General features: G+C 37.7%; 5 protein-coding genes across 8 annotated transcripts; 1 reads left to right on the top strand and 4 right to left on the bottom strand.

The window, feature by feature from the left end:
• The first annotated feature begins 7,463 nt into the window (after positions 1-7,463).
• LOC137948296 (probable xyloglucan endotransglucosylase/hydrolase protein 30) lies at positions 7,464-9,861 on the top strand. The gene is made up of 4 exons (XM_068794334.1): positions 7,464-7,708; positions 7,782-7,882; positions 8,189-8,397; positions 9,194-9,861. Exons 1-4 carry the CDS (start codon positions 7,519-7,521, stop codon positions 9,714-9,716), a joined length of 1,023 nt encoding a protein of 340 aa, XP_068650435.1. The 5' UTR covers positions 7,464-7,518; the 3' UTR covers positions 9,717-9,861.
• A 16,911-nt stretch (positions 9,862-26,772) lies between these two features.
• On the bottom strand, positions 26,773-29,121 carry LOC137947631 (cytochrome P450 71AU50-like). The gene is made up of 2 exons (XM_068793428.1): positions 28,165-29,121; positions 26,773-27,471 (listed from the first exon to the last, which is right to left on the bottom strand). Exons 1-2 carry the CDS (start codon positions 29,119-29,121, stop codon positions 26,836-26,838), a joined length of 1,593 nt encoding a protein of 530 aa, XP_068649529.1. The 3' UTR covers positions 26,773-26,835.
• Positions 29,122-32,053: 2,932 nt separating this feature from the next.
• On the bottom strand, positions 32,054-38,056 carry LOC137949081 (cellulose synthase-like protein D3). Of its 3 annotated transcripts, none has more exons than XM_068795355.1 (5): positions 37,543-38,056; positions 36,076-36,979; positions 34,413-35,220; positions 32,945-34,288; positions 32,054-32,851 (listed from the first exon to the last, which is right to left on the bottom strand). In XM_068795355.1, exons 2-5 carry the CDS (start codon positions 36,954-36,956, stop codon positions 32,540-32,542), a joined length of 3,345 nt encoding a protein of 1,114 aa, XP_068651456.1. In that variant the 5' UTR covers positions 36,957-36,979; positions 37,543-38,056; the 3' UTR covers positions 32,054-32,539. The 3 variants fall into 3 exon arrangements, with proteins under 3 accessions (XP_068651456.1, XP_068651457.1, XP_068651455.1); XM_068795356.1 differs by having other exon boundaries at positions 32,054-33,046; positions 33,215-34,288; XM_068795354.1 differs by having other exon boundaries at positions 32,054-34,288.
• Positions 38,057-64,819: 26,763 nt separating this feature from the next.
• On the bottom strand, positions 64,820-69,619 carry LOC137948066 (TOM1-like protein 1). Its single transcript, XM_068793992.1, has 4 exons — positions 69,536-69,619; positions 68,445-69,028; positions 68,119-68,364; positions 64,820-65,484 (listed from the first exon to the last, which is right to left on the bottom strand). The coding sequence occupies exons 2-4, from the start codon at positions 68,961-68,963 to the stop codon at positions 65,077-65,079; spliced, it is 1,173 nt and encodes a 390-aa protein (XP_068650093.1). The 5' UTR covers positions 68,964-69,028; positions 69,536-69,619; the 3' UTR covers positions 64,820-65,076.
• A 471-nt stretch (positions 69,620-70,090) lies between these two features.
• LOC137948360 (glycerol-3-phosphate acyltransferase ATS12, chloroplastic-like) lies at positions 70,091-107,732 on the bottom strand. Of its 2 annotated transcripts, none has more exons than XM_068794437.1 (12): positions 107,002-107,732; positions 105,723-105,847; positions 105,420-105,506; positions 105,198-105,295; positions 104,699-104,756; positions 73,790-73,891; positions 73,520-73,581; positions 73,318-73,428; positions 73,081-73,159; positions 71,163-71,282; positions 70,970-71,083; positions 70,091-70,612 (listed from the first exon to the last, which is right to left on the bottom strand). In XM_068794437.1, the coding sequence occupies exons 1-12, from the start codon at positions 107,318-107,320 to the stop codon at positions 70,472-70,474; spliced, it is 1,416 nt and encodes a 471-aa protein (XP_068650538.1). In that variant the 5' UTR covers positions 107,321-107,732; the 3' UTR covers positions 70,091-70,471. The 2 variants fall into 2 exon arrangements, with proteins under 2 accessions (XP_068650538.1, XP_068650539.1); XM_068794438.1 differs by having other exon boundaries at positions 105,723-105,820.
• Between the last annotated feature and the right edge of the window lie 36,447 nt (positions 107,733-144,179).

Raw genomic sequence — 144,179 nt, 5'->3', positions numbered from 1 at the left:
AGCAACGAATTTATAATCTCACTGGAAAAAATGGTATTTTAAAAAAAAATCTAAATTTTCTAGAAAAAGTATCTAGCATTAAATTTGTTTGGAACACTTTTAGCAATGAATTTTACATTGGTTAGGAAAAGTGCCATTTTTTCTAGCGAATTGTTAAATTTCTTGGTACATTCGTTTCCCATGAGTAGAAAATTTCCTGGGAATTCCTTTTACTAACGAATTTATAACTATTTGGTAAATGTATTATTTTTACCAACCAATTTATGAATTCATTGGTATAGTGAATTTTAATTCATAAGAAGATGTATTTGTTCGTAGAAATCAGTTTTCTCTTAGTGAATGACCCTACTATGAATTGGAGGCTAAACTTTTTTTTTTCTTGTGCTCTTGGAGCTATTTATGTACAAGTGATTACGAAATCTTTGAGCTTCGCACTTATAAATCTCATTTGTTTGTTTTTATGGGAAGCTTGGTAGATTGACATTACTTTGAGGTAGACCAAAGAAAAATTCCTTTTGAACTTACTAGTTTTTCGTCTGCATCAGCACTAGAGTTTTCTCTCAAATCTCCACCGCTTGGTTGTCATCTCGTGTTTGAATACAAAGTGGGTATTAATATACATCAAGTGAGAATATTCTTTGTAAAAATATGTCAAAATTATAAGTAATAAAGTGACACGTATACAACCGATTTTATTCTAGAGGATTCAGGCTTGGCACGTCCTTTGTATGTGCAGATGAGGTGCCTTTCTTTGTATTGTTGATACACCTCTACGAGCCAAACATATCTGGAAGAAAAGTGAGGCTCGATCTGAATGTTGAAAATCTGGTAGTGGACAATGGTTTTGTACATATATTAGCAAGTTGATCTTTGCTTGATAGAAATGAAACTTGAAGTGCCTTTGCTTAAATACAATCCCAAACAAAGTGATAGTCAATGTCAACATGTTTGGTATGGGAGTGCATTACTGGATTCATGGAGAGGTAAGTGGCTCCCAAATTGTCACAGTAAAGAGTAGGGGGTTTAGTTAAAAATATTCCTAACTCAAATAGGAGTGATTGCAGCCACAATAATTCACAAGTAGCATGAGCTAGTGCCTTATATTTTGCCTCTGTACTTGATCTAGCTATGGTTGATTGCTTCTTTGAACTCCATGAAACCAAGTTCTTGCCAATAAAAACATAATAGCCACTTGTTGATTTTCTGTCGTCTGGACAACCAGCCCAGTCTGCATTGGTGTAAGCAGCCAGAGAAAGAGAAGAAATGGGAGAAGGAGTAATCCAGAAACCATAGTCCAATGTGTGTTTTAGATACTGTAAAATTCTTTTACCACTTTGCCAATGAGATAAACATGGAGCATACATAAATTGACACACACGATTGACAGAGAATGCAAGATCTGGCCTTGTAAACAATAAGTACTACAAGCTTCCCACAATACTTCCATAAAAAGAGGGGTTTCTACAGAGGTTGAATCAAAGGCAGATAACTTGGTGGAAGGGGACATAGGACTGCGGATAGGCTTGTAATTCAACATGTTTGTCCTTTTGAGTAATTCCAAAATGTATTTTCTTTGAGATAACTTTAGTCCAATGCTGGTACGATTACATTCAATTCCCAAAAACTAATGTAAAGACCCCAGGTCTTTAAGAGGAAAATCAGTACTTAAAACTGAAATGATGTGTTTTAGAACATCCGAATTAGAGCCAGTAAGCACTATATCATCCACATATACTAAAAAATATACAACCACAGAGTTATGTCGATAGATAAACAACGACAAATCGGATTTGGAAACAATAAAGCCCAATTCAAGTAACCGAGAACTCAATCATGTATACCAGGCTCGTGGAACCTGTTTAAGGCAATATAAAGCTTTGTTGAGCTTGCAGACATAATGAGGAAATTGAGGGTGTACAAACCCAAGTGGTTGAGTCATAAAGACTTGTTCATCAAGTGTCCCATGCAAAAATGCATTTTGGACATCTAATTATTGTATCAGCCAGCGAGAAGAAATTGCAATTGATAGAACTAACCTGATTGAAGTGGGTTTCACCGCAGGACTGAAGGTTTCGTTGTAATCCAAGGCCTCAAGTTGACTATAGCCCTTGGCTACCAGTTTGGCTTTTCTCCTTTCAATAGAACCATTTGACAGAAGCTTGGTTTTGAATATCCATCTACAGCCAACAAGATTCTGATTTGAAGCAGGGGAAACAAGGACCATGTGTTGGTGGACATGAGGGCATCGAATTCCAACTGCATCGCGTGTCTCCATTCTGAAAATTTTGAAGCTTCGGTGACAGATTTTGGTTCATCTGGGATGATGGTCACATGAGCTCGAGGTAGAGGCCAATAAATGGTGTCGTCCGTTCGTATTTTGGGACAGGTTGTATTTGATTTGGCTCTGGTTTGCATGGGGGAGTGTTTGGAAATGGTTGCTTGATGGGTAGAGACACGGCTGGAGAAGATGAGTGAGTTTGTGCCCAAGGCGAAGTAGAGGGTTGACTAGATTCGAAGGATAGAGCTTCAGATGATGGGCTTGTTTCGAAGGCAGATGATGGGCTAGTTTGTCGTGCAGATGAGGTGCTTGTTTTTGAAGTGCCGCAAAGATGATTTTTAATGGGTTTTGGATTGTTGCTACAAGTGGGAGTGATATGAGTAGGAGGGGAAGAATTAATTGGGCCAGGGCCGTGAGGTGAAGAATTAATTTTATGTGGACTTTGAGTTGGCAACGGGCAAGGAAATGGAGTTATGTTGTGAGGACCTATGACTAGAAGGCAATGAATTTGGTAAAAATATGTGTAATGGAGTGGACTTATTTTGAGTGGGTGAATTCGTGGAGGACACAGACAAGGGGAATGTTTTTTCATCAAATAATACGTCCCTGGAAACATACATTCTGGATGTGGGAACATGAAAACAAGGATAACCCAACCAAGAAATACACATGGAAGAGATCGGAAATAAATCTTGTGTTTATTATATGGCCAAAGATTAGGCCAACATTGACACCCAAATGTCTTTAGAAACATGTAATCTGGCTTTTGATGAAATAGAACTTCAAAAGGTGACTTATTGCTTAAAACTGGAGTTGGAAGTCTATTAATTAGAAAAACAGTCGTGACAAAGGCATCTGACCAATATGAATGAGGTATTGAGGAATGTGCAAGTCCGATCTCGACAATATGGCGGTGCTTTCTTTCCACCGAACCATTTTGTGAGTGTGCATATGGACAGGAAATTCTATGGGAAATACCAAAGGATTGCAACACATTATTAAGAGCTCTAAATTCTCCACCCCAATCAAATTGTAGTGCTCAATTTTTTGTATTAAAAAGAAGTTCTACATTACATTTAAAGGAAAGAAAGTCTGTGACTACATCGGATTTACACTTTAATGGAAAAATCCAAGTAAATCGACTGTAGTCACCTGCAAAGGAAAGATAAAATCTAAAACCACCACAGGATAACATTGGTGCAAGCCCCCATACGTCTGAATATAGAAGTTGAAGACGAGCTTCTGATCTTGATGAAGACTGACCATAAGGAAGTTGGTGGATTTTGGCTTTGCAACAGGAGGAGCATAGACCAGGTAGAGAAGATGATTTAATAGGAAGACTGACTTGAGAAACTATTTTATGAACGAGTTGCATGGACGGATGACCTAGCCGAATGTGCCATTGGAAAGCAGAAACACGTTCACCAACATGTGCTTGAGGAGATGAAGGACTCGATGGAAAGGCATACATGCCATCTTTAGTATGGCCTTGGAGAAGGACTTTCTTGGTGTGGGAATCTTTTACACAGAAAAAAGAAGAGTGAAATTCAAAAAATGCACAATTATCTTCACAAAACTTTCTAACATAAACAAAATTCTTTAAAATTAAAGGAACATGATAAAGTTCGAAGAGAAGAAAATTGCCATTGGTGGAAGGAAGTGTTGAAGTACCAACATGATGAATTGGAAGGGAAGTACCATCGCCTACACAAACTTGTTCTTCACCTGTGTACTCAGATGGATTAAGTGAAAGGTTAGAAAAATCATGAGTAAAATGATGTGTAGCAGTGGAATCGGGATGCCAAGTGTTATCAATGTGGGCTGATGGTGTTTGAGTGTAATATGGACCAGAGGGGAAGTTAGCCAAGAGAGAGGGTGGTGGAGGTGATTGAAAACTGTAGTTAAAATGATGGTAACAAGTATCGGCTGTGTGTCCTTATTTGTGACAAACATGGCAAGTGGGTTTATGTGGGAAAAAGTTGGGTGGGAAGGGAGAACAATGTCCGCCATGTCTGCCTCGACCTCGTCCTCTGTAACCACCCCTACCACTAGATGGACCTCTGCCTCGGGAAGCAATGTGACCAAATTGCTTTTGAGTATTATTAGCAGAAAACTCAGGTGAAGCTGTAAGAATGGTATGTTGATGGTTTAGCCGAGACTCATGAGTGAGTAAATAACTATAAACTTGTGCAGGATTTAGAGGATCAGCACAGGTAGTAATCGAAGTCACAACTGAATCATAGTCTATCCCCAAGCCAGCCATGAGAAAAGTAATGAAATCAGTGGAGGAGATAGTTTTACCAGCCATGGCAAAGGTATCTTGAAGGAGCTTGGCCCGTTGATAATATTCAGCAATGGAGTCCGAACCCTTTTTGAGGGCAGTAAGCTGCATTTGAACTTGCATCATGCGAGCTTGAGAATTTGTAGCAAACAAATCTACAAGAACATCCCATATTTCTCTAGAAGTGGATGCTTGTAGAACATGTGTTATCAAGGGGTCAAATAAGGAGGAGATAAGGATGCTCATGACAGCTTGGTCCTATCGTTACCAAGCAAGAAACTCAGGGGTAATTTGCTGAGTACTTTTATCAAGCATTTGAGGGGCAAGAATTGTCCCATCAAGATACCTGAATAGATTTTGTCCTTTGAGGTAAGGCATGATTTGTGCCTTCCACAAAAGATAACTACCATGAGTTAATTTCACTGTGATGGAAGAGGGAAGAGTAACGTTTGGAGAGGCATTGTTGTTTTGAGGAATGACAAAACGTTTGAGAGTTTCAGCCATGGAAGAAAGCTTTTGAGCTTGGACTGAAAAACACCAGAAACAATGGGCGTGAGTCCTAGAAGGCTCTGGATACCATAAAAAGAACAAACAAATTGTGTAAAATTGTAAAGAAATGTTTCTTTCTTGTCATTTCGTATTGAATACAGAGTGGGTATTTATATACATCAAGTGAGAATATTCTTTGTAACAATATGTCAGAATTACAAGTAATAAAGTGACACATATACAATAGATTTTATTCTAGAGTATTCAGGCTTGGCACATCCTTTGTATGTGCAGATGAGGTGTCTTTCTTTATATTGTTCATAAGATTGACTATTCTTATGCTCTTAGAAGAAGCATGATGTATAAATCCAATTTTGATCTAAATTTTAGAAATTTTCGTTAGATTTTGTTTTGAAAATTTCAAGCCAAATCCAAAATAGAACCTAGATCTCAAACCTGAAGTTCCACTTGCAACCTAGTGTAAACCACAAAAGAACTTGAATAGGATTAGAAATCCAACCCCATTCCTTCTTGCCCTATTCTTATATCCTTGACCGTCCCCGTGTTAGTCCACGATGTAATTTAATTCATTTAATTTTATTAAAATTCCAAAAAAATCAAAAGAATTAAAAATCGTTATAATGTATAAAATTTATTTAACTAAGTGAAATAAAGAATAATAAAAAAACCCTAATAAGTGAAGGTTCTTAGGGTTCAATTGGTGATTAAACTCAGTTGAATTGGATCCAATCGCCTCATTGAGTCTGTGACAAAATCAGTTTATAACATGTGTAAAGGACTGACTCGTGTCATGTTTGATCGAGGATAGATTCCTAGTGAGCTTATTCTTATTAACTATTAACCGACACATGTTGCTCTTTGACCACGCTGTGCTACAAATTAATGTCCATTTGTTCATCATTCTAACTTTTTGGTTATTATACTGAGATCAGCTAAGCTACAAACAAATAATTATCATCTTTAATATTGTATTAGACTGGTAATACCCATTAATAAATGCTTTCAAAGATTTAATTAAAAAAAATCACAAAAAAAGTTATGCCCGACTCAGTTTTTATTTTAATGCAACTTTTCTATTTTATCTTAATTACGAACTCAAACTTTTAGATATTAATTTAAGTTTAAGCTCGTTTATTATCTAAATAGCTTCAAATTCACACAACATTTGAGACGTGTCCTCTTCATGGGGTGGATGTGGGCAGATTACGTGCATATCCATCCTTTGTCAATTCGGGCCTTCAAGGAAGCAAGATTCATTCTAATCTTTGACTAACATTTTGCAATTATGTCCTACTTCAATATTATTTGACTGATTAGATACGCTAATAATTGCTTTAGTAGGTTCTATTTTGAAGTTATTAATTTGCAAGTAAAATTAATCCCAATTATCCAGATTAATCTAACCTCTTTTTGATCACCCAAAAACCTTCCAATACATGAGACTTGTCCCCTCTCAAGAAATAGTGACGGGCCCACAAGGTTCTGATCCCATCTATTGTCAACCGAACGCAACCACCATGCAGATTCATAAATCTTAACTCGGAATCCGATGGGAGCAGATACTAGCATGCATGCAGAATAACAAACATTTATTTATTTTAATAATTTTTTATATTTCGTTTCGTGTGTGAGATTGTGGTTTCGGTCGTATTTTATTCGCAATGAAAGGGATTGTGACGCTTCTCGCCTGCCTGCTTTTATAAATCGACCTTTAACTAACGCGATGATTAAGACAGAGTGGCAAATTTTAAATTAAAAGCTTCGATTTTTTTTTTCCATCCGAAGATGACGTGTAATAGAAGAAATCTGGTGGAGATATATTTTCAGCTTTGCCGCCTTCTTCATTAACTCTTCCTTCCACCACGCTTAGACGAAGGCTTTGGTAATCCATTTATTATGTGAACAACAAACCGCGTCTGTTTACACTTTAATAAAATGCCTATTTCTAGTTATAATTCGATAAAATTACATTTTTATTTAAAATAAATAAATGGGTGGAAAAGAAGAGAAGCTTTTTTATATCTCTAACAAAAAAAACTTTAAAATAGAAAACAACAAAAAAATGATAAAATGAAAAAAAAATATTCTATTTTTGAAAAAGGAAGAAAACCAGCCGACCGTATTTTCTTCTCGTTTTTTCCTTCATTTAGAAAAACAGAAATAATGATTTTTTTAAATAAGGAAAATGTAAAGACCAAAGAAACCCCCCTGCCCTTTGAAATCCCTAGAAAATCGATTCAAACTGATGGGCAATTCGGTCATATTTCTAGTGTGAGAAACGATGGCCGTTCTCTTTCGCTTGCATAAACAACGGTGGAAGACAGTTCACGCTTTCTCTCTCCTCAGCCTTTTATAATTCCAATCTGTTTTATATTAGGCGGAGAGAAGCGAGGAAGAAAACTGAAAGAAAAAAAGGGTAACAAAGAAAAGATCATTCAAGAGAGGGAAAATGGCTCCTCCTCCTCTTCCTTCTTCCCTCTTGCTTCTGCTCTCTCTCTCCCTCTTCGCGGCCTCCGCTCTCGCTTTCAACGTCTCCACCATTAGTTTCGATGAAGGTTACATACCTCTCTTCGGCGACGGGAACCTCGTCCGGGCGTCCGACGGGAACTCTATCCGTCTTCTCCTCGACCGTTTTACGGGTAGGTAATTAAGTGTGTTCAGAACGCAAAATGAACAATTTTGCTGATTTTTGCTGTTTGGATTGATTTTCAGGGTCTGGGTTTATTTCTTCTGATTATTACAATCATGGGTTCTTCAGCGCTTCCATTAAGCTGCCGTCGGATTACACAGCAGGAATCGTCGTCGCGTTCTATGTGAGTTTGAAGGATTTCGAATTTTCTTATTTAAGTTTTTACGTAGGTTTATCTGGGTTCGTTTTGTCGGACTGATACGTGATTTCTTCTTTCTGGACACATGAGTTTTGTCGAACAGAAATTGGATTGTTTCGTGACGTGGGTTATTTTATGGTGTAAAGCGGAACGCCGTTTTGCTTTATATTTCCGCTGGGAAACTGACTTTTTTCCATTACAATCTTGTTATCACTGCTTTCTGTTTTCCTAATCCAGGGATTCATATTCAAAATGTTTTTCTTACGATGATAGTTTCTTGGATTTGCGCAGACATCAAACGGAGATATGTTTGAGAAGACCCACGATGAATTGGATTTCGAGTTTCTGGGCAACATAAGAGGAAGAAAATGGCGTGTACAGACGAATTTATACGGCAACGGAAGCACAAACAGAGGAAGAGAAGAGAGATACACTCTCTGGTTCGACCCTTCTCAGGAATTTCACCGCTACAGCATTCTCTGGACGGAGACGAACATCATGTAAGCTTCTACCAACTCTCAACCACCTATCTTTCTGACAATCAAACTCTTCCGTTTAATTTCTGCAACTTTTACTGGTAACCCGCGTAACCATTCGATGAAAAACGTGAGCTTCCGTTTCATCAGAGACGACTCTTGTGACATTAAACTGAAATTTCTCAGAAACGGGAGCGTCGAATTTGAACTCTCCCGTGTCTGAATCCTGAATCGTTTCTACGTTTAAATTGAATTTCCGGGTCAGGATTTACTGCTGTCATGGCTTCATGCTGAAGTCTTCTTAGGTGGTCTTGACTGCGAAGGCTCTCCCCCAGTTTTCAATTCTCTACTGTTGATTAAAATTTGTCATTAATGGCGAAGAACAAATCAGAGCCATCGTGAGCGTCCAAAGCGAAAGTATTAATTAAGTTTTCTTTTTTCTGTTTAATCTTAATTAATGTAAACTTAAAACTAATCTTTTCACTTCAGTTTCTTTTCAGCATCGTCTGTAGTGGTGACAGTGCCAGTGTTTATCAACGAATCATATATGCATTGAGACATTAAAATAAAACTAAATAATGTTTATTTATTTTATTGGATAGATAAAATATTGTTTAAAAATATTTTAAGCTATGAATTTTATATATTTAATTAGGATTTTTTTAAAAAAAATCATTATTTTCATGCTTGTGATATTGATCAAGTTAGAATTACTTTTTCTTATTTTAATATCTCTTAAATAATAAAAAAGTTCATTTTGATAAGATCAAGAAAAATTATCTGGAATTTCTAGTGATAAAATTTTTGTTTTCATGATCAGCTTCTACATCGACGAGGTTCCAATCCGTGAGATCGTTCGCAACGAAGCCATGGGAAGCGACTACCCATCGAAGCCCATGTCCCTCTACGCCACCATCTGGGACGGCTCCACTTGGGCCACCAACGGCGGCCGCTACAAGGTTGACTACAAGTACGCCCCCTTCGTCTCCGAGTTCCACGACCTCACCCTCCATGGCTGCCGCGTCAATTCCATCCAGCAGCGCCCCTCCAACGACTGTGACGACGAGACCGCGAAGCTCAACAGCGCGGACTACACCGTGATCACGCCGGAGAGACGGGTGGCCATGCGGAAGTTCCGGCAGAAGTACATGACCTACTCCTACTGCCACGACACATTGAGGTATCCCGTTCCCCCGCCGGAGTGCGTCATCCTCCCGTCAGAGCAGAGGCGGTTCAAGGACACGGGGAGGGTCAAGTTCAGCGGCAGCCACCACCATCATAGACACTCGAAGAGGAGCCATAGTCGGGCGGCTGCCAAGATCGTCGGCGATTCCGCCATGTAAAATTAGACGAAGATATCGTGGTTTGGTTACATGTATGATCAGGGAGTTGATGGGAGGTCGTTTTTTTTTTTTCTTTTCTTGTGTTCATTGTCATGAGAGGGCGTATAAATTAATAATAAATTAAAATTTTATTTTCTGGTTTTAATTCATAATAGAAATGTGGTATTAAAAGTAGTTAATGCAAATTCCTTAAAAAAGAAAGGAATCATGTTTTATTTCATGTTTCAAATGTTTAGGAATCATTTCCAGCTTCAGGAAGCTTGGAGCGGATAGCTCTATCAAGGGTAGCGTTTTTTTGGCAGTGTTTGTGAGCTGTTGACAGCTTTGTGAGCGTTGCAAGATCAAGACAAACAATCTGACTTTGCGTGTTGGACTCTATATTCAATTGGGATGATTAGAATAAGCCACGGGTGGGTGTCTCGTTATCCTGTATCGTATCGGATTCGTAAAATTTAATACGTATTGGCCGATACGCATTTTGGAAGTTTTCTATTGTGAGTAATGAAATTCCAATTGTGATTGTAGAGTAGGGTTTAGGAAATGAGGTCTTCATTTTGGGTATGAAGGAAATGAAGCTTTATTGGATGGGATTTGTAGGTAAGTTTGAAATGGTAGAAGTGGTTTGGGAAATTAGGCCAACTACCCAAAGCTGTGATACCAAAGCTGTGATACCAACTCAACCTTATTAAGTTGACATGAAAATTGGAATTTCTCATTCCAACGAGATTCGAACATGGAATCTCAACAAAAAAAAACCCTCCTACTAGACCATTGAGCTGTTTTCTCTCGAGAGTGCATATTGTGGTTTTCCAAATTGGTGGATGAAGATGGGACTCAGTCGGGTCAACCCGTTGAGTCGACTGGATGTTTATGGTGACGGGTTTGCTTGGAAGGTGAGACTAGCTCCTTCTATTTTGGGCAATTGTGCCTTTTGACTTGCCCTCGGTCCAATTTTAAAATTGAGGTCATCTGGGCCAATTCCGGATTTTAAAGAACTTGGGTTAGATGGCAATTCCACTTGATATTATTTTAGTTGTTAATAGGGAGTGGGTATCTCATCAAATAAATATGTGACACGTAGTTCTTTACTCCCAAGGACCTGACTCTTCTGTTCTAGATAAATCCCTTTCGACTTGCCCCGTGTCCAGTCATTGTAACTGTTGAGTCCCAATAAAATGAGTGGGTCGTTTGAACAAATCAGGGTTTTCTGACTGACCTAACTCGGATACCTAAAAATTCAAATCAAATGAACTGAGTTGAATTGGGACTCACTAGTCATGACTGAACTTCGAGGGAGTTAGAAGGAATTTGGCTGGAATGGAAGAGCTGAGTCCCTCCCTACAACTAAAACTCCACTAGTTCCTACTAGTAGATAGTAAATGGTTGTTTTTTTTTTAAAAAAAATTGAAGTGCAGCTCTCATGAATAATCTGCAATTGCAATGACTCCGAGATTGAAGTTTGACGATCTCTCTCATTAGATAGAAAGAGATTGTTGTAACTTGGAAAATCATCTGCATTGGTTCACTGATTAAGACCTCAACATACTACCTTGAGATAATGAAAAACGGTGTCACAGTTCCAGAAGTCGACGTTTTTCTAGTCTTTTCTTCTACCCATTACATATCTTAATCAATTGTTAATCGTTCTCACCTTCTGGTGATCTTTGATTCCATTCAGGCTTACGTCTGCAAAGTAAAAGATTAACCAACAATTGGGTTTCAAGTTTCAGGTTTCTACTTCCTAGTTTGAAGCCAAGACCAGTTGGAAGTTGAAAAGTGAGAAAGACCAAACAAGATTTCGGTACCCGTGAGCTGCAAAATCCAATAAAAATCCTCCCTTCATGCGCGCCGGATATCCAGTGCCGAGGCCTTCATTGGTTTGGGCATTTGGACGAGCACCAGGTGATCACCATGAGAATGATAGGCTTCACGAGTGTAACTGTCATCTGAAAAGGAAGCACAGAGCAGGTGTTTGTCAAAAAGCCATGAAGCTTTCGGCTCTTCCCATGATGGAATTAGAAGGGAAAACGATGGATAATGGATTCTTTTTTGGTAGTCGTGAGAGAAGACATGAAGAATTCAGAGAGGTGACCGGAAACAGATCTATGGGCCTTGCTAAAACTGATGTGAAATCAGAGATGTGAAACTCGCCCGTTTAACTCAGGTACTCGGCCAAGAGAAGACATGAAGAATTCAGAGACATGAGTTAACTCGCCTGAGTTTGTCCTTTAACTAGGGAAGTAGGCCTTGTTTAATCATGGACGGAAGGGGCAGTTACGCAGTTAGCCCAGACAAGTTTGGCTAGAGAAATACGTTGCAGTAAAAAAAGAGTTTTTGAGGCAAAAAAGTTTGAAAAGCTGTGAGAAAACGATGTTGAAAGTCCTCAAAGAATGTAAAAAAACTCAATCATAATGGTTGGAAATTCGTCGCCCGAGGGAGATGAATTCATCAGTGGCACCTCTCACCGCTAATAACAATGGCTTTCCGGAAACTAGGCTAGGAATTTGTAGTTGGGAAGGATGACAACGACAAGGGTAGGGGTGGCATCAATCTCGTTGACATCGAGCCAAACCAAGCTCGAACCTACATATGTTTGAGCATGACTTGATTTGAATACTTCGAACGTAACCTCAAGCGATTTATATTCTTAGTCCTATATGTAGTCCTATATGTAGATGATATTCTACTTGCTTCAAGTGATTTAGGGTTACCTCATAAGGTCAAACGATTTCTTTCGTTGAAATTTGATATGAAGGATATGGGTGATGCTGCTTATGTCATAGACATAAAGCTTAATAGAGACAGATCCCAAGGGACATTAGGATTGTCTCGCCTTGGGATCTGTCTCGAGAAACCTATATCAACAAAATTCTACAGAAATATCATATGAATAATTGTTCATCTGGTGTTGCACCTATTGTGAAAGGTGACAAATTAAGTTTGGAACAAAGTCCACGAAATAATTTAGAGAGGGAACAAATGAAAAATATTCCATATGCTTTCGCGGTTAGGAGTTTAATGTATGCTCAGGTTTGCACAAGACTTGACATAGCATATGCAGTGGGAATGTTGAGTAAATATCAAAGTAATCCCGGTTTGGACCATTGGAAAGCTGCAAAGAAAGTCATCTGATAACTTTAGGGGACTAAAGACTACAAGCTTACTTACAGATGATTTGATCAACTGGAAGTGATTGGATATTCAGACTCTGATTTTGCTGGCTGCCTTGATTTGAGAAAATCGACATCGGGATACGTCTTCTTATTAGCTGGAGGGACCATTTCTTGGACAAGTGCAAAAAAATATTTGATTGTTATTTCTACCACAGAAGCAGAGTTTGTATCATGTTTTGAAACGTCATCACAGGCTATATGGTTGAGGAGTTTTATTTAAGGGCTTAAAATTGTTGACACCATTTCTAAGCCATTAAGGATTTATTGCGACAATTCCGCAATAGTGTTTTTGGCCAAGAACAATAAGAGCGGAAGTCATAGTAAACATATTGACATAAAGTTTTTATCTATTCGAGAACATGTCAAAGCAAACAAGGTGGTTGTGGAACACATCAGTACCGGATTAATGATCGTTGATCCATGCACAAAAGGTCTACCACCTGTTTTTTTTAAGGGACATGTTGAACATATGGGACTCAGTTCTATTAAGTAATTTCTGTAATTGAGATTCCTTTTATATTTGTATCGCAATTTTGTCAATGAAAAACTCCATTAAGTTCATTTGTATCTTCTCTTATTTGGTTGTATACATAAAGTTTAGAGAATGAAAATATAAGATGATCCCGAATGAGCATTATGAAAGTTCATTCATAAATAAATGTCCCCCATAAGGTTCTCATTCAAAGGAGACAGTTGCATTGTAATACATGGAAGGTAATACTTGATCTAAAGGACTTACCGCCACGATTCATGTAATTTAATCTTCTTTGTTTGAGTATAAGGATATTATATTTATGAAAAACATTCATGAAGATGTATCAATGATACATATTAAGTACGTGTATGGGTCAAGTGGGAGAATGTAAGACGGTTCATGAATCGTCACCTAGACAGTTCACGATCTGTTACTTAGGTGACCCATCCGTCAGACGGTTTCCCATTGGTTTGGTGGTCTCCTTTGATGGAGAGGAGGCTATAAAAGGAGGTCTGGTCTAGCAGAGGTATGCCTAAACGTTGTCATCGACGAACCTCTGTGATAGACGGGACATTCTGTTCACCGGAGACGATAGCCGAGAAGCTCTGTTTGTCGGAAGTTGACGCCATATCAGGAGGTACGATTTTGGTTTATAAATTTCATATATACTTTAGAAATTCATTTAAAGTAATCCTACACCTCAAGCCTTAAATTAGAATAGAGCTCGAGCCAAAAAAAATTATTCGAGTTTGACCTCGAGCTCGAGTAGGGTTCGAACTCCAACCTATATTTAAAACTACAAAAATAAATAAAGAGAATATTGTGATTTACCTAGTACCATCAAACTGCAAGCTATCATAGAGGAGTTCAAGACTTTGCAATGGACTATACTAACTTATAATAATCATCTTAATAGACCTAAAAGAAATAGTAAACACCTCCATCAATAGTATTTATTCTATCAACGAACTAAAGAGGGAATTGATGAGAACAAAAAGAGTAAAGGGTATTTTTATAAAAAATCTATGCTAATAAGTCGGTTTATGAGCTAACAAGTTATACTTCATGAGCTTAGCCTGTTATACATCTCGAGTTTGGTTTGTTATACTTACGAGCTTTATTTCAAGTTTGAGATCGAGTCGAGTTCAAATAAAAACGGAAGCAAGCTGAGCTTTTTTCGATTCGAGCTCGAATGGTTTGCAAGCCAGTTTGGCTTAGTGCCACATATAGACAAGGGTTTGTGGAAGAGAAGCCAATAGTTCAGATTGACTAGAAAATCAAGGCCACTTGTTAGGATATTTAGATTTAATAGCCCAAGTTGTTTATTGTTCTGAATCCATTGGATGGTGCAGATCAATAAGATACATCTTAATTTGATCAGTTCGTGAAAGAGATGGATTGGCGGCTTCTAGGATAGTATTCAAAAAGAAAGCTAGGGGGATCCAAGTCGATTAAAGTGATAGAAATTTTGGATTTGATAGAGAGATTATATATATATATATATATATATATATATATATATATATATATACATGGTACAAATGTTGGCCAAGGTGGCTTCTCACGAAGGTCGGGGGGTTGGGGAGGGGGGGTTAAGAATTTCAAGTTTATAAACTTAATGTGTGCAAAAAAAAAAAAATCAAGTAAATATGTAAATAAAGTTCCCAAAAAATCACACACCACAAGTTCAATACCAAATATTTTGTTATCGATGTTCCCCTATTGGTATTCACCATCCAAGGACTCATGTTTGGAATTACACAAAAGAGATTCCGACTCTCTTTTAAGTCACTTGTATGCTCAAATACATGATTTGTAATATAATCTTCCCAAGAGATTAGCTATATTCTAGCTTTATTAGGCCATTTCTATCAAGATTTATCAAGGTTCTAGATAAACTTATCAAAAAATAAAAATTACAAAGAAAGGTAAAAACTTACATCGTTAATACTTTGGGGAGATACAATTCTTTTCTCAATAAAGTTTTGTTATCATTAAAATCAAGAAAGAAATCAACTTTTGGTCAACAACATATACTTGTACTATATTAGTTATATTATCAAGTCAAAATTTACAGGACTCTCTGAATTACTGATTCGAGTCATCTGAGTTGTACTCTTAGGTTATCCTTTCCAATTCCAACTTTCGTATTTCATAACTATGTTTGTAAAGTTTGATTTGAACTGTCCTCAAAAAACTTTAAAAAAATCTAAAAAAATAAAATCCACTTAAGTAATGCTTGTCTTACTTAAGTTATATATAGTAGTAAAATTTAGAAAGAAATCTTTTCATCTAATTGATTCGTTCTTCAATGCAAATATACTACTATCTAGTTAATTGCTATTAATTGCTATTGTTATGAAGTGATCTACTTGCTCTATTTAATAATTAGCTTTTGATCATAATATTGGACACGTTGTATATATATAAATGTGCTGATGCAATTGTGATTTCACACATAACACCTCTTACTCCCTCTCTTCGTCCTACGCACATGCCCTTCCTCCCCTTCATCGAATCATTCCTCCCCATTCGTTGATCGCTTCCTTTCCTCTCCTTCATCGAGTGCTTCTCTTCCTCTCCTTTGTCAAGGGATTCTCTTCTTCTCCATCACCGAGCACTTTCTTCCTCTCCTTCACTGAGTGCTTCTCTTCCACTCCTTTGCTGAGCGCTTCCTCATCGTTCACCATTGTCCGTCAAGCTCTTCATCGCTATTCTTCGATCCTCTTTCACTGCTCTACTATAAGGTTCCATTTGTATCGCTCTCTAGGTGGTTGTCGATAATGAATCTTAATTAAGCAATACTGCCTCTATTTTATTCTTTAGGTTTAATCTTCCGTTCGTTTAAGATATGCTCTATAATTTATTATCTTGTGGAGAAATTTTGGAGAAAATCATGGGCATATTCTTTTCTGTGGTGGTTCCCTTTCCATTATCGATCAGTTAGATTCAATATTACTGGGCAGATTCTTATTGCAAGTGGCCACAATGTAGTTTCTCTTGTATGTTTTTGGCCAACTACTTCTCTGTAGTTCTTGATTGCTCTCTCATTATTATTATGCTGAGTATATGATTGATTGCATCCAACCTGTCTTGGGAGCTTTAATTTTCTAGTAGCATTGACCACAATTTGCACTAACCATCTATCTCTATTAATACTAGTTGTCTTATATCATACCTTTCCTTTTGTTTCTATTGAGTACACCATTGAAACAAGTTATCTTTGTCCAAATCTCCATGAGATCCAACTCACAATTGAATGGTTGATATGAGGTAGTTGAAATCCACTAGAGATTGTTTTCTCTTTAAAAGGCAATAGTTAGCATGAGGTGCCTGAACTCCATCAATGACTCTTTTATAAAAGACTACTGTGATCATTGTTTTAAAATTTTGAGGCGATTGTGTCCTTTTCCATGTGTGCCTGTATTTACAAGACTACCATTTAGTAGTCCTTTTCTGTTATAGTTCATGAGACCAGGGTCTGGTCTTGTGATCAGACCTATTTTTCTTCAGAGTTTGTTTGTTAAGCATTTATGCTTAGATTTCCCACTTCGTGAAGATTATAGCCACTATGGTTAGGAGTCTTCAAGTTTAACATTTAAAACACATTAATTGTTAGCTTATACCGCATTCTGTAGTAGTCTACATACATTTTTGTAGAATTCTTATAACTTAGAGCTGAACTTTTCATTCAGAAATGGCTTAATAGTTGTGCAATTGAAAACTTTCTTCTTTTTTACATGAATTTTATTGGTACAATTAGACAAGGAAATTCATGCTACATTTTTGTAATAGTTGGTATTTCTGTTAGTTTTACTCCTGGAATAGCTGAATGTACTTATTTTTTTAACATTATATATTGCATTCAGTGTTTTGTGTATGTTAATATTTTATGAATGGTTTAATGTGTTTATGTGCTTTCTTTGTAAAGATGGATTGTGATGAAGAAACAAACATAGGTGAAGAATTATGAGAGGATGGTTGTAACTTGGATGTAGAGAGGGGAATGTATCCAACGGTAAATCAAGATAAAAAGCCTAGACTAGGTAAGCCCTTTGACACAATTGAGAAAAAATATATTTTATTTTAATTATCCTAGGGATGGAGGATTCAACATTATTGACTCATGCCTTGATACTTGCCTAGTGTGTGCGCTTGTTCTTCATCCTCTTCCTTGACCTATAGAGAAGCCAAATCCCTTCTATCGTGCAGAGCTCGTTACTTGGCGCTCCTCCCCTTCCAATGATCTCGAAAGTAAGTTCCCATCCTCTCTTCTTATTTTTTATTTTTGTTATTTTTCATTCACATCTCATTTCGTCGCTCATCACCCATCCTTCATGTCTTTCATGCCTATGTTAAGCCTTTGGTCTAGAGCCCCATCTCTCCATCGGAAACCTTTCTCTTGAGAGCCATATCATCTGCCCATTCTAGTGCTCAAACTTGCATATAAAAAACACAGAAGCACAATTTCCAGTTTCTCACACCACTTGCAATTAACATCTCTTCTGCAGCTAGTATCCATCACTCACTTAGCTTCTCAAGTTTCAAAAAATATGAAATTGTTCGATTTTTATTCAATTTTTGAACAAATATGAGTATTTCATGTTATTCTTTAGTGAAAGAGCTTCATAACTATAAATAGGTGTTTCTTGGTTTATAATTTGTACAATGCGGTAATGACATTAGCAGTCATGAACAAAGTTTAGAAAGAGGAAGGGGTAGAGTTTGAATTTGTTGATTTCTAGGGCCAAGACATAAACACAAAAGATCTCCAGGGAATAAAAGAAGAGAGGAATTCTAACTCTTTGGAGAGACGAGAGAAGAAACCAAGGGAGAGAAGGAAGAGGAAAAGAGAGAGAGGTGTATGGATGGATTTGAGCCAAGAGGAAGAGGCTTGAATGCTCTGCCTCATTCCTTGAGGTTATATGTATAGTTGTGTGAAGGTGTTTACAATGACTACAATCCATTAGAGCAACATGCATCAAAAGGAAAAAGACATAAGATGACATACACCAACTTGCATAATTACAATTTTATGTCATCTCTATGAAAGTTCTCCCTGTTTACTAGCGATGCCACCCCTACACACATGGGTGTTTCTTAACACTCCCCCTCAAGCTAGTGTTAGTTACTTCACTTGCAAATGTTCTTGGTTAAGAAACTTGTGTGCTTGAAAATAAATTCTGACCTTGTGTGACTTAAAAAGAAATTTTGATTCATCTTCTTCTTATTCACATCTTGCTTGTAGTATTCATCTTGTTCTCATCTCGTCTCTCCCTTAATTGGATATTCTAGCCACATAAAACTTGACACAACACGTGAAATTCTTTATTATTGGTTACCTCTTTCTTGTACTTCTTCTAGTTCTCCCCTCAAGCTAAGGATCTCTTTGTTATTTACAAGGGACCCAACTTGCACAACATTATGGTGAGATAAGAAAAATCACTCCTAGCCATACAACAAAGCTCCAAACACCAATTAAAATGGTCATAGTCTGAAACACACTCCACTCAATTTCAATGGCGGAAAAATAACCCAACTTTAGGGCACAACAAAGAGACTACTCACTTTCTAAAAGTAGCTCAAACAAAAAACACCTCTTGGGTAAAGATTAAAAAGACTTGACTAAAGTTGGATGTTGGGCACACTCCTATAATTTTTAGGTAGTAGGTTTATAGGAATTACTCTGAAGTGATTTCAAAAAACACAAATTGAAGAAAGTATTTTGAGGAATTAAGGGTGTGAATAAAAAGATATCAACCTTCATACTTAAAATGGAAGAAGGTGCACAATGTAACTCTTCATACTTCCATGTAAGAAGGAGGCATTTATAGACAACTTGATGGATAAAAAGTGACCAGGTTTTACTCAAGAGGGATGTAAAAAAATAATTCCTCTATGAACATGTCAATTGAGGAAACTAAAAAACATATCTCTAATAATAAAGTGTTGAGATAGAACATCATAATAAAAACTTTCCAAACATAGTCTTCTCATATAACGCAATTAATTTTTAACACATTTGACCAATTTGGAAAAAAATATTCAAGAGATAAATTTTGGAATAAGGGAGATTTAGGACACTAATATTTGAAATCTCGAATTAGGAAACCAAACTTTCTAATTCAAAATTTTTAGATTTGTCAAAAAGAAAACTAAACTCATAATGGGCAAGACTTCTCTTGTGGAAACTAATGTAATATTAAGGAAGAAAAGTTACTCAAGTTGGTAAAGTATTGACTAAATTTAAAAAAAAAAAATAGGAAACTTAACCAACATTAGCAACTCAAAAAGTGATGCAAAAAAAATCATCTTAAATTTGGATCTTCGCATGCAACAAGATACTAGTATGACATTTGATTCTTCCAATTTGGATATCTCTCTCTAGAAATATCAGATTGAAAAACAATTTATTAGCATAGAAAGTAGAATCACATAGATTTATTTTGAAATATATTTCTCAATATAAATCCTCAGTAATGTTGGTACAAATCATTTAGGAAGTTAAGGCTTTCTATTGCTATGCAAAACTGTTCTACTGTTTGACCTTTGCTACTTCAGATGTCAATTTCTCTTTCTACAAAAATCTGATTTCAAAAATTATTTTTGATTTGGAAAATAGACTCAAATATGTTTCCAATGGTATATATTTTTCTATAAGAAACATGCGGTAAGAGAGTAAAAAATCTAATGAAATACGAGAATTGGGAAAGAAGAGTTAAGGAAAAACAAGAAACTCCTTTTTCTTTCGTTTTCTTCTTCTAACTCCCTTTCTTATCCATTATTCTCCTTCTACATCTATGGTCTTTGCCTGCTCTGATACTATGTTAATTTCTAGGACCAAGACATAAACACAAGAGATCTCAAGGGAAGGAGAGAAGAGGACAATTCTAGCTCTTGGGAGAGAGGAGAGAAGAAACCAGGGGAGAGGAGGAAGAAGAAAAGAGAGGTGTATGGACAAATTTGAGCTAAGAGGAAGAGGCATGAATGCTCTACCACATGCCTTGAGGTTATATTTATAGTTGTACGAAGGTGTTTACAATGACTACAATACCCTTAGGGTAACATGCTTCAAAAGGAAAAAAGATATAAGATGACATACACCAACTTGCATAATTACAATTCTATGTCATCTCTATGAAAGTTCTCCTTATTTACTAGCTATGCCACCCCTACATAGTTGGTGGCTATTAATAGAATTCAAGGGTTTTTTAGGACAAATGGTTTTGCATAAATGTAACTTTAGTAGCATAGAACTTAGAACTCCTTCATAATGATCTCAAGCCAAAGAGGGAGAGGAGAAGAAGAAGAGAAAAAGAGAAAAAGGAGAGAGAGTTTAGAGATCAACTTTCAAGAGAAGGAAGAGGAGAGTTTGGACGAATTTGAAAAGAGAGGAGAGAACTTAATGCTCTACCTCTTAGCCAAGGGCTTCTATTTGCAGTTTTTACAATGCCCTTAGGGCTACAACATTACAAGAGAAGAGACATAAATAGACAAGTAATTACATCTTTATGCCATCTTTATCAAAAGTCTTCTTATTTACCAATATGCCATCTCTTGGATGTGTGGGCTTTCTTCCTTGGACGTGTGGGCTTGAGCCCATCTTCTGATACTCCCCCTCAAATTGGAGAAAAAATATCATAAATATCCAACTTGCCACATATAAAAGATAGGATCTTAGACGTAACTGGTTTAGTAAGGATATCCACTACTTGCTCTTGTCATGAAACATGTTTGAGGGAGATTATACTTGCTTCAAATTTTTCCCGTATAAAGTGGCAATCCACCTCCATGTGTTTGGTTCTTGCATGGAAGAGTGGATTCGAAGTGATATGAATAGCTGCTTGGTTATCACAATATAGACCCATAACCTTTATAATATCCTAATTTGGTAAGAAGGGACCTGATCCATAGGAGTTCACTGATTGTGTGAAACATAGCCCTATATTCTGCTTCTGCACTAGATCTCGCGACCAAATTTTGCTTCTTGCTTCTCCATGTAATCAGGTTCCCTCCAACAAGAGTGCAATATCTAGAAGTGGATTTCCTATCATTAGGTGATCTAGCCCAATCTGTTGAAATGGCCATTTTTCTTATAAAACAATCCTCTTCCTGGGGCTCCTTTTAAGTATCGTAGTATCCTTTCCAAGGCTAGCCAATGGGTCAGTTGTCGCTTATGCATGTACTAACTCACCACACTTACAACATATGATATGTTTGGTTTAGTTACCGTAAGGTAGATAAGTTTACCCACAAGTCTTTGATATTTGCCAATATCAATATCTTCTCCAGAACTAGTACATAAATTAATATTCGCATCCGTAGGTGTGTCAGCTGGGCAGCACCCCATCATTCTCATTTCTTCGAGAAGGTCCAACACATACTTCCTCTGAGATAATATTATCTCATACTTGGACTGAAGAATTCCTATGCCCAAAAAATAATTTAGAAGTCCAAGATATTTAGTTTTAAATTTATGTCATATATTGTTTTTACTTCTTGTATGTTATTCGAATCATTTCCGATTAAGACAATATCATCAACATACACAACCAATAATATCTTTCCTTTTGAGCTATCTTTAATAAATACTGAATGATCTACTAAGCACTGACGAAATTCAAACCATAGTAGTGTTTAGCTAAATTTATCAAACCAAGCCCGAGGGGATTGTTTAAGCCCATACAATGACTTCTTTAAGCGGCATACGGACTCCCCCTCAACCACATAACTAGGTGGTTGAATCACATAAATTTCCTCGTGTATATCACCATTTAAGAAAACATTTTTGACATCGAGTTGATAGACGGGCCATAAAGAGTTAGCGGCAAACATTAATAGGATACGTACTGAATTTAGCTTGGTAATAAGAGAGGTCTCCTCATAATCCAGTGTACTCTTTAGCAACAAGGTGGGCCTTAAGGCAAGCATGGACACATCAGGATTATGTTTGACGGTAAAAACCCATTTATAACCCACCAGTTTCTTACCTATCGAAAGCGATGCTAAGTTCCATGTCTGGTTTTCAAATAAGGCTTGTATTTTCTCATCCATAGCTGCCTTCAATTCTAGATGCCAGGGCCTCTTAATAGGACTGTGTAATAGAGATGGAAGAGAAAGATGCAATGAACTGATAACATGCGAAAGACAAGAGATGGTGAGACATAAAGTTGGATATAGGATGAGAAGTAGTGCAAGTACAAGGTTCTTTGGACCAAGTATCAAACTGTGGACCAAATGGAATAGGGGAAGAAGGACTTACCTCGATAGGATTCAAAAATTCCACAGGTGTGGTGTGAGCCAATGCTTCGGGGGGAGAAGTGACATTAGCATTAAATGACACAAATGGACGAGGAGTGGTAGGAGGGAATGACAAACCTAGAGGAGCATCATTCGAGGAATAGAATGAGGTGTCCTAAAAAAAAGTGACATCCCTAGACACAAGAAACCACCAAATAGTAGGATTGTAACAGACATAACCTTTTTGGGTGTGAGAGTAACCCACGAAAATGCACTTTCAGAGAGCGAGGAGCAAATTTAATTTTTTGTGGAGATGTGAGATGGACAAAACAAGCAAACCCAAAGACCTTTTACGGGAAAAGAAAATGGGTCTTCATTAAAAAATAATACAAAATATGAAGTCTTATGACCAAGTACAGATGAAGGTAACATATTGATAAAGAAATAGGTTGTAAGTATGGCATGAGGCTAATAAAAGTAGGGTACCTTCATGGAGTAGTGGAGGCCCCGAGAAACCTCAAAGAGATGATGGTTCTTTCTTTCAGTAACACCATTCTATTGAAACGTGTAGGCACACGATGTTTGATGGATAAGGTCATTACCTTCACAAAAGGACTAAAACTCACTAGACAAAGTAATCTTTAGCATTATCATACCTAAGTACTTGAATTTTCTTGACAAATAAGGTTTATACCATAGCTTGAAAGGCCTTAAAGATATCAAATATGGCAGATATTTCTTTAAATAGATAAAACCAACCCAGGTAAATTCATCAACAAAAGTAACAAAATATTTAACTTAAAAAATATTGGAGACACTCAAGGGTCCCCATTCATCAAAACATACAAGAGAAAGGGAGCAACACATTTATTGGTAGGGCTAGGACAATATGTAGCTTGGTCATCCTTCTATATCTTCTCTTCGGCATTTATTTCCTTCTTTAAAGTGCAGCTAACGGAGGTAGGTCTAAGTAATACAAACCCCCTTTTCATGGCCTCCACAATTCACCTGCTTCATTGTTAGATGTTGAAATACACAATAAGAAAGGTGAAAAGGTGACAAAGAAATTTAGATGTTTTGTCACCTACCGATGGTAAGTTTAAAGGGAATTGAGGAACAAATAGGACATCTCGAAGTGGGATAGATGGTGAAATAGAAGATGATCCCTTGCCAATTACATTGGTTTGGGTACCATTAGCTATAGTAACAAACTTATAAGGATTACATGGAGATAAAAAATTAAGCATATGTTTGTTACCTGAGAGATGTTTGGAGGCCCCAGAGTCTATTATCCAAGATGAAGAGGAGGAAGTGGAAGAAAGCATACTTGAAGCAATACTAGTAGCAACTGTAGGTAAAGATGTAAGGGAAGACCCCATGAATGACTTCATTTTCTGAAATGTTGCATAGTCTTCGTGAGTGAGAGTCATTTTCCAAGTTTGTGATTCGTCATTTTCTTCCTGTTTATCATTGGTAACGGAGGCTGGAGTTGCCGTGGCCTATTCCGGTTTTCCATGAAGCTTCCAACAAGTTTCCACAAGGTGGTTTTGACCTCTAAGTGCATATTCAAGGCTCTGTGCGAGAGTAGCTAGGACCGGTTCTACCACCTCTTGTTAGACTTCCTCTAGAATTTCTATCTTGGCCTCGGTTGGGAGATGATGTGCCTCTATTACCTAAATACATAATAGATGAATCATCATTATTTGAATTAAGAGATGGATCAGGGATTCGCAGCAATATGACACTTATTTCATCTAAGGACGGTAGTGAGGAGGATCTACGAAGTTGAGTCTTAGCAACTTCAAGGTATGACTTGATATTTGTCAAACAAATTGTTGCCGCTAAAGTTTCCCTTTGCCTCTCTTGAACTGAAATATTAGTGGAGCATGGTTGAGTAATCTTCCACTCTTGAAGTAGACCCCAAAATCAAGCTAAAAATTCTTGAATATTATCTCCTTGCTTAGTATTGAACTTGTTTTGCAATACATCAAATAACTTTTGTAAAGAAATCGTATTATAATATAACTTAGTACAAGTGCTCCAAATCTGTTTGGATGATTCTACGTGGACACCATTGTTGGCTATATGCTCTTCCATACTATTAATAAGCCAACTAATTACCAAATTGTCTTCCTTAACCCACTTTAGATAGGATTGACTTTCTTCATCAATAAGTGAAGAAGGCTTGGTTAAGTGACCCAGAAAGTCTCGAGTAATATGAGACTTTCTTACCGATTGAGACCAACTAAGATATTGGATACTTCCCTTGAGGGGATAGTAGTAATTTTGAGTATGTCACTCTTACTACTCTTTCCTTCAACCATCTTAAGTCAACCAATACTTATTAAAGCACAAACAAAAAGAGAATATGAAGAAGATCCAATCGAACTAAAACTCCATTTAAGATGGTGTAATTGCTATAATCCAATATTAAAGAACTGATATGGACTGAAGTAGAACTGATATAATCCAATAATCATGCTTGAGAAGGTATTAAAGCAATAATATGTTGTCCAAAAAGAGAGGTAACCTAAGTGAGGTGGCTGCCTTCCTCCCAATCCGAATTTTAAACTCAAGAAGGACATTAAGAGTCTAAAAAATTTGAAATTGTATTCAAACTAAAACCCCAATCTTGGGAGGCTCATGTTTGCCAAAAATACCCATTGTTAAAATTTGAAAAATAATCCACTTAATCAAATTTGAACCACCTTCTTTCAAATACCAGCCATTTTTAAATAAAGATAAATTATTATCCACAACATTAGCCACTAAATCAGGCTCCACATAAACTAAAAATCGTACCTTAAGTGGAGTAGATCAATGACTCACTCAATATCAATTCAAATCTTCCTTTTGGTCTTCAAAACCTCAAGAATTGGTTGGTTCTTAACCCAAGCATGGCTTAACTTTTTCTTATGATAGGCGTCTTATTTATCAGTTAAAAAGACACATTTCCCTTACTCATTTCCAAAAATTCTTTAGGCAACGAAATTGTTCTTAAGTCTTAAAGGGCTGGAGAAGGAATTAGAAATTTCAAAAAATCACAAATCACCAAAACCAACAACTCTTTGAACTCGACAAAGTCCCTCAAACAATTTCTATAAGTTTGGAGAATCCGAGTACCATAAATCATAAACCAACTTGATTTAATCTAAAAACACTCAAGTAAACTACTAGTCTTGAATAATGAGAGATCAAGTTAAGTCTCATGCAAGCCTCATGCCATTCTTCCATCATATAACCTTCAACTTCATAATCAATAGGTCTTCATAACCTTGTAAGCAACTGATCTTTATCAAACTTGTAATATTTGAGTACAAGAAGATCAAGGTGGTAATATCCTTTAAACATCAACTATTAACTTTCACAACTTCTCATATGAAAGTCATTTGTTTCTTGATGTAATATAGAGATTAAGGGCTTTGTACATAGTATGAATGTAAGAAAAATAAAACCAAAAATCACTTATCTTTCCATGGTTGAAACTCTTCCTTCAAGAGCACATTGCATGAAACCTTCAAAGGTACTTAAGCATCACTTCAACATGGGAGTCCTAAATCCTTAGCTCTGATACCATGTAGAATTTAGGACTCCTTCATAATGATCTCGAGCCAAAGAGGGAGAGAAGAAAAAGAAGAAGGAGAAGAAGAAGAGAAAAAGGAGAGAGAGTTTAGAGATCGACTTCCAAGAGAACGGAGAGGAGGTTTTGGACGAAAGTGAGAAGAAAAGAGATAACTTAATACTCTACTTCTTAGCCAAGGGACTCTATTTATAGTTTTTACAATGCCCTTAGGGCTATAACATTACAAGATAAGAGACATAAATATGCTCTCTATTTTTAATAACCTAGTTTTATGTTGTTGTTGTTGTTAACAACCTTGCGATATGTGCTCTATTTTTTGCTATTTGACTGATATGTTTTATTATTATCATCAGAATTTATATTCTCTATTTTTTATTAATTGCCTTCACATATATGTTCTATTTTAGCCTTGATAGAAGCATATAAATCATAGGAGATTCTTAAATGCTAAGATAACTCTTCAATCCCTTGCAATTCTCATATGTGTGCTATTGAATTCCTTCGTCACACAGGTACATATTAATTAGATGATGAGGCTACAGTCTCTCTCAGAAAACTTGTTAACAAAACTTGCACTTCCAGCCTTATTAAGGACTACATCTGGTTCACTAAAAGTACTTGAAGGAAGAAGAAAAGGAGATGATATTTTCAGGAAAGAAACGATGAAAAGGTCTCCTCAGATAACCTTGGCTTTGGAATGAGGACGAGTGGCTCTGCCTTCTTAAGGACAATCCCAAACCTTTCAGAGAGGTCAAGCTCAGTATCCTCCGGCAGTCGCCAGTCAAATGAGTGAAGAAGAGTTGCCAATCCATACATTATCATCCGATCAGCCATGGAAATCCCTGGGCAGATCCTCCTACCTGATCCGAACGGAAAGAAATCGAAATCGTTGCCACTAAAATCCCATTTGCGATCACTGGTTGTGAACCTCTCTGGGATGAACTCGTTGGGTTTTTCCCAAATATCCGGGTCCCTGACAGTAGCCCACATATTGACCAAAACACGGGTTCCTTTTGGGACGGAATATCCGCCTAGGGTAGTGGTTTGGCTCGGGGTTCTGGGGAGCATGAGAGGCGAAGCAGGGTGAAGTCGCATGGCTTCTTTCACAACGGCACTTAGATAACGCAAACTGGATAGGTGCTTCTCTTCTACGACGTTGTTGGCTCCAACCACTTGGTCTAGTTCTTCTTGGATTTTAACCATCGTCTCCGGATGTTTGATCAATTCAGCCATCACCCATTCCAACGTCACTGCCGTTGTGTCCATTCCAGCCATAACCAAGTCCTGCGTCCACATCAACGTCAGTAAAATAATCACGGAAGAGAGGAAAAAGCCTTTTTTCCTCCTAACTCTGATAAAATGGATATTCTTAAGAATTTCAATAAGACCAACAAAATCCAAGAAACCCTATTTGAGATTTCTCTGTTTTTAGTCATCTTCATTGTTTAAAACAACTTCCTCTCTAGTTAATCATCTTTTAGGGTCTGTTTCGAACCCCTAGAAATGATAACAAATGAAAATAAAATAAGAATTTGACTATTATATTCCCAACAATAATTAGTGAAAATGAGATAATGATCAAATTCTCATTTTCCCCGATTACTTTTAGGAATAATAATGGTAAAATTTTTATTTTCTATTTTTTTTTTCTTTTCTTTTCTATGGGGTTCCAAGTAGAACAGACCATTAGGGTTTGCCTTTGGCTACACTTCTCCTTAGTCTCTTCAAGCCATAAGCAATCATGATTGGTCTTCAGTTGCATGAAGTATCCATTTAGGAGTATTACCAGGCAATCATTATGACACAAAATAAGAAACAAGCAGCAATAATCTTCCCCCTTGTTATTTTCTAACACTAGTTTTGTTTAAGAATTCGTTAAATAACTATTTTAATATCATTAGTAATTTAGCATATTATAAAAATATAAAACTTTTAAAAAAGTTTGATTCATTAGATGGTAGAGCGAAAGATGACTACCATGATCAACCCTTTGATGTGGTTTCTGGTTAATGGCACAGTTGAATCACCCTTTTCTTGCACCCGCAGAAGAACAGACAGAAATTGTTTACTTTCCTGCATCCCCGGTTCGGCCTTTTTCATATCAATGATGGAATCCAAGATCCGATGAAGTCTCGCGGCAATTTTCTTTCTCCTTCGCCTCAGCCCTTGAAGATCAAACGGCGCAAGAAAGGGGAAGAGCTCTGAGATACCTAGCTTGCCGAAAGACCCAAGGATCTGTGGCACCACCTGTCGGAACTCATCGCCCTTCTCTTTCAGTGAAGCATCGTCGAGAGTCTTACCCCACAACATGCCCATGAGCACGTCAAAGAGGGTGGCGAAGAGCATCTCACGGATAGCAAGCGGAGCCTCGCCGTTGTGGTAAACCCGTCTCACCATCTGCCGAACCTCCTCTCTTCGAACGTCACTGAAGACCTCGAGCTTGGTGCTGTTCAGCATCTCGCCGACGGCTAGCTTACGCAGCATACGCCACTGTTGGCCGTGCGGGGACCATGCGATTCCGTGCAGACCATTGGGGAGGACCAATGCCGATGAAGGCACGTCGTGATTGGCGAAAATGGCGTCTTTGTCTCTGAGGAGTTCCTTCGCCAGGGAAGGCGAGTTCACCACGATGCATAATTTCCGACCAAGTCGAAGACTGAAGATGGGGCCAAAAGTCCGAGCCAACTGGGCTAGATGCTTGTGGAGGTTCTGATCAAGAAACGGCAGATTCCCCACGAGGGGAAGCCCCCTTGGTCCCGGCGGCAACCTCAACTTCTCTCCCTTCCATTTCTTGGTGAGGACAACCAGGGAAGCCACCAGCAGCAGCACAGCCACGAGCACCTCATTCCATGGTTTGGCCACTGCCGGCAAACGAGCGAAAGCTTGGGTAATTGATGAAAGTGTGGAAGAAGCCAGAATTGTTTCTGAAACCATCGTTTCAGGCATTCAGCACGAGTGGAAGAACCCTATACGTTACTACACTCTACTCGTCTTATTATATAGAATCAATATTACACGTTGCGACTGAAAGAGAGCACCCAGCATACAAATTGCGTAGAAGGAGAAGCATTTATTGGTCTCCTTCCTCGTAAGTCCGAGAATCCGAATTTGGAAAAGCGAACGGTCGGTATGAGGAGAAGAAGAGTCGGCACTGCGCTGGTGTTTTGCTGGCGAGGTTCATCCTACACATTTAACGTGTCTGTTGACCTTAATTACAGTAACGATCTCAGGAATTTTTGGAGGCTTAAATTTAATTAGAGAGAAATTATTTAATGGGCAAACCATTAAATCCCGCAAGAAAGTGTCTAGTTATTTTTCAAACTCTCGTTGTGTTTTTTCAGACATGACCTGTTCATGGCAGATACAGTCGTGCCGCCCCTAAAGTCTTCACGACCGGTCGCCAATCGCCGAAAATAAAAGAAAAAAATTATTCTTAAAAATAATTAATTAAAAAAAAATTTGATCATTATCTCATTTTTGTTAACTATTTTTTTAGAATAATAATGGTTAAATTCTCCTTTAACCAAGTATCAAAATTCTACTATGTAAACAACTCATTCACACCATATTGGTGTGTGTTCGCACATGTTTCACACCGTGTTTGGTCTGTTGCACATGTTCGCACATGTGTTGGGTAGGCTCGCATGTTATATGTGTGATGTGTGGAAACAAAACAAGCTGAGATTTTTTTATCAGATCAATTTAACTATTGGGATGGAACAAGACATCTAACAGTTAGGCGAAAGCAATTACAAATCTAACGATTAGATCAAATACAATAACAGATCTAAATTGGTATATCAAAGCAGTTATAGATCTAGACGGTCAGATCAAGAGGTGGTTTATTCCAAAATAGTCAGAAAACTTTATAAATAGGGCTTCAGAATGTCAAAGAATGACAAAAGAAGAAATTTGAGCTTTGAAAAAACGTTCTAAAAAGTAGAAATCCTTATTCATGTTCCTGAGAGAAATTCCAGTGTTCTTGAAAGAAAAAAAAGAAATATCTTTTGTTCGATCTAGTTCAAGCAATCAGTTATTTAATTATTTAATTATTTTTGTACCGGATTTTAATTTGGTTTTTATTAAAGTATTTATTAAAGTTATGTTCATTTGCACTAAATTACATCCAACACTTCTCCCTTGGCGAAGAATTTTTGGCGCATTGATAATGATGACTTTTCCGTTCTTTGGTTTCCCACAATAACTTTTCGCTAACATCTTTGCCAGATCCTAAAGCGACTGGGCTGAACTTTTTATGAACAATTAGTGTTTCGGTGGAAATTTTGTTTGTCACCCTCTTCTCTTGTCCGTAGAAACGCGAAAGGAGAAAATTTAAGTCACCCTCTCTTCTTGTCCACAGAAACGCGAAAGGAGAAAATTTCGAGTCACCGGGAAGTAGTTGCGGCCATTGCTTTCCTTTGACTGCTGTTCGTTCGGCCAACACGGCAAGGAAACCGCTGACAAGCCCTTATCCACAAGAAACTCGAACGAAGAAGAGAATTTCATCTTCTATTTTCTTCTTTCTCTATCTCTCTTCTTACTGTAAGAGAGCTTAATAATCATCGGTTCTAACCTTGGGATTGAAGAGAAAGATCTTTAGTTAATGTAGGAAGCATAATAACAGTGATAAAAACATATAATAAGCTATTAAAACATATAAAATATATTATTTGAACTAGTTTAACAAAACCCAAACTGGACTGTCTAATTGGACCTGGCTCCTCATCTAAATTATTTATATGTTTATATTCTTTTTTTGGCCCAAGGGGATTCAAATTTTAATAACGTTCATACAAAGAGATGTTTGATCAATGTTTTATTCAATGTTCTCCTCCCGGTAGTCACCTCCTAATAACCATTGCTTGGAAAAATTCACTAATACACTATATTAGCCGAAAATACAAAGAGATTTCAGGCTCTCTTTAAGTCATTAAAGATTTATTGCGACAATTCTGCAGTAGTGTTTTTGGCCAAGAACAATAAGAGCGGAAATCGTAGTAAGCATATTAACGTAAAATTTTTAGCTATTCGATAATATGTCAAAGCAAACAAGGTGGTTGTAGAACACATTAGCACCGGATTAATGATCTTTGATCTATTAACAAAAGGTCTACCACCCGTTGTTTATAAGGGACATGTTGAATGTATGGGACTTAGTTCTGTTATGTAATTTATGTAATTGAGATTCCTTTTATGTTTGTATCACAATTTGTTAATTAGAACTCCATTAAGTTCATTTGTGTCTTATCTTATTTAATTGTATACATAAAGTTTAGAGAATGACAATATAAGATGATCCAGAATGAGCATTATTAAAATTCATTCACAAAGAAATGTGTCAAATACGTGGAAGGTAATACTTGCTCTAAAGGACTTATCGCTACGATTCATGTAATTTAATATTATTTGTTTGAGTATAAGGATATTATATCTATGGAAAACATTCTTGAAAATGTATTAATAATTAATGATACACATTAAATAGGTGTATGGGTCAAGTGGGAGACGTTCACGAAGCATCACTTAAGTGACCCGTTCGTCCTCGGTTTTCCATTGCATCACTTAAGTGACCCGTTCGTCCTCGGTTTTCCATTGAAGGTGGTCGTCGGTTACAATTTTATAATTTCCCGTTGGTTTGGTGATTTCTTTGGATGAAAAGGAAGCTATAAGAGGGGTCTGGTCTAGCAGAGGCATGCTTGAACATTACCATCAATAAACCTTTGCGATATACGAGACAACGCAGTTCACTTTATTCGTCGAAAACGATAGACGCTGCACACAGAAACTGACACCATATCAGGAGGTATGTTTATGAGTTTCATTTTATATTTTATATTAAGAAATTCATGATATAAAGATCCTACACATAATGCTCCGTTTTTTTCCCTATGGAACAGGTTATCTCTTAATATAATTCCTGCCTCCAAATGGAAGAGAAATGCTTTCAAGACAGACCGATCAATCCATCTCATAGCCTCTTTGATGGGTAGACGGTTTGCATTATTAATTCTCTAAATTACAAACAAATAATCCCTCCAAAGAAAATCTACATTGTAACATACTGTCCATAATCCTGTACATCTGCCACTGTTCTTGACAGAGGAAACTCCACCAAAAAAATTTATTATAGAAGGAGAGAAAGGAGAGCAAGGTAGCTATCCCACTTTCATAACTGACCTGCATGCTATGGATACTTGTAACAAGAGCAGCTCCAACTGATTGTCCAAGGCGTCCAGAAAATTGGCTTTAAGACGGGCAGCAAGACCAGACCACCAGCTAAGCTGGGTAAAAGAATACCTGGCAAAAATAGTCATAACAGTCTTCAGAAAGAACCTGCGGCAGACAAGATTCTTCAAGGGAATGTGAATGATCCACCGATCTGATTAGAACCTGCAGGTGGATTAATTGCCACCCATAGGAGTGAGATCGTAATCGCTATAAGGCCAGACCAAACAAACACGATCGTAGGTGTCCTTCCTCTCCTACCCATCAGCCCCTTTGCAAAAGGGTATAAGTGAGCCAAAACCCAGAAACTGAAAAAGACACCACCCAGAAGTTTACTCCATTGTGGTATCACACTGTATATAGTTCGGCTGACTCCCACTGCAATGGCAATCAGGTTTGTCATCATGATCACGATTGGTGGTAGCATCAGAGACGTCCACTTCACAACATAAAGATCAGCAAAATCATCAACATCATCGTCACCAGCTGATTTCGAAGTTAGAGTAAATGAGATTTCAATCCCTGCAATCACCTTTAAGAGTCCCTGAAGTACTGCTGCAAGATGAGCACTCGTACCCCCAATAAGCCAAAACTGCTCATTACGCCACCACTCCTCTAATTCAATGCCAGACCACTTGATCTCAAGCACAGCAAGCATGCACAGAGTGAGAGTGATGATGAGAAGGTAGCAAAGGAAAGTGACGTTCAGAGTCTGGACAATAAACTGGCCAGAGAAGAGAGAGAGTGCTGGAAGGAAGCAATAGACGATCAGGAAGATGGAAGTGAATGGGTAAATACCAACATTTAAATACGCAACTCTCTGCAGGAGCTTCATTCTTGGGCTTGCTAACAGAGCATTGTTTCGAGAGAAAAAGATCTCCACGGAGCCAGTGGCCCATCTCAGTACTTGGTGGAGCCGGTCAGTAAGGTTGATTGGTGCAGTCCCACGGAATGCATCACGTTTAGTCACACAGTAGACAGATTTCCATCCCCGGTTGTGCATCCGATAACCGGTGACAACATCTTCAGTTACAGATCCATAAATCCAACCTACTCGCTGGCCCCATTCAGTCTTATCTTCGTACCAGCATGAGATCACACTAATTGCCTCTGCCACAGTAGATGCATCAAGAAGATCACGAGGAATAGTTAAGGCCCCTGGTGGTCGGCCATTCTTCACAGCAGGGTGATCAGCCAGAGGACGGCCTTGGAACTCGGCCACTGGAATTGAATCAATGAGGAAGGTTGAGTTTCCAAATCGCTTTGGCAAAATAGAAAGATTTATGTCCTCATCATCAGAATCTCCCATTCTTAGGGCACGGTTTTCTTCATGTACAGCTTTTTGTTTCTTCCTCCGTGCAAAGCAGCAGCTGCAACAACCAGGATGGCTTTCTTTTGCACGAGGTGGGTCAAAACCATATAGGGCAACACGACGAAAGAGGCATCCAGTCCCCACATAGACTGGCCCCTGAAGGCCATCAAGGGCTCGCATGTTGACATCAAAGAAGACAGTGTTGTGGTTTGCGTAACGGTCGGAAGGATCAATACCCTCAAAACGCTGTGGAAACTGAACATAACAGAGTCGATCTCCACCACGGTCCATCATAAAGCACATGCCTTCCCTCATGGCCTGGGAGTTGTAAATATAATGATCACAGTCAAGATTGAGGATGAAAGGTCCATTGGACATGATGGCTGAGGCACGAACTAACGCATTCATGGCTCCAGCCTTCTTGTTGTGATCATACCCAGGCCGTTTCTCACGTGATACATAAACTAGTAGTGGAAGCCGAATGTCCACATCAGCGAGATCAAGCTGGCGGCTGTCATCGGTAGTCCCATGAAGTGGTTCATCACTTGGAGGCTTCAGCATAACCTGTCATAATAAAACGATGAATTTTATTCATAACCTGCCTTTGCAAGATTTGATATGATTAAAGACAACCTCAAGCCACACAACATCATATCCAACACCAAAAATTAATGAGGTGAAATACTACCTGAATGATTCCAGCATGATCACCCTTAGAATGCTCTTGTCCAGGGACCAACCAAGTGCCTGGCCAGTGAGTGCCATCAGCCATCCAAGTTGCTTTCAGGACTTTGACAGGTTCAACTGGTTCATCGCCAGCATTCTGCCTCTGAAGCTTCATGGCTTTTATCTCCTGCCTGGCATGATATGCATCTGACCTGCGCCGGATAGAATCTGGGAGTCCATTTATCCGAACTTTAAACTCATCATACTCGCGCTTTACACGCCTCCTGTCTCTAACAAAATCAGGACGAACTTTGTTCTTGTAAGGATCTCTTTTCAAATTGAAGTAGCTCTCAGGGTTCCTGGGTTCAATATCATGTTTTCTGCAGAATGGAACCCACAGATCAGCAAAACTGGCAGCCTCTGCCATGGCTTCAAATGTAAGAAGAGCACCTCCATCATCAGAGACATAACATGCAAGTTTCTCCACAGGATAATCAGCAGCAAGGATTGAAAGTATTGTGTTTGCAGTGACCAATGGTGGTTCCTTTTCAGGGTCTGCTGTGGACACGAACACATCTATTCCAGGTAAATCAGATTTTCCAGTTTGATTGTTCAGGTTTGGTGTTTCAAATTTCTCTTTAAGAACCGCAAGATCAGTGGAGCGATTAACCGGGTAGAACTTGGGAAGCTGATCAAGCAACCAAGAGAATGCAAACCAAATTTCACATACTACGGACATACCCCACAACCAAATAGCATCCTCATTCTTGTGTGTAATTCTCCATGCCAGAAACAGCCCCAGGGCAATTATTCGGACAAAAATGAGCAATCTGTATAACCGTGATAAAAGAACATTATGTTAATAAGCTTCAGAGGAAAAAGTATTGCAATTTACAAATTTCTTTAAGGGCCTTCCTTGTTAAGGAAAAAAGTGGTTAATAGCACAGAGCTGTCTGGAATTTTCTTCAGGGTGTAGGGATTCATATAAATATATATAGAGAGATATATTGTATATGCACAAGTATATAAACAAATAAAGAATCAGTTTTTTTCTCATTGAGACAGGCATCTTCCCTGCTGGCCCCCATGGATCCACACGTGATTATCTGCGCAAGCCTTCACAAAGCATGTTTTTCTCTTAGCACAAATATTTTCAGAGAGAGGTATTCCAGATTTTCTGTTGCAACAGAAAATTCATATGATATGTTTTTTCCTATATTTGCTGTATAAATTTTAGAGTAATGAAAATTTAATCCTTTATAAATGGTAAAAATAAAGGAAGACAATAATTTTGGTCGAGAAGCCCTAACAAGAGAATGCCAAGATGCTTTGCCAACAGTGTTGTGAATGTCAGATATTCAAAGAATACAAAAACAGACGATAAACCCCAAATAACAACAGACCATGAATCCCAATAACAACAAGGAGAGCACCATTATAATTCTATATCATAAGCTCAAGTGCAGAGCAGAAACACTACCCATTCTGATGCATTATATCCCTTGAAGACATTGTTCTCCTCTTTTTACTTTTTCTAATCATGTGTAGCGCTTCCCCTTTTCAGTTCTCAATTATGCACGCTCAATACAACTAATTTGAAAGTTATGGGAAGACAATCAGAAAAAAACTAGAATTTTTTTTTGTTCTATTAAACAAAGAGCAAATAATTATTCTAAGGATGATACCTATATGGACTGAGAACAGCTGCTGGAATCTTCAACTTTCGAGTTAGTGGCCTCCATGGCTTGCTAACCAGTTCAGTAGGACCCTCAGGAGCCCCCTCATCTCTTCCATTACCTAGATCTCCTTCCCTTGGCCAGATAGCATTTCCATATCCATATGTTCCCTTTGTCTCGAACAACCACCTGTTGTGATCCCAATCACCTGTCTGACTCCTCATCAGTACAGACTTGGTGGACTTCATCATGGACAACCTCCTCTCCATCTTTGACATCCCATTCGAAGGTGGAAGGGAAAGAGGACGGTTGCCATCTACTGCTATCTCATCCAAATCCATGGCCTTGTAAGGTTCCTTACAGCCTGGACAATTGGCTTCACCACCGTTAACTGCATCCAGATAGCAAGCTCTACAGATCTTGAAACCACATTCACAGGGAAGGATGTCAACCCCTCGCTCATCACTCATCACCTTGGAATCACAACCAGGGATAGCACAAAAAGACCCTTTTGCGCCAGCCATCTGAGGATGGTTTGCCTCAGAATCAATTACTTTGTCCATGAGATGTGCCCGGGTTACGCTGTTGAATCCACCGGTGAAGAGAGAATTTGAAACGTATTGTTCTTCTACTTTGGCTGAAACGGAGTCCATTGACACTTCCATTGGCTGATTGTCAGGGGTAGGCGGGATGTGAACGGTGTAGTTTGCGAGTTCACCACTATCGATTTCACTGTCGAGATCATCTCTTGAATAGTTGACGTACCGGCCAGAGGAAGTTCGTCGTGCAAAGGTCACTGTGGGAGGAAGAGGAGGCTTCCCCTGCTGGTAATCAACCTCAGACGCAAGCGATCGAGAGGACCGGCTTCCTTTGAAGGACCTCGATTCCATATCGGACCAGTGACCAGCGGATCCTAGAATTTTGCAGTAGAAAAAAATCAAATTACAAGAAGATTTCTTAAAGCTATACTCAAAAGTAGAGAACAATGGGAACAGAAGTTTTGAGGCAATAGCGTTAAATCATTACTTCAGAAGCTCTTAACTTCCATACCAAAAACTGATTAGTCTACTATCTTCAACAAGCTCAAGTCGGTAAAAGGTAGAAAAAGGAAGGAATGAGCACAACTGTAAAGCTTCAATATAAAAGTTGCGAAGGGTAAGATCAGATGAAAGCAGTTTCTCCAGAAAACTGCTGGAAATCCGATCCGAAGGAAAACCTTTGGTATCTTACCAGAAATAAGAAAAAACAGGCCAGCCTAGAAACCCAACCTTTCCAAAACCCACATTCACAGCCAAGGCTAAAATGAATCGCTAGAACTTCCGAAACGCTTCATAAATCGAGCTAGTTTATATAAAACAACCATAATTACCTCAATGCACAACAAAAAACGAACGATTTTTTTTATAGTAAACAGCCTCATTTTCCCTCCAAAACGATTCTCCGACCTAACTCATCCAAATGAGGATCGTCGCATACCTTATATATCAGATCCCGACCGATTCTCGACGAACTCCGCTAGAAGCAGCTGAAAACGGCGGTCTGAATCCTTCAACTGACACACAAATAAGCAGCACTCCAACTGTGAGAACCTCTCATGGTGACTCAGTCCGATGCACAAGTCCAAGCCCTACAAGCCAGCCTCAAGCTTTTTAAAAACTCGCGGAGGGCGTCCATTACGTGTTTCAGATAAGTGATTTCCTCAACACGAAAACTCGCCGGCGCATCAAAAGTCGGGAAACACCAGAGCTCCTTGCAGTACCTCACAAACAGGATTCCGACGGCAAATGAGAGAAGAAACAGAGAGGAAGAAAGAAAATCGACGACAAGGATCACAGAGAGAACAGCGAGAAAGAAATGATTTATCCTGGAACTGGGGAAAACGTCGGATTCTTTTTTTTTTTTTTTTTTTCTTGCAGCTCAGCGTGATAAAAGGCGCAAGTCGGGGATTTAAGACGAAATTTATATCGGCGCAAGGGAGTGAAACTTGGAGGTGGAGTATTTGATGACGAATGGGAGTGGGAAAAGGTACCGCTGTCATTTGCAGTTTCTCGGAACGTTGGCCTAAGATGTCCGTGTCCGTAAATAGCCATTTCAAGTGGCGAAAATTACGAAATCGAAAGCGCGATTTGTGTTTCGCTCGGATTTACGACTAACCGGAGTGCGGAAACAAAGAAGGCGCGGCCGTTGGCTTTGTGAGCTAGATTGACGGCGATTTGTACGGGTAAAGATCCATGACAGTGACTACCCAAAGGCAATTCCAATTCCTTGTTTTTTTTAAGACTACCTGTCCCTATCCCCCTGTCCACTGGCATTTTCGTTAATTAATGAAGATACGAGGACAATTACGTGGACTGCGATGTTATGGGGACGTAGTGGATCGGAGCTGACGAGAATCAAGATTCGCCGCTGGGGCCGCAAACCGCGTGCGGCGTGCCATGGAGTGGCACCACTTGGGCGTGTATCCACGTCTGTTAAAACAGCTTTAATCGGGGCCCACATCTTCTTCGCAGCTCTTGCCCTAGCACATGCCTCCACCTGAGTCGCAGGCAATCCGTACCAAATGCTGTAGGATTTTAAGAACTTTGATGTGGGGAATGCAGCCGATTAAATGTGTCTCAGGGTGTTTTTTCGTTAACGCAACCGCATAAAATTAAAAATAAAAATAAAAAATGTTACCTTTCGGCTTCTTGGATGAATTTGCAATTTTCTCTGAACGATGCCAGCTGCGATGTTCGTTCAAGGCTTCCCGCGGAGGGATGGCAGTCGACGCTAAAATATTTTAAAATATCTATTTTCTTAAAACATTTTTCAGAGTTAAATAAGATTTTAAAAAAATAAATTATTTTTATAATATTTAGTATAACATGTACGGATAAATTAGATTTTTAAACTCTAAAATATTTTTTTTCAATTAAAAAATATTTTAAATCGTTAATAAAAGGTGTTAAATAGGTAATAATAAATTTTCTTAATTAATTAATATAAGAATTTTTTAATTTTGTCATTATAAAAAAGAAGGAAAAAAATTTGTACCAACAAATAAGAATTTTAAAAACTAAATATTGTATTAAAATAAATAATATCTTAAAATGAAATAATTACCTTGTGTCCATTGATCCCCCGAGTCCTAATTCAATGTGTAACAAATCCAAACGAATCGCTCGACTCAGTCATACAACAATCTTTAAAGTGACTCAAACAAAAAAATATTTCAAAGAAATATAAAAAATAGTATAAAATCCTCAAATTTTAATATATAATATTAAATATAATAATGATTTTTATGATATAAGTTAAGTGTGTGCAATTAACACACATTTTATTATGTTGTATTGAATTGAGACCCAACCAAGTATTGCCCAATTCCTAGTCAAGTGAGTCGACTCACCTCAGCACTTGATCTTTATCATTTTTAAAAACCTTAAAACCTCATATTTAATAATATTATTTTTTCTCATTTTGTCAAATTATTTATCTCCTAATACATAACTACTATATTAATTAAATTAATGACTTATAATAATTAATCACATAATTATAACTTAATACATACTAACTCTATTAATTAAGTTAATGACTTATATAATTGTTATGCAATTTTTTTATTAATCAATCATTGTTTCTAACATCATCGCTAATTAAACTATTTAGCTTATTTGGTTTATATAATTATATCCTTGTTAAACTAAATTTTAATATTATAAAACAATTAGATGAAAATTTTGCTCATTCAAGGTGACTCGACATGAATAAATTTCAAAATATATAAAACTAAAAAATAGAAAAAAATCTTCATTATGATATATAATATGTTACATATAATTAAATAAATTTCATAATTATTTTCAAGGCATAAATTTGTTGTGTTGTTGGTCTTAAATCTAACTGAGTAATTGTATGGCAGGAGAAAAAGAAACACAAATATAAATTCTAATAGTTGAAAGTCACAACTTATCAAATGGATTGGTACCCCATTTGGCATCGAACATCGTGAATCCTGACTCCACATCTTATGATCCCAAGTTCTGGTGTTTAATAATCTCAATTGCTAACTTGACATCCAACAATCCTCGGACATGACTTGCCTTATGAGACTTAGCCAAAATTTATTTCGAAAAATATAAAAAATATTAAAATACTTATTATTTTTTAAATTACTATATTTTACTTATTATTATTAATTATTTTTAAAACTATTAAATACTAAGGTTCTATTTGGAACCCCTAGAAATTAAAAGAAAAGAAAAAAATTAAGAATTTGACCATTATTATTCTCAAAAATAGTTAGTAAAAATGAGATAATAATCAAATTCTCATTTTTACTAACTATTTTTGGGAATAATAATGGTCAAACTCTTATTTTTTTATTTTCTCATTAAGTAATTATTAATTAGTAAATATTTTTTAAAACTATTAATTACTAATTAAATGATGGAAGTAACGACCGTTAATTAACACATTAGAAGTACTATTCAAAGTATTAATTAATTAACTTAATCAAACCTATTTTGAACTTCGGAAACGAAAAAAAAAATCAAACTCTGCATCACACATAAGGAAGGCAGAGGAAAATGAAGGACAGATGGAGGAAGAGGGAGGGATGTCCAACCTCCTCTCTCCTAGATCTAGTTGTCGACGTCCAGGAAATACATAAACATTTGGAAATCCTCCGACAACAACGATAAAATTTTATGGGAGAGAAGAAAAGAGGTTAAAGAGGAGAGGGGCAGAAACCGCCGAGCTCCGGCGTGGAACTTGTCTCAACCCTAAACCTTAAACCCTAAAACCGACCCGCCTGATTCTTACACACAGAACCCTCCCTCATGAAATATGTGAAACACTATCTCAACCATCATGATTAATGACTATCTTAGCGGTCTGATCAATGGTCATCGTAATCATCCGATCAGCGGCTATCTCAAGCGTCCGTGGATTAGGCAATTTAGTTACTGAAATTGGTAATTCAAGGTTATTTTTGATTTTTCATGTATGACACGTAACGTGTATGTTACCATCTTATTTTATATCTAAAGAACAATTTTTTTTTTTTAAAAAAAACTACGCGTTTGGATACCCGAAGACTATGGTTGAAAGCTACATCTAGAAAATGAGGTTTGTGTTGATTTATCGAGCGTTTGATTCGGGACACACGATTGCCACTTAATCTTAAGGATGGCTAGGAAGCACGTTACTTCCTCAAACAGCTTTTAACATATTTACAAGGGACAAACATAGTCAAATGCGAGTTGGCCAACCCACCCACCTGAACGCTACTAGCCAGCATGTTCACACGGTAATCACACCATGTACAAGGACTTCCGAGGGAGAGGAGAGAGAACAAACAGGTGAGACAAGCACGTTTCTGATCAGACAACAAGAACAGTCTTTCTGCTGCTGCTTTCCTGGTTTTGCTTTTGGCGAGATTACTTCTTTAATTTGGAGCAACTAAGCATGACCAACTCCCAACAAGGAGATACCCTAGTGATAAATGCTAGCCCGATGGGATGCACAGGAGAAAGAAAAAATATTCCCTTTGTATATAGGTCATGGATCAAAATCAAGAAAAAATGTTTTTCTCTTATCCCTATAGATGGTTTCTTACAGCCCCTTGCTCACCTATTTTCTTCTCCCTGTTTCAATGATACTTTCCCTGCAAGGGAATGTTAGTAACTCTTTCATGACTACTGTACAACAAACACCACAAATCACCATGAACTCTGGGCACGTTAGACACTTGGGTCCTCTGAATTTTAATCTACAACAACATATGCTTGGCAAAAAAGTCCTCGTTGGTCCCAAAGGTTTCGTCTGATCTTCTTGAGTCGAGCTGCAGTTCCTGGACGAATCTGCTAAGGTGGTGAATGTAGTCAGGGTATAGCTCTAAGTTGCAATGTCCACCTCCCTTGATCCATAAGGGTTCATATGGATCTCTTGCTAATTGCCATAGTCAATTCCCATGAAACCAATTTACTACATCATCTTCTGTGCTCCGTAGATAGCCATGACAAAACAGTGATAAATTGGTTTCAAAAACCTACTGCCAGCATTTGCTGTTTCAGCTAGCTTTTTTTCCCACTCTGATAAAGGAAAAGATAAGGACAAGAACAATAAGCAAAACACCAATTTTTTTTAACTAAAAAGTCAAATTCAACTAAGTTTAGCTGAACTACTGATATATTTATCTCGTGGAAGTCATTATACCAGAAGGCTCTCTCGTAGAGCATCTTTTGTAAAACATTATTTATACGATTGAAATGATATTCTCAAGTGACCTGAACTACTGATATATTTATCTCCAAATACATAATCCAAAGTTTAGACAATAGAAAATCTTGGCAATCCGATTAGTCCAAAGAAATAACATCATCTAATCCAAAATGATGACCAGAAAGTGATCTTCTAAGCATTTAATCCTACTAGGTCAATCATTTTCAGCTTCATTAAATAGTCAATCATTTAACCAAATCTAGGGGTCAAATATATCTTAATTTGTCCAAAATTTGTCGTTTCCTTTTCTTAGAAAATACAAAAATAAGTTGACTACAGCTATCACTGCTAATTTTTTTTACCATATCTTGTAATCTTTAATTTGGTTTCAATGTGTGATCCTCAGTGAAACTATAAAAAAATGAATAACTAAATCCAGGATGACCTCTTATTCACCAATCAAACTTTAGCTCAAAGTTTAAGGTTAGTTGTTATTGACATATCTGAGGAATCAACAATAAACCTACATGGTAAACTTTTGTACATCATTTATTCCATTACACAATATCTCAACCTCAAGAAAGAAAACATGAATTTTTCTTTGATATCCATTTCTTTTAAATATCTTTGATCCATTTTGTTAACTAATAAACAGGGACCACGTTGACCAAAATTGGCCTTGGCAACCACAAAAGAAATTCGCAAAGAAAAAGTTGTGGCAAATTATTACTTCATATATACCATAAAACATGGTTACCAATATAAGAATGACAGAGAAAGGAGTAAAGGTTTTGAATACTCACATGTACAACAAGTACTGGGCACTTGACTTTTTTTATTTTGTTGATGTTCTGCAATTGTGAGACACACCTTAGCCTTCTATAATAGAAAAAATACAAAAACATGAGGAAGAACGATGATTAGAAAGGTTTTTAAAAGAGAACATACTTTGTAAATGTCCAAGTATAGGGTGCACTTGACATGGCAGAGTACATGAAGACCTGAAAGTATTGCGCTGTGGAGAACAACATCTCTCTGCCGAGGCAACTTAGCTACCAAGTGCAATGTTGGTCCACTACCAACAAATTGCCCATACAAAATCAAATCTTCTTGTCTAACTCCATAGTGGGTCTCCAAGCATTGATAGACTGCATCTATGTCTGCATATGTGTTGGACTCACTTGGCTGAGCTCACAAAAGTGAAACTAAAATCAATATAAATTACTATTGTCCAATAGATAGTATAGTGTAAGCTTATCAGGATAAAGACAAATAGAAAAGGAGGTCAATGAAGAAACATAGACAAACCAAATTTCCAACAAGATAAGCACAAAATTTGTGCACAAAGTTTATACACTGGCAGAGGGAAAAAAGTGAAAACAGATCTGAGGTCCACCAAGAGAAAGGAAGAAACACATACTGTTGGAAAATCAACTCAAGGGTATTTTGGTCATTTTACAAGATCAATTATTTTATATTGTTGTGCTATCTTATTCTGCATATTTGGCTAAGTCTATATACCAATTTTTATATTCATAGAAAGTATAGAATGGAATATATAAGGGTATAAACGATTTCATGTAAGTAAGGGTATTTTTGTAATTCATCAAATCCAACTCAATAAATAGAATTGAGGGTCGCACACATCCCCCAATGCAGCTCATTCAGAGGTTCTCTTCAAATATTTTTTCTCCTCTCATTCTCTCTCTTTCGCTCTCTAAATTTTTCATCTTTTTACATGGTATCAAAGCAGTAGATCATCAAAGGGACCATTTCTTTGCTAGTAAACTCATTTTGAATAGTGCAACCTCTTAGAGGAAGGGTTCTCAAATCTCCTCAGTGACTAGTTGGTAAAAATTTGAATTTTCCTCCCTCTTCTTTTGCCATAACACTAGGGTTACTAGTTCTATCACTTATTGAAGGATGATTCGTGTTTTGATTGCCTTAAAGGATCTGTTTGATTGATCTTGGATGTGCATCACCTATACTAGACCTATAGCTTGCATCATCAATCCCTATGCTGATGTCATCCCTAATTGAGGTCTCTCTTGGATTGTTTTCTATATAATTGCAGTTTATATATTGATTTGGAAGGATTAGACCTGCGCACATCCCATCCTTGCCCTAACCCTAATTTTTGAGAAGTGGAGCCCACATCATTATGATACGAGAAATTGTTTAGGTATTGAAATTGCAGTAATTTGTGATTCTATATTTATTCTATGGCTGATTTGGGTTTCCATCTAGAGAGATGGTTGGATTTGATGGTAAGGATGTGTTTTTTTTTTTACTTTTGAAAAGTTGATAAGACCAAACTATCTTAACTGGCACAAGATTTGTTAGGATGTACCTGGAAGGCAAGAAGAAGACAAAGAATATTTGAGATGACCTTCCAATACCTACAATTGATAATTGGTAAACAAAAGACAACCTAGTTATGACTTGGATTTACAATAGTACTGACTCTACTTTAAGAAACTAAGTGATGAATTGTGAAATTGCCAAAGTTATGTGGGTTTCTTTGGAGGCTTTGTATGCTCAGGAGAGCAACCTATCTCGGGTCTATGAGTTGTACACTAATTTCTTCGATCTCAAAAGAGGTAGTAGTTACACAATACTAGTGCCTTTTTGGGAATTTGACAAGATATTAATGTCTATCATCCGTTCACTACGGATGAACAGGAATTGAGAAAACAATAGAATTAATTACTCATGGCGAAGTTTCTTAATGGTTTAGATGCTGAATTTGATGGAATTAAAACACAGATTCTAGCCTAAGAAGAAGAGCCCACTTTACCACTACATTTAATAGAATTGTGAGGGTTGAGACAACTATGGTATCTAAAGGAGAAAAAGGTGTAAAGATGGCTGAAGCAACTGCACTTAATACTTCAGGCCCTAGTTCTAGCACATCATATTCTTCTCAAGGCCGTACAGGCTTTGGGGGAGGTAAAGGTAGAGATGGCTCAGGCTGAGGTAAAGGTCAGGGTGATGGTTGATCTGAGAGGAAGCGTATTCATTATGGACATACCTACCATTACTTAGATAGGTAATGGACTAAATTTGGACAACCAGCATGGACAAACTCTACCACTCATGATAACAATAGGAGTGTATCACATACTACGACTCCTATCATTCCAGGTGGGGCAAACAAAATGCAATAGTTGTTTCAACAACAACAACAAATTATATAGCGTCTAGCTCAGTTTTCAATTGGTTCATCTTTGGCACCTGTGGTTCATGCTTCTACTCCTATGGCTACCCTAGCCACTTCAGGCATGACCGGTCTTCACGTTTATAGTACCCATTGTATTTTTCAAGACCTTGTGATGAAGAAGATGACTGGTTCCGCAAGTGAGAGAGGCAAATTGTATCATTTGGAGAGCCACCTACCAAATAATACACTACATGTGCTACACACAATAGTTACTCATTTACAATGGCATTTGAGATTAGATCATCGTCGCTGGCAAAACTAATTCAAGTATTTTCAAATTTTTCTTACAACCTTTCTTTTTAGTGTGAATCATGTCAACTGGGTAAGCATCATCGTAGCTCCATGCCAACCTCACATTATAAGACAAATCAATTATTCGAGGTTGTTCATTTAGACGTTCCTTGTCTTGTAACTAGTTTGTTTGCATATATATACTTTATTTCTTTCATTGATGATTAGTAGGTGCACATGGGTTTATCTCCTTTGGGAGAAAGCTGAAGTCTTTGATGTATTCAAACTTTTTTATAATAAAATAAAGCATCGATTTTATGCCTCCATTCATATTTTGCATACTAACAATGGTCTTGAATTTATGAATCATAAGTTTGATGTCTTTCAACAAAATGAAAGGATCATTTATCAAACATCGTGTGTATTTACTCCTCAACAAAATGTAAAAATCGTCACTTACTCGAAGTTGTCCATACTATAATGTTGCATATGAATGTTCCTAAACCGTATTGGGGGTGATGTTGTACTTATTGCTCGTTTCTTGACCAATAAAATTCCTTTGTCAGTTCTTGAAGGTAAAATTCATATTTAGGTTCTGTTACCTTTTGTACCATTGTATTCTATTTCTCCTTGTGTCTTTGGATGTGTTTGTTTCACTCATGTTTTGGGACCATCCAAAGATAAGTTGTCTCCTCGAGCGGTCAAGTGTGTTTTCCTAGGGTATTTTCACACACAAAAGGGGTACAAATATTTCTATTCATCCACTAGAAAACATTTGTATGAGTTGATGTCACATTTTTTTAGGATACTCTCTTCTTTTGAGTCGACTACTTCAGTTGATATACCGCCTCCTTCCCCAGTTCTTGGGTTAATTATTCCTCTTCCGATTGATAAGTATATTGGATTTTCACTGAGTGCCACTATTTGGAAACCACTGTGGGTGAATCAACATCGACAGGTGTCTCCCTCTCAGCTTACGAACTCCTCTCTCATGCTAGGCCATGACTCAAATTCGTTTCAAAATCCTGAGATAAGTGATTTACACCTACCTATTTTTTTAAATAAGGGTGGTGTAAGGAAAGGTACTCATCATCCGTTGTCTCATTTTGTTTCATATGACTCTCTGTCTAATTAATATAGAAAGTTTGCATTGTCTATATCTGTTTGCATTATTCCTTCTTTAGAGCAGGATACTATGTCTTCCTCAAAGTGGAAGTGAGCCATGGACACTGAGATGGAAGCATTATTAGACCAAGGGGCTTGGTAGTTATGTGACTTCCCTTCAGGTGTTACAGTTGTAGGCTGTAGATGAGTGTATACATTGAAGTATAAAGTTGATGGATTTGTTGAGAGATATAAGGGTCGTCTAGCTGCAAAATGATACATACAGACTTATGTAGTAGATGTCTTTAAAATTTTTTCTCCAATTGCTTAATTATCACCAGTACGTATTCTAGTCTCTATTGCTGTTAATCAGGGGTCGTCTTTATGGCAGTTAGACTTAAAAATATTTTCTTGTGTGGTGACCTTGAAAAAGAAGTATATATGAAGCAACCTCCAAGGTACGTTCCTCGGGGGGATATCCACAAAGTATGTGACTCAATAAAACAATCTATGGCTTGAAACAAAGCCCTCGTGCTTGGTTTGAAAATTTTAGTCAAGTGGTGATGTCTATGGGTTTCTCTAGAAGCTATTGTGATTATTCTTTGTTTGTAATGTAGAGGACCTCCAGGGTTATAGTCTTACTAGTATATGTAGATGATATTATATTGTCTGGCAGTGATACCTATAGTGTTAAATAAGTTAAAGTTCTACTAGTCACTCACTTCCAAACTAAAGACTTGAGGGCATTGAAATATTTTTTGGGGGTTAAAGTACCAAGAAGTAAGGAAAGACTTGTGTTATCTCACCAAAAATAGATAACAAACATGTTACATAATATGGTTTATGGGGAGCCAAACCAGTAGATACACCAATGGAAGTTGGACATAACCTCCATGATAATCAGAATACGTAATTGAATGATGAAACAATAATACAGGAGGTTAGTTGGCAAACTCATATATGCAACAAACACACAACCTGATATATCATTTGCAGTGAGTGTAGTAAGCCAGTTTATAGAACACCCATGGATGGTCTACCTAGGAGTAGCACAAAGAATTTTGAGATACTTAAGAGGAGCACTAGGGAAAGTTCTCTTCTTTAAAAATAATGGTCATTTAAAAATTGAAGCATTCTCTTATGCGGATTATGATGGCCCAAAGTTAGATAAAGAAATCAACTACAGGCTATTGTGTTTTTCTAGGTGGCAACTTAATTAGTTGGAAAAGCAATAAGCAGAATGCAACAAGTTGAACTCATTTCAATTCACCCTATACGAATAATACATTAATGTAGAGCGAGAATTCACACGATATTAGTATAGTAACATGACAGTGATGATGAAGAAAAGTAAATCTCAATTTGGAAGGAGATCATTCACCTAGAAGAGAAGAAGAAAAAATAGAAAAAGATAATGAGTACTTACGTGCTCAAGTACCTGTAAGGACTATTGACACTACCTATCTCCACATTAGTATGATATTGTCCACTTTGGGTCTAAATCTTCATGGATTTGCTATTGGGTTTTACCCCCAAAATGCCTCTTACCAATAGAGATAGTGTCCACACTTATATATCCATGAACCTCCCCACTTTTAGTCAACATCGAACTTTAGCTGTATACCCAACAATCCTCCCCTCGAACAAATGACCACCGAGCCTCCCCTCAAACAATCATCCATCCATCCAGTCTCTACCAACCCGAATTTTTCACTCCAATGTGTTGGAAGCACACGCCTTACATGGAGTACCACTTGTCTTGAGAGCATGCTCTATCCAGATCAACTCCTCTTCACCGTGTTGGGACCAGGACATGTCCATGAAGAATCCGGAGCACACCACATGTCCAATAGAGCACATCCACGGATCCCTTTGCGATGTAATTTGAGGCCCACCACCTTCATTCGGCATTCTGAAGATTCATCCACCATGGCTAACTCCGGAGCATAGCTCTGATACCATTTGTAAGGACTAAGGACACTACCTATCTCCACATCGGTATGATATTGTCCACTTTGGGCTTAAGCCTTCATGGATTTGCTTTTGGGCTTTACCCCCCAAAAGACCTCTTACCAAGAGAGATAGTGTCCACACTTATATATCCATGATACTTCCCAATTTTAGTCAATGTGGGACTTCAGTTGTATACCCAACAGTACCCACTGTGAGAATGACAGTGAAAAAGCAAAAAAAAAAAAAAAGCACAGATGAATTTCCATTGGAAACAAATAGAAAGTTGTGAACTCATATAACAGGAAGAACCAGATTCACAGTATCATCAACTTAATCAAAATAATACTTCGAAAGGAAAATTTTCCAAAAACCATCTTAAAATAAAACAGGAAAAACCTTTTTCTGTTCAGAATAGCAGAGAAACAATATCATCAAATCGATTCTACGTTAACCCTATTAAACTAAACATGAATTTCTAACCGAAATAATGCACAAGAAATCTTTCTTAGATACAGGAGAAAAAGTCTCCATGTAATCGATTCCTTCTTTCTGAGTGAATCCATTAGCAACGAGTCTTACCTTGAATCGCTCAATGTTACCCAATGAGTCTTTCTTTGTTTTTTAAACCCATTTACATCGATTGGCTTTAAATCCACTAGGCAACTCAACAAGATCCCAGACTTTGTTACTCTTCATAGAATTCATCTCTTCATTCATGGTATTGTACCATAATTTTGATTCTTTGCAACTCATGGCTTGTGAAAAGAACTTGGGATCGTTTTCTGCTCCAATGTTGTAGTCAGATTCTTGTAGATACACAACATAATCACCAGGAATTATTGATTTCTTTAGTCTAGTAGATCTTCTTAATGTTGTACCATCATATTCCTGAGAAGTATGTGGTTCAACTAGTTGCTCAAAAGTGTTTGGCAACTTTTGAACTACCTGATCTACTAGAATGTTGTCAGTAGTTTGTGGAACTTCAATGATTGGTTGTTCAACACCAGTTTATACTTGAGGGGTCCTGTAAACAATAACCAATCTATCACTTGAGGTGGAAGGTTGAGATTTTGAATGATCCTTCTCAGAAACTATGTTCTGAGTTAGATTGCTCCCACTGATCAAGTCATTTTCAAAAAAACTTTGAGTTTCTTGATTCCACAATCTTAGTGTTGTGAAATAGACAATAAAATTTGTAACCTTTGAACCTTTCAGCATATCCAATGAAATACCCACTAATGGTCCTTGGGTCCAGCTTCTTCTCTTGTGGATTATAAATTCTCACTTCAGAGGGGCTTCCCCAAATACACATACGTCGCAAATTAGGTTTCCAACCTTTCCATAATTCAAATGGCGTTTTTGGAACAACCTTGTTTAGAATTAGATTTAATATATACATTGTCGTCTTAAGTGCTTCAGCCCACAAAGATCTAGGAAGATTGGAGCTACTAAGCTTACTCTACACCATGCCTAATAATGTTTGATTTCTTCTTTCTGCTACACTATTTTGGTCTGGTGAACCAAGCATGGTATATTGGGCAACAATCCCATGTTCTTGAAGAAACTTCGAAAATGGCCCAGTTGCTTGTCCATTCTCTGTGTATCTACCATAATATTCTCCACCTCTATCTGATCTCATGATTGTGTCTCTACTTTGGCCTTAAAGATCTTAAAGGCATCTAATGTTTCATTCTTGCTATAAAGTATGTAGAGACACATGTATCGTGAGTAACCATCTATAAAAGAGATGAAGTATTTCTGACCATGTGAGTCCATGTTTGGACTACATATATTAGTATATATGATCTCTAATATATTTGAACTCCTATTGGCACATTTCTTTGACTTGTTATTATGTTTTCCTTTAATGCAGTTTACAAGTCTCAAAATCAGTAAAATCCAGAGTATTAAATACCCCTTCATTTACTAATCTTTTAATTTTATCCATGGAGATATGACCTAATCTCTGGTGCCACAATGTAGAGGAATCCTCATTAATAACACAACTTTTAGTACCACCGTGAACATGCATTGAATCATAAGTGGCATTGTTTTGTAAATTAATGCTATAAAGACTATCAGACAAAGTACCATTCCCAACACAATCAGACTTATAATAGGTCTTATAATATAAACTAAAATATGAGTTTGAAAAATTAAAGGAATATTCATGAAGTACAAGCCTTGAAACTGAAATAAAGTTTTTAGAAAAAAATGGAACATAAAAGGTCTTGTCTAATTTTAAAACAAATCCACTACTTAAATTTAAATAGCAAGTTCCTATAGCTTCCACATGTGAGTTCATCTTGTCTCCTTAGAAGATGTTATGCTCACTTCCCACTGGTTTCCTTGGGTTTTACAAACCCTGCAAGGAATTCAAGATTTGGATTGTTGATCCAGAATCAATCCACCATGCATTAATGTTGACATTAACCATATTACATTCATACAAACAAATGAGGTTGGATTACCTTTGTCTGTAAGCCATTTTTGAAACTTGGCGCATTCCTTCTTCATTTTCCCCTTCTTTTTACAGAAGAAACACTTGGAATCTTACTTAATACCAGCTTGGGCGGGGGGGGGGGGGGGGGGGGGGGGGGGGGGGGGGGGGTGGGGAGAGATGTATTTTAACCTCCCTTTCTGTTTGGCTTGATATTTTCCCTTTCCATGCGTTGCTAGCATGACACTTTCTTCTTGTTCCCTCACCAGTCTCCCTTCCTCTTGAAGACACATGGTCAAAAGTTCATTAATTGACCATTTTACCTTATGTGTGTTGTATAAGATTTTGAAGGGTCCATATTGGTGCAGAAGGGTATTCAGGATGTAGTGCACTAGGAAAGATTCCAACATTTTAACCTTGAGTTTCTTCAATTGAGCCGCAATATCCCTCATTTGCATGATGTGCTCGCACACACCTCTCATACGGGTGATCCTTAGGGATGAGAGCTTCATGATTAGGGTGTTTGCTAATGCCTTGTTTGAAGTGACAAATTATTCATCAATGGCTTTTAGCAAGTCTTTGACATTTTCCCACCAGAGGCGATTATACTGAGGCGATTAGATCTCTCCCATCGTTCATAAAGTGTGATTTCAGCTGCAGTGTTGGTATTAGTAATTGCTGGTGGTCCATTTTTCCTAATAGCATAGTCTATGTCCATCCACCCTAAATGAAGTCTTTCCAGACCTTATAATTATTTCCCTTAAGATCAAGGATATCACAATGAATATTTGAGAAATTTAAAGGTTGTTCAACTGCATACAATTACAAATTACATGTTTATGTTAAAACCGAGGCTTGAATAAAATATTATGTTTTACCAATGTAAATCATGCTTAAAAATTGAATCTTTTGACATAAAAAAAATGTCTGTGGGCTAAAATTTTTAATTCAAGCAGATTCATTATTCTTTATGAGTAAACTTTATGATACAACTATCAAATTATTTATGAATTCATAATTCTTGTGGGTAAATTATAAATAATTTGATATTTTATCCAAATTAATAAACTCAAATATAATAAAAATTCTTGTGGGATAAAATTTATTATATTAAGTATAATTAATTACAATTAATATCTACATTTTCTTTATGATTGAACTTTATGATAAAACTAACAAATTATGTATGAATTCATAATTCCTTTGGGTAAATTATGAATAACTTGATATTTTATCCTAACTAATAAACTTAAATATAATAAAAATTCTTGTGGGATAAGATTTATTATATAAAGTAAATTTTTTTATAATTAATGTCTAATAATCTTTATGTGATCCTAATCATAATATATATTTTTTATTCAATTAAAGATGATGTGGTTACTCTCTAATTAATAAAAATTATATGGATCACATGATATTAAATCGCATAAATGCGAAATTTACACGAGAATAACAAGAATTACATAATCTTAACTAACACTAATAAGTTATCATTATGCACAAAATATTCTCATAATATATACATAATTTAAAACTGTAATATTATGCATAACATGTAATTTCATGCATTTTTGTATATGTCAAAACGCATAAAAATAATTACAAGTAATAAAATGCATCATATTAGACGCATAAAGACTGTTGGGCTTGATGGTCATTGGCTCCGGATTTGTTTCTAGCACGCGGGTTCGAATTCCGTTGGAGCAAAAATTAATTTTGAGAACCAAGTCAGCTCGGTCCTCTCTCGGGCAGCTCGGTTTGGCAAGTTGGAACGGGTGAACCAATTCAACCTGTCCAAATCGATCTGAACCGTCGGTTATTTATTTATTTAATTTTTACACCAAGTCGCCCCAACCTGAGACTCGGTTGCCAAGTTGGAACGGCGAGTCGCAGATGACTCAGCTCAAACCAACGTGCTCGTATTTATCAAAATACATTATGGTTTTAATTAACCATGATTCTGTGCATTGGAGTTTGTCTTCAACCTCCAGCTGCACGTAGAAAATTAGGTTCGCTGGCATTCCGCCGGTGTTCCTTAAAGTCGTCGACGCCGACGAACCTTTCGGAATGGTCACTGGTGCTAGCTCCGATGTATTTCGCCGATGCGATAGCCTCCGATCGTCGGGCGTGAGCGCATAGAGACAGTTGGCAACAACATTTTTTTTTGTTTGTTTACGATGTCAACCACAGCAAACCTTTCGGAATGGTTGCCGGCGTCAGCGTTGCGTCTTCCTCCGACGCTATTCACCAATGAGAACCCCAACTGTTGCACGCAGTGAGCGCACATAATTCTCATATAGAAAGCACACAAAAAATAATCAAATAGAATCGACACGCAAGATCAGAGGTATTGCTTTGATACCAATTGTTAAACTAAACATGAATTTTTAACTTTATGAAATTCACTATATAAAATGTAAACAGAAGCCAGAAATCATACCTCCTTCCATACGATCAGATTCTGTGTAGAAATCACCGGCGTTCTGTTCTCTATTTCTGTTTGGTACTTCCGCTCTTTGATCACTCTCAGTAATGGTGTGAAACTGAAGGGGTGAGTGAGTTTTTGAGATTGGGGGCCAAACCATATATCTTATTAGCCAACCTCCCGTCAAGGTTATTCATGACTTCCTGTTATTGAGGGAGTGGTGGCATCATTCCTTAAAAAATATTATCAAAAGGAAAAAAACAACGATTTCGAGCAAAATTTGATACTAATAAGCAGTATAATCAAACTTCAAAGATACAGTAAAAACTGGATGACCGTGGTAGAAGGGGGCAGCAATCAACAGGAAAAGAAAATTATGAAACAGGTAAGGAAAAGTAGCAAAAACAGCAACTGACCTCATCAAATTAACCCTGAGATTAATCTTAAGCTGCACGAAGAGATCATATAGCTGGCCGAGATCAACCGCGTTGCCGTGCGAGTAGAGCACCGTCAGGCGAGCATACGGATTTCTCAGATAGAAAGCAACGATTTTGTTACCATGCTTGGTGTCAACCAGAAGAACGTCAGTGGCACTGTCGCGAGGAATACCCAAAACCACCACTCTCCCGTCCTTCTCTTTCTTGAGACTGTACGTTGGCGGAACCGGCGGGAAGAACGCAAACTTGGCCGCCAAATGCGAGAAACCGCAATCCATTTCCCCCAGGAACATTAACGGACGGACAACTCATTGATACATGAGAAACCAAAATGCATAAGCATATGCTCCGAGACCACCCAAAAGAAGCTTTTTACAGATGAATTTCCGCCAAAGATCGATAACTCCAATGACAACTTCACCAAAGTCCTCCAGTACCAGCTCCAAAAACACTACCCCGAGTCCAAACCAAATACTGGGATTCCCGAATCATAGACTCTTCCCAACATGAGCTGATAAAAATGACCCCAAGAAAATACAACAAGAGCTAACAAAACAGATGAACGTGGAAATCTGCCCTTCTGGGTCTGTCTGGTTCACTTAAACCAGAGAGATAAAAACGAAAGCAACACGAGAGGGAGCAGAGGAGTGGTTCCGGTGTGGCGTTTTCAGTACTGCATGTGGCATTTCCACCTGTTTTGCACTCACAACTAGGGTAGCATCGAGCGAGCTGATCCCGAACCTGCCTATGTTTGAGCCGAGTTTGATTTAAATATTTCGAACTCGAGCTCGAGTCGAACCTAGGTTCGAGCCTAAAATTGTAATCGAGCTTGAGCCCTATAATTTTAACCAAGTTCGAACCGAGTTCGAGCTTCAACATTCATTTAAAATTTTTCAAAAAATTTAAGTCTCGAGTTCGAGCTTCAACATACATTTAAAACTTTTCAAAAAATACATGTCAAATAAATTGTATATAAAATTATGCATACATTTTACATAAAATTAAGCATGACCTCTACTTAAAATTGGGCATAAGGTGACATCGAATTTAGCTGAGTTTGAACCTTCCTATGTTCGAGCCGAGTTTGATTTAAATATTTCGAACTCGAGCTCGAGCCGACCCTAATAATTTTAACTGAGTTTGAGCTCGAGCTCTAGCCGAGTTCAAGCTTAACCTACATTTAATACTCTAGACAAAATATATGTCCAATAAATTATATATAAAATTATGCATACATTTTAAAAAAAGAATGATAGGGGAGGTTTAGGATTGAATCTCAATAATGGATTAGAACGCATCAATATTAATCTTTTTTACCCCAAATATTGTCTAGCTTATTTATTGTGGCCTCCTTAGTGCCCCTGGTTGAAAAATTATATTCTAGGAAAAACTGTAAATGTTTTCCTATGATACATATTTCCAAAAAGTCTTTTAAATAAAATCTTATTACTATTAATGACTTACAAGAAAATTACAAGAAATATTTTAAAATTTTCTTAGGAAAGTTAAATGGACCTCTTATTGCCTCTTCTAGGAAAATAAATAAAAATTAATAATCAATCTAATATATTACTATACTTATTGATAAATTTTTATTCAAATAAAATGTCAAACACAAAATTGCTATGAAAATTGCCTCATGCTAAAAGTATTACAACATCAATTGTCAAATACTTATTCAAAAAATTTCTATAGGTTTTCTAGCCCATCTTAGCAGGAAAATCTTACTTAGAAAATTATATGATTTTTTAATAAGAATTTTCAATTAGAAAAATATTTCCAAAAAACATGAGGCACTAATAGTCCCTAGAAATGTTTTTCTACTAAAAATGTCTTTTCAATATTTTTTTTAAAAACCCACTAATAGTCCCTAGAAACATATTTCTACTAAAATGTCTTTTCAATTTCTTCAAGAGCCATGAAAAGGGACAACCGGAGTTTAAGAAAGAGTTTTTTTCCACTTGCTTATTATCTCGCATGTGCGAATTTGTCTTCACGCATGGGGGGGGGGGGGGGGGGGGAGGAGGTTTAACTTAGGTCTCTCTATTTTCCCGCCGAGACGATGCCGAGGGAAGGGGTCTAGCGGCGCTGGTGAGGACTTGTCATTGGGGATGACAATAGCGGAGAAAATAGAGGCGAAGGCAAACGAGGGGAGGAAGAATCGAAGGAAGAAAATGGAACCAAGTAGCAGCGAAGGCGTTCGTCGAGCAACTGTGGACGGCGACAATAGTGGACGGAGGGGCACGACGGTGACGAGGGGAGGAAGATCCCCCCCCTCGCTCTCGCTCCCGCTCTGGCTCTCGGTCTCGAGTCCAGAATCTCGAGCCCGTTAACTAGCCAGCTCGCGAGCTTTCGAACCGAACCATGGTTCGGTCGAGTTTGGCTTGTTAACACAAACGAGCTTTACCAGGATCTCAAACTCGGTTTGGGATCCAGATAAATCGAATTAAACCGAGCTGGAACCAAGCCGATCTGGAGCCGCTCGCGAACCGGCTTGGTTCGATGCCACCCCTACTCGCAACACCTAGTCTGTCAAGTCAAGAGTACATCCCATTTCACTAATTTTACCTCTTCATGAGACATGATACATAAATAAGATAATATAATTGCTTGAGATTCTTCGCCTTTCCCTTGGATGAACTCTCCTGTTAGTCCTCTATCCATAATCACAACCTTCCATTCAACATCATATGATTTAAGATATTGAAAACTAGACCATGGGATGTCCGGGTTCTCACTTGATAAAATTATTCACTATTGGTGGGTCATGTCTACCTTATCCATGACAAGTAGGTCCCACCGATTGTGTAAATCCTAACCCTGAAATTGGTAGAACGAAAAATGGAGGGAGAAGATGCTAGAAAGAAATACAAAGGGACCATTCAAAAGACAAAATCATCATGACATCTATATAAGGACAGGGCACGGGGTGAATTGAGTAGGTTGCCTAAGGATTTTTGTTAATGTATCCTTGGGTTTTAAGTTAATTAACTTTATCTCTTTACAATATTAATAAATTCAGTTTCTTGTTAATAAATCTGAGTTTGACTCATAAAAAATATAGAAATTTTGAAGTTAATTTTATTATAATTCTTTGTAAGCATGTACAAAAAATTTATTCAATTGTCCAATATAAAGTTCATACTGTGAATTTGGATCCAAGACCAATTCCAAAATGACTAGCCATCTTTGGAAACCTTTTTCCCAACTAATAAAAGCAACATATTTGTTCTCACTAATCCAGGTGAGATTATTCCTTAACACTCCCTCTCACGTGTAGGCCCTCTGGGCTCTTACATGTCGATAATTTCGGTGGAGGCTCACATACGAGTATCTGCTCTGATACCACGTGAAAGCCTCGACAAGATGGGCATGAGACTCATTGGACTCACTGCGAGCATAACGTTGGTTGCATCAATCAGCATAGTGACCATCAAGACGACATAGCTCATAGCGAGGAAGGTGGCACCCTTGTCCAGAATGAGTTCGGCTCTGGTTGACATAATTATAGTCAAAACCATTGGTTCGACCATGAGCGACCAAAGCCGCGGCAGGTCGATCAGTCCGATCCACGAGGTGCGGCAGTGAAAGTAGCAACTAGAGAGACAGATCTCTCTAGAGATTTCTTAAAGAGCTCAAAGCTCTCAGCTCTAGAGACGAGGTCAGAGAAACAGGGGAAACACATGAGGGCCATTTGTGTGGCGTAGAAGGTGGAAAATTCGGCGCCAAGTCCACAGAGAAACTAGTGAGTTTGTCAGTGTTGTTAGCAGGTCTGTTGATAGTAGAGACCCTTGAAAACGCAGGTATAAGCTACAATAGATTAATTTCCGCGCTTTAGCTGCCGGAGATCGTCATTGAGTTGGATTTCCCAAGTCTTCAAGCGATGACTGAAAGCATTTTCCAAAACGAGCCAGACCTTGCATGTAGTGGAGAGACCAACGGCTTCAGCCATGGCCTCCTCGGTGAGGGAGGAAAGGAGGAGGCTGAGAAGGTATTGATCCATTGCACTCCATTGAAAATATTCAACAATTGGGGTAGTAGAATTTGTGGCAGCAAATTGAGGTGGTGGCGTTAGGGTTCCATCCACATAATTGATGAGATTTTGACTTTCCAAAAGAAAAAGAAGTTGACTTTTTCACATAAGTATGTTGTGGAAAGTTTAATGGTAATCATATGGATGAGGGTATGAAAAGGGAGAATATGAGAAGATAATTCGATGTCGAGAGCCGTGGCGGGTCGACGAAGACTACGTCGGTGCCAACGACTATGAGAAGGAAGAGGAAGTCATGGGACACGAGTGAACAAGTTCTGCGGAAGAGAAGGAAGCCGTAGGACGCGACGATGACGAGTTGGCTGAGAAAGGGGGTACACCTGGTGGTCTTCGTGTCGGGACAGATATTTGATGGGCGATGACTATACTGGTGCATAAAGGTGGGCATCAACGGAAGTAGAGCAACGATGCACACAGGAGAAGCTTCTCGCTGAAAAAAACTGCGATTAGAGAAATGGGAGATCGAACTGCTCTTATACCATGTGAAGCTGGGTTCAAGTCATACTATATACAATTTTTGCATGGTCCAAATTGAGCAATATTTTTGCATGTCAAAATCAAATTTAAATCGTGAAAATCAAAATACTGAAATATGTAAATATATTTTTACCATATTATAAAGCTATATAAATATCCATTTAAATAAAAATCTATTTATATTTGGTATTCATGTCGTAAATGTTGGAAGGCAGGGCTCACGCCCACACGACCAAGGAAGGCTCACATATCCAAGTGTATTAGAAGATGGGCCCAAGCCCATAAGACCAAAGAAGACCCATGTATCCAAGAGAAATAGAAGATGGGCTCAAGGCCCATAAACCATGGAGAGGCTCATAGGCCCACATACATTGATGGCAGGATGGTAAATAAAATGTCATCACATTGAAATGACATTGATGTAATTAAGTTAAAGTTCCTGGGTTAAAACCCTACACTCTAAACCCTAAGTTCAGGGGTATTATTATAATACAGTAGTTTCATAAATCTACAAATAGAACTTCAGGGGGAGGGTTAGTATAATCAAGTCCATAACTTTTTTCCTCCGGTTTTATCCCAATGGGTTTCTCTCCCTTCTTCTCCATTAGCTAAATCCATAGAGTCCTAAAAATTAACATGGTATTAGAGCTTTTATTTTCAGGACTCCGACTATGGTTTTTTAAGTTTTATTCTTGAACGTTGTTAGAATTTTTTTCCCTTTCATCTTTAGTCTCATGCATTATTTTTTATTTTTGCTTCCCTTGATTAAATCATATTGCTTTGCTCGTCATTGTGTCTGCCATCGTTCTCTGTTTCTTTGTTATCTCTCTTTGGAAATTGTTGTGGGTATCAGATTAGAAGTCTAATCTCTCGGTGAATGATGGTGAAGAGAGTCTGCAAGCACTCTCATGGTGCCTGAAGAACGTTGTCTCAGTAAATTACCTTGGAAAGTTGCCTTCATTCCAAATCATTCCAGCAAGAGAGGCAACTTCGTTGCTAATCATCGTTGTCTGGTCTGATATTCTGGTTGCCATATATCCTGCTCGGCTGGAGCTTGTTTGGCAGATTGTGACTGGCTTGATCCAGCCTATCCAGTCTCTGCTCGTCCAAAGTTGCTCTCTGGACATTCTTGATGTTCTCGAAAAATATTGCTGGTAAAAGTCTTGTTCTATCTGGGCAAGTTTCCTATCAATTTTTCGTTCACTGATCTAATCTGGAAAGTTGCCTCCCGAAGAGCTCTGATTTTCTGCTCTTGGGGGAAGAAGCTCTATTGCCGATTTAAATTGGTTCCTAAGTTAGGAAACCAATTATAATCAGCCGGCCGCTCTGTTCTGCCGAGACCCGGACTCGCGAGTCCAGCCAGAAAATGTTGCCGTTTTTAGAAGATCGCTCTCCATTGTTGTTGTCTATGTTTTTTGGAAAGTCTTGTGGTTTTATCCCGCCGTGTTGTCATTTCTGGACGACGACTCTATTGATTCAGAATCTCCTCGCTGGTTCTGCTGTTTCCGTAACTTCCAAAGATAGATTATTTTTGGCTGGCCTTTCCTGCTCCAGCTTGGTTGCCGCTTCGGGAGGACGATGAGTCTGTTGATTTCTGAAATTCCTTCACCAACTATTTCTGGTTCTTGCTGTTCATCACCGGCTACGCTTTCTGATCTCCATTCGGCGCCGTGGAGAAGAAGACGACACTGTTCAAATATTTCAATCAGCGCCGAGTTAACCCAGCGCTAGTTCTACCGCAACCCGGACCGAGTTGACTCAGCAGCTTTCGCGTGACTTCTATTACAGTCTGAGTCAACTAGGACCAACTCGGTTTGGATCAACCTGACTCGGGCCACTTAATTTTTTGCCTCGGTATATGTGCCCAAAATTTCTACATATTTCGGCACGACTAGATAAAATTGTTTATCTTGCTGGATTATTATTTTTGAAGAATTGACGGATTATTTTTTGGTCAGTATATTATTTATAACAAATATGAGCATTTCATGGGTTATTTTTTAAGGATTATTTTGGATCGTGTTAAATGGGCCCAAGCCAAACCCATTTCAACTGTTGCTATTGTGTCTCTTTTGATGAGACATTATTATTGAAGAAGGGGTGGCCTCATACTATTATTTATTTATGTCCCTGTCAAAAATATCAAATGTTTGTGGTTGGGAGTCCATGACAGAGGAACTTCAACCCCGTTAAAAACATCAAATTTATTTGTGGTTAGGAGTCCATGACGGATGAACTTAATCCTTGTCAAAAATATCAAAATTTTGTGGTTGAGAGTCTATGACGAAGGAACTTCATCCCCATCAAAAATATCAAATTTTTGTGGATGGGAGTCCATGACGGAGGAACTTCATCCTCATAAAAAATATCAAAATTATTTGTGGTTGAGAGTCCATGACGGAGGAACTTTATCCCCCATTAAAAATATCAAAATTTTTGTGGTTGGAAGTCCTTGACAGAGAAACTTCATCCCCGTAAAAAATATCACATTTTTGTGGTTAGAAGTCCATGACGGAGGAACTTATTATTAAATTTATGTTACTTTCCCCCTTTAATATCATATATTACTCTACCACTTGAGAATCGTTGTCCTATGGAGGGACACGGTGGTGGTGGTGGATACTTCAGAGCAATATCTTAGTCCATAACCGTTTTCCTCCAGTTTTCTCTGGGTTTCTCTCCCTTTTTCTCTATGAACTAAATCTATAAAGTCCTAAAAATCAACAGTAAACATTAGGCGATTAGCACATGAACATACGTAGTCATCTAAACATTTGTAATCTCACGAGAGACCCCAAAAGGCTTTCCGACTCTCTCTCGTTATGATGCTCTCGTAGATGATCTAGGGAGCAAAAAAACAAAACGAAGGTCCGACTTTCTAGTTGCTACTCAGCACTGGTTATCGTCGAGACGAGAGGGATCATCCGAGACTGCATTCATGGCCGTGAATCATTTAAAGATTAGAAAAAGAAACTAACGTTTCGAAACCTGGGTTCGAGGACAAAACGGCGTGCCAATGGGAACGGAAAAGTTGCAGGGAGAGTAATGAAGATGTTGGTTGGGTGGGAGTCACGCTCAAGCCTACCCTGACATCAGAATCCGCCGCTTATTCTCATCTGTGCAAATCATGGAACATGTTGTCTGTAGGAAAGGACCGGCACGATTGAGTCGAGTCGACCATAGATATTGGACCCTTGCCATTGCAACGTAAATAGGTAGAATCCACTTAGAATTAAACTAAGGTTATGTTAGTTACACCCAAAGTCATACATTAATAAGTATTATAACAATAGAACAACTAAACATAAATATAACACTAACATAACTAAAACACCTTTAACTAAGACTCTTATGTGAGACCTCCTCCTCTGAGACTCTTTTAAGACTCCACCATATTAATTTTGGTTTTGTGAGACTACTTACTGTGAAAGTCATGTCATACTCTTTTATATCAGCTCTTTAACACTCCCCTTCAAGTTATAGTTTATAACTTTAGTTTGCAAGAAAAAAAAATTAGTCTTCAATCTTCTTTTACTCATAAAATTCTTTATAGATGCAAATTTTTCATCTTTTGTTCTCCCCCTTTCTTGAATATTTTGATCACATAAAAATTACCACAACATGTGGAATAAAATATCTCTTGCTTGTTCTTCTTCTTCTTCTTCTTCTTCTCTCCCTCAAGTTGGGGATAAAATGATATAAAGAACTAGTTTGGACAAAACGCAACATGAGAAAAGAAAATCACTCTTAAGCGTACAACAAAACTCTAAACCCCCATCAAATGGTCGTAGTATAAAATACACTCAAATTTAGGGCACAATGAATAGTCTACTCAGTTTTTAAGGGTAGCTCAGACACAAATCACCTACTGGGTGAAGAACAAAAGACTTTACTCAAACTGGATGTTGGGTATACTCTTATACTTTTTAGGTCGTGGATATAGGCATTGTTCTAAAGTAATGAAAATACACGAACATAAAATGAACAAATACTAGAGGAAAACAACTTTAATCGAAATAAGATGAGTATGCAACATTCATACTTCCAAACGAATCTAGACTATGACCTTTTTTTTTTAAAAAAAAAAAAACTAGGGGGGAATATAATGGTAGAACTTAATAAATTTTACCAACTATAAATATTTTTGGAGGGTGGCCGTAATTTTCGGAGTTGACGATGCATAAGATACATAACCAAGTAACAAAAACGCAAAACTTGAAAACAATATTAAAGCATGAAATTTTTGTATACCTTTAATCAGCACATCATGGAGTGATTAATTGTGAAGAAAAATTTATGATTGGAAGAAAATTTTGGTTAAAAAACTAGGATTATAGGAGAAAAGAAAACTCAATTTACACCAATGCATGGAAAGATAATAGGAGATAAAATAGGGATAAATGAGAGGTTTTTGGCATAATGGACCTTTGTATTTATGATATCAATATCTCCCACAATATATATTAGAATCACCAACCATTTGGTACATAAAGAATTAAACTCAAAGAGCTTTAATTTGATACCTAATTTGACATAAATAGATATGTTCTTGAATATTTTATGACTTATTTTCTTCATTATGTAGTTTGATGGTTGTCAACTCAAATGTGGAAATCTCCTTACATATAGATCGGATTGACATTCTCTCTTTATGAAACTAGACTTTGATACCTTTTATTTAAGTATAATTTTGCTTCATAAAATATACATCTTTTGAGATAAAGAATCTGATAGATTTCGTACCCTGTCATATGGTCAAACTAAGTACTCTTTCTTCTTTGGGCAACATGACCATTGACTCTTTCGATATTGATATCTCCATCTAAAAAACACAGATTGAGAATTTCTTTAATAGGTAAGAAAATATACTTACAGATATATATTTTGACATATACTTCTCTATATAAAGTTTTGTTCTTCATGATATAAAATGCTTTGAAAGTTAAAGTTTTATGTTGTTGCTCAAACTTCTCTTGTAGTCTAACCTTTGCTGCTTCAAATATCAATTTCTCTTTATAGAAAACTCTGCCCAAAATTTTTTTTAAATTGGAAAGTAAACTCTAAGATCTTTCTGTCAGTATATAATTTATAATATTAAAAGTTCAATATGGAGGTGCATACTCCAAGAAAACAACAGGTACTAGGATAGAATAGAAAGAAAAAAGATAAAAGACGAACCTAAACTATTAGAGATGATAGATCAGAGAAGGTTCATAATATCTTTGTAGTTTGATCGAGTCAACTCACATAACCCATTATGGTACCATGTTGAATTTATAGAAAAGAGAAATACTTCACGAACTTGATGTAATTTGAGTATATAAGCTTTTATTTATAATAGAGGAAACAAGTATAATCTACTTATAATTAAACTACTTTTATCGCAGTTACACTCAAAATTAAATACTAAAAAGAGAAGTCCAAACATTAATAAAAGACCAATATAACTAAAATAATTTTTTAATTGAGACTCTTATGTGAAATATCCTCCTATAAGACTCATTTAAGACTCCACTATAATAATTTTGGGTATGTGAGATTAATTACTCCTTGAAGAGTCAGGTAAGATTTTTCTATATTTTATTTTCAACATAATAGTAATTAAGATTTAGAAAAATATAAATATGATATCAAATTTTGAATCATTCAACGTGAGAATGTAGAAACAAGTAAACTGCAATCGAACAGGCTGTCTGCAATAAAGTAAGGCACGAGGAATTCCAAAATGTGAGCGTAATTCAATGTTTTGATTCTTCCAACGTGAACGGGAAAAAAGCTAAAAGTACGACATGTTCGTGGAAGCTAACAGGGGAAATGGGGTTATATTTAATTGCGTGGAGAAGTGGGATTATTCGAAAACCTCGTGCATGCACCATAAGATTACGGAGAAGCGCTCTGGTTTTGTGGTGGAACCTCGTTCGAAGAAAAATAACGTAGTTTGATTTGTCTTCTTCTCCATCGGCAGCGACTCCGACTTATGCTAGTGGGAATTGGCATCTGGCAACTTCCAAATCCATTCCTTTTTGCTGATTTCTTTTTTTCTTGTGTGAGTTCGAATCTCCTTCTGAATAGTGATGGAGAAGTGAAAAATAATACTGAACCTTGATCTTGTCGATGAGATTGGATCTGCAGGACAATGGAGCTGGCTTTTCACCTTCAGCCATCATCACTTCAACAGAGGAGAGAAGACGCTGATTAGCCTGTATTTCCCAGTATAACTCAAACTCAGACAAGATCTAGTGGTCTTTTTACCATATAGCAGTCACAAGGTTCAGAATTTACACAAATTGGTCCAACCCGTTTGCTCACTTCAATATCCAAATCAACAATGTGAAAAAAAATTTGTACACTACCCAGTGCCCTAAAACCCATGAGCCATCACTCTTAACGCATTTCTGTGATACACAGCTTTCACAAGTTCAATATCCACACCATCTGAGACCTCTAATCTATTAGGAAACATCAAAATCTAATCAGATTATCGTCAGTCTGCTGCTGCTTCTTGGGACCCTGGCCGTCCGACGGGCTTCCTTTCTTTCCAAATATCATCTCATCAAGATCGTCTAAGATGTCCTCTTCTCCCCCACGAGTTTGAGATCCTGCTGGTTTTCTAATTAAAGCTTCTTCTTTACCCATGCGAGGAGAATCCTCTGGTTCAACAGCAACAGGTATCATTGCAGGCTCTGGCTCAGTGAGAGCTGCTGAAGACTTCTTCAGCTCTTCAAACTTGGAGAGGACCTTCTGGATTTCATCATTTACATTCAATGCTTCAAAGAGTAACGCTTCATTGTCACTGGCTGTTTCTATGATTCTTTGGACTGTGAACTGTGATTGGTGGCATTGCTGCACGAGAGTCGTCATTAAGTCATCCTGTGGATTGAAAAAAAAAAATCATTTAAATGGACTCTCATAATACCAGATGCATTTACGACAATCTTCCTAGCAAGGGTTGCAAATTGAATTATGTATATCAAAACATACTGCATCTTCCCATATCAACAAGCTCCACCATGAGATGACCATTGGTCCTTAAAGCAAGAATTAATCACCTCAAAGAGCAAATACTGCCACTACACGACCAGAAACTGGCCAAAAACCATGCTAACTGCAACTAAAATTGGTTTGGGAGAAAACAAGGGAACATAAAGGGTCACTAAAAACCTGATATACCATTTCTTTTTTCTGAATTAAGCAAGAAGGGTACTACTTATCATTATCCATGATCATTTAAAGCAAAATGTGAAGAAAATAATTAAAGCATCCTGCCGACCTCTAAATTAGTATCCAGAAATCAGACACATAGAGATTAAAAAAAAAAACAAAATCCATCGTGCTAAATAATATTTTAGTGATGATCACCAGGAATCACCAGCAAATATTTCTGCATTTGACACTTCAATAAAGTCAGAATTACTTCATTCAAAAAAAAAAAAAAAAAAAAGTCAGAATTACTACCTTAATGAGACACCAAAGATATAACCAGGTCAAATAACAGGAGACCAAGGTACTCACATCAAGGTAATGCTTGAAAGCCACAAGGAACCTAGACCGTCTTTCAGAGCTTGCACTAAGATCCACATCTTGTTCAAAACCGAGGGGAATAAAGGCAACGAGCAAGGGCATAGTGAAAGCTACTAGTTCTGAACTAAACCGGATTATCTATGAGTTCGAGTCTCTGAACTGAAGTAAGTATGAGCACTTTAGGCAACTAATTCTGCAACTTTATTGTACTGTAGGAAAAGGCCAATGCTCCTCTTCTTAATTAACTGCAACTTCGGACACCACTTTGGTGAAAATATTTTGATTTAATTAAGAGACTGGGAAAATGGTTCAAACTGCCTGTTAATGATTTGAAATAGGCTATCACCATTCTTTCTCCCCCAACAAGGCTTCACCTATCTCATACAAAAAACCTTCTATTCTCCACTAAGACACTAACCACTGTTGGGCAAAGAGTTGCAGCTATGAGATCTGTACCTTGAGGCTTGCCTAGATTACTCAAAAAATCATGAAATTATGGTCTCCAGTACTGTTTGCACACTCTTGACAGCCAAAAATTCATGTTGAATTATGATATCTGAAGAGTTTGATGAATGATATCTGGAGTGATTTTCCTTGGTCCCATGGATAAATTCAAAAACAGGTATATTAGAGGTATTACTTCTTCCAAAAAGTAAAATTATAAAAAAATTATTCAGGAGAAGTAGTCTATATGTTGATATTAACATATCCAGTTTGAAGTTTCCTTCATTGCTGGTGTTCAAAAAAAAAATTAGAGATGAAGTGCCAGTTTCTGGCCCCAATCCAGGTCCAAACTGTAAGTGGACCAACAGGTCTCGTCTTTCTTTTATATTTAATTTCATCTCTTCCATGCCTTGTTTACTTTCATCGAAATAAATGATCTAATGAAGAGAAAGACAAACAGAGATACCTAAATAGCAATAACAAATGAGGGTTTTTTGGGTTCTATACCCTCAAAACTCATTGGTATTCAGTGTTAAATGATCTGAACATAAAGACGTGGTGATGATAAGGTTTTCTGATAGGAGATTTTTGCAAGATTTCTTTTCTGACATTAGGTTTTGGAAAGATGTAGATGGTTTCAGCAGAAAGAGAATAGAAAGATAAAGAAAAAGAGAGAAATCCTCTTGCTTACACAAAAATAGTTTTGAGGATCTCAAGATGAGAATTTCTGTATGTTTCAGAGAATGAGGTAGAGCTTTTGATGTCCATCAAGGTGGTCCATTGAAATAAGCTTGCCAAATAAATATCTATATACTTACATAGTTAGACAAGCAAAGAGTTTCCATTACAAGTAGCTGCTAGTCAACTTTAATAAAACAAACCTTATTGAAAGGCCACAACAGTATTGAACAACACTCCTTCCAACTTTCAAATTGTCCTCATGTAAAAAAGTAAAACCGACAATTTCGCTTCTGCAAGCATTGACCTCTTACCAGGAAATAGTACAAGCCTAAGGATTAGACTCCAATCCTGACATCAAGTCTTACCCAGGCTAAGGGTATTAACGTATTAACCAACATACAGAAAAGGAATAGAATAAAAAAATAAAAATAAAAATTCTTCCAAACATGTTAGCTTCCAAAGAATTTGAGAACTAAGTCCTATTTATTTTATGTTCATTCCACATTCAAAAGCAGACAAGGATGTGAACATTTTGAAACTGCATCGATATCAATGGTAAGTGAATGATAAGCTGATAAATGATCCAAAAACTACTATTTGTTTTCTAGTGTTCAGGCATGCATTTTTCTTTAGAAAAAGGTCAAGTCATTTAAAACATCTGAGAAACAGTTTCTTTTTTAAGCAAATGCATAAGTACCACGTTTGTAATTTACGTCAGAAGTCAAAACAAGTTCAAAATTCCAAGCACACAACCTGTTCGTTTCTACCTTACCTTGTGATATATGGGGTTCAACTCTCTAAAACAGTTTAACTGGAATACCTAGATTTCGTCAACACCATCAAATAAAACTAACTTACCTGCAAAACATCTTGTTGTGGAGAAGATGATAAAACTGTAGAAAGAAGCTCAATACTGTTCCGTGCAACATCAAATGCTTCTTTTGTCTGTTCTGGAGTAAAGCTTTGAGGTACAAACTCAGGGGGGGGCTGAGGATACAGACCCATATTTGTTTCTGACTCCAAAATAGAGCGTGGAGGAGTAAATATAGGTGCCAAACTCTCATTATCACGCCCAGGAAATCGAATACCTCTAGACTTCAAACTCTGGAAAAGAACAACACATAAAAATGAGTATCACCTAAAAAGGATGACCCTAAACAGTAACCATATAAAAACTTGAATACCTTATATGTTTCTTCGTAAACTGGTAAATAGCGAAGTTCACTCCCTGATTCTCCCCACGCTTCTATCAAAATAAGAGCTTTGTTCCGGTTGTTGACTACAGTTTGAGGATCGTCAATCAACTTCACCATTTCATCCAAGACTCTCTCAGCTGCCACCTCAGAGAAAGCCTTTTCACAATTTTTTACGCAGGTTTCCAATAAGAATAGAGCTAGATACTGAACTCTCGGACTTTTCAGCATAATTCGTTTCTTAATACCACGAATTAGTTCAACACTGTTGACCTTTTCAGTGTTGATCATATCACAGATTTCTAAATTGGCAGACCAATCGGGTTCATCCAGGCTCTCGGAAGTGGCATCTTCAACAATCTTGTCTGCTTGGTTTTGTCCCTGGAGGAGCTCTTTCACTTTGAAGCTCATGGATGTCATGCCGGCTGACATCTTCCTACCAACCTCAGCCCCACCAATCTTTAAGCGCTCGCCAAAGGCGCTAACTTTCTCCATCAGATTGTCACTCATTGTCGAACCACCAAAGGGAAACCCTAATCTCTGTCAGGTTCCAAAGGGTTGTCGGCACAGAAAACCTAAACAAATTCCAAATACTCCAGCACATGAGAATCCGAAAATCATTAACTGACAAAAAGCATCAGAATTTTCGGCAAGAAAAGTAAAATTGTGAACAAGAGTAAACAGTTTACTCGCGATCATACCCAGGAAACACAGCAAGCTGAGCAGAAAAGACACAAGTATACTCGTAATAAAGAAACTCAATAAAAGAATGAAAACGTTTTACCGATCCAAGAAACTTAATGCCTGGTACTCAAAAGAAGACCTATATCACAAGCACATGCTTTCAGCAGAATCAAGCATAAAGCTTCCAACAGTTCTGCGACCCAGAAAATGAAGCATTCCCTCTAAAAGCATCAAAATTCAACAAAAAAAACTTTTCATACAAATTGAAACCTCCCAGCAGCAGCCAAAGATATTAAACAATAAAAAACAAATCCAATATCCACAACCCAGAACCATTGACAAGAGAAAAATCATCGTGCAAATTAGAAAAAAGGGAAATTGTGGAGAAAAAATTATACCTTGAACTTGAAGAAAGCGATGAATCGATCGGAGAAGTCAATGGAGAGAAATCAAGTCTCCTTCTCTCGGAGCTGCAGTCTGATCTGTTACCTCGCTCTGTAATTTATATCATCTTAAAGGCACCGAAAAGATTTAAATATTAAGAAAGATACTCACCGTTGGATGCCTCATCTTTTATCACCAGCCGTTGGATAGTCGGCCCGTTCTATTTAATTAAAAAGTAAACCGTAAACGGCTAAACGCGTCGGGAAATTCCCACGAGGGACGATAGAGCGCGAGTGAGAACACTCGAGGTGGGACTCACATCATTGGGAAATGAGAAAATGAGTACGTACGACTATTATAAATTTAATTTTTGTAAAATTTTTAAAGTCAATGTTATTGAGTAACAAATTGCGCCCATCACGTGGGGCCCAAGGGAAGGTCATTGAATTTAATCCTTTAATTGCAGTGTATGGGAATTAAAGCACATTGTCACTGAATAATACAAGTTTGTCAGAACGGACTTGGTTTTTTCACCAAAAACATATAAATGATTAATCAATTCCCGAAAAAACAAAATGAATGAATTTATTAGAAAGAGTCTTTGAACTAAATCAAAGCCCAACAAATTCTGTTCTACATTTAAAAAATTTACAGAAAACTTCCACCCCGATTGGTGGACGGGGAAATAAAAATTACAAACAAAGTTAATGTGTTGACATTACAAACTGCCAAAATGTGTAGAAGATCAGACAATCCCTTCCAGACCTTGTCCACAATTCTCCACATGGAGCAATGCCCGCAAACATCTCCAGGCGTTGAGGAGAGGATCCCAACAACGCACTCGGAGGTATAAAAGAAATAATGATTCTTTGGAAGTTCATTTCTTTTACCTGAGGATCATGTTATAAATAGTATAGTGCCAAGATGGTACCTGAGGCAAAGCAAGCTACTCATGAAGACTGCCATGGCTGAGATAATGAGACGTAAGAATTGGAAGCATCAAGTCCCTGGTTGCCATGCACAGCAGACTTCAGTATATTGTACTGATCCGTCACTGAACTGTATAAAGCTTGTGAAAAGGCAGCCTTAGCCTGAAAAGAAAACATAGCATGTCATTTCGCACTCATATGCCAGTGTTCCCGCCAATGTAAAATGAATGAATGGAGCTTCATTTGCAATTTTTTACCATTTTGAGACACATTGAAGTATTTATCATTGCATCTCATAGTCACCAGAGAACATGATTTGAACTCGGGCAGACCATTTTGTGGAACCACCATGATAATATCTCAACAGAAATGATAAATGCATTCAGTGTTGCTACCTTTGAAAGTGAATATTGTCTCATCACAAAACATTTGATGGCTAATGTTTTTTTGTTTTCCTTACTTTCTCTTAGTCATTCCCAAGAAAGACATGTTAAAATGAAAAAAAATATAAAAAATTACCTCATCAAGGCTTTCAATGCTGGCTGTAATGTCATCAAAGCTCATTTCTTGACCCACAGATAACCCAACACCATGATAGGAAATCAATCTTCGCTCACCAATTTCCTTTTCCACCTGAAAAAAATGCAGAATCATAAAGCCTGTCGTCAAGAAAAATAAAAGAAAAAGCACAGGAACTTAAAGAGGAGCATACTTGGGGTGGTGGTGACATGACATCATAGCACAGCAGTGCTAAAGGATATATATGCCCAGGTACACCAGAATGATACGAAAGCCTCCGTAAGTTGTCCACTGAGGATGCATCAAAGGGTGTCTGTCCCCCTTTATATCAGTACCAATAAAAAAATAGCAGCATCATACAACAAAAATAGTCATGAAGAATACGTAGTGAATAAGAAGTCTAACACAAGTGTCACTTGTGAAGTTAGATGCAGTATATAAGATTAAATCTTGAAAAACAAGGATATGCTATACTTGTTATCATTTGTAAACTTGTGATTGGATAAGACATGGCAGAAAGTCAATAAAGTAAATATAATGTACTCAAACAAGCACAATATATTTTTATAATTTGCAGAGGACTGCCACTTATTATGAAAAATGCTACAATTTTCACAATAATTCTAAATATAAATACAATGGAAATCAAAGATGGGAGAAAAATATAGTTTTGCTAACATATAAGATGTCTGCAAGATATTAACTACTGAGGTTATAAATGTTGGAGTTTGTGATTTAGGTTAAGTACTTGGTTTTCCGCTCCCTAACAGACCGGTCTTTTGGGTTATATTGGCTAGGCGTTTGACATGGTATCAGAGTTGGGCACCACGTTCCGCATTCGAATCCCGGAGGGCAACGATACAGAACTTGGGAACGGTGAGTGTTAGAGTTTGAAGTCTGGGTTAAGTACTCGGTTTTCCGCTCCCTAACAGACCGGTCTTTTGGGTTGTATTGGCTAGGCGTTTGACAATAAAGTCTTAGCATGATAGTATTTAAGTATAACAATACTAACTTATGATACACATGGAATATTGTTATTGTATTACAGACTACATAACAGCATCAAGACCTTTTTCAGTACTGTTGGTGTAATTGAGCTTGCTAGTGCGCTACTCATAAATGTTGTTTTTTAAATTTCAAAGTATTTTAAAATCTGATTCTCTGTGCTAAATGAAAAACTTATGATTTTTGGTTTTAATATAATTTACATGTACATGGCCTAATTTTATTTAAATGTTCCCAATTCAACATCTAAGGATAATTATAGACATCACTTGATCAAGCATGTGCCATATTCACAAAAATCTTCATAACGTGAAAACTTCTTATTTTAGTTACTAAGGATGACTGATAAAGTTATAGATGTGTTTCCACTTTTTTCCTTTTATTTGCTAAGGTATATTAGGCCATTTCTTCGCATAAAATCAGTATTATGTTAGATGCTAGAGATATCTTAACATGTAAAAGAACGAAAAATGGACAAATTACATACTTTGAAATGTCTGCTTCACAAGTATTTTGCTTTCTAGTCTCTTATTTCAGAAAGGAACAACAGTCCGCCAATTTTGAGAAAAGCAGCATTCATGGAATTCCCATATTGAATGTGTATTTCAACTAACAGCCGAGTAGCTTTCTAAAAGAACAGTATTCTCAGAAGTCCAACTCTACCTTGGCAGACACCCTAATTGACAACAAGCAACAGTTGGCAATCCATACCAGTCAGATTGTCCCTCGTCATATGTCATCATTTCCCACTTAAAACTAAATATAAAATATCCTTACAACATTGACATGACTTTCTCCTCAAACAAGTTAATCCTAAGGAGAAACTAAAGCCACTTGACATTTCTCATTATATGAAGAAAAAGAAAGACTAGCACAAATTGCTACACAGAAATTTTATAACATAATCCACAACATCAATTAAAAAAACACTCCATTATGTTTTAATGGATATTATGGCATTAGAATGACATGATGCTTGTTTTAATTGTGATTAGAACGACACTATGGCTTGTTTTAATTGTGAAAATACTCCAAAACAACACAAGAAAAAGAAAATATAATTCAAGTATTTAACTGTATCCCACACAAGATGCATGTTAACTTACCGGAAACCACTCTCCAGTTGTAGGATCTGGACGATCTCTTCCTCCACTTGGAGCAATCCAGATTATTTGTGATCCAGACCTTCATCAGCAAGAACTTACTTCAAAGGGGTATACACACTCATACAAACAATAAAATAAGAAAATAGATAAGTAAAAGAGGCAACTATAACTACATAAAGCTGTAATTACAAGAATGACTTTAAATTAAAAATCTTAAAGCTCTCATAAGGAGCATACCTTAAAAGCAAAGCCATCTCCTTCAGACTACGAGTATTAGCTCTCTTCTTCATCTCAGCAAGCTCGGGAATGTCATACATGTGCTTCTTCGAGTACACACAGATGAGGTTTCTGGTAATCAAATAATTCATACTTTGTTAGCATTCAATGAGTAGGACAAAGCACAAGAGTCGTTTCAATTACAAAAAGAACTAGAGATCACCTTCCCATGCTGAATGGTTTGCAAACAGGATCCGTCACAACCCTATCACCTGCAACAAATGTCTGAGCCAGACGATTTCAGTTGTTCCAGGTCATTTGACTTGAAAACAATTAATCTTTTCATCAATAGGTCATTAAAAAATAAAATAAAATAACTTACAAATAACCAAACAAACCAAATGAAAAAAACAAGCAGACAAACCCCAAAAAAAAAAACAAACAAACCAAAACGAAAAAAAAAAAAATACAAACAAACAAACCAATTTCCTACCATCTTTTCAGCAATATTTGGATGTGTTGTCTCAAGCAGCAATGCGATTACTGCTGGATCTGCCTCAGTTTGATGGTTAGATATAAAAATTATATTGTGACCCTGTATAACATTCACCAAAAACATTTATCATAATTTTATACAAGCATCAGGTAAATTCATGACAGATGCGCAATCCCAGAAAATATCAAGAGATGATTCTAAATTTTGCAGTAGTTACCTGTAAATAAATTTCATGTTTGAGAGATGCAAAATGTTGTTATCAAGAGAAGAATTAAAACATTAATAGGTTGTGAAAATGAGTGAAATTGAGTTTTTGAGAGAGAGAATGAGGGAGAGAAGAAAGAGAGAAGAGAGCCTCAAGAAACTGCTCTCCTTCGGGTCATGCATGGCCCCCAATTCTTCTTATTCATTTAACTGTCAATTAATTATAAAATTACCCCTAATCAGTTACACTTCACATAACCCCTTATAATCTCCCAATTGACTTACTCAAATTACATCAAAATCGAACTACAAATAAAGCTAAAGATGTTGAACAATAAAATATCATCTCCAAAAATTTGTAAAATGATCAAAGTGCCCTTCTTCTGATTTTTGAACGCTCTCCCTCAAACTAGAGCATATATCCATGAGACTCAGTTTGTCACAAAAAGATTCAAATTCACATCTTCTCAGCGATTTAATAAATACATCTGCCACTTGATCGCCAGATCTAACATATGGAGTGACAACTTCTCTCTTCATCAAAGCATCTCAAATAAAGTGACAGTCCACTTCAATATATTTGATTCTTGCATGGAACACCGGACTTCCAGCAATAAATATGGTTGTTTGGTTATCACAATACATAGTCATAGGTTCATCTTTTTGTAGGTCAAACTCTCTAACCACAGATCTCACCCACATCAATTCACTGACCGTATGAGCCATAGCTCTTTACTCAACTTCAACACTTGACCTGGCTACAACTTTTTGTTTTTTACTCTTCCAACTAACAAGATTGCCTCCCAAGAATACACAGTAGACTGTGGTAGATTTTCTATCAAGTTTTGACTCTGCATAATCAACATTAGAGAAGGCTTCTATTTTCAAGTGATCTTGAGGTTTAAAAAACAATTCCTTACTAGCTGATCCTTTTTAAGTACCTCAGTATTCTCTGTGTAGGACATGCAACTGTAGCAACGATAAACTGTCTTGTCCTTAAGCTCTTCACTTTGTTCATTATAAAGGTCATGCCCAACTTCCATAGGAGTGTCTGTTGGTTTAGCTCCCAATAAGTCATATTCTTACAACATGTTTGTGACATACTTTCTTTGAGTTAGCACCAAACCTGCTTTGCTTCTAGCCTCTTCAATGCCTAGAAAATACTTCAGGTTTCCTAGATCTTTTGTTCGAAAATGTTTGACTAAATGTATTTTAACCTCCTCAATAACTTTCTCAGCACTACTAGACAAGTTATATCATCAACGTATACAAGCAAGACCACAATACCAGTCTGACGCTTCATGGTAAAAATGGAGTGATCAAAGTGACTTTGAGAGAAGCCAATAGACAGAACTATCTGACTGAATTTCTCAAACCACACCCGAAGACTTTGTTTGAGACTATATATGGCCTTTCTTGCGCCTACACACTTTACTCATCTGCCCTTGAGCAATATACCCAGGAGGTTGCTTCATATAAACCTCTTCATGTAGGTCTCCGTACAAGAAGGCATTCTTTATGTTTAGCTGGGATAATGTCCATCATTGATTTACAGCTACAAAAATTAAAATTTGTACAGTGGACAATCTTCCGACTGAGGAGAAAGTTTCAAACACATCAACACCATAAGTTTGATAATGAGCTTCCTTGATTTACAACTACAGAAATTAAAATTCGTATAGTGGATAGCCTGACAACCACGGAGAAAGTTTCAAACAAGTCAACACCATAAGTTTGTGTATAACCCTTTGCAACCAACCTTGCCTTGTACCTCTCTATGGAGCCATATGCTTTGTATTTAACCGTGAACGCCCAGTGACATCCAACGACTTTAACACCAAGCGGCAAATCACATAAAACCCATGTGCCCTCTATTAAGAAGTGCCTCCATTCAACATCCATGGCTATCTTCCATTGAGGAGATGATATAGCATCCTACACAGAAGTAATGCGAGAGGACAGTGACATAGTGTTTATAAAAACTAGACAAGGAATCAAAAGAAACAAAGTGAGACAATGGATACTTATACCTTTGTGCATATCTTTCCTAAGAGCAATAGCAAGGTGTAAGTCACTCACCTTAGGACCAGTAGGCAAGGAAGATTCAGGTGCCAACATGAGAGGGAATCTAAGATTTGATGTAAAGGTACACGTCGTCTTTGATATACCTATAAACGTCTCCTTGTAGTAACATCAGATGGAATAGGAACATCCTCTATGTTAGGAATTAAATGACCTAATTCCAAACTAACGAGAACAATAATAATAATCGCAGAAGAAAGGAAAAGCAAGCACGAAAAAAAAAAAAAAGATTTATAGAGGTTCGCCTTGAGGTGAGACTACGTCCTGTCTTCCGCCGCTACAGAAATCGACATAAATGAAGCTCATAGTGCATGCAACTTCCAACAGGTGATAGTTCTTACGATCAGCCAATCCATTCTGTTGTGGAATAAACACATATGAGGACTAATGTATAATCTCTTTACTCTGACAGAATAAATAAAACTTTTGATTCATAAATTCCAAAACCATTGTCAATACACGAAGAGAAGTATCAAATTGTGTCTTTTTTTCATCAAAGAAGAGTTGAAATATATCAAATCCTTTTGATTTCTCTCGTAGGAGATACACCCAAGTACAACGACTAAAGTCATCAATGAAAGACAAAAACTACTTATAACCAAAAGATCTAGATACAGGACAAGGACTCCAAACATTAGAATGCACGATGTCAAATAAGCGATTGCTTCTGGATTGACTAAGAGGAAAGTGTGTCCTATGATGCTTGCCCAACTGACACGTTTCACAATGAAATGAAATACTGGAAGGAAATGCAGGAAAGAATTGAACTAATTTAGCAAGAGAGGGATGACTTAACCGAAGATGCCACTGTAAAGGTGCATCGTCAGAGTGTAATGCCTGTAATGAATGTTGTGAGTGGCTCTCCAAATAGTACAATCTATCTCTCTCACATGAGAAACCAATCATCCTCCTCATCATGAGATCCTAGAAAACACTATGACAAGGGTAAAAAGTGACAAAACAATTTATAGACTTTGTGAGTTGACTAATGGACAGTAGATTCAAAGGAAATTTGGAAACTATTAATGAATAGTCCCACGTGGATTAGTGAGTACAAAGATCTTGAGTTTATTAGCTGGGAAAGAGGTTTTCTAAGTTGGCTAGTCATTTTGGGATGGGCCTTGGACCCAATTTTACATGGTATCAGAGTAGGTACTCATATGTGGGCATACACCTAAACTATCCACTTGTAGAGCCACAAAAGAGGGCCTACACCTAAACTATCCACTTGTAGAGCCACAAAAGAGGGCCTACACCTAAAATTAACCACTTGTAGAACTACAAAAGAGGGCCTAAACCTAAACTACCCACTTGTAGAGCCACAAAAAAGGGTCTACACGTGAGGGGGAGTGTTAAGGAATAGTCCCACATGGATTAATGAGTACAAAGATTTTGAGTTTATTAGCTGGAACAAAGTTTTCCTAAATTGGTTAATCATTTTGGGATGGGCCTTTGACCCAACTTTACAGAAATAAATAGTACAGACTGGAGTACAGACTGGAGTGAAAAAAAAATGATAGAACTAATGTACCCATTTCTTGAACTGAGGATATGAATCCATCAGCCAAGGTAACATGTTTAATCGTAGTAGACTCCTTTAACTTAGAGAATAATGAAGACATATCTGACATGTGAGTAGTAGCACCTGAGTCAAGAACCCAGCTAGAGGAAGGACACGCATGCAGGGCTAACGCACCTGAACCAGCCAGGGTAGCTGTAGGAGTGGAAGCTAGAGCCATAGATGCTGAATTAGAAGCAGCAGTCCATACGCTGGACTAACTGTTGCATCTCATCTAATGCTCCAGGTACAATATGCACTGTGGGCCCTATAGGTGTCTCTGTAGTCTCATGAGTAAGAGAATTTGCTCATGCGAGCTTGCCAAATTTGGCCCAACATATATCAGAAAAGTGGTTGATCTGTCCACAATGGATACACTTTCTATCCTGCCTACTATCACCACTACCTCGGCCTCTACCTTGACTGTCTCATTCTCTACCCATTGTACTACTACCTTTATGTTTAAAAGCTTTTGTGGATCCCAGAGTTCTGCGAGCAGAATCTGCTATATGCAGTACAGAGATATTGAACATCCTAGGAAGCTAGAAGCTATACTTGGACAGCACCAAATTCTGGTCCTAATTCATCCAGAAATTTTGCAATGTGTACCTATTCATGCTGCTTTCGAGTTTCCCTCACATCAGTAGTAAAGGAGTAAAAAACGTAAATCTCCTGCAGTATTCCAATTAATTCACTATAATATGGTGACAGATCATTGACCTCGTTTGAGGCTGAACATCTTGGCATATAACTCATATAACCTTGACAAATTACTCTCTTAAGTATAAATTGATTCTAAGGAGACCCACATCTCCTTAGTTGTGTTACAGTTAATAACTTGATTGTTGATCTTGGAATCAATACTATTAAGTAGCCAAGTCATCACTCGACTATCCTCAATTTCTCAATCATTATTTAGTGGGGATCATCTCTAATAAACTTAAACTTTTTCTTGGCTTTCAGGTATATCCGAACAGATTTTGATTATGCAAGAAAATTCTGACCAATTAATCTTTCGGAAGTAATTATGATTGTATCTTTTCCCTCTAAACTACCAGATTCTCCGGAAGGAATAATAACTTCACCAAAGTCTACCATACCTGTCACTAAGCAATCACAATTAACCAAATAAACCTTCAATCACAAGATAGGAGAGCAGGGTAGGTGGGCCCCACTCAAGAAATAGAATTTGCAGGTATATTTGCACAAAACACCAGAATATATGATTTTAATCAACCACAATTTCAAATCATGCAAAAACTAGGGATGATGTCACCTACCCAGTGGGTTATGCAAGCAACAAAGCCCTGCATTGGGTGCGCACCAGAAAAATGGAAGTTTCCTAAGTCAAAAAGTCCCTCTAGGACTATATTTTAACATTAGACTACCTAATAGCAGTAAAAGCCAGCAACCTAAAGGCTCTGGCAGAAAAGAATGAGAAAAATTATTTTTCTTTGGAAATCAGTCAAGACCAAACCTCAACAATCCCCTTTCTGAATTTGTTGACTTCAATAGAGCAAGAAATTAGAGGAATGCTTGAATCCAATACCTAGAGTTCTGATACCATGTGAAAATGAATGAAATTGAGTTTTTGAGAGAGAATGAGGGAGAGAAGAAAGAGAGAAGAAAGCCACAAGAAACTGCTCTCCTTGGGATGCACGACCCCCAGCTCTTCTAATTCACTTTACTATCAATTAATTACAAAATTATCCTTAATCAATTACACTTCACATAATCCCTTTTATCTCCCTATTGACTGACTCAAATTACATCAAATTTGAACTACAAATAAAGTTAAACATGCTGAACAACAAAATGTCATCTCCAGAAATTATAGCTAAGTTAAATGACCAAAATGCCCTTCTGTTGATTTTTTAACATAGGTAATCCTCAATAAGGTAAAATGTTAGTGTCCAATGAAATAGTATTTTCAAGATAAACTGACAAGTTCAACAACCGATCAACTTTCAAAACTGTTAAATTTGAATGAGAACATGGTCATTGTAAAACATGGATGATTAACGAGTAAAAGAAGATACAGCTACCAGAAAATAAACATCTCTGTCGTGCAGGTATTTTGGTAAAGATTTTCACTCATAGTATGCCATAGAATGTATCACAAACCATGCCATACATATTGGATTGGCAGTACGTGGAACTGTTTGTTACAATATCTTAAAATGTATATTAGATATAATTTATGTTCATAATTGTTGTATAATTTGGGTTATGTACATAAGGTTATTAGATTAGGCTTTATGGGATGGGTGGCATTGTATTGGGCCCATGGGCCATTTTGTAACAGGAAAACCTAAAGCTTAAATACATAATGAAAGGGGGGGAACCCCAATGGGAAGAATTTATCTTTCATCTCTCGTATTCGTTGTCTTCGCCGAGAAACCAGAGAGCTCAACGCTCTCTCTCGTTTGGTGGTTTGGACTGTTCCGTCAGTCCCGTGAGATAGTTCCGTCAGTCCCGTGAGCTCGCTGTGCTGTCAGCCTGTCCGACGCATTCCGTCTCCGTGAAGACCAGAGTTCCGTGGGATAGTTCGTTGTCGGAAACAAACATTGACATGGCGCTTGCTCCTGATCCTCCCTCTGCTCCTGCTCCCATCACTCTTCGCAGATCCACACGTCGTTCTTACCCTCCTACCAGGTATGGTTCTCCCTCCCTTGTATCTCTAGTAGTTACTTTGTCTTCTATTTCTATTCCTTCTGGTTATAAACAAGTTATGGCACATGAGTGTTGGCAAAAGGCAATGCAAACTGAACTACAAGCGCTAGAGGAGAATCACTCCTGGGACATTGTGGGTGCCCTCCTACTATTCGGCCTCTTGGGAGTAAGTGGGTCTTCTCTGTCAAGTTGCGTTTAGATGGATCGTTGGATCGGTACAAAGCCCGCCTTGTGGCCCTGGGGAACAGGCAGGAATATGGGATTGATTATGAGGAAACTTTTGCACCAGTTGCCAAGATGACCACTGTCCGTACTATCTTAGCCATTGCAGCATCTCAATCCTGGCCACTACATCAGATGGATGTGAAGAATGTCTTTCTCCACGGTGATCTTCAGGAAGATGTCTATATAAAGCTTCCCTCGGGTATGTCTACATCCTCTCCTGATCATGTCTGCAAGCTACGTCGTCCTTTGTATGGCTTAAACAAGCCCCCCAGACTTGGTTTGAGAAGTTTTGCGGCACACTTATCCTCCACAAGTTTACCAAGAGTCAGTATGATTCATCTCTCTTCTATAAGTTTGCCGTGGGCATGGTCATTCTCTTGGTTTATGTGGATGACATCATCATTACTGGTTTGACTCTGGACTGATTACCAAGCTTCAGAAGGTGTTGCATGCCACTTTTCATATGAAGGATCTTGGACAATTCACATACTTCTTAGGGTTGGAGGTACATCATACACCCAAAGGTATTTTCTTAAACCAGCATAAGTATTATCAAAATCTTATTACTCTCACTGGGTTGGAGGACACATATTCGGTGACTACCCCTATGAAGGTCAATGTCAAATATAGGAAAGATGAAGGGACTCTCTCCTTGATGATCCGACTATCTATCGACAACTGGTCGGGAGTCTTATATACTTGACTACTACTTGTCCTGACATCTCCTATGTTGTTCATCAGGTCAGTCAGTTTATGTCATCTCCTCGACACCTTCATCTTGCGGCAGTTCGGCGAATCATCCGCTCTCTGCGCGGCTCCCCTGCTCGTGGCTTATTCTTTCCTACCGGCTCTGAACTATGTCTGGTTGCCTACTGTGATGCTGATTGGGCAGGGTGCCCCAATACCCGCCGCTCTACTATAGGTTGGTGTATGTTTTTAAGGGATGCATTAATTTCTTGGAAATGTAAGAAACAAGACCGGGTGTCCAAGTCATCTACCGAGGCCGAGTATCGCGCTATGTCTACTGCATGTTCTGAAGTTATTTGGCTCCGCGGTCTTCTTGCTAAGCTCCAGTTTCCTCAGCCCTAATCTACACTGCTTCATGCAGATAATACAAGTGTTATCCAGAATGGCGCCAATCCAGTTTTCCATGAGCGCACCAAGCATATTGAGGTTGACTGTCACTCCATCCGCAACACTTTGGAGCGTCGGGTAATATCTCTTCCATACATATCTTCATATCTTCAAGTGGCCGATGTCTTCACCAAAGTATTGTCTCAATCCCGACATAATTTTTTGGTTGGCAAATTGTTGTTGGTTGACTCACCAGCATCAATTTGAGGGGGGATGTTACGATATCTTAAAATGTATATTAGATATAATTTATGTTCATAATTGTTATATAATTTGGGTTATAGGGTTATTAGATTAGGCTTAATGAGATGGGTGGCATTGAATTGGGCCCATAGGCCATTTTGTAACAGGAAAACCTAAAGCTTAAATACATAATGAAAGGGGGAAAAACCCCAACGGGAAGAATTTATCTTTCGTCTCTCGTGTTCATTGTCTTCGCCGAGAAACCAGAGAGCTCAACGCTCTCTCTCGTTTGGTGGTTTGGACTATTCCGTCAGTCCCTTGAGATAGTGGTGGTTTCGTCCACCACTGTAAGAGTTGTGAGCTCGCTGTGCTATCAGCCTGTCTGACGCATTCCGTCACCATGATGACCAAAATTTCGTGGGATAGTTTGTTGTCGGAAACAAACATTGACACTGTTGAATTTCTAGAAAAGAGGAAAACTTCATTGACTTGATGTAATCTGAGTACATGAGCCCCTATTTATAATAAAGGAAAGTAGTAAAGTCCAATTACAATTAAACTACCCTTGTCCCAATTACACCCAAAGTATAACACTTAAAGATAAGTCCTAGCATAATTAAATAACTGAACATAAATAGAAGACTAACATAACTAAAATACCTTTAAACTGAAACTCTTTTGTGAGACCTTCTATGAGACTCTTGTAAGACTCCACCATATTAATTTTGGCCCTATAAGACTTCTTACTGTGAGAGTCATGTAAGAGTCTTCCATATCTTCTCTTCAACAAGAACATTATCAAGGAATCAAACATACTCACCTTTCCAAGAATTTTGTTTTCTTTTGAAATGGAGAATCTTTTATTACACTCCCTTCATAACATTTTTTAAATGGCAATTAGTGATGATGTGGAGATGCAAGATTAATTAAAACAAGGGGGAAATAAAGACTTTGGATGGAAGAGTAAAGCCTCAAGCCTTGGGGAAAAAGGGGAGAGATTGCACAAGATACACCTTCCTTAGCTAAACAATATCAGATGCTATTAGCAGACTGCGATTGGGCTCTGGTCAGCAACAACTCACTGTTTGCCAGGACTTACTTCACCCTGGGCGTTTGCCACTTTCTGCTGTTTCTCTTAACGTTGCAGAGGCAATCCTTCTCCTGTACGCCTTTTTTTTTTTTTTGCTTTCCTGATTTCATGACATGACCTTTCCAAAAACATATCTAAATTGCAAAAGTTATTATGCGTCCTGAAAGGGAAGTTAAGAAACTAGTTCAATCTTTGTTTTTTTGTTTTTAAAAAGGATACACATTCAATGTCATTCATGATACATGATTGAATGGAATTAGAAATGAGTAGGAGAAAGCCCACAAGTTGGACTTGAACATTTTCACACCCCTGCCCTGTGACAAGGCTTCTTCTCCAACCTTGTCCCTATTCCTCATGGTAAAATTTTCCATTTCCATTTCCATGTGTTACACTGGACAGAGAAGGTTGGTTCCCCAATTACCTCACCCGCCACCATCCTAGAAAAAAACAGCCTCTTGTAATTTCAATTCAATGTCCCCAATTTAGTATCAGTTTTGTTTTTAATTTGAATTTGACTTTCCGAGAAGAGGTCACAAGTTTGATTCTTGAAATTCCTGAAGGAATGGATGAGAACGTTTCAGAAATAACAGAAACTAGTGAACGATGTAAGAAATTGAAAGTTTCTCTATATTTACCAAGTTTTCAGAGGAAGAAAGTAATGATGTGTATAAGCACTCTGGAGTAATAAATGCTTCAATGAATTGATCTTTTATGAGGACTTTGGGTGAACGAGGACCTCTTTGATAAGTGCTAAAAAGTGTGAAAACAAAAACTGAAAATAACAAGGAACCAATCCCATTTTTTGGCTTTTCTGAAATCATCTGCAAATAACTGTGTAGAAGATTCCAATTATTAGTTTGAGCACGTTTTTATCCCAAACTGACTAGCCACTTAGGAGGCTTATTGTTCAACCTTCTAACCTAATCATTTTCCTTAACACTTCTCAATGTGAAACCTTTTCCACTAAACACTCCCTCTCATGTACAGGCTTACACATAACTGGTTTGTGACGTGTCACAACACACAAATAACCTGGAAAACACACTGGGCCTCGGTCCATGCACACAACCTGATTTGATACCATTTTTAGGTTGAGCCCAGTTCCATCCCAAAATGACTAGTCACTTAAAAAGTTTATTGTGCAACCTTATGACCCAATTATTTTCCTTAACACTTTTCAATGTGGACTTTTTTCTACTTAACATAGTTAACGAAAAACAGCAAGCAGCTTTTCAAGCAGCCTATCACTAAACTCCTGTGAAATAAGTTTAGAGGAAATGAAGACTATGGTAAGACTTTCTTGTGTAATTTCCAAACACAGCCTTGCTGGACACTATAATTCCAAGTAGACTCATAGATGATGTATTTAATTAAAATCCACAGGCCAAATATGGCCTAGATGTTAGAGACAATAAGAAAATAGAAAAAGCTCATATAAAACGATTATTTACATTTATCTTGTTTTTAAATTAAATTGTGATTAAAAATGAGTAAAATTGGAGTTTTGGTGAGAGAATGAGGAAGAGAATTAAAACTACCTCTATTTAGTTACATTTTACATAACCCTTATATCTCCCAATAGAATTACCAAAATTATATGAAATTCGTACTACAAATAAATTTAAAAAATGTTTGAACAATTTAATATCGCCTCAAGAAATTAAAGCTAAGGTAAAATGACCAAAATGTCATTCTTCTGATTTGCTAACACTCCCCCCCAAGCTAGAGCACATATATCCATGAGACCCAACTTGCGACAAAAAAATTCAAATTCACGTTTTCTAAGAGATTTAGTAAATATATCTTGATCACCAGATCTAACATATGGAGTGACGACTTCCCTCTTCATCACAACATCCCGAATAAAGTGACGGTCCACTTCAATATGCTTGTTTCTTTCATGGAACACCGGATTTCTAGCAATAAATTTGGCTGCTTGGTTATCGCTATACTCCCTAACAACATATCTCACCCACATTAATTCACTTACTGTATGAGCTATAGCTCTATACTCAGCTTCAGCACTTGACCTGGCTACAACATTTTTCCCTTTACTTTTCCAACTAACAAGATTACCTCCCAAGAATATACAATAGCCTATGGTAGATTTTCTATCAAGTTTTGACCCTACAGAATCAACATCAGGAAAGCTTCTATTTTCAGGTGATCTTGAGATTTAAAGAACAATCCTTTACCAGGTGACCCTTTTAAGTACCTCAATATTATTTGTGCAGCCTTCAGATGAACCTTTCGTGGGCATTCCATAAACTGGCTAACAACACTAACAGCAAATGAGATGTCAGGACGTATTATTGTAGCAGAGATGAGCTTATCAACTAAGCGACAATAAACTGTCTTGTCCTTAAGTTCTTCACTTTGTTCATTATAGAGATCATGCCCAACTTCCATAAGAGTTTCTGTTGGTCTAGCATCCAACAAGTCATATTCTTACAGCATGCCTGTGACATACTTTCTTGTAGTACCAAACCAGCTTTGCTTCTAGCCACTTCAATACCTAGAAAATACTTCAGGTCTCCTAGATCTTTTACTTGAAAATGTTTGGCCAAATGCATTTTAACCTCCTCAATGCCTTTCTTGTCACTACTAGACAAGATAATATCATCAACATATGCTAGCAAGACGACAATTCCAGTCTAACGCTTCATGATGAATACAGAGTGATAACAGTGACTGCGACAGAAGCCAATAGACATAGCTATCTAATTGAATTTTTCATACCACGCCCTAGGACTTTGTTTCAAACCATATATGGCCTTCTTGAGCTTGCATACTTTACTCATATCCTCCTGAGCAACATACCAGGGAGTTTGCTCCATATACACCTCTTCATGTAGGTCTCCATTGAAGAAGACATTCTTTATGTCTAATTGGGATAATGACCATCCTTGATTTGCAACCACATAAATTAAAATTCGTACAGTGGACAATCTGGTAACTAGGGAAAAAGTTTCAAGCATGTCAACAACATATGTGTGTACCCCTTTGCAACCAACCTTGCCTTGTACCTCTCTATGGAGCCATCTGCTATGTACTTAACCGTGAACACCCAACAACATCCAACCACTGTAGCACTAGACGACAAATTGCCTAGAACCCATGTGCCTCTATCTAGAAGTGCCTCCATTTCAACATCCAACCACTGTAGCACCAGACGACAAATTGCCTAGGACCCATGTGCCTCTGTCTAGAAGTGCCTCCATTTCAACATCCATGGCTTTCTTCCACTAAGGAGATAACAGAGCATCCTGCACAGAAGGAGTAGTACAAGAGGACAATGACAGAACAAAGTGTTTGTAAAGATCTGACAAGGATTCAAAAGAAACAAAGTGAGGCAATGGATACCTTGTACCTTTACGGACACCTTTCCAGGTAAGTCAATTACCTCATGATCAACAAGCAAGGAGGATTCAGGGAGCAATGTGGGAGGAGGATCTGAGATCTTATGTGTAGGCAATAATCGTCTCTGATATACTTGTAACGGTTTTCCTATAGTAGCATCAAAAGGAGGAATCGGAACACCCTCTACCACAATAGGTACAACAGTATATGGTGTTTTAAGACATGAAGGTTCATCTGTAGAGACCGACTAGTAGAATGGGGTGTTCTCAAAGAATGTGACATCAACGAATATAAATATCTTTCTACAGAGAGACAAACGCATTTATACCCTTTCTGAGTATCAGAATATCCCAAGAGAATACATTTTACTGCACGTGGAGACAATTTATCCCTAGAAGGACCAAAAAATATGCAAAGCAAACACATCCAAATACTCAAGGAGACAATGAAAACAAGGTGTCAGATGACATCAATACCTGTAAAGAGATTTTTTCTATCAAAACACAGGAAGGCATTCTGTTTATGGGGAAGCAGGCAATAAAAATTGCGTCTCCCCAATAAAATTTTGGAACATCCATATGAAACATCATAGTGCGTGTGACTTCCAACAGATGATGGTTCTTATGCTCAATCACTCCATTCTATTGTGGAGTAAAAACACATGAAGACTAATGTATAATCCCTTTACTCTGATAGAACAAACCAAACTCCTGGTTGATAAATTCCAAACCATTGTCAGTACGAAGTACACGAAGAGAAGTATTAATTGTGTCTTCATTTCATTAAAGAAAAGTTGAAACATATCAAATACTTCAAATTTCTCCCTAGGAGATACACCCAAATACATCGACTAAAGTCATCAATGAAAGACAAAAAATACTTAAAAAGCAAAAATACTAGATATAGGACAAGGACCCCAAACATCAAAAAGCACAATGTCAAATAAGTGATTGCTTCTAAATTGACTGAGAGGAAAATGTGTCTAGTGAAGCTTGCCCAACTGACATGACTCACAAATGTAGGAAAAAGTTGAACCACCTTCACAGGGGAGGATGACCTAACCGTAGATACCACTATAAAGGTGTCATCAGAATGTAATGTCTGTAATGAGTGTTGTGAGTGGCTCTCCAAAAGTACAATTCATCTCTCTCAGATGTGGAACCAATCGTTCTCCTCATCGCGAAATCCTGGAAAACACAATAAGAAGGATAAAAAGTGACAGAACAATTCATTGACTTTGTGAGTTGACTAATGGACAGTAAGATGACGGAACAAACAATACAAACTAGGGTGACAAAAAAAATAAAGAAACTAATGTATCCATTCCTTGAACTAAGGATATGGATCCATCAACTAAGGTAACATGCTTAATAGCACGAAACTCTTGTAGCTCAGCGAATAATGAAGACATACCTGACATGTGAGTAGTGGCACCTAAATCAAGAACCCAGGTAAAGGAAGAACGCACATGTAGAGCTGACGTACCTAAGCTAACCAAGGTAGTTGTAGGAGTAGAAGTCTGAGCCACAAATGTTGAGCATCTCATCCAATGCTCGAGGTACAATGTGCACTATCAGCCCAGTATGCTCTATAGCCACATGAATAGGAGAATTTGCCCATGTAGGTTTGCTAAATTTGGCCCAACACTTATCAAAAAAATGGTTGGTCCGTCCACAATGGGTACATTTTTTGTTCTGCCTATTATCACCACGACCTCGACCTCTTCCTTGACTGTCTCTTCCTCTACCCCTTGTACCACTACTTTTACCTTTAAGAACTTATGTGGATCCCAAACTGTTCAGTGCAAACATAGGAACACCTATAACATCTTTACCCCCCTGTGATACAACGGCAGATGCTGCATGCAAAACTCTGCTATATGCAGCACAAAGAGATTGGACATCCTCGAAATCTAGAAGCTACGCTCGGACAGCATCAAATTCTGGTCCTAATCTATCTAGAAATTTGGTAATGTGTACCTATCCTTTGATAAAATCAGTTCGGGTATTTTGGTCATTTTACATAGTCGGATATTTTATACTATGGCACTATCTTGTTCAGCATGTTTGATTTAGTTAGTGTAAAAAAAAAATTATATTCATAGGAAGAGTAGAATTGGAAGTTATGAGGGAATAAGTGTTTTCTAGGTAAGGGGTATTTTTGTCATTTCCGTAATTTATGACTTAAAACCTAATTAATAGCATTGGGGATCGTGCACAACCCCCAACACAGCTCATTCAGAGCTCGTACCTATTTTCTCTCTTCTTTCTCTCTCTCTAGATTTTTCATACTTTTCACATAGTATCAGAGCAGTAATCATTGTTGTGAGTACATCTTAGCCAAAAAGCCTCCTCTTTATCTGGACATTTTCAGAAAATCAAAGTTTTTCAAATCTCCTCGGGGACTGGTTGGTAAAAATTCAATCTCTCTTTTTTTCTGCCATAACATTAGGGTTACTGGTTCAATCATCTTTTAAATGATGTTTTGATTGCCTAAAAGGGGTTTTTTTTAGAGATCTTGGGATGTGCATCAACTATCCCTAGACTTGTGCCTACATCATCAGTCTGCATGCTGATATCAGCCCTAATTGTGGTCGATTCTTGAAGAATCTTCTATTTGTTTGATATATGGTGTTGATTTAAGCATATATCACTTGCACACATCTCATCTCTGCCCTAACCCTAATTTTTACTAAGTGGGACCCTCATCTTGGAATTTGCAAAAGTATTTGGATATTGAAATTGAATACTTTTGGTGACTCTATACTTACTCTATGGCTGATTTGGGTGAAGTTCATGTACCATCTAACGATATGGGTGGATCTGATGGCAAAAGATGTAGTGTTCATGACATTTGAGAAGTCGACATGACCAAATTATCTTAATTGGGCCAAGTCAGTGAGAATGTTCTTGAAGGAAAGAAAGAAGACAAAGTACATCAAAGATGATCCTCCAATCCCAACGACTGGTGATTGGGAAGCTGAAAACAACCAAGTTATGACTTGGATTATCAACAGTATTAATTCAATATTAAGGAACCAAGTGATGCCTAGTGAAACATCAAAGGCTATGTGGGTTTCTTTGGAGTATATGTGTGCTCAAGAGAGTAATTTATCCAGAGTTTATGAATTGTACACCAATTTCTTTGGTTTTAAAAGGAGTAACAAGATTGTTACACAATATTATAGTGCATTTGTGGAACTCTGGCAGGAAATTAATGTATATCATCCATTCATTACGGATGAGCAAGAATTAAGAAAACAACAAAACCAACTACTGGTGGCAAAGTTTCTTGATGGCTTAGATGGGGAGTTTGACAGCATTAAAGCACAGATCTTAGCTACAGAAGAGGTGCCTTCATTATTCACAAATTTCAATAGAATTGTGAGGGTAGAAACAATTTTGGTATCCAAAGAAGAAAAAAGGAGGTAAGGTGACAGATGTTGTTTGCACTTAATACATTGGGCTCTAGTCCTAGCCCAGCAGACTCATCTCAAGGTCGGACAAGTTATGGGCGAGGTAGAGGTAGAGACAGTTCAGGCAAAGGTCGAGGCAAAGGCGATGGTAAGTCCGAGAGAAAGTGTCTATTGTGGATGAACTAACCATTACTCTGATAAATGATAGATAACATTTGGAAAGCTTGCCTGGGCAAACTCTACCAGCCATGAGACTAGTGGAACAATCTCAGAGGTTGCTGCTTTTGTCCCCTTAGGGGGAGCTGATGAGGTGCAACAACAATTTCAGTAACAACAACAAATTATGTAATGTTTAGCTTAGTTATCAATCGGTTTATCCTCAGGATCTGTGGTCCATGCTCCTACTCCTACTGATATTCTTGCTACTTCAGGTATGTCCTCTTCTCCTACTTGGGTTATCGATTCCGGAGCTATTGCTCACACGTCAGGTATGACATCCTTGTTTTCTAACATGAAATAGTCATCACATATAAAGCAAGTAAATTTAATTGATGGGTTTGTTTCCTCAATCCAGGGTGTTGGGTGTTGGTACTGTTCTCCCTGCATCGTTTATGTCACCTCAGTCTACTTTACAAGTTCCTAAATTTCCCTTAAATTTGTTGTCAGTGAGCCAATTAACTAAGTCTATGAATTGTTCTCTAACTTTTTATCTTACTCATTGTCTATTTCAGGACCTCGTGACGAAGAGGACAATTGGTTTCATATGTGAGAGAGGTGGTTTCTATTATTTGGAGAGCCACTTGCTAGATAATACACCATGCACTGCATACATCTGCTACCCAATTCCAGTGGCATTTGCAATTAGGTCATCTTTCGCCAGCAAAATCGATTCAAGTCTTTCCAAAATTTCTTTCCAATCTTACACTTCAATGCGAGTCATGTCAATTGGGCAAACATCACCAGATCTCCTTTCCAACCTCACATCATAAGACTAATCAACTATTTGAGGTTATTCATTCTGATATTTGGGGTCCTTGTCCCGGAACAAGTCTATTTGGTTTTAGGTACTTTATCTCATTTATTGATGATTTTAGTAGGTGTACTTGGATTATCTCCTTCAGGAGAAGTTTGAGGCTTTCGATGTTTTCAAACTCTTTTACAATGAAATAAAGAATTGGTTGTCGGCTTCTATCCATATTTTGCATATTGACAATGATCTTGAATTTATGAATCATAAGTTTGACGGTTTTTTGTCAAAATCAAGGGATCCTTCACCACACCTCATGTGTGTTTTACTCCACAACAAAATGGGGTTGCATAGAGTAAAAATCGTCATCTACTAGAAGTAGCTCGCACTATGATGTTACATATGAAGTTTCTTAAGCACTTTTGGGGTGATGCAGTGCTTATTGCATGCTACTTGATCAATAGGATGCCCTCATCTGTCCTTGAAGGTAAAATTCTCATTCAGATTTTGTTGCCTTCAGCTCCATTGCTCTCAGTTTCGCCTTGTGTCTTTGGATGTGTTTGTTTTACTCATGTTATGGGATCATCCAAAGATAAGTTATCTCCTCGTGCAATTAAGCGCATTTTTTTTGGGTACTCTCGTACACAAAAGGGGTACAAGTGTTTTTGTCTATCTACTAGAAAAACATTTGTATCTGTAGATGTCACATTTTTTTAGGATACTCCTTTTTTGTGTATACTACTCTCATTGATGTACCATCTTCTTCCCCAATTGTTGAGTCAGTTACTCCCCTGTTGATTGATGTTTTTCTTGGACCTATGCAAAATATCACTATTGAGAAACCCTTGCAAGTATATCAGCGTTGATAGGTGCATTCCTCTTAGCAAACGTCATCCTCTCCCATGCAAGACCATGACTCATCTTCGTCTCAGGATCCTAAGGTAAGTGATCTACACCTACCCATTGCTTCAAGGAAAAGTGTTATGAAAAGTACTCATTATCCATTGTCTCATTATATGACATATGATCATTTGTCTAACAACTATAGAAAGTTTGCATTGTCTCTCCACTTGCACTATTCCTTCTTCAGTGCAGGATGTTAAGTTCTCTCTAGAGTGGAAGCAAGCCATGGATGCTGAGATGATTACTCTATTAAAGCGAGGAACGTGGCAGTTATGTGAGTTACCTTTAGGTGTTAAAGTAATTGGCTGTAGATGGGTGTATACAATCAAATATAGGGCTAATGGCTAGATTGAGAAGTATAAAGCTCATTTGGTGGCCAAAGGATATACACAAACTTATGGTGTAAGATGTGTTTGAAACTTTTTCTCTAGTTGTTCAATTATCTTCAGTACACATCCTAGTATCTATTGTTGTTACTCAGGGTTGGCCCTTATGCAAGTTAGACATAAAGAATGTTTTTCAATATGGTGACCTAAAAGAAGAGGTCAATGTGGAGCAACCTCCAGGGAATGTTGCCTAAGGGGAGATGCACAAGGTATGTAGACTCAAGAAAACAATCTATGGGCGAAACAAAGCCCTTGTGTTTGGTTTGAAAATTTTAGCCAAGTAGTGAAGTTTATGGGCTTCTCTAAAAGCCACTACGATTATTCGTTGTTTGTCATAAACAGGCCTTCGGGGATCATAGTTTTACTTGTATATGTGAAAGACATTACATTGTTTGGCAGTGATACCCATGGAATTGAAGAAGTTAAAAAGTTACTTGCTACTCACTTCCAGAGCAAAGACTTGAAAGCATTGAAATACTTCTTGGATGTTGAAGTTGCAAGAAGCAAAGAATGACTAATGCTATCTCAAAAAAAGTGTATAACTAATATGCTACATGACTAAAAATTATTGGGAGTTAAATGGGTAGATACTCTGATGGAAGTTGGACTCAATCTACACGATGACCAAAGTGAAGAATAGGATGATAAAACATTGTATAGGAGACTGGTTGGGAAGCTCATATATGTCACAGTTACGCGCCCAGATATATCTTTTGCAATAAGTGTAGTAAGTCAGATTATGGAACACCCAAGGAAGATTCATCTTGAAGCAGCTCAAAGGATCTTGAGATATCTCAAGGGAGCACCAGAGAAAGGTCTTTTCTTTGAAAATAATAGCCACTTGAAAATTGAGGCCTTCTTTGATGCAGATTGTGCTAGGTCAAAGCTAGATAGAAAATCAACTATGGTGTCTTTCTAGGTGGCAACTTAATCAGTTAGAAAAGCAAAAAACAGAATGTTATAGCTAGATCAAGCACAGAAGTGGAATACAGGGCTATGGCACATTGTTAGCGAGCTCATGTGGGTGAGATCAGTCTCTAGGGAGTTAGGATTCCATCATAATGAAGCCATGACTATGTTATGTGATAACCAAACCACTATATTTATTACCAGCAATCCTATTTTTTCATGAGAGAACAAAACACAGAGGTGGATTGTCATTTGGTTAGGGATGTTGTGATTAAGAACCAATGTTCATTCGGCTTATCAACTCAGAGATGTTTTGACCAAGGCATTAGGAAAACATGAATTTATAAGTTTCTGTGACAAGCTGCACCTCATGGATATATATGCTCTTTGAGAAAATCAGTTCAAGGATATTTTGGTCATTTTACATGATCGGATATTTTATATTATGGCACTATCTTGTTCAGCATGTTTGATTTAGTTAGTGTACAAATTTGTATATTCATAGGAAGAGTAGACTGGGAGTTATAAGGGAATAAGTGTTCTCTATGTAAGGGGCATTTTTGTTATTTCTGTAATATATGACTTAAAACCTAATAAATGGCATTGGGGGTCGTGCACAACCCCCAACGCAGCTCATTCAGAGCTTGTGCCACTTCTCTCTCTCTCTCTCTCTCTCTCTCTCTCTCTCTCTCTCTCTCTTCTTCTCTCTCTCAGGATTTTGCATAACTTTCACATATCCATGTTGCTTTCTAGTTTCCCTCTCATCAGTAGTGAAGGGTTGAAAAACAGAAATCTCCTGCAGTATGCCAATTAACTCACTATAAAACTCTAATTGTTGACCTCGTTTGAGGCTAAACATCTAGGCATATAACTCATATACCCATGATAGATTACTCCCTTGAGCATAAATGGACTCTAAGGAGACCCACATCACCTTGGTTGTGTCGCAGTTCATAATTTGATTCCTGATTTTGGAATCAAGCCAAGTCATCACTTGACTATCCTCAACTTCTCAGTCATCATTAAATGAGACTGAGGGATCATCTCTAATAAACTTATTGTATCCTTTCCCTAAGAACTACCAGATTCTCAGGAGAGAGTAATAACTTCAACATATTCTGCCATATCTATCACTAAGCAACCACAATCAACCAAATAAAGTTTCAATCACAAGATAGTTGCACATGGTAGGTGGGTCCCACTTCTAAAAAAAATAGGGTTTGCAAGTATACTTGCACAAAACACCCAATTTGTTCCAAAAACAACCAAAATATGTGATTTAAATCAACAAGTAATGCAGATCATGCATAAAATAGGGCTGATGTCACCTTCTCAAGGGTGATGCAAGCAGAAAAACCCTGCATTGGGCTGCGCACCAGAAAATTGGGAGTTTTCCCAAGCCAAAAAGTCCTCTGTGACTCTATTCCAGCATTAGATTACAACTAATAGCAGTAGAAACCAACAACCTTAAGGTTTTGGCAGAAAAAGGATGAGAAAAGTTTAATTTATTGTAACCAGTCAAGACCAAACCTCAAAAAACCCTTTTCTGAACTTGGTGGCTTCAAAAAAGGGGGAAAATAGAACAAGAGGTTTGATTCCAGAACCTAAAGCTCCGATACCATGATAATAAAAAAATGAGTAAAATTGAGAGTTTTGGAAGGAGAATGAGGGAGAGAGGAAAGAGAGAAGAGAGCTTGAGAGAAACTGCTCTAGATGGGGATCAAGCATTACCCCTACTTCTTATTCACTTGTGTTAGACAAAACTACCTCTATTTAGTTACATTTTACATAAACTCTTATAACTCCCAAAAGACTTACCAAAATTACATGAAATGTGTACTAAAAATAAATTAAAACATGCCGAACAATAATATCATCTCCACCCAGCTAAAAGTAAAATGACCAAAATGCCCTTCATATTTTCTAACAAATTGAAATTATAATTATTCTTGTATACAAGTCCACCCTCTCTATTTCACTGATATAGAGAGGAAAGTAGCCTAGAGAGTGGCGCTGTCTCCTCTTCCTCAACCCCCCCAAATCCCGTTCTGCATGAAAGGGGAGGGAAGGGCTACCCTAGCCCTCTTTCTGTGCAGATTTTCTGCACGGAGTCCCAGCCCCTCTCTTTCCATGGCAAATTGGGGGTACAACCTATGCCTCTCTTCTCTCCTGTCGCTAGAAGAAGAGGTGGGGCCATACTTGAGCATGAAAATGTCCATCAAAGAAACAAGAGAAAAGATAATCTTCACCTCATAAGGGCAGTCACTTGGGTTTCATGGGCTGTATCTAGAATTTAGGCATATCAAGAAATACAACATCCAAGTAATTGTATGAGGGGAAAAAATGATAATTAAGCCAGCCATATGCAGAAATTACTGGAACATTCTATTGCTGGACTTTTTTGAATTCGTCTATTGTGGATGTATTATAGCTATGTTGCCCTTTTTTGACAAGTGTTGAGTATGAATAGGACAGAATAAGATCCAGTCTGATACACACATCTAAAATGAGTGATAATATCATATTGAATAATTTTCATCCCATTCTTGTGCTGTTACTGTATTGAAATCCACTATAACTCACCGTGGTTTCCGGTCTAAACATGATGAATGCCTTTTTCAATTATAACCATGTGATTAAATCATAAAAGAAAGTCTATTATAACCACATGCAAATAGCATTGTGGAGTCACTTGCAAGGGTAGAATTTTCTTGCCACTCCCTTTATCATTAGATCCTAGCTCTATTTTTATTGATCAGTTATCTCCTCTCTTTGCACTGAACAACACCAAGTGTACTATCTCACATCCTACTTGCTCTCATTTGAGCTTTCTTAATGAATTCTCTTTCTGATTGTGTTGGAATTCATGAAAGGGTGTTTTTATCATTTCAATCTTCTAGTATTCAGCTCTCGAGGCAGCAGTAAGTTAGGAATCATGTCAAAAACATAGGTTCAAGTTTGATAAGATTCTAAGTTATATTGAGTGAGATATGAGTGGTTAAGTAATGAGGGGCATTGTTGAAATTCTACTTAGCCATCACTTAAAGCAAGAAAAGGGTTCAAATTTTAGACCTAACGAGTGCATAATTCAAGCACTCTTCCCCTCTTTCTCCAGTCCTTCTTCTTCTTCTCCTCTTTTTCTCCTAAAATTTCATGTTTTTACATAGTATCAGAATAGTGAAATCTGATTGCAAGAGTTCTCCAGGTTCTCTCTTCCTTTTTTCTAAGTTTTCACATCCTCTAAGAGAGGGGAATCTCAACATTTCTTCTAGTTGAGGCTGAAGGTCAAACTTTTTTCTCTTTTTTTTTTTTTTTTTTGTGTCATAACCTTAGGGTTGAGGGCATGTACTGCCAAGTGAGCAGTTTTATATGGAATTCGTGCCCTAGAGGGTTTACCAATTGGGAATTTCCCAACTTTGCCTGCAAAGCTCACAAATTTGTGTTCTTTACCTCCATCAATATACTGGGTGCCTGTGGCATTCTATTTTTGTGATAATTTGTAGAGGTTTTGGTCTCAGTTCTCTAGTACACCTTGAATTGGATAGTTGCAATTGAATTGAAGTTCTTTGTTGCCCTAATTGTCCTGGTGTGGGGCCCACTAATCTGCATGGGCCTTACATTGATATTTTTGGAAAGTCTTTTGGTCTGATTACTCTAGTTTAGTATGAGTGACTCTGGAGAGGTGTTTATACCAGCTAGAGAGACTGGTACATATGATGGAAATAATACAATTGTGATCATTACTAAAAAATTGAATGGCCAAAATTATTTAAGTTGGTCTAGATCAATTAGGATCTATCTTAAAGCCAAGTGAAAGGCTAAGTATTTGAGAGATGATCCTCCTGTTCCAGTAATTAATGACTACGAAGCTAAGAAAGCTAGGTAATGACTTGACTACTTAATAGTATGAAATCTAAGCTCAAAAGTCAAGTTATGAACTTGAAATAGCTAAGGAGAATTGGAACTCTCTTGAGTTATTGTTTGCATAGGATAGTAATTTGAGAGAATCTATGAATTGTATGTAGAATTATTTAGTCTGAAATTTGGTGACAGAACAGTTATTGATTATTATAGTGAGCTGCAAAGTGTACTACATGAGATTAGCATTTACCACCCCTTTACTACTGATAAGAAAGATCTTACAAAATAACAGGGTAGATTTATGTAGCAAAATTTTTGGATGGTTGGGACCTAAATAGGATGTTGCCAAAGCACAGTTACATGCCTCAGATGATGTGCCCTCATGACCTAATGCTTTTAATATAGTCATGTGTGCAGAATCTATTGTGGGGTTGCATGGTGGTAAAGAAGTAAAGAATGTTGAAGCTACTGATCTTCATCTCCAGCATGCACCAAGTAGATCAAGGACCACCCGTGGTCGTGGAGGCAGTAAAAGAGGACAAGGCAAAGAAAGTTCAAACCATGGTAGTGGCCAGGGTGAGAGCAGGGGTAAAATATGGTGTGTCCATTGTGGATGTACCAACCATTTTTCAAACAAGTACTGGGACAAATTTGGCAAACCAGTATGGACGAATTCTAGTACTCCTGATAAGAGTGACACTTCTATAGCTCGTGTAGTTGACATTGTGCATGGTGCCCCTAATGAGATTCAACAGTTAGTTCAAAAGATGGCCCAGTTGACTTACTCCTTTGCGCCTGTGGCCCAACCCACTTCATCAGCTAAAGCTATTCTGGCCAGTTCATGTATGTCTGGTAAGTTAGTCTTGCATGTGAATCATGTTTCTACATGAGAATTGATTCTAGTACTGTCCCAAATGTCAAGTATGTCCACATTGTTCTTGAAACTTAGTCAATCATCACCATGAAAACAAGTCACCCTTGTCGGTAATTCATTTTCTTCGATTAGAAAGTTGGAACAATCCAGCCAACTCCATCATTACAGTTTTATTATTTTGCCCGTTTCCAAATTTCCTGTGGATCTCCTTTCTGTTAGTCATGGGTTGCATCAATTGGAGGATTCATCACGATCGACTTCTTCAACTTTCATGTGGACGGTACAATCTTCCAGTGGCATCTCCAACTAGATCATCCTTCTCAAGCAAAACTATCTTAATTGTCTCCTATGTTGCCATCTAGTTCCATATTTTAGAGTGAGTCTTGTCAATTAAGGAAGCACCACCGTGCATATTTTTTATTTAGTCAATCTTCAAGTAGCAATTTATTTGAAATAGTTCATTCGAATGTATGAGGCCCGTGTCCTGCAGCTAGTACTTTTGGTTATAAGTATTTTGTATTATTTTTTATGATTTTAATATATCCATTTGGGTGTATTTCCTGCAAAAGAAAACTAAATTTTTTTAATGTCATCCAAATCTTTAAAATGAAATAAAAACACAGTATGGTGCTTCACTTCGTATTCCTCTTGAGTTCATGAATCGTAAATTTAATTCTTTTTGCCAAACTACCGATATTATTAATCAATCATCTTGTGTATATACTCCCCAACAAAATGGAGTTGTAGAAAAGAGGAATTGTTATTGGCTTGAGGTTACACACTACGTTATTCCATATGCATCTTCACAAATTGTACTAGGGTGATGTTGATTTTCAGGACTCCGTGGATTTAGCTCATGGAGAAAACTGGAGGAAGAATGGGTTATGGACTTGATTTTCCTAACCCTCCCCCTGAAGCTCTATTTATAGATTAATAAAACAATTGTATTACATTAATACCCTTGAACTTAGGGTTTAGGGTTTTAACCTTGGAACTTTAATCAAATTACATCAATGCCATCTCTATGAGATGACTCTTTATTTACCATCCTACCATCATTGTATGTGGGCCTATGGGCCTTCTCCTTGATATGTGGGCCTTGAGCCCGACTTCTATATCTCTTAGATGCATGGGTCTTCCTTGGTTTTATGGGCTTGGGCCCATCTTCTAATACACTTGAATATGCGAGCTTTCCTTGGTCGTGTGGGCTTGGGCCCTATCTTCCAACACTCCCCCTTAAGTTAGGGGTGAGAGAACAGCATGAACTACCAGCTTGCTGCAAATGATGTATAAAAAGGCGCATCTTCCAATATGCCTTCATCTTCCAACACTCCCCCTCACGCTGGTGCTCTCTTTCATGAAGCCCAGTTGGCATAATATCAGTGAGAGCAAATCACTCCTAGCCGCTAAGACATGGCTTTGTACTCCAATCTTAACTCATGCTGGATATAGGGCACACTTCGTCTTCTGTAGGTAGTGTGCCTATCGGCATTGCTCTGAAATGTCCACCTTCACCACCGTGTCCCTCCACAGGACAACGACTCTCAAGTGGTAGAGTAATATATGACATTAATGGGGGGAAGTAATATAAATGTAATAATAAGTTCATCCGTCATGGTGTCCTAACCTTTGATATTTGATATTTTTGACAGGGAATTAAGTTCATCCGTCATGGAATCCCAACCATTGACATTTGATATTTTTTACGAGGGTATTAAGTTCCTCCGTCTTGGAATCCCAACCGCAAATATTTTTGGTATTTTTTACAGCGAAAAATAAATAATGGTATGAGGCCACCTCTTCTTCAATAATAATGTCTCATCAAAAGAGACACAATAACAGCAACTGAAATGGGCTTGGACCCATATAACACGAACCAAAATAATCCTTATAAAATGACCCATGAAATAATTCAATGCAAGTATATGTACCAAATAATATGATGACCAATGAATAATCTGTCAATACTTCAAAATAATAAGCAACTCGTATAATCAGCAAGACAAGCTCTTTTAGGAACTTGTCCGAGTTGCCTTAAAGCGGGAAAAATCAAATCAAGATCTTCCTGCAATATATGATTGGTAAGATGACTGATTTGAGCTTACTGGAGCTTTCTGAAAAAATATTTCCAACAGAGAATGTGCTGGTAGGAAGATAATAAGCAGCAGCAAAATAATTCTGGATGGTGACTGTTGATTTCGGGAATGATATTACTGTTGCTGGAATGATGGTGGTGGAGATTTCTAGCAAAATTTTTCCGTCTCTCCACGAGAAATAGAACCAAAGTCGTCTTCTCCGGTGACGACAATAAACAGAGCGCATACCTGGCACTCGGGAAGCTCGGCAGACTTTCGAAAATCTCGTATTGCCGTTGCAACCTGAATTCCGGCAATGGAGCTAGCTGAATATTGTTAGCGAAGAACTTTTGGAAATTGACCGACAAAATATTTCTGAAGGCAACAGTGCCTTCTTCTTCCCCGATGCCGAATGGAGCAGGAGAGCAGTATAGTATGGAGGTCCAATATCTTGAAAGGATTTTCGGGGGACCACCGCCTAATATTGATAGCTGCAGCAAGATTGAAGACTTGTATTGCTTGCCCTTCACTATGCCGAATAGAGCAGGAGAGCAGTATAGTATGGAGGTCCAATATCTTGAAAGGATTTTCAGGGGACCACTGCCTAATATTGATAGTTGCAGCAAGATTGAAGACTTGTATTGCCTTGCCCTTCACTATATCCATGAAGCATGTATCATCAGCTTCAAGATAAGGTGGGGCAAGGTCTTCAAATATCCTTTCGGAGAGCTTCTTCTCATTGGCAAAGAGAATTTGAACCAGATCTGGGTTGCACAAATCCACTTTCAGATCTTGGACTCAGTGGAAACACTTGATAATCCGAGATGGGAAGGCTGACATTGGAGAAGAATTCCATCTCTCCAACGGGTAATGTTGGGCAGCAAGAGAAAACTAGTAACAAAATCAAACAACGATGTTCCAGCAACTATGAAAAAAAAAAAAAAAAAAAACGAAGCATCAATATGAGAAAAGAAAATAAAGGATTTTTGAAATTGTGAAAACCATACTACGAGTCCTGAAAATCAATGCTATAATATCATGTTGATTTTCAGGACTCCATGGATTTAGCTCATGGAGAAAAAGAGAGAGAGACCTTTTATGGGCTTGGGCCCATCTTCTAATACACTTGGATATGTGGGCCTTCCTTGGTCGCGTGGACTTGGGCCCTATCTTCCAAGTGTATTAGATAATGCTCTTATTGCATGTTTTCCTCAATGATTGGAGAAAAAAATCCTTTCCAGTTTCTTAAGCCTAATACTGAATTATTTCTTTTGTGCCCTCTTGTGTTTGGCGGCGTTTGTTTTGTGCATTCGTTCGGTCAATAGAAAATTGTCTCCCAAAGCCATAAAATGTGTTTTTCGAGGTTATTCACGTACACAAAAGGGATATCAATGTTATTGTCCTTCCACCAGAAAAAACATTAGTATCGGTTGATGTTGCATTCTTTGAAAATATTCCATATTTCTTAGTGTCTACCTCCGTGCCCATCACTGTGTCTGACACAGATCATGTTGCTCTAAGTTCTGTGGAGAAGATTCCAATCCCTTTGCCATCGGCTGCAAAATCAAAGGCATTGCAAGTTTATCAATGCAAAAGAACTCCAAAGACCAAAGGCATTGCTCTCTCTCCACTTCTTGCATCAGCACCCTCTTCGCCTATTGTCTTCAGGTAAGTGAGCTGCATTTCCCTATTGTCATTCGTAAAGGTGTCCGTACAACGGCCATCAGAGAACATATCCCCACATCTGACAACCTTCATAGAAGAGGCTTCACCGCCCTTGATCGTTCTTGTCCCCTTTGTGGTATGTGTGATGAGACAGTCCAGCATGTTCTCTTACATTGTGGATTTTCTTAGCAAGTCTGGATGAAGATTTTTCAGAAGATTGGGCTCCAAATTGAGCTACATCAGGACCTCTTCGGCACCTATGAGATGGTTAGGGGGATCCGTTTTCCTCAGTTGGGCAAGTTAATTCTTTCGGCATGTCTTGAGCATGTCCCATGGTGCATATGGCTCGAGCAAAATAACCGGTGATTCAACTCCAAACTAGCACACCAGACAATACGGCTTCCCATGTTGTGGGCCTTATCTCGAGCTAGTTACATACCAGGAAGGAGTTTGTCGCTCTATCGGGTGTTTCCCTTCGGAAAAATTGTAGTTTGATCGCTCATATGACAGGCCCTTGCAAGACTTTGGTTATGACCATCTGGGATCCTCCCTCTTGTGACTACATCAAACTCAATTTTGATGGTAGTGCTATTGGCTATCCTGGGCCGGCTGGAACAGGTGGTGTTTTCAGAGGTAACAATGGAGACCCTATTCTTTCTTACGCTAAGCTGGTGGGCATTGCTGATTTAAAAATTCTAAAGTAAGTGCTCTTCTATTCGGCCTCCGAATCTTCAAGGAATGTCTCCATGGTAAGCTAATTATTGAAGGAGACTCAAAGATTGTCATCAGTTGGTGTTCAAAAGACAGCTCCCCCCCTTGGCGCCACTAGCGTACCACTGATTGTATTGCTGACATTGTGTCATCTATTCATTGTAATTGGAATCTCATTCCTAGATCAGCCAACTCTTTGGCTGATAAATTGGTAAAATTCGGAACTTCCCATCAATCTCTCATTGTTTGGGAAGGCTTCCCCCCTTTGTAATTTGCTCTCTTGAGCTTTTGTCTTAATAAAATTCAGTATCATTTCAAAAAAAAAAAAAAAAGGTGTCCTTACAAGTACTCACCACTCTGTTTATAAGTTTTAGTCCTTTGACTTATTGTCTGATTCCTTTAAGCAATTTGCACTATCATTGTCTTCATGCAGTATTCCTTCTATGCAACACGCTTTGTTGTCTACTTAGTGGAAATGGGCCATGGACATAGAGATAGATGCTCTACTGGACCATGAGACATGGACATTATGTGATCTACCTCCCTGCTTTGCCGTTGTGGGATATCGTTGGGTATATACAGTAAAATATAAGGTTGATGGGTATATTGAACGATATAAGGCGCATATTATGGCCAAAGGATATGCTTAGAATTATGGGATTAACGTATTTCAAACATTCTCCCATGTAGAAAAATTATCTTTTGTTCACACTCTCATTTTAGTGGCAATAACCAAGGGTTGGGCTCTATATCAAGTGGATAATAAAAACTATATTCTAAAATGGGGACATGGATGAAGAAGTATATATGGAGCAACCTACTTGATATGTTGCTTAGGGGGAGTCAGGAAAGGTATGCAAGTTCAAGAAGGCAATTTATGGTCTTAATCCCATGGTATGGGATTCTCCAAAAGCATTGGGATCATTCATTGTTTATTTGGAATAGAACTATTGGAGTTGTGGTGTTTATTGTATATGTGGATGACTAGAAGTGATAAACCAAGGATTGCAAAGAATAAAGAACATCTTGCCAGACACTTCCAAACGAAAGACTTGGATTCCCTCAAGTATTTTTTGGAGATTGAGGTAGTCTGGTGTACAGCAAAGATAGTGTTGTCACAGTAGAAGCATGTTACTAATATGCTCCAAAATTATGGATTATTAGGTGCAAAACCCACTAAGACAATTACAAAAACGAGTCCTAATCTTCATGAAAATAGTAGTGGTGAATTTAAGGATAAGACCATGTACAGAAGGCTAGTAGGCAAACTTATTTATGCAACTATTACACATCCAGATATATCATTTATTGTAAGCATATTCAATCAATTTATGAATGTCCTTGTCAAGTACATTTAGAAGCAGCTCATACAATATTGTGATAATTAAAGGGGTCACCAGGGAAAGGCTTATGATATGAGGCACATGGTCACTTGGAGATTGATGCCTATTTAGACGGAGATTAAGCGGGAGCAGGATCCAAGTTAGATTGAAAATCTACTATCAGATACTGTGTTTTTGTTGGTGGAACTTAATAAATTAGAAGAGCGAGAAACAAACTGAAGTGGCTCGATGGTGTAGAAGTTGAACACCAAGCAATGGCCCATTTAGTTACTGAGTTAATGTGTGTTTGATTTGTGTTACAAGAGTTGAATTTTCCAAACAAAGAGGTTGTAGAATTTAGGATCCCATGATAAGAACTTCAACCAAACTAAGAAGAAGATGGAGAAGAGAGAGAGAGAAGAGATCAATCACCAAGGGAGAGCTTGGATGGAGAAGAAGAGGGAGAGCACCCACCAAGGGAGAGAGCTTGGACAAATTTGGGGAAAAAGAGGAGAGAGCTGGAGTGCTCTACCTCTTAGCCAAGGCCTTTATTTATAGCTTTTACAACTTCATGCCATCTTTATGAGAAGTCTTCTTATTTACCCATATGCCACCTCTTAGATGTGTGGGCTTTCTTTTCTTGGACATGTGGCTTGAGCTCATTCTTCTAACACTTTTCTTGGACGTGTGGTCTTGAGCCCACTCTTCTAACAGAGGCCATGACCATGCATTGTCATAATCATGTTGCCATCTTCATTGCCAACAATCCTTTATTTCATGAACAAATGAAGGATGTAGAAGTTGATTGTCAATTCAATCGTGACACGGAGATGAGTGGAGCAGTGGTCACTCCATATGTCCGATCTGCTAATCAGAATGGAGATATATTTACCAAATCCTTGGCAAGAAAGAATTCAAGATTTTTTGTACAAATTGAGGCTCCTCGATAAATCAGCTCTAGCTTGAGGGAGTGTTAGAATTCACGTAAAAATATTTTTATCATTTCACTCTTCTAGTATTTATCTCTGCAAGCAGTAGTAAGTTAGGAATTATGTTAGAAACGTAAGGTTCAAGTTTGATAAGTTGTATTGAGTGAGTTATGAGTGGCATTGTTGTAATTGTACTCAACCATCACTTAAAGCTCTATAAATAAGAAATGGGGTTGAATTTTAGACAGAACGAGGGCATAACCCAGGCACTCTTCCCCTCTTTCTCCTCTCTTCTTTTTCTTCTCTCTTTTTCTCCTACAATATCATATTATTACAGATTGCTTTCAAACAAAAATCATAAAATAAATTCAAATAAGCACCTGCTGAAGCTTCTCTTCAATTTCGTTGAAAAGCAGAATGTTGCCAACATATGATTTTCTGAAGCAGTAAAAGAAAATATCATGGTCAAAACACAGATAGAAACCTCAACACTGTTATATTTGAAAATGTCAAGAAAAAACTCTTCCTGAACTAGCAAATAGAAGTATAATTAGAGCCCAAGTCTGAGGGGCATCACTCAATTGCTTCAAACCCCCACGGAAATTTTTTTATTGAATGAATTAGCGTTGGGCTTTCTAAAGGTCAAATTACTCAAGATTTTCTCTGGAAGTACTTGCTACCAAACCAAAAACGATTAACTTTCACAACCAGAGCCGCAGAGTAACATTGTAAAGATGTAATTTCAAATTATCTGCTAACATCTTGAACAAACAAATAAAGAAGCTGTAAGAGTTCTGCATAACCAAACCAGACCAAACGAAGCTTCAAAATATGCCTGAAAGAGATATTAGTGAAACCTACACAAGTTCTCAAACTAACCTGAAATCTAGCAATGGCCGGATATACTTTTGACCAAACGTGTAATAGTCAAAGGGTTCTCGGATGGCTTTATGATGAGGAGAAAAGACAAAAGGATTCTGTGAAAATGATGTTCACATATTATCAGGATATCAAGAAACAGTATCATCTCTAAGCCATAAGATAATAGAGCAGAAAATATCAGTGACCATCAAATGAAAAGCACTGTTCAAGTGGATGAACCTCAACATCCAATAGGATGCGATCGAACGCAACAGCCATGTTTGACAATATCAGCTCCCTTGCCTCAGGATGTCCACTTTGTAATACCTGAAAATTACAAAAGAAGCCCTACAATATGTCAAGAAAAGTTTCAATATCTCAATGAGAAAAAATAAATGTAGATTAAAGAAAGAATGCAAAATTTTGGTAGATATAGGGAATATTTTACACATTATATAAGAAACATCCTGGTCCTTAATATTGCCTTTAAGTAGATGACATATGATTTAGGCATCTAGGGGATTTAGAAAGGTAGTTCTTTACCGCATTCCGATAATTTTGGTATACTTCCTCCATCCCAGAAGCAATACTTGGAGGCAGCCTACCAATTTCAATCTCCTTCCTAATGCCAGAAAGTAACTCTGCAAAGTTTTGAGGAGTACCCAAAGCTGTGAAAGTGAGTATTTGTAGAAACTATCATCAGTGGAAAAGTCTTAAAGACTGAATGAGATAGGATTGGAGAGCCAGATAAGCCAGCTTGTCTGATGTCACAGAAGAGGTCACTAATCAACCACAACCATCAGCTTTTTGTAGACGTTTGAAGACTTTACAAAATGATAGTATGGAATTTCAAAAGAAAAACTAACAGATATCCCTTTTACAGAGCAGCAATTCTATTGCAGAATGAAGAAGAACAAACCAAACAAAGAAAAATAAATGAAAGAAAATTATCAAATTGTCCTCTGCCTTGGTCCTTCTCAGTGAACCTATTTACACTTATCACATTTGAGACCATATAGTGGATTGAGCCTTTGGCTCATTGGCCATATAGGGGAGTTTCTATTGTGAAGTCTTCAGTTTAAGTCTTGCCTGGGAAAGGAGTGTTATGTGTGTATAATCAACATTAAACAAAAAAATTAAAAATGAGAAATTTTCAGCAAACTTTTCTGGTGGCCTGCGCCCCTGATAAGGGGCCAGTGGCCACGTTTGATTAGTGACCTCTTTGGTAACATCAGCTGCCAGCTCTCATCTCATATCAGAATGCATGCACATAAAGTTCATAGAAAAGAATTCAAGGGGTGCTAGCTACTCACAAATATAACACATTTTCCGCACAAACTCAAATAAACACAATGAAGAGTGCTTGGTTTCATTTTGAGCAGCTAGTTAATATAATACCTATCTATATCGGTACATCAAAGACAAGAAGTGCTAAAAGTGGCCAATGTCACCATGAGTCAGTTGCCAGAACCACATACGACTTCAAGTCTGCGATTCGTATAGTCCAGTTTAAGAGACAGGATCAGGATTAAATTCAAAACAAAACAATCAAGCCTTCTTAAAGCAAGTGCCCTCATCTGGATTTCATCGCCTCTCACATTCAATTATCTGGCGACTTGAAGCAAGAGGCACAATCTACCTAATAACCATAACGTAAGATGGATCAGGGAACTTGGTACGCTCGAACAATTTGTCATGACAAACTCATAGAAAAAATCCGTCATAGTTCAATAGCCCACAGGTTAAATTATGATTAAAACCACTCCAAACAAAAAATTGGGGAGGAAATACAGCCTTGATCTTAATGCAGAAAGAAACTGACCTTCTTCTGTCCGGGCATTAAGAAATGTCCTTGAGTGCTCGACTTCGTCATCTTCCCTCAAATCTGATGCAAGTATAGCCCCTCTTCTAGGAGCAACAGTCCTTTCAGTAGTTTCTTTGTCCTCTACCAGCTCTGCCATCGCTCTAAACTTCGAGTTGGCATTGGAATTGCACGCCACACCCGTACCTGGACGAACGCCAGCACGAGCACAAAACGAACATGAGCCCGTAGAAGTCCTCGCCAACCAAATTGACGGATGCAAAACCCTAACATTCACACACAACCCAGAAACCGACGGAAAACCTGGAAGGACCCACATAGTCGAACACAACTCGATACGAAACGAAAAACAGCGTTCCGTCTCACTGAACTGATCTGTTCCGGTACCGACGGCTTTCCGAGTGAAGAATCAAATTCAATAACTTCGAGAGAAGGAGAAAATAGACCCTAGACCTAGTTAAGTCCTCTTACTCGCACTCATTCCTTAGCAGTCTTTTAGTTCTCTATGCAGACTTTATTCTCGGGAATGACAAATGATCAAGCGTATGTTGGTGAGTTACTTCTTTGAGGCACGTAAATTAATCGCCTGACGCAGGAGGTTTCTGTCACAGGCGAGAAGAGAAGAGATTACGCACAATGCGAGGGAACTTCACTTGGTGGTGCGGAGAAGATGAAGAGGGAGCGAGAGAACAGAAAAAGGCGGCTCAAGAGAGGCGACCACGCGCGGGAGCTCGGGGGTAAGATTACAACCTACGAAGTCCGGCTTTGTGAGGCACGTGCGGGATTAGTATTTGCTAAAGGAAGCTGGGCCATTTAAACTGAGAACACGAAGACCACGGAGAAGCTGAAACGTGGGAGAGTTTCATTGGTTTATAAGGCTACAACAGAAAAAACACTTGTAAAATAGAGATTCACCTCGAGATACGTAAAGGCTAATGATAAAGATTCTGATACGTGGAGCATCGATTAAGTGGCTGGGTCCACTGACCCTTCTTTGGCGTTTGCGTGAAGTACGTGTCAGGAACGGAACGGAATCTCTATCGGGAGAGAGAAAATTTTGTTTAGAAGTCATACACGAAAATGTCACACTTGCATACTGTTCACACATTCAAACATAGGAAAGAATGAATGGGCTTTTTGCTTGCCTACTAAGAATGAGAAATCAATATCAATATGCCCACTACTACATAATGGGATCTTTTTCTCTACATGTGTGGTGCGCATAAATTTCTTGGAATAGGAGGCAAGGATATGACAATCCATAATGAATTGCTTCAACTACAACCAATTTCTACCTCTTTATGCAGTCTTCTTTCAATGTAAAAAAAGAAAAGAAGAGAAAAGAAAATAAACGGAGAAAAAAAAATTCAGTATTTAGCAACACAAATTCTTGAAGAGAAAAAAAAGAACAAGAAGTAAGAGAGAAATTTTTATCCTAGTATAAAAACATTCCAATTCAAATTATTGTAATATAATTATTATAATATAAAAAACAAAAGTATTGTCTTAAATTCAAATTCATAGAAATATTAGATCATATTATGCATATTTATAATAAAATTATAAATAAAAGTATTGATAATATTGGTTTTATTTGGTAAATAGAAGTCTATCAATAATATTTTAATACTTATAGATATTTTAGTTCTTGGGCTTGTATATAATTTTAATCATTAAATAATTTAAAATTTATTAATTTTCTTACCATTTTTCTTGTGGATCCAAATAAGAGAAACCATGTTTCTCTTTTGTTTTCTCTCTCTTTTTCATAAGCATCTAAACAAGAGAAAAGAAACTTCTTTTCTTTTCTTGTCTTTTCTTTTTCTCTTTCTTTTCTTTTCACTTCTCTTTCTGTGTTCCAAACACAACCTTAATGGAGTTGTTATGACCTTAACAACTTGTCCCATGTGATCCTTGACTATAGCAAAGGCTCTAGCATATTTTCTTTTCATAGTTGAAGAACTATCAAATTTTCCTTTTCAATAGGTTATGCTAACTAAAGATGTATGCTTGCATTGTCGGTGTCTATACTTAAGAAGTTGGCAGTTCTCTTGTTAGAAATGCAAATATTTTGCTCTTTATAGATCTCCTATAAGATATATAGTAAAACTATATTCGGAATTTACTTAGAAGTTTTATTATTAATAGTTTTGATGATCAACTTTACATAAGGCCTATGGCAGTTCTTACGAAGGCTATTATTGTTGGGAAGGATGTTGTTGAAGAGCAAATATGAAAAAGTCTTATATGACTCTCACAACAAGAAGTCACACATAGCCAAAATTATTATGGTGGAGTCTTATAGGAGTCTCAAAAGAAGAGGTTTCACAAAAGAGTCTCAGTTAAAGGTGTTTTAGTTATGTTCGTTTACTATTTATGTTTAGTTGTCTAATTGTTCTATGACTTATCTTTTAGTGTTTAACTTTTGGTGTAATTGCTATAGGGAAAGTTTAATTGTAATTGGATTATACTTATTTTCTCTATTATAAATAGAAACTTACGTACTCAAATTACATCGAGTTAGTGAAGTTTTTCTCTTTTCCACAAATTCAACATGGTATCAGAGCAGGTTTCGTAAGTTGACTTGGTCAACTCATAGAGATAATGTGATCTTTTTTTTTATCTATCATCTCTAATACACATTGGTTTATTAGCTTTTGCACTTCCATAATGAACTTTCATATTAAAAATTATAAATTGATGGAAAGATCTTCAAGTCTAATTTATGTCATGACTCCACTTCTCTCGTCTTCTCTAACAAATCCAAAGAGTAAGAAAACTCTTAGCTTTGGAGGGGTACCCTATTTCAACAATGCCCTATTTTTTCAACAACCTCTTCAATCAACCAGTAACACTTCCCAGGGACGACGTATTTCTGTCTCCATTATGAATCCTCAATCTTCTGGGAAGAAATGATGGCTCTATTGTGTGGTTTCTATCATCGGTTCTGCATACCCATTATATGGAGTTTTCAATAAAATTATTTCCATTTCAACTCTTATTTCAAAAGCATGAGCAAGGTTCATTAGGCTTCTGACCCTAATGTGAAGGTATGATTCTTTCATTTTGTGAAGTTTAGTTTAAGTTCAGTTTTTTTTTCATTCTAAATTTATGTATTTTTTTTAATAAAAAAAATCTCACTATGTCTACTTGACTTTTAAGTTACGATCTTTTCGTTGACAATATTGAAGTGCATTTTCAAGCTCATCTAAGGTGCTGGAAATACTTTAACAAATCTCAACCTTGTGTTTGTAATTAATTTATGTTTTTTAATTTAAGGGTTTTGATACATAGCCTTTTGATTCTTGTTTGTTTGAAAATCTCTAAATATCTTTTGAGGATTTTGTTGTGTTGTGATGCACTTTTTTTCTATTCGCTAAAGTTTTAACATAGAAAAAATTTAGGCTCTAATGATTTTTTTGGTATGTTCTTCCTTGATTGAGAAAACATCTTTGCTATTAATGTTCTAGCAATTCATACTTGTTCATGTGGAATCGATCGAATTTTAAGTCGAACGATGTGATTGATATTCTAAAGTTAATTTTTAAAGTTATACTACTTTCATATTGTAGTCTATTATCTCAAAGCTCTCAAAATTGGTGTCTTTGGAAGTGTTAAATGATGATCGAGTTTCATTTCAATGAACAATTTTAGTATCAGTGTGAAATAATTTTGAAAACTATTCTCCACACTAATCATCACGGTTTACTGGAAGTGTCTACCCGGATTTTTATCAATATATAAACACTACCGTAAATTTTATATTCTTATATAAATCGTGTACTAGAATATGCTTGTACAACAGATTAGGTTATTTGTTAGTTAAACTCTGATCTTCATGTTGTTGGAAAGTCAATGTCCATCAAGATTGATTCAGATTGGTCGCCTTAATTACAAATGTTTATACATACACTAAAATCTTTAACTTTTATATAGAAGACAGAGGAAATGAACCAAGGTTGAGCGTGGACACTGACTGCAACAACAAAAAAGGCAGTTATAGGTTGCATCCAGGTAGTGGTCAGCTGCCATGGGTGTCACCATCCACCCTCTTGTTGGGATGTCTGCAGCATATGGACCACGCTCCAGTATGCGTTAATTATGGTTATGATTTTCTCAAACCTAAACAGGAGAATCAGTCGATGTTGAATTACGGATTGGCTGGAGACCAACCATTGCTTGATTTAGACTTTAGTGATATGCAGTTTGAAGACTGGGAAAGACAACAATTGGTGGATTACAGTTCTTGTGGGCGGTATGATTTTTTTTATTTTTTAGGATATCTTCAAATTTGTTATAGTTTTCGAGTTAGCTGGAACAGATTCTTCGTGAAGTTTTAAAGATGGAGATTCTGCTTGTAGGATTCCTATACTACAAAACCATAAGGGAAGGAAGTTGAATGCGTTCTCTACTTCTAGTTTGGCGTCTAGGAAGTTTTAAGTGTTGAATTTTTGTTACATTCTTTATTGTTGTAGTGAGCATCGTTGTACAAAAAATGTAAATACTAGACAGGTCTATAGGTTTTTTATGTCTCTGGGGGGAAGACACTAAAGATATGTTTTCTCTTTGTGGGAGTGATAAGGCATTGCTTGGTGGTCATGTCCATACTAATCAACATGATTGACGTTCAATAGACCCAATTTTATGCAGGGTTTATGTGTACAACAATTTTATGTAGAGGTTATCTCTAACTTTAAGTAAAATTTATGCATAATTTTAAAGAGTTTATTTAACATGTATTTTATACAAATTTTTAAATGTACGTTGGAGCTTGAACTCAGCTCGAGCTTGAATAAAATTTTAGGCTCGATGTTGGGCTCGGCTCGAGGTCGAATTCAAAATATTTAAATCAAGGCTAGCTCGAACATAGGGAGGTTCAAGCTCGACTTGACTCGATGCCACCTCTATGTCCACTTATGTCTTTTCTTTTTCAAAGCTTTTAGCCCTAAGGGCATTGTAGTCATTCTAAACTTTTTTCCTCAACTATAATATAGAAGCTCAAAGCATGGGGTAGATCATTAAATCTCCCCTCTCTTCTCTTAAATTTCTCCTTAGAATTGTCTCCTCTCCCAAGCTCTTTCTCTCTCTCTCCATCTCTCTAGCCCAGTTCTCTACTCTTTCTCTTTTCTCCTTTCTTCTCTTCTATTTCTTCCTCTCCTTTTTCACTACCTTGGTCGAGGAACTTGTCATGGGATCAGAGCAATGGATTTAGGATCCCCATGTCAAGATGAAAATTTGAAAGACTATTGTTCAAGCTTCACGTAGAGTTCTTCTTGTTGATGAAGCAATTTTCTCTTGAAGCTTGGCCAAGATAAGTTTTTTCCTTAAGAGATTATTGTTGATAGTTCTTTATCTCTATAAAATGGTTTATGGATGCCTCTCTCTTCTTTTCTTATGAGAAAACTAGTGATTATATTCTTGGTTTTGAAAGTGGCTCGTCCATGGTGATTATTCTCAGTTTTTATTCCCCATGCAAGACCGATTATGTTATTGCTCATTTCCATATTATGCTGATGTTTGTGGCTGGAATTTTTGTAGGAATCAAGGTTCACTATATGTGTTATTGGCATCCAAGTTTATTATAATTTAAGCATATTGTTTTACCATTTTTTCGAGTTATTATATCAGTTAAGTGCTACTCCTTTTGACTCTTCCTAAAGAGCTCGACAAAAGATTGTTTGAGAGGCTGCCAAGAAGGATTTTTTATAAGGTTGTTTGTCTTTGCAATGGTTTTTTGGTATTTCATTGGTTGTCTTATCCTCTCTGGTATCTTACCTAAAATATTTGACGGAAAAAGAGGAAAAAAGGGCATAAAAAACATGATTCTATCATCCAAAGTTGGCGCATATTAGAGAAGGGAAGTTTCCTTCTTAAAGCCATCTTAAAATTGTTTGTTTTAAGAAAATATAGTGTCACTGTTTTGGTTGATTTGGAGCTTTTCTGTATTAAAAGATTCAATGGTACTTGTTTCTTAATTAGTTTAAGGAAAGAAGAGAAGAGATTGTGTTATTTTTTACTTGCTAGGTGGCGCATTTGATAAAGAAGGCAAGGTTCCCTCTTTGAAAGATTTGATTTGATTTCAAATGTAGATTATGATTGGATTCAAGTTTGATTCCATATCTGATTTGATTTGAGATAATCTCCTAATTGAGGAAGATTTTAATCCTCTCTAATTGGCATGAAAAACACATGATTAGTCTCCCATTCGTGTTTTAGTGCTTGTTTAAATCAGGAAAATAACTTACCTATCCTCTCTCAATTGAAGACCCTTCTCCAATCCGATTTTGTGTTCATGTGATAAAAGTATGGGATCTATCTTCTATGATGCAACACTTGGACTTATCTTAGATAGAGGATTTATGATGCATACTATTTGAGTTCAACTTGTTCCATTCTTCTCAAATCTATTCGTATATTTGCATCAGTTTGCTTTTCTACCTACTTGTTGGATTTCAATATTGCACATTAGAAGTTGTTTACTTGTTAATTATAATGGCTAAAGACTATAAAGGAAGCAAAAATTATATCCTTAAAATTACCAACATACCCTTGAGAGGGTTATCTAATTATCTAAGTCGGTCCCAATCAGTTAAGAATTACTTGAGACCTCTTAGGTCACTTAACAAAACCAGCTCCACCAATTGATGAAGAAGACAATTCTTATATAAAATGGTTCAAGAATGACACCTTAGTCATTAGTTGGTTTATTAATAGCATGGAGGAGCATGTGGCGAACAATTTTGTTTACCTTGAAATGGCAAAAAAAATTTGGGACACTTAGGTTAAGTTGTACTCTAGTACAAAAGTTGTATGATTTCTTCCAAACCATGTTCAATACTAAGCAAGGGGACAATCTACATGAATACTTGGCTCAATTTAGAGGAATGATTCAAGAGTGGAAGATTGCTCAACCCTACTCCACTGACATCTTTGTTCAAGAAAAGCAGCGGGAAGCCTTAGCAGCTGCTATTTTTTGATCAAACATCAAGCCATATCTTGAAGTGGTTAAAACTTAACTTCTCAGCTCCTTCGTACTTCCATCATTTGATGAAAATAATGCAACGTTACTCCATATACCAGATCGTTCATCCACCTCTCATACTGAAGTATCATCTACTATGTACTCAGGAAATGGGGCTACATCTTCTACCACTCGAGGGCACGATAGAAATTATATATGAGGCCAAGAAAGAGGTGGTAGAACTGGCTCTAGTTCTTCATGGACAGAAACCTATGTTTGCATTCACCACAATGGATTGAACCATCTGGTAGATACTTGTTGAAAGCTTCATGGCAAACTAGACTGGCTCACTACCAATCAAACCTCGGTTAAAAATGAGAAAAAAAACAAACCTATTTGAGCCACATAAAAGCAAGAATACTATCACCGATGATGATTATGAACTCTTGTAGAAGATGAAAAATCCGATGACATCCCCTCCAACTTTTCCTACATCTTCAACTACTGTTGTTGTCACCACTTCCCCCTCTTCATCTTGGATCATCGACTCAAGGGTCTCCGAGCATTTTACAAGTAATAAGAGTCTATTACATTCCATATTTTCATGTCTACCAGACAAGTTTGTTATCATAGCCGATCGATCTCACACCAAAGTTCTTGGGAAAGGATCATCCTCTATTACACCATCACTTCCACTCACTAATGACTTATTTTTTCCCTGAATTTCCCATAAATTTGTTATCTATTAGCTAGTTAACAAAATAGTTTAATTGCTCCATCACCTTCTCACCTTCTTCTTGTATTTTTTAGGATCAAACGAACAAGCAGGTGATTGGTAGAGGCCGTGAACAAGGGAGTCTTTATTACTTAAACTTGTCCCCAGTCACTATGGTTTCCACTTCTTAGCCAGAGGCAAGATTATGGCTCAACTAGTTTGGCCATCCATCAACAACATCGCTTCAGCACTTATTTCCATCTTGAAAACTTTATCAAATTTAAATTGCGAAGTTTGTCAATTGAGCAAACACCACAGGACAACATATTCTCCTCGAACTGAACTTAAAAGTGTTGCTCCCTTTACATTAATTCATTCATATGTATGGGGACCCTTAAGTCTCTCAAACATATCTCAAGTTAACTACATTGTTACTTTTGTTGATGACTTCACTCGAGTCACATGGCCATTTCTGTTCAAAGAACGGTTTGAATTTTTTTCCAAATCTAAGTCTTTTCATCTAAAAAATACAAGTGTTTCAGTCAGATAATGTCCAAGAGTACATATCTCATGAATTCCAACCAAGGTTGACAAATTTGGTTTTGACAAATAAAATGGTAGATGTGTCTCTAAGGACCAAATTAGGACGACTCCTATCAAGGACAACTTTGGAGACAAGCTAAGCGTTAATCAATCTCATGTAGAGCAGTTTTAGTTTTTGAAGAGGAAGAGAATCGATGCCGCCTCCTCCTTCAGATCTGACCGACTGTAAAGGCTTGCGACATGGTTGACTTGAATATTTTCATGGAAAAAGTCAATGTCAACCAAAAAGAACTGGGAAATGCATCTCAAGGCCTCATGCTCAACGACGCGTCAAGTCATCTCAAAGAAGCACCTACGTGAAGAATGAAGACTAGAGACAAATTGAGTAGATAAAACTCAAGGACTCTAGCTATGTATGAGAACAATCAACAAGCCTTCAATCCAGAATAAAACACGATCTTTTTAAGCTTGGATGTAAATTCTTTTCAAAACATGTTTATAATGCATATTAATGTTTCTAACTTGTTAGAAACCTTAGTGTTGAATTTATGGAAAAATAAATACTTCATTGACTTCATTAACTTATTATAATCAGGGTACATGAACTTATATTTATAATAGAGGAAGGTAGTAGAGTCCAATTACAATAAAACTACCTTTGTCCCAATTACACCCAAACTCTAATACTTAAAGATAAGTCCTATCATAATTAAATAACTCAATATAGATAAAAGACAAACATAACTTAAACTAGAACTCTTCTAGGACATGACAATAAGATAAAGATGCATTTGTGAGTCCTTCTTGATTTTCCAACTTATGTGAAAAGGATGTCAGCTTGTGGTAATCATGGTGGGTCCTCCTTCTTATGTTCTTGGGCCCATCTTGTGGGCCTTCCTTGGTCATGTGGCCCATCTTATAATACTCTTAGATATGTGGGCATTCCTTGGTCTTGTGGGGTTGGGCCTATCTTCCAACCCTTAGGATTAATTTTATCATATTTAGAAGCCTAGTTAAGAACATTGGCAATTGACATAATAAATCATACTACTGGTAATGATCGACCATCCTAAAAACAAATTGACAAGCAATATAAAACATGATTGACCAACCAAATAGGATTGATCGATCAACCAAAGTTGTGCCATAATGAGATATAAAGAAAGATTAATCATCCTTAATAGATTGACAATCATACATGTAAGATTTAGGATCCCATGTTGAGAGTAATAAACGAGCTAGTTTAGGGTGAACAGAGTTAAAAGAAGAAGAGAGAAAGAGGAGAAAGAAGAAGGAGAGGAAGAGAGGTTGGCTAAGAGAGTGAGAGTGAGAGAAGGAGGGAAGGAGGATTAAGTTTAGGTGACATGAAGAATCCACCCCCTCATTGTATATTTATAATAACGAGAGGAGAAATAATTACATAATAACCCTTTACACTAAGAAGGGTGAGAAAGGGACAAAAATCAAGAGAAAATTATATCATGCCACTACACTACGGTTTTATCTTTTAACACTCCCCCTCAAGAAGGGGAGAGAAAACATGGTAGATACCCAACTTGCCATATATAGTTGTTAAAATTTTGAGAGTAACAAATTTAGTAAGAATGTCTGCCACTTGCTATTGTAATGAAATATGTCTAAGAGATAAGATACCAACATGGAATTTCTCCAGTATAATGTGGTAGTCTACCTCAATATGTTTTGTCTTCTTGTGAAAGACCGATTCGAAGTGATATAAATAGCCGCCTGGTTATTGCAATATATTTCCATAGAAACTCCTTTATAGAATCCTAATTCAGTAAGAGGGATTTGATCCATAGAAGCTCACTGACTGTGTAGGTCGTAGCTCTACACTCTTCTTTTGCACTAGATTTCACAACAACATTCTACTTTTCACTTCTCCATGTAACTAGGTTATCTCCAACTAAGGTACAATTCCTAGAAGTGGACTTCCTATCATCAAGTGATCTAGCCCAATTTGCATCCCAAAAATCCTTCTATGTTGAAGTGGCCATGATTCTTATAGAGAAGCCCTTTCCTCGGAGCTCCTTTTAAATATCTTTGTATCCTCTCCAGAGCTTGCTAATGTGTAAGTTGTGGTTTGTGCATATACTGGCTCACCACATTTATTGCATATGATATATCTAGTTTAGTCATTGTGAGGTAAATAAGTCTTCTTGCTCCAATGTGGGATCCAACATGGTTGCACAAGCTGTTGGGACCCACCATGAGGACGTGAGACGCCAAGAGGAGCCATCACACAAGCTGGTATGAGTTAGAAGATAAGAAGCACGAGCTGGAATGAGTTGGAAGATTTGAAGATCAAGTGGGATCCACAAAGATACCACGAGCTGGTATCTTTATCACATGAGTTGGAAGATTAAGTGGGACCCACAAAGATAAACCACGAGCTGGCTAGTTCAGCCTATGGTCATATCCTTATAGAAGAGTTAGAGTTTGAGTTATGTAAGACTTCTAATTATGTTGAGTTATCTTATCTTGATAAACTTATCTTTAAGAATTAGAGTTGGAATGAGAAGCAGAAAGAAACATTAGTCACTGCTATTTGCCTTGCACCTATGAAACCATATCTCAAAGTTGCTAAGAGTCAACTTTTTAGGGCCTCTGCTATTCTCACCTTTGATGATGTATGTGTCACATTACTCCGTATTCCAGACGCTTCTTCCTCTACTACTGAAGTATCATCTGCTATGTACTCCGGACAAAGGGGAACATCATCCGACCACGGCTGTGGTAGAAATTATAAAGGAGGATGAGGTGGAAGGAATGGTTCAATTAGAACAGATGGCAAGGAATGCACTAAGTGTGGGAGATATGGCGACATTAAAGATACGTACTATTACAGGGTGGAGTCCACCTATTATGGAAGATATGGCCACTCTATAGAAACAGGTTATAAAGCTAATGGCAAACCAGATTGGATGAAGGCTAATCAAGCCGTGGTAACTGATAAAAAGGAGGACCAATCAACCACATCAACAGAAAAGAAAACACTTACTGATGATGAGTATGATTTGTTCCAAAAAATAAAAACAATGATGAGTTCTTCTCCAAGTTCCTCCTCAACTACCACTGCCACCACCGCTTCAGGTATGTTATCTGCCTCCTCTTCATCCTAGATAATTGACTCAGGAGCCTCCGAGCATCTCACAGGAAACAAAACTCAATTAAACTCAGTTTCTCTGTGTCTTTCACCTAAATTTATTACCATAGCTGACGGTTCTCAAACGAAAGTTTTAGGGAAAGGATCCACTTTTGTTACATCATCACATCCGCTCATAGATATCCTTTTTGTTCCTACTTTTCCCTTGATTCTTTTATTTGTTAGTCAGCTCACCAAAAATTTTAATTTCTCTTTCACTTTCCCACCCACTTCTTGTGTGTTTCAGGATATTATAATGAAGTAAGTCATTGGTGGAGGTCGTGAACAGGGGGGTTCTACTACCTGGATGTGCCTAACATAAATATTGTTTCAACTAGTGAAACTGAGACAAGGCTATGTCACAACCGGTTGGGACATCCATCCACACAATCTCTTCATCATATTTTTCCTACTCTAAAAGCAAGGTCAGAATTCAATTGTGAAGTCTGTCAACTGAGTAAACACTAGAGGACTACATACTCACCTCGTCCAAAAGTTAAAATTGTTACTCCTTTTTCCTTAATCCATACAGATGTATGGAGACCCTTGAGCATCTCAAATATTTTCCAAGTCAAGTACTTTATTACATTTATTGAGGACTTCACTCGTACCATTTGGTTATTTATTTTTAAAGAACGTTCTGAAATACCATTGATTTTTAAATCGTTTCATGCTATGGTATTGACTCAGTTTAGTCAGAAAATAAATTACTTCGGTCTGATAATACAAAAGAATATACTTCCAGCGACCTTGACTCTTTTTGTCAAGAGAATGGTATTATCTATCAAACATCATGTGCCTACAACCCACAACAAAATGTTGTAGCATAACGAAAGAATCGTTATATTCTTTAGGTAGCTCGCAATTTACTATATGCTATGAAAGTTCCATACTTTTATTGGCCTCATGACATTATTACTGCTTGTTTTCTTATAAATCGGCTACCATCATCCGTTCTCGGTAATACATCACCTTATTCTTTATTGTTGCCACATGTTGATATTTTTTCATAGTCTTTAAAAGTCTTTGGGTGTCAATGCTTTGTTCATATTACCTCCCCTAAACACAGTAAACTTGATCCCAAATCTATCAAGTGTGTCTTCTTAGGATACTCTCACACACAAAGGGGTTATGTTTGCTATAATTCCACTCTCCAACGTTTACTTGTGTCTAGGGATGTCACAATTTTTTAAGACTCTTCATTCTATTATGACAGTGCTCTTCCGGGCCTCTCTCCAATGCCAACTTCTCCTCGACCAGTTGTGCCCCGTGCTACAAAAATTACTCAACCCCCAGACACACTGGCTAACACCACACCTGCTGAGTTTACGGATCCCATCGAAGTAAGTCCATATTCTCTTGTTGTTTTTGGCCTACAATATGATACTCGTCCCACTGCCTTGGGAAAAGAACCCAAAACTTGCACTAGGCCCACTACTTCACACCTCATATCTAATTTTGTGTCTCACCATAGTTTATCCCCTTCATGTTGTCAATTTATTTCATTTATCTCCTCCATATCAATCCGATAGTTCTCTCTAGAGGCTCTCAAAAATCCAGGGTGGAAGGCGACAATGGACAAAGAAATATAGACACTATATGAAAATCAAACATGGGCTCTAGTTCCTCTTTCATCAGGTAAGAAACATGTCAGTTGCAAGTGGGTTTTTTATGTGAAACACAATTCGGATGGGTTCGTTGCTCGGCTTCAAGCTTGCCTCGTTGCTAAAGGCTATACACAGTGTTATAGAATTGATTATGAAGAAACATTCTCTTCGATGGCAAAAATGAATTTGGAACATATCTTATTATCTCTTGCGGCTAATTCTCCCTGACAGGTATATCAGCCGATATGTCGATTGAAGAAATCCCTCTATAGTCTGAAACAGTCTCCTCGAGCATGGTTTGAAAATATTAGCCAAGCCCTCATTCGGGCTGGATTTCACAGATGTTCGGTAGATCACTCCGTATTTATTAAAGACACACCTAAAGGCAAAGTAAGTTTGGCACTATATGTGGATGGTATTATTTTAACCTGAAGTGATCTCAAGGGCATCGAGGAAACCAAAGAAAAATATGTGTAGAATTGAAGACTACTTAAATATTTTCTGGGTATTAAAGTACTACAGTCTAGACATGGGATTGTACTATCTCAAAGAAAGTATGTTCTTGATGTACTGGAGGAGATAAAAATGATGGGGTGTAGACCAGCAGAAACCCCTATGGATTGAAATATAAAGTTAGGTACAGGTACTGGAGAAGATGTGGATATCGAAAAATATCAAGGCTTGTGGGAAAACTTATTTATCTCTGTGTATCAAGGCCCAATATATCATATGTAGTAAGTGTGGTTAGTCAATACATGCACAAACCACAACTCAGTCACTGGCAAGCACTAGAAAGGATATTGTTATATTTGAAAGGAGCTCCAGGAAGAGGGCTTATCTATAAGAATCATGGTCACTTCAACATCGAAGGATTCCCAAATGCAGACTTGGACGGATCCCTTGATGATAGAAAATCTACTTCAGCATATTGTACGATGGTTGGAGAAAATTTGCTTTTATGGAGAAGTAAGAAGTAGAATGTGGTTACACGGTCGAGTGCAGAAGCAGAATACAAAGCCATGACACACACAATTAGTGAGCTTCTATGGATCACATATCTTCTCATTGAACCGAGATTCTATAAAGATGCTCCTATGGATCTATATTATGATAATCAGGCAGCAAAATATATCACATCAAATCCAGTCTTCCATGAGAGAATAAAGCACATTGAAGTAGATTGCCACTTCATATGAGAAAAATTCCAAATTGGCATATTATCTCTCAAGCATATATCTTCACAGAGCCAAATTGCAGACATTCTCACCAAACCAATCACTCATAAAATTTTGTCCACCTTCTGCAGCAAGCTGGGTATTTACGATGTTTTCCCACCCCCAGCTCGAGGGGGAGTGTTTCAATGTGGGACCCACCATGGTCGCACGAGCTGGTGGGACCCACCATGAGGACGTGAGAAGCTAAGAGGAGTCATCACATAAGCTGGAATGAGTTGAAAGATTTGAAGATCAAGTGAGACCTACAAAGATACCACGAGTTGGTATCTTTATCACTTGAGCTGAAAGATCTAGTGGGACCCACAAAGATAAACCACGAGCAAACATCTTCAGCCTATGGTCAAGTCCTTATAGAAGAGTTAGAGTTTGTGTTATGTAAGACTTCTAATTATGATGAATTATCTTACCATGATAGGCTTATCTTTAAGAGTTAGAGTTAGAATGTAATTAGGAGAATGAAGTTTAATTGTACATGGACTCTACCACTTTCTTATACTATAAATAGAGGAGCTTGTACTCAGAATTAAATCATCAAAGTGTAGTTCTCGACTTCTTTCTCATGTAAAGTTCTCTTTTTTCTTAAAGGTTTTCTTCCCTTTTTCTTCTTCTCTACTCTCTGCCCGAGAGCTTTCTTTTTTCTTTTTCGTTTTTCTCCCTCTCTCACCTTGTTCGAGATGTTAGTAAAGGGATCCTAAATTCAACTCATTCTAAAAGCCTCTAATATGTACCTATATCAACATCTTCTCCAGAGCTTGCACATAGCTTTGTATTGGCATCCATAGCAGTGTCCACTAGTCGATAACCCATCTTCCATGTGTCCTCAAGTAGATCTAAAACATACTTTCACTGAGATAATACAATCTTTTTTTTAACTGTGTAGAATTTAGGATCTCATGAAAGGAACTTTAGATCAACAAGAAGAGAAGAAGAAGAACGAGGAAGGAGAGAGTTTGGATTAAGGGAGAAGAGGGTTGCGTAAAAAAGAAGGCTGGATGAATTTGTGGAAAGAGAGGAGAGTGCTTCAATGCCCTACCTCTTAGCCAATGCTTTTATTTATAGTTTTACAATACCCTTAGGGTTACAACTTGATAAAACAAAAGACATAAAAGGAACACATATTTACACTTCTATGCCATCTTTATGGAAAGTATTATATTTTACACATATGCCACTCCTTTGACGGCGGGCTTCTTGTCTTGAGCTCGTGGGCTTGAGCCCATCTTCCAACACTCCCCCTCAAGTTGGAGGAGAAAAGACATCATAAATACCTAGCTTGCCACTTATAAACGATAGGATTTTAGATGTAACGGGTTTAGTGAGAATATCAGTTACTTGCTCTTGAGATGACACATATTTGAGAGAGATTACTCTTGCTTGAAACTTCTCCTGTATAAAATGACAATCCACCTCAATATGTTTAGTTCTTTCATGAAAAACTGGATTTGAAGTGATATGAATGGCTGCATGATTATCACAATGCAAATTCATGGATCCCTTTTTATAAAAACTAGTTCAGTAAGAAGGGTCCTGACCCATAAAAGTTCACTAACAGTATGGGTCATAGCTCTGTATTCTGCTTCGGCGCTAGATCTTGCAACCACATTTTGCTTCTTACTTTTCCATGTAACCAAGTTTCCCCCAACCAAAGTACAATATCTTGATGTAGATTTTCTATCATCAGGAGATCTAGCCCAATCTGCATCTGAGAAGCCTTCTATGTTGTAGTGCCCATGTTTTTTATACAACAATCCTCTTCCTGGAGCTCCTTTTAGATAACGTAATATTCTCTCTAAAGCCTGCCAGTGGGTAATTTGTGGTTTGTGCATGAATTGACTCACCACACTTGCAACATATGATATGTCTGGCCTAGTTACCGTGAGATAAATCAGTTTTCCCACGACTCTTTGATATTTGCCAATATCAATATCTTCTTCATTTGTGGCACATAATTTTACATTTGTATCCATAGGTGTGTCAACTGGTCTACAACCCTTCATTCCTGTTTCTTCAAGGAGATCCAAGACATATTTCCTTTGAGACAATATTATCCCATGTTTGGTTTGAAGAACTTTTATACCCAAAAAATATTTAAACATACCAAGGTCTTTAGTCTTGAATTCCTGACATATCATCTGCTTCACCTCTTATATGCTCAAAGCATCATCACCGGTTAAGATAATATCATCCACGTATAAGGCCAATAATATTTTCCCTTTGACCGTATCTTTATAATATACAGAATGATCAACTGAGCACCGATGAAAACCAAACCGTAGGAGTATTTGACTAAATTTAACAAACCAAGCCCGAGGGGACTGTTTAAGCCCGTATAAAGACTTTTTTAATTGGCATATTGACTCCCCCTCAACCACATAACCTGGTGGTTGAACCATATAAATTTCCTCACTAATATCACCATTTAAAAAAATATTTTTAACATCCAACTGATAAACGGGCCATGAGGAGTTAGCAGCAATAGATAAGATGATGCGTACCAGATTCAATTTTGCAACAGGAGAGAAGGTCTCCTCATAACCTATCTCATAGCATTGCGTATAGCTCTTAACAACCAGTCAAGCTTTACGACGAGCAACCGATCCTTCTGGAATATGTTTCACCGAAAAAACCCATCGACAACCAACCGGTCTTTTACCTTTCGGGAGTGATGTTAAGTACCAGGTTTGGTTTTCGTATAAGGCATACATTTCTTCATCCATAGCTATCTTCCATCTTGGATGTCTCAGGGCCTCCTGATACGACTGCGGAATAGAAGTAGAAGAAATGGACGCAAGAAACTGAAAACACTCGGAAGACAAGCGATGGTGAGACATAAAATTTGAGTTAGGATGCGAAGTAGTACAAGAGCGACGTTCTTTTCTTAAAGCAATAGGCCGAGTATCAAATTCAAGCCCATACATAGAAGGAGAAGGACTTACCTCGGGTGGATCGGACAACTCCACAGGTGAAGGTACGACCAGTGCATCAGGGGATGGATCCACTTCAAGATTAAACGGCACAAGCAGACAAGGAGTAGTAGAAGGACAAGTACATCCTGGAGGAGCATCATGAGAGGAGTAGAAAGGGGGTGTCCTCAAAGAAAGTCACATCCCTAGAGATAAACATCCTCCAACGGGTAGGATTGTAACAGACATAACCTTTCTGGGTGCGAGAGTACCCCAAAAAAATGCACGTCATAGACCGAGGATCAAGCTTATTTTTATGTGGGGATGTAACATGAACAAAACACGTACATCCAAACACTTTCAAAGGTAGAGAAAAAAAATCTTCACCATTAAATAACACAGAGTAAGGACTTTTATGATGAAGGACGGATGAATGTAACCTATTAATGAGAAATCAGGCTGTAAGTATAACATGAGGGCAATAGAAATAGGGTTTCATGGAGTAGAGGAGGCCCCGAGCAACTTCAAGAAGATGACGATTCTTCCTTTCAGCAACACCATTTTGTTGAGGAGTATAGGCACATGATATTTGATGAATAAGCCCATTACTCTCACAAAATGATTCGAAGTCATGAGACATGTATTCCGTAGCCTTATCAGATCTAAGGGTTTGAATTTTCTTCCCAAATTGTGTCAAGACCATAAAATGAAAATTTTTAAACAAAGGAAGAATTTTGGAATGCTCTTTAAATAGATATAACCAAGTCACTCGAGTAAAATCACCAACAAAAATGATAAAATATTTAACTTGGGAAATATTTGAGACACGTAAAGGGCCCTATACATCAGAATGTATTTGCTCAAAAGGAGCAGTACTTGTAGTTGTAAGACGAGGACAATATATATTCCTGACATGTTTACTTAATTGACAAACCTCACAACTGATGTTAAAAAGTCCTTTTAAAGATGGAACCAAAGAACGAAGTGAAGGGGTAGACGGATGACCAAGTCGGTTGTGCCAAAGTTGAACCTCAAATGTAGTAGACGAGAATGCAGCTAATGGTGAAAGAGTGAAGCAGTACAAACCCCCCCTTTTCAAGGCCTTAATCCAAACTCCAACACAAACAAGCAATAGACAAAAATTTAGAGAAGATTTAACAACAAACCAAGACACTTGGAAGAGATTTATCTTCAACTCATGGGAGACTTCAACGTAAAAAAAAATTCAATTGTTGAAGTTAAAAAAAAAAGGGAACTACAAAGGGTAAATGACTGCTGGAATTTCATCAAACATATAATGGGCATCCAACAACATAACACAAACCCATGAGCAACCTTAAGTAGGAGAAGATACAACAACATGTGCTAGAATTCTTCCTCAAATGAGATGAATCCAAATTACATAAAGGTAATTGAATTTCACCCATCAATCTTAAAAGATGCAAACAACAAATGATCTTGATCACTCTTGTAATTGATTTACAAGGAGTCAAGATTATAACATCAATTTAGTCATAGAAATAAATCTTTACAACATATAAAGATTTATCTTGACTTGATGTGACTCAAAATTCAAGAAGTAAAGAAAACAGTAAAAAAGAGTATGTAAATAAGAAAAGGAAACAAAAAAAACATAAATAAGAAGAGCATGAACTTATCTCTTCATGACTGAACTCCTTTTACAAATTTTTGAACAGATTTCATAACAACTCCATGAAGAGAGATCCTAAACTCTTTGCTCTTATGCCATGTAGAATTTAGGATCACATGAAAGGAACTTTAGATCAACAAGAAAGAAGAAGAAGAAGAAGAGAAAAGGAGAAGAGAAGAAGAAGAATGAGGAAGGAGAGAGTTTGGATTGAGGGAGAATAGGGTTGCGTCAAAAAGAAAAATGAGGGCTGGACGAGTTTGTGGGAAGAGAGGAGAGTGTTTCAATGCCCTTCCTCTTAGCCAATGCCTTTATTTATAGTTTTAAAATACCTTGAGGGCTACAACTTGATAAAACAAAAGACGTAAAAGGAACACATATTTACACTTCTATGTCATCATTATGGAAAATACCATATTTTACACATATGCCACTCCTTTGACGTGTGGGATTCTTGTCTTGAGCTCGTGGGCCCGAGCTCATCTTCCAACAAACTGGAAGACCTCAATATCCAAAAAATATTTTAGACATCCAAGATCCTTCATTTTAAATTCTTTACATATCTTCTCTTTCACTTCTTTTATGTTTTCTGCATAATTTCCTATTAAGACAATATCATCCACATAAATTGTCAGTAATACTCTTCCCTTTAAAGTATTATTGACAAAGACAGAATGATCTACTAAGCATTGGTTGAATCCAAAGCATAACATTGTTTGGCTAAATTTGTCAAACCAAACCCGTGGAAACTGTTTAAGCCCATATAAAAACTTCCTCAATATGCATACCAACAGGTGAGAAAACATTTTTCTCACTGTGACTAGATGTTAGGTTCTGCCATTGCCATGGATCTCATCACCCTTCTTTCTCCTCTTTCCTCTAGATTTGCTACCGACGAAGAGAGAAAATTTCTGTGCTTCGAACGCCAAATAGGTTGGGATGGAACGAGCCTTGAAGGAGGCTCAACCCTGGACCTCAGAGAGGGAGAATCCAACCAACTAGACTAATTGATTCAATGCTTAATTCTCATTCCAGTCCATTCTCCTCCATAAAAAGGATTAGGGACGCAAAACATCAAGCCCAAACCGACGGGCACCAGTTATAAGAAAATTACAAGTAAACCATCCAAACACATCAAAAGGAAATTACATAAATTAACTCCTGCGTCTGCTTATTACTTGGGACGCTATGGAGTGCATAATATGCCCCCCCCCCCCCCCCCCCCCCCCCCCCTCCTGGAGAAAAAGTTTGTCCTCAAGTTCAAAAGTGGGGTAGAGAGCCCTTCAAGACGCCAAGGGCTCCCATGTAGTGTCAAGTGGGTCTGTATCGGCCCACTCGCCCTAGACTCGACAAGCCAGCAACACCTGAGCTGGGATGGGAAGCACACGCCCCTTCTGAAGTGGTGGCAAAGGAGTGTGGAGCAATGAAGAGTCACCCTGGAAGGCCTTCAATTGTTAGACGTTGAAAACGTCATGGATCTTTGCATTCGGCGGAAGCTGCAAATGGTAGGCCATAGTGCCAATGTGTTCTAGTACTTGGAATGACCCATAAAATTTTGGGGACAATTTGTGACGTTTGGAGGCCGTAAGGGAGATCTGGCGGTAATGTTTGAGGCAAAGCCACACATAATGTCCCGGAGAAAAGACCAGATCGCGATGCCATTTATCATAATTTGCTTTCATTGTATGTTGAGCTTCCTGTAAATGATCTCGGACCTGGCGGATCATTGCATCTCGTTCTGCCAAGGCCTGGTCAAGAGCTGCCAACCTAGAAGAACCAGGTTCATATGATAAGAGCCGAGGGGGATCTCTGGCATAAATGACCTTGAAAGGTGTTGTGCCAAGTGTTGTGTGGTACAAGGTATTATAACAAAACTTTGCCCATGCTAGCCGTCGGACCCATCCTTTAGGCGAATCCCCGGCAAAAAAATAGAGGTACATCTCAATGGTACGGTTGACGACCTCTGTTTGTCCATCAGTCTGCGGGTGGTAGGCTGAGGAGAATGCCAACTTTGTCCCATGCAGCTTGAATATTTCTTTTCACAAAGTACTTGTGAAGACTGCATCTCTAACACTGGTAATGGATGCAGACACGCCATGTAGTCTGACAATTTGATCCATGAAGAGCTGGGCGACATGGGTCGCTGTATATGGATGCGCCAAGGGCAAGAAATATCCATATTTAGAGAAGCGGTCAACCGCCACAAAAATGACTGATTTTCCCGAGGATGGGGGAAGGTCATCAATAAAGTCCATGGATATATCTGCCCATACCTGTGAAGGTAACTGAAGTGGTTGTAGCAACCCAGTGGGACTTAAGGAGTCCGCTTTGTTCCACTGACAAATTTGGCAAGTTGTCACATAGTCCGCCACACTACTTTTCATGCCCCGCAGTAAAAATCACGACTTGTACGAAAATACGTTTTCTGTCGGCCCTCATGTGTGCTGTCATGAAACGTAGATAACATGTTGTGAATGAGGGGTGAAGTCGGATGTAGATAAATCCAATTCTTGAACAATATGAGTTGATCCTGAAAGGTCCAGTTGTTATCCAGTGTTTTCTGCTCAATATTGTGATATAATTCAAGGAGCTCAGGGTGCTACTGAGTTTCATCCCGAATGGAGTCCAACAAAAGAAATTGTGGCTGACTGATTGCATGTACCTGAGGCTTAGACAGGTCCCTACAGGACATGGTATCTGCACCCACATTGAGGTGGTCAGGTTTATACTCAACAATAAAATCAAATCCCATCAATTTGCTCAACCAATGCTGCTGGGGGGAAGTGGTGAGACGTTACTCGAGTAAGTACTTCAAACTGCAATGATCGGTCCATATTACAAAGGGTCCCCCAATGATAGCGCCCCCTGTACTGAATGGGTTTTGCTAAGCCAATCAATTCCCTTTCATAGGCTGCTAATTTGTGGCGATGTTGGCCTAGCTGCCTACTAAAATAAGCTATAGGGTATCCTTTGCTGCTATAAGACTGCGCCAATACCTCTACCTGATGCATCACATTCAATAACAAACAATTCATCAAAGTTGGGAAGCTGGAGTATCGGGGCGGATGATCATGCTATCTTCAAGTCTTCAAAGGAGGATGCAGCTGTGTTAGACCATGTGAATGCATTGCGCTTAAGGAGATTGTTGAGTGGAGCTGCAATTTGTCCATAGTTACGAATAAATTTTCTATAGTAACATGTGAGTCCCAAGAACCCCCTTAATGTTGTGACGGATGTGGCAGTAGGCCAGTTGACCACTGCCTGAAGTTTGCTTTGGTCCGCCTTCACGCCAGAGGCTGATATGACATGGCCCAAATATGCTACCTCTGAAGTTCCCATCGAGCATTTGGATTGGTTGAGAACCAAATGATGGGAACGTAGGAGAGTGAGAACCTGGCGCAGATGCTGAAGGTGCTCATCCCAGTGCTTACTATAAACCAGAACATCATCAAAGAACACAAGAACAAACTTCCGTAAGATGGAACGAAATACCTCATTCATGAGGGCTTGGAATGTGGAGGGTGTGTTGGATAGACCAAATGACATGACTAAAAATGCAAAATGCCCATGGTGCTTGCGGAATGCTATCATCCCCACGTCGGAAGAGTGCACTCGAATCTAGTGATACCTTGATTTCAAATCCAACTTGGTAAATAAGTTGGCCCGGTGCAATTCATCTAATTGTTCATCTACCACTGGAATGGGAAATTTATCTTTGATGTTATGAGCATTTAGCTCTCTGTAGTCAACGCAAAACTGCCAAGATTTGTCATGTTTCTTGACGAGAATCACTAGTGAAGAAAAGGGAGACCTGCTGGGCTGATTAATCCCTTGTGCGAGCATAGTCTGGCATTGTCACTCAATTTCATATTTTTCTAAGTAGGGGTAACGGTAAGGCGTTACCACCACAGGCTCAGTGCCCAATTTCAAGCGGATACGGTGATCACAATTTCTGAGAGGTGGAGGTGCAATAGGCGCCTGAAATAATTCAACAAATTCTATAATTAAGGAATTTAACTTACAGTGTGATCTGCGTCCAGGACTTGAATTTCCTGAAGAGTACATGGCATGGGATCATGAGTGCCATGAAGTGTAATAGGATGTTGTTGGGCCGTAAAAGTCATAGTGAGTGCCTTGAAATCCCATAATATGGGCCCCAACGTCTGGATCCATTTAATGCCTAGTACCAAGTTAAACCCAGCCAATGGAATGATTAAAAAAATCTGCTACAAATGAGTGCCCTTCAATATGAAATTCAATGGAGTGAGAAATGCCTGCATTTGAAATTTTGTCCCCATTGGCAACGGATACTGAAATGCCAATGTTATTTTGTATCGCCAACCCAAGTTGTTGAGCGATTGGCTGGCTAATGAAATTGTGAGTACTGCCGGAATCCACTAATGCCAGTAGCTGGAGATGCTGCAATCCGGCATGGAGTTGCATAGTGTTGGAGTTGTGCATGCCTGTCATAGCATGGAGGGAAATGGCGGGTTCTTCCGAGTCTGGTTCAGCACTGTCTTCCAACTGTGGATCTTCCTCTGCCTCATCCAGTACCTCCAACCAAAATAAACGTTTCCATTGGTGGCCCTGGACATATTGCTCATCACAATTGTAAAAAATCCCCTTGGCTCGTCTCTGTTCCATCTCGGGTCTAGACAAGCGATCTTGTGCTGGTCGAGTGGAAGTCGAATCGTCAGCACGCGGTGCTGGATTTTGGCCATAACGTGGAGATGCTGAATAGGATGTGAGGGCACTAGTGGGCGCCCTGTTTGGCCAAGATAGTCATCGGACCAGAGACTCCTTTAGGACACGTTATTTTGTATCTATAGTCCGAGCAAGGTTCATAGCATGGCCCAGTCTTGAGGGTCATGCAGTTCTACTTCCAGGCGCAAGGCCTCCACTAAATCGTCAGTGAATAAATTAACATATTGTGTTGAAGGTACAAATCGACTGGCACGGGCCAGGCATTCCTGAAATTGCTTCTGATACAACTCAATGGTCCCTATCTGTTGATGTGAAATTTAATTCCATCGGCTTTTGTACCTCTGAAGCGTACGAATCATTCATGTAATCTAGCGGGAAGCGAGGGTCATATCCACAGGGAGGACTGAATTTTGTGTATTCTTCAGTCAACTAGCCTAACCAAATATGATGAATTAATCTGAACTAAACACTAATTATATCCTAAATTATCAAGTTATAATCTAATTAACTACTTGCACAACAGGAAACGTCAACTCTGGATTTTATCATGATACGTGCCTCTCTCGAGCGCCACATAACCACGAATCCGGATTCTCAATCCTTGCGTCTAGCCCCTCTCAGACGCCTAGAGTTAATGACAGAGATCGGATTACAATAGAATGCAGAGAATCAATTTCCTATTGTGATGATGCTAAAATTATCAACTCTGGATTTTATCGTGATTCGTGCCTCTCTCGAGCGCCACGTAATCACAAATCCAATTTTTCAATCCTTGCGTCTAACCCCTCTCGGGTGCATAGAGTGAAAGACAGAAATCAGATTAAAATACCAAAATCCAACCTAAATTACAATCCTAACCTAACTAGCTAATTTAATCAAATATTGCGAAAACAAATATTCCATAAACATTAATTCTCAAATCAAATTTAATAAACATTCAAAACCTAAGTTCAAACTATAGGATAATTAAATTACAAAATGACGGATTACTCCCCTTCTCCTTCCTCTCGCTCGGGCAACACAGGCTCGTTCTCACAGGTGCTGCAATTTCTAGAAATTGATGGCTTCAGGTTACAAGAGCGAGTGGCCGGAGGTAGACACGATGCCGGTGAAGAAGGATAGAAACCCACGGATGGAGGTGACGAATGACGTTCAACGGAATGGACCTGAAGTCATCTGACCGGCTCTCTCGAGTCTCGGTCGGAGTCGGAATAGCTCCGAAAATGGTCAAAAATGGGTAATCGATGGCGGAGGATGGTCAAAATGCGAAATCGGCGTCGGAGGAGCCCTCTCGGGTCACCTCTCGGCCTGGCGAGTAGAAAATGGCAGCGTCGAACTCGCTATGACGGAGACTCTCTTGAGCTCTCTTCGGGTCTATTCTTGGTTGCAGGATGGGGGTGGACGACGGTGACGAACTGTGTTCAGAGGGAGCCCTCTCGGGTCTTCCCTCCGAACAGTCAGTGGCCTCCCTAGTTTCCACCCACCCCCCCCCCCCCCCCCCCCCCCCCCCCCCCCCGAGCTCCCTCTTCTTTCAAAACTATTTTACCCTAAAAAATCTATCTCCCTTTCACTAATGGCATTTAGGTAAATATCTCCTTCTCCACCAAAATTCTCCTGAAATTCCATAATTGAATCCATAAAAATCATTTCAGGAAGAAATAAACTCTAAAAACAATGAAATATAATTCAGGAGAGAAAAATATGCAATATAGACAGTGATTAATGCCAAATTCAATAAATGCACGTTTCATTTGAAAACCGATAAATAACCACCTATAACACAATTATAAGGGTTATTCTATTATAATTAACCTAGTTCTCATGTCAAAATCTGGCATCTATCATCTGTTTTAAATTCACCAGATCCTTTAAAGGGTTGCTACATGCAGGAGTGACAAACCTCAACATGCAATAATCTTTAAATAAATCCCAATCATGAATATGATGCTTCAAATGAAATTGGTGGTACCATAGGTGCGCTTCATCACGCATATGGAAGACAGCTAAGTGGACTCGATCATCAGCATGCATTCTTTGATTATAAAAGACCTTGTCATAGCGGTGTAACCAGATCAAGGGATTCGTAGACTCGTCATAGGTAGGAAAGTCGAGCTTCGCATACCTGGGCACCGTATTGTGGATTGGTGCATGGGGTCCCATGGCATCTGGAGGTTGGTGTCACAGATGTGGTGGAGGTGGGGAGGTTGGGGCTCGATAGGAAGTCTGGAACTGCCCCGTGGTGTAGGACCTCGAGCAAAACCTTCCTCCACTCGCCGGAGTAAGTGTTGAAGAGTTTCATTGATGGCGGACACTGCCGATTGAAGTTCGTTAGTTCAACTTCGATTTGCCTCAATGCTATGATGCAACTCCTCAACGATATGACACAAATCTTCTTAGGAAGAGGAATCACCAAGGGTGGTCCTGTCTAATACCACGATGTTAGGTTCTGCCCTTGCCATGGATCTCGTCACCCTTCTTTCTCCTCTTTCCTCCAGATTTGTTACCAACGAAGAGAAGAAATTTCTATGCTTCGAACGCCCAATAGCTTGGGGATGATCGAGCCTTGAAGGAGGCTCAACCTTGGACCTCAGAGAGGGAGAATCCAACCAACTAGACTAATTGATTCAATGCTTAATTCTCATTCCAACCCTTTCTCCTCCATAAAAAGGATTAGGGACGTAAAACATCAAGCCCAAACCGAGGGGCACTAGTTATAAGAAAATTACAAGTAAACCATCCAAACACATCAAAAGGAAATTACATAAATTAACTCTTGCGTCTGCTTATTACTCGGGATACTATGGAGTCCATAACACTAGACCAAATATATCACATGCAGTAAGTGAGGTTAATCAGTACATGCCACAACTTACTCATTGGGAAGCTTTAGAGAGGATTCTCAAATATTTAAAAAGCGCTCCAGGCAAGAGACTCCTATTTAAGTGTCATGGTCATTTTAACATTGAAGGTTTTGTGGATGCAGATTGGGCTGGATCACCTGATGATAGGAAAACCACTTCTGATTATTGCACATTCAAGTGGATGAGTAAAAAATAGAATATTGTTGCATGGTCTAGTGCCGAGGTAGAATATAAGGGAATGGCCCATGCGATGAGTGAGCTTCATGGATCAAGTCTTTCTTGACTGAATTAGGGTTCCACAAAGAATCATTTATGGAACTTCATTATGACAACCAAATTGTCATCCACATTGCTTCTAATCCAGTCTTCCAAGAGAGAACAAAACATATTGAGGTAGACTGCTATTTCATATGTGAAAAATTACAAGCAGGCATTATATCTCTTCGATATGTTCCATTTAAGGGTCAGGTTTAAGATATTCTTACAAAGCAGATGACATCCAAGATTCAAACCACTATATGCACCAAGTTAGATATATATGATGTTTTCTCTCTCCCGCCATGAGGGGGGAGTGTTGAAAAATGTAATTCGAGTATAGTGGTAATTATGTAAAATCTCTTCCTTTCTTATCCCTTTCCTCCCTTCTTCATTGATATAATTTTGACACTTTTACTATTATAAATAGAGGCTCAGGGGGAGGATTAAGCACACTACTTACAAACCTAATCCTCCATCTCTCTTTTTCAAACCCTCTCAAACAGCCCTCCACTTTCTCTCCTTCTCTTTCTCTGCTTCTCTTTCTCTCCTTCTTCTCTCTTTCCTCTTCTTCTTCCTCTTTGGTTTCCTCCCTACGTTGCCTCATTATTTCACGTTAATCATCATGGAATCCTAAATCTAACATTGAGGAGCCAAATCGGGTTGATTTGAAATTTTGTAGGAGGGAGATAGAGGGTTTTGAGGAGTTTTTCCTCCCATACATTAGGATTTTGGAGCAAGAGGAGGTTGTTTATCCCCTATTGGTAAAAGCCTTCTACTCAAGCTTGGATGTCGGGGAACTATCTCCTAGTAATCTATGGATTAATTTGTATGTGAAGAAGGCCATTGTGTCCATCCAGTCCATTGAGTTGGATGATCGCTTGGGTAGCACCTTCATAGGGAGGGCCATATATGTGAAGGAAAGTTGGCCCATCAACCTCCATAGCGACCTCCCACAAAATAGACAAGATGCCATTGAGTTGATATTCGGGCAGACAATCGGGAGCTCGTATTAAATGAAGATTTAAGGACATCACTAAGGCACAAAGGGTCATCATAGAGATCATCATCTACGTCCTCAACCCGAGGAAGGCGATGTTCTCACAATTGACTATGACTGACATCTTTTGGATGTGGGCCATTACACAGAAGATCAGCCTTCATTTTGAATATTTTATGGCGAGACTCTCATCAGTTGATCAGTTCCACCACCATCGTCTCTTTAGTTGCATTATGACCCATTACTTTTTTACCAGCCCAAACTCCATTTCATGTATTTACATTTGCTTGTTACACTTGTATTTTGACTAAAGAATTTGTAATTACAATAACTTTGTAAATTTTGCATACTATATAGGAAAAGGCCTTTGATCCACCTTTTTATTCATATTCACAATTTCATATCTTTTTCAGTATGAAAAAAAGGGGAGATAAGTAAATATCAATACGACACACTAAAAATAGAAAATCAAAGTTTAAAATGTGAAATCAAATAGGCATAGATTAAGGGGGAGCCATTTTCCAAAAATTTCACTTTATACCTTGCTCGAACCTTTACGGATGTTTTATTTTTTTTTATATTAGGTTTTGTCATCACAAAAAAGGGAGAGATTTTTTACCAAGGGTTGACTCCCTTCTTGATTTTGTTGACAACAAAACATAATTTGGCAAAAAAATTGCAATTCAAGCTTTTTAGATACATTTCCTTCAAGTGATACTAAATTCAAAGGTCTAAGTATTGAATCGACACAAGCTTCTCAAAGATCTCATGCTCCAAAAAATGACCAAGAAAAATTGAAGATTAGAGTTTAGGAATCATTGAGAAATATCAAAAACTAAATCTATGTAAAGGGCAGCCCAATACTTCCAAAACTAGAGGTACAAATTTTTTTTTGGAGCTTTAAGACATACTTTACATTGAAACATGTCTTTACAAATGCATATACACATTTCATACATGTTAGAATCACTTAGGATCATAAATTCCCATGCTTAAAACATCACTTAGTGAACTGGCATTGGAAGGATCGATCAATATTTACCAATGATCGATCAACTAGAAGTGCACATGCCAAAAATATAAAGAATGATTGATCAACTAAGGTCGATTAATCGATCAAAATTGTGCTATAAAGCCTGATCGATCAATATTGTCCTGGCAAAGTAAATTCAAGTCAACCTCAGTGAGTGATCGATCATATAGAAGTTTGCAAATTAGGGGCATAAATCATGATCAATTATAGTAAAGTATTGATCCATCATACTTGTTATGCACTACCATAGAGAGAATTTTGATTGATCAATCATACCATGTACATTGATCAATCAACTTAAAATGTCATACCCAATAAGAAGATGTCGATTGATCACACCATCGATCAATAAGTCACATTCTGATAGAAAAATAGACGTTACACATAATTGATCGATCAACCACTTTACACAAATCGATCAATGTAAACTCAACTTTTTGTAAATGGGCCAAAAATGGCTTATTTGGCTTCGAAACTTATAAATACCCCCACCAAACCTCCCAAGTTAATGAACTTTTATGTGTATACCTACTTTCATTCACTCTTGGTCCTTCAAAAATCCTTTCTAAGTGTAATTTTGAGAACGAGAGAACCACACCTTGCAAAATTCTTTCCATACTTTCTCATTTTATCTACTTGCATACATACTAGTCAACCTCCTACATTCCCCATTATGCATCAAAGGCTGGAAGTTTGGAACTTGCAAAGGAGAAAGGTAACTTTCCAATTAAAAGGGTGTAAGTATTTAGATTTCTTTTTATTTTTATTTTCTGATAGTTTCAACTAGAACCTTGATAAATCTAGATAATAAGGGCCTGTTAGAGGTAAAATCTAGCCAATCTCTTGCGGAAATTAAATTGTAAATCATGTATTGGAAAATTCAAGTGGTTTAAAAGAGAGTTGAAATCTCTTTTGTACAGTTCCAAGCTAATAGAGCTATTATTAGTGGAATTTCCCAAGCACAGGTTCTTGGGCGGTGAATACGAATAGGGAAACATTGATGATAAAATATTTGGTATTCAACTTGTGGTGTGTGAAATTTTGCGTACTTTATTTGCCTATTTACTTGATTTATTTCTTTCACGCCTTAAGTTTTTAAACTTGAAATTCTTAGCTCACCCTCCTTTTGAGAAGCCACCTGGGCCAACAAAAGATCAATTGAAAGCGAACTCCAAGGCCATCAACTTATTGTTGTGTGCCTTAGGACCAAACGAGTTTAATCGGGTCTCCAAATGTAAGACCTTAAAGGAAATATGAGAAATTAGAGGTCACACATAGAGGGACCGCTAGGATCAAGGATTCTAGGATTAGTTTATTGATTGCCCATTATGATGAAATTAAAATTAAACTGCGTGAATCAATAGTTGAGATGAACTCTAGGTTCACTCATATTATAAATGAATTGAACATTCTAGGAGAGAAGATTTCCCTCTATAGTCAAATTGGCAAGTTTGTTATGGAACGTTCAAAGTCATGGGACATGCGGAAGACCACCATTCTTGAGAAATATAACTTTAGAACAATGAGCTCGGAAGATCTTCTAAGAATTCTCCTAACTTATGAGATGGAACCTAGAGAAGTAGAGAAACAACTTCTAGGAATTCCTCAAACTTATTAGATGGAACCTCAAGTAGTAGAGGAAGAGCCACCTAAAAGAAAAACACTTGCTTTTAATTCCAAAGCTAGTGTTGAGAATGACTCTAGGGAAGAGATCTCCAATGAAGTGAGTTTTATTTCTAGACACCTTCAAAGAATGTATAGAAAGAACAAAAGTTTAAGAAAAGGCCAATTTAGGACCCCATGAGAATGGCTCTAAGTTAATGTGGAAGAAGAAGGAGAGAAGAGAGAGAAGAGGGAGAAATGAGACGGTCGTTAGAGAGGAGAGTCGGGTTAAGGAAAGGAGAGAATGAGTCAAGGGAGAAGAGAGGGTGGCTAGACGTTTTCTCAAAGAGATGAGAAAACTGGAATGCCTAATCACTTAGCCAATGCTCTTATTTATAGTGTTACAAAGCCCTTAGGGTTACAAGTCAATAGATTAAAAGACATACTAAGAAAATGTTTTTACATCTTCATGCCATCATTATGGAACATACCATAAATAACCACTTTGCCACTCCTTTGACGTGTGGGTTTCTAGCCTTGAGCTTGTGGGTTTGAGCCCATCTTCCAACACTCTCCCTCAAGCTAGAGGAGAAAATACATCATAAATACCTAGCTTGCCACCTATATAAGATAGAATTTTGGATGTAACCGGTTTGGGGAGGATATCTACTAATTGCTTTTGAGATGAAACATATTTAAGAGAAATTATTCCTGCTTGAAACTTTTCCCGTATAAAATGACAATCCACTTAGTTCTTTCATGGAAGACTGGATTAGAAGTAATGTGAATAGCTACTTGATTATCACAGTGTAGGCCCATAGAGCGTCCTTTATAAAATCTCAATTCGGCAAGAAGAATCTTTATAAATAAAAGTTCACTTACAGTGTGGCCCATAGCTTGGTATTCTGCTTTAGCACTAGATCTTGCAACCACGTTTTACTTTTTACTTTATCATGTGACCAAGTTCCCTCCAACAAGGGTACAATACCCTGACATAGATTTTCTATCAATGGGTGATCCAACCCAATCTGCATCTGAGCATCCTTTTATATTGAAGTGACCATGTTGTTTGTATAGCAATCCTCTTCCTGGAGCACCTTTTAAGTATCGTAGTATTCTCTCCAACACTTGACAATGACTAATTTATGGTTTGTGCATGAATTAACTTACCACGCTCACAAAATATGATATATCTGGCCTGGTTACCGTGAGATAGATCAATTTTCCCACAAGTCTTTGATATTTGCCAGTGTCAACATCTTCTCCAGTTGTCGCGCTCAATTTTTTATTCGCATCCATAGTTATATCAACTGGTCTATAACCCATCATTCATGTTTCTTAAAGAAGATCCAAGATGTATTTTCTTTGAGACAATACTATTTCATAGTTTGACTGAAAGACTTCTATGCCCAAAAAATATTTGAGCTTACCCAAATCTTTAGTCTTGAACTCTTGACATATCATATTCTTCACTTCTTGTGTACTATGAGCATCATTCCTAGTCAAGATAATATCATCAACATACACAGCCAGTAATATCTTCCCTTTGTAAGTCTATTTTCTTACCTATTCAGCCAATTCTTGGTATGATTTTTATATAAGGAGATCTTGATCTTGGAAGAGTCAATGGTCATGTTGGAAAAAAGGAGAAATAGTACTTAGTTCGGCCAGATGACAGAGACCGAAATCTATCAGATTATTTATCTTCTGATAATTATATTTTACGAAGAGAAATTATACTTGCATGAAAGGTATTTAAGTCTAGTTTCATATAGAGAAAATTTCATGTCAATCTGATCTATATTTAAAGATACATTCACATATAAAGATTCAAAGGTCATGCTAGTATCCTATTGTATTGAAAAATTAGAGTTTATGCCTTTTGTGTTGCATCACTGTTTGAGTTGTTATATCAGGAAAATATCTCACTTCTCCATGGTTTAAGAGCTTATTACTACATCTATGTTATTTGGGCTTATTGCTGCATCTATGATATTTGGTTCAAGTTGGGATCACTGCCTTTACCTCCCAACTTGAGGGAGAAAAGTAGAAGAAGTACAAGAAAGAAGTATTTTATTCCATATGTTGTGGACAAGTTTATGTGACCAAAATATTCAAGAAGGGAGGAGCAAAAAAGATGATACTTATGTATCTAAGAAAAAATATTTATATTGGATTATGATTATTGCGTGGGTCCTTCTACAAGGTTTATTATTTTGGTTCGTGTTATATGTGTTGGAAGATGGTCGTGTTACATTAAAATTGCTAGTATTATGTCTCTGTGGGTGAGATATTATTACTGAAGAAGTGGTGGCCTCACTACCTTTTCTCATACCATAATTTATTTAACTCTAAAAAATATCACGGTTGGGACACCATGAGAGTCAGTGCCCGGATCGGGACACCATGATAAATTTTACTCTAAAAAATATCATGGTTCGGATACCATGAGATAAACCCCCCTCTCCTGTAATGGCTTTTATTACTGCTACCACTTGAGAGTCATTGTCCTTTGGATGGACACGATGGTGGACACTTCAGAGCAATGCCGATAGACGCACTACTTGTAGAAGACGAAGTGTGCCCTACATCCAACATTAGGACTGGAGTATGGAGCAATGTCTTACCGGCTAGGAGTGAATTTTACTCTTACTTATATTATGCCAGCTGAGCCTCATGGAAGGACACAATAGTGCGAGGGGGAGTGTTGGAAGATGAAGGCATATTGAAATATGTGCATTTTATACAAAAAGATTTTATACATCATTTGCAGCAAGCTTGGAGTTCATGATGTTCTCTCACCCCCAGCTTGAGAGGGAGTGTTGGAAGATGAGCTCCAGTTTACACGACCAAAGAAGGTCCACATATCTAAGAGTATTATAAGATGGGCCACATGACCAAGGAAGGCCCAAGCCCATAAGAAGTAGGACCCACCATGGTTACCACAAGCTGGCATCCTTATCACATAAGTTGGAAAATCAAGGACTCACAAAGGCATCTTTATCTTATTGTCACATCCTAGAAGAGTTCTAGTTTGAGTTATGTTTGTCTTTTATCTATATTGAGTTATTTAATTATGCTAGGACTTATCTTTAAGTGTTAGAGTTTGGGTGTAATTGGGACAAATGTAGTTTTATTGTAATTGGACTCGACTACCTTTCTCTATTATAAATAGAGGTTCATATGCCTTGATTATAATAAGTTAATGAAGTCAATAAAGTATTTCTCTCTTCCATAAATTCAACTAAAAATACTGCATTGACTTATTATAATCAGAGTTTATGAACCTCTATTTATAATAGAGGAAAGTAGTTGAGTCCGATTATAATAAAACTACCTTTGGCCCAATTACACCCAAACTCTAACACTTAAAGAGAAGTCCTAGCATAATTAAATAACTCAATATAAATAGAAGACAACATAACTCAAACTAGAACTCTTCTATGAGGATGTGATCATAAGATAAAGATGCTAGCTCACAGCTATCTTTGTGGGTCCCACTTGATCTTCTAACCAGCTCGTGGTTATCTTTGTGATCCTTCTTGACCTTCCAACTAGCTTGTGGTTATCTTTGTGAGTCCCACTTGATCTTCCAACTTATGTGATAAAGATGCCAACTCGTGGTAATCATGGTGGGTCCTACTTCTTATGGGCTTGGCCCATATTACAATACTATTTGATATGTGGGCCTTCCTTGGTCGTGTGGCCCATCTTACAACTCTTAGATATGTGGCCTTCCTTGGTCGTGTGACCCATCTTACAACTCTTAGATATGTGGGCCTTCCTTGGTCGTGTGTGTTTGAACCCATCCTCCAACACTCCCCCTCAAGCTGGGGGTGAGGGAACATGATGAACTCCCAACTTGCTGCAAATGATGTATAAGATCTTTTTGTATAAAATGACAATCTTCCATATTTTCAAACACTCTCCCTCAAGCTAGTGGCTCTTCCATGAGGCCCAGCTAGCATATGATCAGTGAGTGTAAATTCACTCAAAGTCGTATAACATTGCTCCATACTCCAGTAGGTTGGAATACACTCCTATCTTTTGTATGTAGTGGGTCTATACGCAATGCTCAGAAGTGTACTAAAACTCCTCCATCACCGTATCCCTCCAGAGGACAACGACTCTCAAGTGGTAGGAGTACAAAATGCCAATTAATGTGGGGGGGGGGGGGGGGGGGGGGTATTGCGTTGATGTAGTAATAAGCTCTTCCATCACTGTGATGTAACATATATGTAGTAATAAGCTCATTCATCACAGTGTCCCAAACCGGGCACAGGATCTCATAGGTAGAAATTAACGTGTAACAAATATGTAATAATAAGCTCCTCCATCACGGTGCCCAAGCAGTAACAACACTCATAAGGTTAAAATAATGGTTGTCCCAAAGATATTTGTGAGAGTCAAGTAAAGGATACGGAGGCCACCACTTCTTCATTAATAATGTCTCATCCAAGGAGACACAATAACTGCAGCTTAAATGGGCTTAGGCCCATATAACACGAACCAAAATAATAAACCTTGTAAATGATCCCATGAAATAATCTGATGCAAAAAATTCTTCTTAGTTTCAAAAGCTTCATCTTTTGTGCTCCCCTTTCTTGAATATTTTGGTCATATAAAACATATCCAAAACATATGGAATAAAATACCTATTTCTTGTACTTCTTGTATTTCTCCCCCTCAAGTTGGGAGGAAATGGCAATGATCCCAACTTGAACCAAATAACATAGATATAACAATAAGCCCAAATAACATAGATGTAGTAATAAGAGCAACTCAAAACATGGAGAAGTGAGATATTTTCCTGATATAGCAACTCAAAAAGTGACACAAAATAATCGGCTTAAATTCGGATTGTTCAATGCAACAAGATTCCAGTATGACTTTGGAATCTTCCAATGAGAATATAACTTTAAATATGGATCAGATTAACATGAAACTTTCTCCTTTTGGAACTAGAATTAAATAACTTTCATCCAAGTATAACTTCATTTCATAAAATATAATGATTTTGAGATAAATGATCTGATAGATCTTGGTCTCTATAATATGGTAGGACTAAGTACTCTTTCTCCTTTTACCAACATGACCATTGACTCTTCCAAGATCCATATATCCTTATAAAAAAAATCTGATAGAGAATTGGTTGAATAGGTAAGAAAATAGACTTACAAATATTTCTTTTGACATATAAATCTCCACATAAAGTCTCATTTTTTATAGCATAATATAACTCAGAAGTTGAAGCTTTCTACTGCTGATCAAACCTCTTTTGCAATCTGACTTCAGTGCTTCAAATATTGAATTCTCTTTGTAGATAACTCCAATTGGAAAAAAAATATTTTTCCTTGGAAAGTAGACTCAAATATATTTACGTCAATATATAATATGCAATATGAAAAGCTCATTATAGAGGTGAAAACATAAACCAAATAATGGGAAGAGGGAATGAAAAAAGTAAATACGAACCTAAACTGCTAGAGTTAATAAATCATAAAAAGATCACATTACCTCTATGGGTTGACCGAGTCAACTCACAGAACCTGCTCTGATACCATGTTGAATTTATGGAAAATAGAAATACTTCATTGACTTATTATAATTAGAGTACATGAAACTCTATTTATAATAGAGGAAGGTAGTAGAGTCCAATTACAATAAAACTACCTTTATCCCAATTACCCCCAAACTCTAACACTTAAAGATAAATCCTAGCATAATTAAATTCAAAGGTGTAACATTGAATCAACACAAGCTTGTCAAAGACCTGAATCTCCATGGAATGTCCAAGAACTCTTGAAGAAGCACCCTCAAAAGAAGAATAAAATTTAAAGACCAAAGTTTAGGAGTCATTGAGAAATGTCAAAAACTCAGTCTATGTAAGAGGGCGGCCCAATACTTCCAAAACTTGACTTACAATGCAAATTTTTGAGATTTTGGACATACTTTGCATTCTAACATGTTTTTAAAAATGCATACACACATTTCATACATGTTAAAATCACTTAGGATCATAAATTCTCATGCTTGAAAGATTCACATAATGAATTGGCACTGGAATGATCGATCAACCAGAAGTGCACAGGCCAAAAATATAAAGCTTGATCGATCAACAAAGGTCGATTGATCGATAATCGAAAACATGACCAAACTATGCTATAATGCATGATAAACCCAATTGGGCTGATCGATTAATATTGTCTACGCAAAATAAATTAATGTTGATATATTGATCTGTTAGGAATTAGATGCCCTAATTCTAAACTAACGAGAGAAATAATAATAATCACAGAAAAAAAGGAAAAGCAAGCACAAAAAAGAAGAAGATGTATACAGGTTCGCCTCAAGGTGAGTACGTCTTGTCTTCCGCCGCTACAATAATCCACTATAAAGTCGAAATAGTTTACAAGAGAAATTGCACACACTTATAGGTGTTTTCTCTAACCTCTCTCGGGCTATAACTCCAGCTCCTTCTCGGTGATGATGATTAAACCCTAATAGCGGCGCCCCTCAATTATAAAGAGAAATTTAGGGCAACTACAATACAAGAGGAAAATTCTCAAACTACCCTTAATGAAACAATAGTTAATATATCGTGGACCAGGTGGGGGCTTTGCCCCCATACCCCTGGGAAGAGGGCTTCCCTTCCCCCTTTGAACCCCCACGACGACCTTACCATGAAGGTTGATTTGTGTACCAACTCTGCGTAGGGCATTGATTAGGCTCCAAAACTTAACAATCACCCACTTGGAGACTAATCCATCATCAATACCTCCTCTAAAACGACAAAAACTTCTCAATCCTCAGAGAGAAGTCTAACTAAAGTTGCACACAACTTTAGTTTCTCAATCATAACAGTCTTTGTTAACATATTAGCTGAATTATGACTTCCTTGAATCTTCTCAAGTGCTAAGACTCCATCCTCCAGAGCCTATCTGATGA

This window comes from Aristolochia californica, unplaced genomic scaffold (assembly GCF_029961685.1).
Source record: "Aristolochia californica isolate CCGP_79_NKW_82.1479 unplaced genomic scaffold, dmAriCali1.0.hap1 SCAF_13, whole genome shotgun sequence".
NCBI lineage: Eukaryota > Viridiplantae > Streptophyta > Magnoliopsida > Piperales > Aristolochiaceae > Aristolochia > Aristolochia californica.
The sequence above is the reverse complement of the archived record's forward strand: the minus strand, read 5'-3'. Positions and strand labels throughout refer to the sequence as shown.

Excerpts from the sequence above, each read along its gene's own strand:
- LOC137948296 (XM_068794334.1), top strand. The coding sequence starts at position 7,519 with ATGGCTCCTCCTCCTCTTCCTTCTTCCCTCTTGCTTCTGCTCTCTCTC. Across the intron at positions 7,883-8,188 it reads GAATCGTCGTCGCGTTCTAT|ACATCAAACGGAGATATGTT; the intron begins GTGAGTTTGAAG and ends GGATTTGCGCAG. Across the intron at positions 8,398-9,193 it reads TGGACGGAGACGAACATCAT|CTTCTACATCGACGAGGTTC; the intron begins GTAAGCTTCTAC and ends TTTCATGATCAG.
- LOC137947631 (XM_068793428.1), bottom strand. The coding sequence starts at position 29,121 with ATGGTTTCAGAAACAATTCTGGCTTCTTCCACACTTTCATCAATTACC. Across the intron at positions 27,472-28,164 it reads ACATCAAAGGGTTGATCATG|GACTTGGTTATGGCTGGAAT; the intron begins GTAGTCATCTTT and ends ATGTGGACGCAG.
- LOC137949081 (XM_068795354.1), bottom strand. The coding sequence starts at position 36,956 with ATGGAATCGAGGTCCTTCAAAGGAAGCCGGTCCTCTCGATCGCTTGCG. Across the intron at positions 35,221-36,075 it reads GCTGTTCTCAGTCCATATAG|ATTGCTCATTTTTGTCCGAA; the intron begins GTATCATCCTTA and ends ACGGTTATACAG. Across the intron at positions 34,289-34,412 it reads ATCATGCTGGAATCATTCAG|GTTATGCTGAAGCCTCCAAG; the intron begins GTAGTATTTCAC and ends TTATTATGACAG.
- LOC137948066 (XM_068793992.1), bottom strand. The coding sequence starts at position 68,963 with ATGAGTGACAATCTGATGGAGAAAGTTAGCGCCTTTGGCGAGCGCTTA. Across the intron at positions 68,365-68,444 it reads TTTACGAAGAAACATATAAG|AGTTTGAAGTCTAGAGGTAT; the intron begins GTATTCAAGTTT and ends GTTCTTTTCCAG. Across the intron at positions 65,485-68,118 it reads CACAACAAGATGTTTTGCAG|GATGACTTAATGACGACTCT; the intron begins GTAAGTTAGTTT and ends TTCAATCCACAG.
- LOC137948360 (XM_068794437.1), bottom strand. The coding sequence starts at position 107,320 with ATGTGGGTCCTTCCAGGTTTTCCGTCGGTTTCTGGGTTGTGTGTGAAT. Across the intron at positions 105,296-105,419 it reads GCATCCTATTGGATGTTGAG|AATCCTTTTGTCTTTTCTCC; the intron begins GTTCATCCACTT and ends TCATTTTCACAG. Across the intron at positions 70,613-70,969 it reads GCATTGAAAGCCTTGATGAG|GCTAAGGCTGCCTTTTCACA; the intron begins GTAATTTTTTAT and ends TTTTCTTTTCAG.